The 133,873-nt window shown below is 42.5% G+C and overlaps 1 protein-coding gene and 1 long non-coding RNA gene across 4 annotated transcripts; both read left to right on the plus strand.

The window, feature by feature from the left end:
* The first annotated feature begins 15,003 nt into the window (after positions 1 to 15,003).
* Positions 15,004 to 94,176, plus strand: DNAAF9 (dynein axonemal assembly factor 9). Of its 3 annotated transcripts, none has more exons than XM_055794156.1 (37): positions 15,004 to 15,161; positions 26,302 to 26,381; positions 32,715 to 32,834; positions 33,692 to 33,816; positions 37,400 to 37,496; positions 38,730 to 38,836; positions 41,891 to 41,968; positions 44,197 to 44,295; positions 44,890 to 44,945; positions 46,089 to 46,224; positions 47,843 to 47,924; positions 48,887 to 48,923; positions 51,595 to 51,682; positions 52,097 to 52,173; positions 52,460 to 52,504; positions 52,958 to 53,003; positions 53,365 to 53,476; positions 54,357 to 54,427; positions 55,200 to 55,250; positions 56,078 to 56,165; positions 59,846 to 59,949; positions 63,714 to 63,860; positions 67,656 to 67,744; positions 67,984 to 68,085; positions 68,335 to 68,452; positions 70,268 to 70,356; positions 71,670 to 71,828; positions 75,364 to 75,489; positions 77,498 to 77,535; positions 82,502 to 82,637; positions 82,981 to 83,067; positions 84,122 to 84,228; positions 84,925 to 84,999; positions 85,157 to 85,359; positions 87,130 to 87,195; positions 87,851 to 87,944; positions 89,475 to 94,176. In XM_055794156.1, exons 1-37 carry the CDS (start codon positions 15,076 to 15,078, stop codon positions 89,585 to 89,587), a joined length of 3,534 nt encoding a protein of 1,177 aa, XP_055650131.1. In that variant the 5' UTR covers positions 15,004 to 15,075; the 3' UTR covers positions 89,588 to 94,176. The 3 variants fall into 3 exon arrangements, with proteins under 3 accessions (XP_055650131.1, XP_027632973.2, XP_027632974.2); XM_027777172.2 differs by lacking the exon at positions 15,004 to 15,161 and adding an exon at positions 21,099 to 21,166; XM_027777173.2 differs by lacking the exons at positions 15,004 to 15,161; positions 26,302 to 26,381; positions 32,715 to 32,834 and adding an exon at positions 34,333 to 34,361 and having other exon boundaries at positions 33,719 to 33,816.
* A 10,746-nt stretch (positions 94,177 to 104,922) lies between these two features.
* Positions 104,923 to 111,308, plus strand: LOC129783883 (uncharacterized). Its single transcript, XR_008745935.1, has 3 exons — positions 104,923 to 105,639; positions 109,387 to 109,459; positions 110,524 to 111,308. It is a non-coding gene; the product is annotated as an uncharacterized LOC129783883 (long non-coding RNA).
* The last annotated feature ends 22,565 nt before the right edge of the window (positions 111,309 to 133,873 follow it).

A 133,873-nucleotide genomic window follows, 5' to 3' on the forward strand; every position in this document is an offset into this window, starting at 1 on the left:
ATTGGCGAGGGTCTCAGAAATGGAGCTTACCCACCTACAGAGGTGCACCTACTCAGAAAGGATTTTTTTATAAATTCAGATAGTGGGAGGTAAAACCTTCCCTGTGCAGAGGATTTCCTATATAAGGAAAGTTTTCTCAGGTGTGTAAATATTTCTGAAGTGTTATTTAAGTTAATAACAATGTGATGTGTTTAAGTTAATAGGAGTGTTAATTCCAGAAGCCTTTTCTAGCCCGTCTAGGGAGAAAATACACCCAGCTCAAGCGAGGGGTTTGCACATGCAGTGGGCACTCAAGTCTTGTCCTTCCGACTAGTCATCTGCCCTTTCCTGTGCTTGGGCTGAATCTTCTTCAGAACATAAACGTGGTCGAGAAATGACTGGTCACCAGCTTCAAAACTCCGGATATTTCAAAGGCGCATCCCCCGGCAATGTGGGCTTTGTGCTTGACATTTACGTCTGTGCTGGAGAGGAGCGGTGAGCGGCTCTGCGGGTGGGCTCTGGCTCGTTGGGTTGTGTTGCTGCGGAATTAACAGAGAAACTCAACGCACTGCAGAAAGGCAAATAGAAATTCAGGGATAAAAGAAATCTTGTCTCCTGTTAAATAGAGAGGAGCAGATTCCCCCAGGGATCTGCCACCCCCACGCCCCCCGCCGTGTCTGCTCTTGAATGCCCCATCCTGCCGCCAGCTTGTCCTCACCTCTCACTGCCATTATCCGCTCTCTGCAGCCAGGAGGTGGTTCATGGTTTCCCCTGGAACTCCTTCCTAAGAAAACCCTCACGTGTTACATGTTTTTTCCCTTTTTTTTTTTTTTTTCTAATCCAGGGAGGTTTTTCTAACTGCTTTTGAATACCGGGAGGAACTGAGGGATGCGCTTTGTGACTGATTGCGGGAAGGTTTACAACGCAATTGCAATGCTAGCAGTGTGCCCTTGGATAGTTTCACTCATTTGCATCAAGAGCCTTACAAAGGCTGACCATCTTCTTTGCAATGGGCTAAGAGGTGTGGCAATTTCATGGCTTTTTCCCTGAAATGAGATGTTAGGAGTGAAATGCCACACCTTCAGTCCTGCTCCTCTGCCTAAGCTCTTAGCAGTGAGAGCTTCCTACATGAAACTAAAAAGACTAGATATAAAGAAGAAACATTTTATGCTGAGGGTGGTGAGACACTGGCACAGGCTGCCCCGAGAACTGAGAGATGCCCCATCCCTGGAAACATTCAAGGCCAGGCTGGATGGGGCTCTGAGCAACCTGATCTGGTTGCAGATGTCCCTGCCTATGGCAGGGGTTTGGACTAGATGGCCTTTAAAGGCCCCTTCCAACCCAAACCTTGCCATGAATCTGTGATTCTATGAAACCATGTATTTTATATTTCTGGTTCATCTCTTAAACCCATGATAAAAAAGTTGTCTTGATCAGCTCTGGCAGAGGCTTCTTCCAGGATGGCACAACAAAGGCAAAGCTCCAGGCTTTGGAAATCTCAAAGGGTTTCCTAAGTCAGCAGATGCTTTTACCACCAAGTGACCTCACTTGTTCTAACTAGCTCAGCCAAAAGCCTTTGTGGACACAGGGACGCCGTGTCCTCTCCTGCATGGAGGTCAGTTGCAATGACATAGAATCATAGAACCGTTTAAGTTGGAAAAGACCTTTAAGATGGGCAAGTCCCATCGTTAACCCAGCACTGCCAAAGCCACCACTAAAGCCTGCTTGGCTCTAATTGTCACAAGGAGACTTGGGATGACACATAGCTTGCTTCTACTGCTCATGGAGATGCTGCAGAGGTAAGTGTAAGGTGTGTGTTAAAAATTAAATGAGTTTCATGAATGTCCTCTTTCCCAAGCTGTTATCTGAAGGTACATTTTGTGGGCTTTAGGCTTCATAGCAAGCTTTGAGATGTTGGGGTTTTGTAGCAAGCTAGAATTTCAGCACAGATTCCTAAGACATTGTCACAGTTTTAATGGAAGGGGGAAAAAATGCTGTGATTTGCACTGGAAGTAGACATAAAATCCCTATGGAGACAGGGCAGAGGCAGGTCCCTCTGCACCAAACAGCAGCGTGAGGTGAACATTGCCCTTCCTCACCCATGGGGCTATACACAGCTCTGTGATGACACAAGCTGTCTTCAGCAAGCCATCGGATTGTAAAAACACCCCTTTTGACAAAAAAAAAAAAAAAAAAATAAGGATATTTGTCCTTTGCAAGGTTTGGTAGCCTTTGCCTTCAGCGCGGCTCAAAGCCATGTGCCAGCAGCAGCCATGCCTCACCAGCGATTGCTAATGAGATCAGTGGTTCGTTTTCACTTAATGGGCTGCAAGAGAGCAATTTGCTGAAGGGCTGCCTTGAAATTAGTGTTGCCAGGAGGCCGTCCTGTAAAAGCCCAACTCCTTTGTTTCTGATATGGTAACAGCTATAAATTGCCATTTAACTTGACAGCTCAGTTCCTATTGTTCCCTTTTTAAAGATCAAGCAAGGCAAAGGACTAAATGAAAAGCTCCGGATAACACAAGGGAGAAGGCAGACAAGGTCAAAGTCAAGGTCAAAGATGGGAGATTCCCCACACCCTTCTCTTGACAATAGGGCAATTTTATTTCTGCGCTCTCAGTGTAGGACACTTCTATATCCTAATTTTAGCTTCCTTTTAGCTAGTAAACAGTGGATATTATCGTGCTGGCTAAATAGGAATCCCATTCACACAAAACCCTCTTGCATTTTGCAGATACTCCCTCTTCAGTGTACAATCCTATGTCCTGATGTTATTATTTTACAGTCAGGAAAACGAGCAGTGGTGAAATCTCATTTTGTATCACCAGACCTCAGACCTTCTTTTGCTTCATTATATTGCCAGCACAGCATGGAAGAGCATCACGCTGGTTGCGTGGCCGAAAGCACAGAGCAGCAACACGAAGGGCTTTGCAGACGTTTCTACAGATGCTATCACAGCGATTATCCGGGGCAGCTTCACCCCTCCTCCCTTTTTAGCTCTTGTCTCGCTTTTATGCAGTCCCCTCCTCCGCACAAAGCGCTCCTCGACTGGAAATCTCTCCCAGCTGGTTGAGGAATAGTTTCTGATCATTGTCCCCAGATCTGTCATGCAAAGGCAGTGTCTGTGCCCTGCCAGGCGAGCAGCACGCTCCTCCTTCCCCTTGCCCAAGCGCTCTCTAGAAAACAGAATATTTCAAAGGTATTTTGAAAGCAATAATTTGGCAATTTTCCTGACTCTGGGGCACGAACGGATCATTTCTAATAACCTGTGATTGCATCTGAAGTGTCCTGTTTTGTGCAGGAAGATACCAGTTCTCCTTATTTTTTTTCTATTTAGGAAAAAAGCTTTTCCTTTGTCTCCCATAGAACAAAGAAATGTGAACACGCTCTTTAAACAGTGAGGGCTAAGCCCATCCCCAGGGTAAAGGCGCTGCCTTAATGGGGTTACATGCAGAAGAAATTTGGCTTGGAGTATGTAATCACCGCCTGAATTAATGAAAAAAAGAGTTTCTTTGGAACAGTCTGAATAGCCCAGCTGCAGCAATTATCTCGTCACTCATCAGAATGACAACAAAATTAGTTCCAGATATAAAACTGGACAGCAGAGGCGAGACACCTAGCATGTATTTATTTTCACCGTTAGTGTCACTGGAGGTTGCCTTTCTGCCCCCGTACATTTCATGCAGCCTGTGCCGCCTGCTTGCAGCTCACAAGCAAAGTGCTGGGGGTTCACATAAGGCAGGATGGAGACCTGGACATTGGATGGTGCTAATTCATTCCTTTTTCGGGAATTTGCCGTGGCACTGTCTCAAATCACCTCTCTGGTCCCCAGCCTGGCTGAGATCCCTGCCTGGCTAAGCCCCTTCGTTGTGCTTATTGCTGGGGATACAGGGAGGAGCATCATCACACTGACCACGATGTGCACAGATATTTATCCATCTGCTGCAGACTCACATCTCTCTTGTGGCTTCTAAGTGCCACCGCAGTGCCAGTAACAGCCAAAATGGGCAATTGATTTCTTGGGGAAGGCTTTTCCTCTGTTGCTCTTTGTGGACTGGGGGTGCTGAGCCCACTGCTTTGAGTATCATCCCTTCCTAAAGTGCTGGGGCTCAGCTGGTTTGCGTGGCTGTGATTCATGTCTTGTGGTGAGCACCAAAGCAAAGAAGTCCAGTTCAGAACTGGGACTGGAACATCACTTACTAATAGCTCTGTGCGCTGGCTTACGGCTGCTGCCCAACCTCCCTGTGGGTCTTGGAGCCAACATTCACAAAGGGCTCATGCTCTTTGTGAGTCAAGTAGGAGAAAAAATACTGTACAGTAAGGCTAAGAAATTTCATTACATATTTGACAGAATTACGGACTAAACACCCCTTCTGCGCTGCCTGCTGAGGGCTATGGGCAGGAGGCTTCATGGCTGGGGGAACTGGCAGCAGAACTGCCCCTGGCAAGATGGCAGCTGCAAAAAGCTGATTTTGACTCAAAGGTGCAAACCACAGAGATCAAACAGGGAAACATAGTGTATGTGGTACTATGTCCCACCTAAAATCTGCTACCAGCCCCTCTGAGCATCCAGAGTCTTTTGCACAAGAGCATCAGGAGTCTCACATCCCTGCTGTGCTCTCATGAGCTGGTGATGATGGATTTTTGCTTCCCAACCCACCCTGTATCTGTGATCTGGCACACAGGCACCCTCCTTTCTATCTTCCCAGCCTGACTTTAATGTGTCCACAGAATGCTGCCCAGGTTTTGCACTGCAAGGTGACCTCAGCAGGTGCTTTCACACCACAAATCTCCCTTACATGTTCGGTACTTGCATGGGCAGCTCCAAGCCTCAAATAACCAATAAAGGCTCTGTTCTGTGTTTCGCCACTTTTAGCTGGTGAACACAGGCTGACATGTTGCTCCTCAGGTACAGCTGGATTGGATGGTGGGGGAAAAAAAAATGGTAAATTAATTTTGGGGTTTTATTTAAAATATCTGCAGGAATGAAAAGTTTTGCATGAGGAAAAGTTATAATAGCTGCAGTTGACTCGCTTCACTCTCCCATTGAAGGAGGCTCATAAGACACTGAGAAGAAAAGCATACGATTTTTTTAAAGAGGTTTTTTTTTTTCTTCTCTCCTGGTAGTCAGAGGCACGCAGAGACTTTGCTTAAATGAGAGCTGTGATTTCAGTTTAGCTTGTGTGCCCTGCATCCCTGTGCGAGTAGCTACTGGAGACCATTTTGTGCATTGTATTTGCAGCCAACCAGCAGAGCGTCATAAATAAGCCAGCTGCTGCTACCCAGTGTCACACATGACTTCCAGGAAAGGGCTGACAATGCCCCTTTCCCAAAGGAAAGCTGGCAAGTGTGAATGAAGTGGTGGGAAAACCCCTTGGGAAGAGGCTGCCCAGCTGGCTCGGCTGCGTTTCTTGGGGAACAGGAAAGCCAGCCGCCCATCAAACCCAGTGACCTTAGGTGACAGCGACAGGCGTATGGGCTCTGTGGGATTTAACCATCCCTTTCGGGTCACATGTGGGTGATGAGATGGATGCTGTCTTTGGGGTGAAATACAAAAAGACGTCACTCTGTGGTTAAAGAACTGGTGGCACCACTTTCTAGTAAACTTTTTAGCCATTTGCCAGCTGACTGAGCTCTGGCAAGATTTCTGTGCCTGCACACCCCGTCTTTTAATCTCTTTGCGGCTGCATTAGTATTATTACTCCTAATGACAATAAATAAATTAAGGTCTATGGGATTCCCCACTGAAATGTCACTCTGTTGTGTCTAGCGCTTTACAAACACCCACTGAGAAAGCTGCTCCTGCTCGAATCACTGTTGTGCCGGCTGGGGCAGCCCTCGGGATAGACAGAAAGTTGTAAATCACGGTCTTGTGGAGGCCGGTGCCGGTTTAGTGCAAGGGATAAAGAGCCCACAAAGGCTTTTGTGCTCCAGGTCGGAGCGACACAGTTCCTCCCCATGCCCAGCGATGAGAAACCAGGGCTGCCATCCCTGTCTCATTGTCTTGTGAAAGACACGGGTTTGATCTTTGAACTTGACCCATGGTGTGTGCAACAACAGTGAGGTTGGCAAAGGTGAAATAATCTGAAATAATCCTCCACCCATGCGCTTCACACTTGTCCTGCCTGCAGCCTGGACCAATGGCTCTCCCTGCAGTAATTCGGGAGGAAAACTGATGGGAGCTGCTGAAAAAGGCTGGGGTGATGCAAGACCTAAAGTTTCTCGGGTCATGAAGAAGCTGGCTCCAGGAAAGCTCAACCCCTCTAACACTCAGCGTTCAGGCCTGCAGCAGAGAGCAGCCAAAAAGCAGATTTTGGGCTGCTGCTTCCTAAGACGTGGTTCCAAAGCACAGCTTGCAGGGAGCCTCTACAGCTGGCTGTGTGGAATGTCAGTGCTGTGGCTCCCCTGTGAGCTCTTCATGACTGGGTCTTGCTTCTAGATGCTTTCCCTTAAGTCTCTGAAGATTCTTTAGCTCATGAAGCACACTAAAGGTTGCTCGCTGGCATTGGGATAGAGTTTCTTTGATGTCAGCTCTGATTTTCAGTGGAGGTTTCCCCAGCATGTTAAGGAACAGGCCGTAGCGTCTCACTTTCCAGCTGTAACTGTCCTAGAGGTAGGGAGAGACGAGTTTATTAGTAAACCAAGACTTACGGCTGGTTGCAGCTGTGTGCTTTCCCAAGCTGCTTATTTCACAAGAGTAATCGGGAACAGGGAAGCTGTCAGCAGCTTTCCTTCCCAAGGCTGGGGTTTAGGCTCTGCTTATTGTTTTGTAAATGAGTGGGTTTGTTTTTCTTGCTTGCAGATGGGAAAATACTGCACGCTGAATGGCACCAAATTGACCAAATACAATATTTTTCCCTGCGCGTTCCCTTCCAGATCTCCTTAATCGCGTATTTGAATTACAACAGATCCTTTTGCTAGTAGGTTCAAACCTGACCCAGTTCGAGCCAGCCATAAAATGAACCTTATTCCTCTAATTTGTCTTGGTAAGAGAGGGATGCGGCGGCTGGCGAGCCCTGAATGCTGCCACGCAGAGATGCTTGCTGAGTGCATCCCAGCCTGCCTACGGCGCGTGCCCGGTAAAGCACCAGGATCCATGCCGAGCATCAAATCCATAATTAAACGGCTCGGGGGGGGACAGTGCTTTCATCCCTATCTGTCATTGAACAAAACGTGGGAGCTGAGCCTGGACTGGTGCTTCAGCTGCTGGCTTTGTCCCACCCGTGGGTCCCCGCCAGCTCCCACGGCCCCTCCACCAAACAGGGCTGAGCTTGCGAGCTCAGCCTTCCTCCCTCCTGACTAAAGAAGGATGAAAAAGGAGGATGGAGTGTTGCTGGTTTTAATTGTCATCACTTTTGTTTTCATGGATGAGTGATAATGAGTTTAATTTAAGTTATCAAAGAGGGTGAAGGTAGCCACTGCTAAGTGTTTGCTGATCAGACGCCTGGCTTTCCGCTGGGCAAGCCAAATCAGGAAAAAAATAGCTTTCCAAATGATCTCATTGCTGTTTCCTTCCCCTGGATCCAACAAACAGAGCACACAGCAAAGTGGTCAGCAAGGGACTGCTTCATCAGGTATCTGGGAAACTCTGTGAGGAACCTGGTTGGGAGCTGCATTTTGCCATAAAAGAGGTTCAAAAGGAGATGAGAAAGCAGCAGTGGCTGCAGAAGGGAAATTAGTGGTGCAGTCTGAGGAGATAAATGTTATTTTTTAGAGAAAAAGGAGAGAAAGAGGGTCAGAGGAGTTAGCTCCCACTGCACCATTGGTGGCTCCCTCCTTTTGCAAAGGGATGGGAAGCACTGGACTGAACATGGAGGTGGGTGGGAGGCCATTGGAGATGTTGTCATTGGCAGCACGAATATCTCACCTAAATGAAATGTTGGCAAAAGGAGATGAAAAGCTTAGGTTGATTTTCCCTTCCTGACATCCCTGGCCATGTCAGCTCACAACTTTCTGAGCCAGGAACCATTGCAGGCTGGAAACAGGGAGTCCAAGAGTGTGAAACTCCAGACAAGGAGAAATTCTGGCTGTTTTCTGGGAAAAGTGGTGGGCGAAAGATGGAGGGAAATAGTCTCAAGCGAGAAACAGCTTCTGGGAGGCTGTTTAGGAGAGGAAAACTGAGAGGGGAGGTGCACCAGCGCAGCATGGCTCATTCCTATCTTCATAGAGCCTCTAAAATGTTTCCAGTATGATGCAATGGAGTTGAAGTGAATATATGCATGCTGGCAAATTTACTTTCTTAGTCACCTTCTGTGGGCCCCTTGGGAGGAGCCCAGAGCTCTCCAGGACCACCGGCTGAGGACCTCTGCCAAACATGGAGAGGCTCAGAGATGTGCTTCACCTACACATCCAGTTTTTGAAGACATTGCGTTGCCTGAAGTTGCAGCCTCTCCCCAGCCGGATGGTCGAGGCCAACAGGCAGAGACTTGAGAGTGAGCTGGAGAGTTGTGAAAGCAGAAGCTGTTGGCTTCATTCATGTTTTAAGAAATGTAACCCCAGGCAGTGTGGAGAGGAGGCTCCTGGAAGGGCAAAGCACAGTGAGGAGAGGGATCCAAACCCCTGAGGAAACGGGATGGGAGAGGTGGGAAGCTGTTCCTGGAGATAAAGGAGATGCAGGGAGGCCACACAGCAAGTGCTGTAGGTTGTGGCTTCCACCATTCATCTGAGGCTGAAACAACTATTATGAAAGGGAGGGAAAAAAGGTGGGTGTAGGGCTGGGTGTCTCCCAGAGCTGGTGGCCACCCAACGGGAGGACAGCTGTAGTGCTGATGGTCGGCAGGTGGTGGCAGTGGGCAAGCCCTTGAAGGGAAGCAGGTCCCATGGAAATCTTTGAGGTTTGGGGTATGGGGCCCAGGGAGGTTGCACTGTCTCCATCCTTGGAGGCTGTCAGAAGCAGACTGAACACAGCCCTGAGCAACCTGGGCTGACCTCAAGGCTGGCCCTGCTTTGAGGAGGTTGGAGCAGAGATCTTCTGAAGTTCCTTCCAACTTGAATCTCCCTGTGATCCTAAGACAAATCCAGACTGTTACTCCTTTTCGGAGCCTTTCCAGAGCATCCAGGGTGTTAGGGGAAAGAAGCCAGCACATCACCCTAGAGGACTATTTCCTGCCTTTTTTCAGACAAAATCCCACACTGGTAAATCTGGTGTTGCCAAACAGCTTTAGGAAATGCTGCCTTTAACCTCCAGGGTCATACAGGGAGTGGGCAGGTGAGATCTGAATTTTATTCCATGGAGTCAGACAGAGTAACTCCATGAAAATGATGCTGGGGAGAAATCCAGGAAATAATAATATTTCTTTTTTTCAAGGAGCATCACACTGTAGCACCTGAAGATGTCCGAGACCATGTTGCAATTAAAAAGCCATGACACTAAATTATTCCTAGAGATGGTGGTTCCCCAATCTGGCAGCAAACACTTCTTTGCTCCAACCACCGTCAAGAAGTCAAAGGCAACTTCAGCAATGATCAGAGAGAGCTCCAAACTCCCTACTTGCATGGAGTTAGCTATTGCAAACAGAACATCTCATAAACCCCTTCCAGCTCCTAGCCATCCTCAACTTCATCTCTCTTGTAGCTAAACTCTGCATTTACAAAGAGCAGTGGCTATAGGAAAGCAAGCCCGGGTAACTCTGGGTCAGCACTGCTATTTTTGCAATATGTTTCCTGCGCTCGCAGAATCTTGGCGTGTCATGTCTCCATCATCTCCTGCATCTCCACCCTGCGCTTCATGGGTGTGCGGTGCCAAATTCATGGTGGTATAGACATGCAGACCTCAGCTTGCTGGAGAACGAACTCGCCTTTAGCGATCTGGCTACCTTTTGCAACGATAATAAACCAACAATTTAAGGGTAGAGGAAATCTTAATATCTCACCTCCCAAAATAGCACTTGAGAAGAGCTAAGATCTTTTTTTAGCCTGAAGAACTTGGATAAATGGAGTAGGAGTTCTTTTGTTGCCGTTATAATTTACTATTGAATTTTCCCTCCCAAGATGAAAAGTGGGAAATTTTTGTTACAGTCTTGTTTTATCCGTGCCTGGTGCTATTCATTTTTCATGAAGAGCTCTGTAGGCAGCAGGTTTGTCCGCGGTACGAACATCCGCTGCTCTCAGGACACTGCCTGGAGGGCGGACTCTGCTAAAACATTTATGGGATCCCATAAATGCAACAGGATCTCATAAATCTGAACAGAAGGGTGGAAAAACAATTCTTAGGGAACACAGCAGGAGACTACTATGTTGGTTTACCATGCAAGTACAGCACGCTTCATTTTTTCTCTTTGAGAAGTCTCAATTATTTCCTTAAAAGTGCTGCTGTGGTGGGAAGATGGCTCCTTGTACTCTTGATGCTACACGGGGCTAAGAACAACAAAAAATGGAAAGCCCCAACACATGGATCCTTGGCTCATAGGAAGCTGACAGGGGGATTTGTGTGCCCCATAAAGCTCTTCTGTTTGTTTTTATTTGCAGCGTTGTGCTGGCACTGCTACCAGTTACCAGCTGCATCTCAGCTGTGCCTGGCACCACAGAGAGAGCCAGAGCTGGAGCTGTGGCCTCTGGCTTTAGGTCTGGGGTTGCTTCTTCCCAGTTGAATACAAGGGATGGAGACAGGTCTTCCTGTTGGTAACCTGGGGTTCCACCATCCTGGTGTGTCCTCTGGGATGGCTCATGGATGGCTCCCCGGCATGCACCGGGACATCAAAGCCTTCCTACAGCCAACAAACCCAGCAGCCCATGCCTTCTGCAGGGAGGAGTCATGCACATGCCAGTAATGTGGGATATATACATTATTTTTTTAATAAAATGCAGCCTCCAGCCTCCTGAGCAGCTGCCAGCCAGAGGTGAGAAGTTTAGGCATTCCTCATGGGTGGGGGAATGGAAGACCTCTCTAGGTGCATGTCTCAGGGCCAATTTTTGGCCTCTGTTTATCCAACATTGTTTTCTCCATTGGTGCAGCAGGGATTTACTAAAAATAAACAGGTATTCATGGGAGAGGGTGTGAAGGCAGCTGTTTCCATCGATGCCAATGTTGAGGTACCCATGCTGAAAGCACCGCGAGAGCCAGCCCTATCAGGTCACACAAACAGAGACTTAACCCAGATTTGGTGGTTTACTGTTGGACAAGATCTAGGTCGGGAGGACCCACCAAGGAACACCACCAGCAGCTCTCCTCCTATTCCAAAGCACTCTGCTTTCCTTTTCCTTCCTTTGGCAATTCTTACGGATTTCATTCAGCTTTTGCAGCCTTCAAAATGTGGAACAATAGTGGGACAGTGAAGCTCAGGAAGCCGAGGAACAGGAACAATAGTTGCTGCTGTGTCCTTTCCCAGCCGTGCTGCCAGACACCCCTTCCCCTTCCCCATCCCCCCTTCTCCAGGAAGTCTAACCTCTCTGTTGGGTGTTTTCCAGGCTGTTGATCTGCTTTTCCATCGTTCTGCACCCAAGGGAAATGCAAGGCTGAAGGTAACAGCCTGATGCAATGCACCAGGGGCGTAAAACATCTTCCATCATTGGCTGAAAGAAGAGCCTTGGGGGCAAAATTGCACAAACTCCTGTCATGGGAATATCCTTTTTCCCTCTCCTCTCTCACCATAGCCTTGCTGGGTTTCTGGGTCTTTGGAGCTCTGCACACCCCTGGGAAGGCACAGAACACCGTGATGGCAGTAAATCATGGCCATCAGGGTCTTGGTTGCATGCCAAAAAGAAGATGGAAGGAGCCAGCACCCGGATGTTAAGGACACTGCTTGTTGTGGGGTAAGAACAACAAGGACATACTGTTAGGACATATCCCCTTCCCTACATGAGTGCTAGGTGCAGAGGGAGCCTGGGAAAGGTCCTGCACATGGGTCATGGCAATCCCAAGCACTGGGTGGAGAATGGATGGAGAGCAGCCCTGTTGAGAAGGACCCGGGGGTGCTGGTGGATGAGGAGCTGGGCATGACCCGGCACTGTGCACTCGCAGCCCAGAGAGCCACCCGTGCCCTGGGCTGCATCCCCTGCAGCGCGGCCGGCCGGGCGAGGGAGGGGGCTCTGCCCCTCTGCCCTGCTCTGGTGAGACCCCCCTGCAGCGCTGCCTCCAGCTCGGGGGTCCTCAGCACAGGAGAGACGTGGAGCTGTTGGAGCGGGGCCAGAGGGGACCACGGGGATGGTCAGAGGCTGGAGCAGCTCTGCTGTGGGGACAGGCTGGGAGAGTTGGGGGGGTTCAGCCTGGAGAAGGGAAGGCTGCGGGGAGACCTTAGCGCACCTCCCAGTGCCTAAAGGGGCTGCAAGAAAGCTGGAGGGGGGCTTTTCACGAGGGTGTGTAGGGACAGGGCAAGGGAGAATGGCTTTACACTTGAAAGAGGGGAGATTTAGATTAGACACTATGAAGACATTCTTCCCTGTGAGGGTGGCGAGGCGCTGGCACAGGCTGCCCAGAGCAGCTGTGGATGCCCCATCCCTGGCAGTGTCCCAGGCCAGGCTGGACGGGGCTGGGAGCAGCCTGGGCTGGTGGGAGGTGTCCCTGCCCATGGCAGGGGGTGGGACTGGGTGATCTTGAAGGTCCCTTCCAACCCATACCATTCTGTGAGTCTATGATTCCACGAAAGCCTTTGGGAGGCTGGTGGTGCACGGACTGGGATGGGGGCAACGGGCAGGAGCTCTGCAGGGGACTGTCCCACTCAGCACCCTCATGCATTTTAGGGTCTTTCTGGAGGGAAGCCAAGGGGTTTCTAGCAATGCTGACAAACACCAAAGGCGTCCACTTTTCCTTTTGGTGCTTCAGTTCCCACTGCTGATGCCGCCTTAGCAAGCTCATTTCAATGCATGGCCAAGGGCTTAACAAATACAACTGGGGATGGACATGGTGCCAGCTCCCCGGCAGCAATGGGACAGGGCTGGGTAGTGTAACCCATGGCTTAGGGACACCTGCCCATCAAACCCATCTGAGCTTTGTCGATGAGGCCAGCTAAAATGATTCCCAGTTGCTTCAGGGCAGCTGGGTCATGGCCCAGCATATTTACCTTGTCTCCTCTGCTCCGCAGCAGTGAGCAAAGTCCAATTTGATTGGGATTGGGGGTGGGGGGTGGGGGGGTGGGGGGGGGGTGTGGGGGGGGGGTGTGGGGGAAATAAATAAGACTTGGAATGCATTCTCACCTGCAGCGGGTTAAAAGCAAGATGTGTGTGGGAGCTCTCGATCCCCCTGCGTGTGCCCACACCAGTTTGCTCTGGGGTCCGTTGCAAAGCAAACTGGAGTTTGCTGGCATCCCCCATGCCCCCATCCCACCTAAAGGCTGCGGGTTTATGCCACTCTGGGCAAATACCAGCGTCATTAAAATAAGATGTATACAAGTGGTTCTATCTTGCTCTCTGCCAGGGATGAGGAGCCCGGGTGATTAACGGGGCCAGTGATGGGTTCAGGGAGCTTGGCTGGCACAGATTGACGTCAGGTGCGGGGGAGCATCATGGAGGGGGGGGTGAGAGCAGCAATAGCAAACTGGGTTTTCCTTAATGCTTACTCAAGCGCGTGCCACGCCATGGGGCTTATTGCCTTCTTCCCCGCACTGCCATGATGAGGCAGGAGGATGCAGCGGAAGGATGTGCGGTTAATAGCTTTCAAACCCTGTGGCATTAAACCCTGGCTCCAGATCCTTCCTGCATCACGCCCTTTAATTAGAGATACTTGGAGGTGTTCGTGTGTAGGACCTAAAATCCCTGCTCCAGCATCCTGGTGCTGGAAGCTGGGTGTGCTTCTTTTGTTTTTGTTTTGTTTTGATTTGATTTTTTTTTTAAGGGAGGTTTTGGGGTTTTTTTGTTTTGTCTTTTTTTGGAGACAGTTGATTTTCTTTGGTTTGTTCTTTTTGTTGTTGTTGTTGTTGTTTTTGGTGGTTTGGTTTGGTTTGGTTTTGTGCAGTGATGCAACACACAGCCCCAGGGGCCGGGGAAAGATGTAGTAACAGTAAAATGGGGAAATAAAGGGGCAGGGGTGTCGGGGTGCAGCTCCCAGTGGGGCAAGGCAAGCCAGGACCGAGGAGGCAGAATTCGGTCTGCGGGAGGGGCTGGGGGCTGTGAATTTTGCGTGTACACCGAATAAAATGTGCCCGTAAGGGTGGTGAGGGTGGCCGTGCTGGTACCAGGATGCGGCAATGCGCAGATGGATGCTGGGCGGAGGGGGGGGTTATGTGGGGGGGCGTAACAAGAGGGCGACTGGGGGAGATGGGGGTGCCGGTGGCTCCCCCCAAGGGGTGCCCGACCGGGGTGCCGCGGTCCTGGGGTGCGGCGGGGCAGGGAATGGCTGTTCCGGAGGGGTTGACACGGGGGTGCAATGTGGGGGCGTGGGGGGCCGGGGCATGCCCATGGGTTCAGACATGTCCATGGGGGCAGCACTTCGGGGGGAGGCCAGGGCACATCGCCCCTGGGATCCGTGGGGTCTGTGTCACACCGCCCCGTGGGGTCTGTGAAGTCCGTGTCACACTGCCTCAGGGGGTTCTTGGAGTCTATGCCACACCTCTCTGCAGGATTCCGTGGGGTCGTCGTCACATCGCCCCGTGGGCTCCCGTGGGGTCCATGTCACACCGTCCCGTGCGCTCCGTGCCACACCTCCCTGTGGGGTTCCGTGGGGTCCGTGTCACACCGTCCCACGGGCTCCGTGCCACGTCGCCCCATGGGGCTGCAGTGCTTGGACGAGCCCACGCCAGGGCCTGGGGGGGAAGATGCTGGGGGTTGGACGCGCCCATGAGCGGCCCGGGGAGGGGGGGGCAGTAGAACGGTCGCTGAGCCGGGGGTGTGTGTGCAGGGGCATAAGCTGGGCGATCCTATTCCTCGCCCGAGGGGGGGAACCAGCCGTATCCCCGTCTATGTTTGCGCCCAGCTGTTGCCAGCGGTAGAAACCTTTCCGATCCCACTCCGTGTGAGCCGACGAGAGGCTCGGCCTGAATCCTTAGGCAGCCGGGAAGGCGGAAAGCGCGGGCAGCGGTGCGGCCGCGCCGCTGTGCCCCCCCAACCCGCGGCGGGGAGCGCGGTGGGTACGGGTGGGGCGGGGCGAGGCGGGGCGAGGCGGGGCGGGGCGCAGCTCCCGCAGTGCTGCCGGCTCCCTCCTGCCGGTACCGCATCGCCGTCGTCATGGCGCTGTGCGGCCGCTCCGCGCTCCTCCCGCCGGCCCCGCGCCCCTCGCCGCGTCGCCCCCGGGCCGCCGGCGCCTTCCTCAGGTAACGGCGGGTGGGGGGGAGCCGCCGCGGAAGGGCGCTGAGGGAGCGGGCGGACGCTGAGGAACTGACAGACAGGGGCCGGGCTTCGGGGCTGCGCTGAGGGGTTCGGTGGGGTGGGGCCGGGCGCTGGTGGGCTCTGAGGGGCCGGGGGTGTGGAGGGGGCCACGGATCTTGGGGGGATTGCGTGGGAGCGGGGCTGGGGCGGGAGGGCAGCGGCAAGGGGGTGATGCAGAGGGTTTGAGGGAGTGGTTGGGGGCGTTAAGGGGTTTGGGGGGAGTAGCTGGGGTGCTCGGAGAGCTGGGGGGGGCAGAGTGGCGAGAAACTAGGGTGTGAAGGGCGTTGGGGTGGGCTGGGGGGTTAGAGGGCTTTGGGGGGACAGAGGTAGGTAAAAATAAAGGAGTTTGGGACATGAAGGAGAGGCTTTTGTGGTGTGCAGGGGGCATAAAGGAGTTTTGGGGGGATTGTAGGGGGTTTTGGCAGTGTTGGGGTGGTTATGGGGGGCTGGAGCATTCGGAGCAGGTCTTGGGGGCTGGGGCTGTGGGGAGGAGGGTGGGCCATTGTGGGGGCAGGCTGATATTGCAGGTGGCACTGGGGTAGAAGTGTGGATGGCCTCGGCAGGATGGCAGGCAGGAGCCTGACTTGACCTTGTGGGTGTAGGGACTGGCGAATCCTGAATCCGGCTGGTGGAGGGTGTGTGCGAGGCTGCGATGGACTGGGGGCCAGGGGACAAAAAGAGGATTTGGGGACCTTGGAGGGGAGCTGGTTTGGAGAGAGTGGGCTTGGGGTGGTGTTACGGTGGGGAGGTAAGCCTGGGTCTGGTTTGGGAGGGAGTAGGTGTGGGGTTACCTTGGAAGTAGGGAAAAAGGGCTTGTGAAATGTAGGCAAGCCAAACTGGGGTAGAGCTAGCAGAGATTGCAGGGGTGTTGAGGGATTATGGAGAAAAAGGAGAAAGTGTATTTGTGTTGGCGCCTGCTGGGTGGCTTGTGGAGAGTGGCTTGAGGGCATGAAGGTGATGACAATCTCTGGGCTTCAGAAGTGTGGGGGATAGAGCTTGACAAGAGATGGGGCATGGGGATATGTTAGATGATAGCATTGGCTCTGTGAGAGCTCAGGTGTCAGCTCAGGTATCCTTAGGTTGCTAGAGCTCTGTTTCCTTTTAGAGACTTAAGGTGCACCCCTGTGTGTATTAGACTGCAGTGTATTATCTCAAGTACCTGAACAGAGGAAACGGCCTCATGTTGCACCAGGGGAGGTTTAGGTTGGGTATAAGGAAACATGTCTTCATTGAAAGGGTTGTCAAGCACTGGCACAGGCTGCCTGGGGATGGGGGGGAGTCAGTGTCCCAGGGGACGTTCCAAAAACACGTAGCTGTGGTGCTTGGGGACATGGTTCAGTGGTGGCCTTGGCAGTGCTGGGTTAACGGTTGGTCTCGATGATCATAAAGGACTTTTCCAACTGAAGTGATCCTATGATTCTATTCTATAGTATCATTAAGAACAAATCGGGAACTGAAGTGCTTGGTGCTTTCAATAGTTACAGCACAATACATGGAAGTATTTACCAGGGTGAAGTCAGATAATAGAGTAACTGGGACATTACATGTAAATTGCAGGCAAACAGCTGTCTAAGCTCTCTGGGTGTTTAAGTGGGTCTATGTTTGCTGTAGATTTTCAATTTTTTTTTTAAAAAAAGGTTTTTAGATTTTGTACAAGAAGGGTACAAAAGCTTTTTCACTTTTCAGACAGTATGCCTGTGAAATGAGAAATTCTGTACTGTGAGAGAGAAATGGAGGTTCTGTTTGCTTGAAATAGATGAACATGGCTGTTCTGTTCGGTTGTGTTGCCTCTCTGCCTGCAGATAGAAATTGAATTGATCATAAGAGGGAAGGAAAAGTGACCTTTTCAAATACTGTTTTCACTGCATAAATTGATCTTAATTCTTAGTATTTGTTTGTAGTTGGAAAGCATCTAAAATTTCGTGATCAGTAACAAAATACCAAGGCGGTTAAAAAAAAAAAAAAAGCTGGAAGAGAAAATGGTTTCCACTCAAGCCTCTTTCTTTATGAGTAATTTTTGTAATCTGAGATCCTGTTTTAGAGTTGTCATGAGAACATTCAGACTCTCTGTGAACATCTGCAAGCTTTTGAGCTCCACGGAGAGATCCAGACAGCATCTGTAATTTGGCATGTTTGTAGGAGGCATGTCATCCGTTAATTTTTTTTCCTCTTCAACATTCGTTCTTGTGCAGGGTTTTTTTTTTTTTTTTCAGGCCAGATGGAGGCAGGGAGGCCAGTGTTTGCAATAAATTTCCCAAGCAGTCAGCAGATACCAGGCAGTTAATAAAAATAACTTAAAACAAAACTATCCGTTACCCTCCTCCCCGTGCCCCCAAGTCCCAAACAGGAATGGAAAAATTCTTAAAGACTATATAAAGAATAGAGAAATGGGCAGAGATAATTCTTGGACTTCTTCCACATACTTCAGAGTTTTGGTCTGCCATATGGTGTGTTGAGACCTGGCATTTACCAGGGTGAACCTCAGCATTGTAACAACAAAAGCAAGTAAAGAACGGTTTTGTAAATAAAAAGAAAAAATCCCATAGCTAAGAGATGAGTACTGCCCAAAAAAGGGTATGCCTTTTTAGAAGGTGATGTCATGTTTCATGTCTGGTTTTAGTAGCGAGTATTTTCCTTAAGAATACATGCATATCTGAACAAAATTTCTATTAAATGCTTTTGTTAAATATCACCATCTAGATTTATTCGGTAGGGCTCTGGACCCACACAAGTTTGCATTACCTTTATGTAAATCAGAGTAGGCAAATCCTCATTATTGATTACCCATGTTGGTAACATAATACAGCTTAGTTCTCTCCATGTACCTGTGCGAGGAAGTGCAGAATAAATACTTGGGTTAATTTTTATGTTGTCTCTGCCTATATGCCTAATATTATCCTCTAAACCATTCTGGTTTTAATTACGTAGTGGTTAAGTATGTGGCTTTTTTTCCCCCCCTGTGGCTTCAGAGGAGTATTTGGTGGGGTGTTTGGGAACACGGTGGTGCAGGGACGAAAGAGTTGTTGCGGTTTCCCAACCAGTTTTAGCAGGGGACATGTTTGTGTTGAAAGATTAACAGTTTGTATCCATGTGTTCCTTATGTAATTATGTTGAGGTTCAGGATTTTGTAATAGCACAGTTTCACCAAATTTTTTTTTAGGGGATGCACTGTATTTCAGATTTTCAAGGAGAGAGCTAATTTAACTTTCTGATTTACAGGAGGAAAAAAACCAATAAGATAAGCCCCATGCCTTGAATATGGATAATTTTTTACCATGTTGGGGAAGTTGGATGGCTTAGGGTCTGTTGAGTACTAGGCTGGAGCCCAAGTTAAGAGATATGTGGGACTATGTGTTTGATAGGAATAGAAAGGTAGAAAAAGTGCTAGGGAAGGAAAGGCAGTCAGGAAGAGAATCAGAGCTATTGCATTAACTGCTGCCTGTGGAGCTTCAGCTGAAGTTACCTCTTCGTGGTCGTTCAGCTTGAACTGATGGCAAAGCATCTGGCTTTGTGTTTTGCAGTGGTTGTGGTCTAGTGATGGGCTCTGAAAGTAAATCTAGTCTTAAGGCACTGTAGCTTAACATCTCTGGGGATACGTTACAGTGGCCTTTCAATGCTTAAAGGAGGCTGATAAGAAAGGTGGGGACAGACTTTTTTTAGTAGGGCCTGTAGGGATAGGACAAAGGGTAATTTTAAAATAAAGATGGTAGATTTAGATTAGCTGTTAGGAAGAAATTCTCTTACTGTGTGGGTGATGAAGCACTGGACCAGGTTGCCTAGAGCAGCTGTGGATACCTCATCCCAGGCCAGGCTGGATGGGGCTTGGAGCAACCTGGTCTAGTGGAAGGTGCCCCTGCCCATGGCAGGGTGTTGGGACTAGGTGATCTTTGAAGGTTCCTTCCAATCCAGATAATTCTATGATTCTGATTTTTGCTGAAGTGCCAGACACTTGCCTTGTTTTCCTGATCAGAGATTGAGTGATGGCAGCATAATTACACTCAAGCTGCTAGTCTTTCCTGCTTCTTCAAATACTGTCATTTTCTCAGGTGATGATGTTTTTTGAGGGTGAATGGTTGGCATCAATAACATGCTGCAATTTTAAGAAGTGAAAGTACAGACCTGGTATTTGTAAATGAGCTTGTTAAAACAGAGAATGTGTCAAGGCTGCAGGTCTAACTGGCATGTATGGATGTGTAGGTCGTGGACAACCTATCATTTGATTGCACCCATGGAAGAACTTAATTTCTAGTCCATTAGCTGATACTGAGGTCCAATCTGTGAGTTGCTTAACCTAAGGCTGCACTATCCAGCATGGTTATAGAAGATGCCAGCATGAATCTTGGTGTGGTTACTTAATAAATAATACCACTCTTTAGATATGTTGAAGTGCCAAAGATGCTGAGCAAGCTTGTAATTTGCAAATGGCATCAGGTACTCTCAGACATTTAGTAAGAAGGGATTCATGCTTGTTCCTGTGTGCTTTGAGGTGTCTGAATTACAGAATTGAATATTACTATTAAGGTCAAGAAGCAAGAATCTGGTCCTGTAAAATGCACACAGAGCTGCAATTTTTTCCTTTACCTCCATTTTTAATATTACATAGAGTCATTTAAGTTAGAAAAGACCTTTCAATCATGAGTTGAACTGTTAACCCAGCACTGCCAAGGCCACCACTGAACCATGTCCCCAAGCACCACAGCTACATGGTTTCTGACGACCCCCAGGGACAGTGACTTTCCCCCGTCCCCGGGCAGCCTGTGCCAGCGCCTGCCAGCCCTCTCGGTGCAGAATGTTCCCTCACACCCAATCTCACCCTCCCCTGGCGCAACGTGAGGCCGTTTGCTCTCGTCCTGTCGCTGGTTCCTGGGGAGCAGAGACCGACCCCCCCGGCTACAGCCTCCTGCCAGGCCGTTGCAGAGCCACCGGGTCCCCCCCAGCCCCCTTCTCTCCAGGCTGACCCCCCCGCCCCCCCAGGCTGGTGCCCCAGCCCCTGCCCGGCTCTGGACACGCTCCAGCCCCTCAGTGTCTGTCTGGCTGTGAGGGGCCCAACGCTGAGCCCGGGATTCAAGGTTCAGTGCTACTTTCTGTTGCTAAACATGCGAAGTGTTTTTTTGAGGTTGGTAGATTTCCTATTTGCAATCAAGTTCCCTGTGTTCATTGTAGAGAAGAGTTGAAAACAGCTGGAAAATTGTCATGTATTTTGAGGTGGGTGAATGCCGTTGCCTTGGGTGATTGCCAAGCAGTAAAAGTTGTTTAGGTGAGCTAAGAAAAAAACCCAACAAACAACAACACCTGAGAAAGTATGTTATTGTTGAAAACTAGTCCATTTTGGATAAGCTACTTTTGAAATCAGTGAGATTCTGAGAGTCTTTAACTGTCTGACTTCAGGTTTCTGTTTTCACAGAAATGTTCAAGATGGAGATTATGTGAGACTGTGGGAAATAAGCAGACAATAATAATGTTTCTGGTCAAAATTGTGAGGTCAACAAGAGGCCCATGAAAAATAAACTTCATTTTTTTTTGGGGGGGGGGGGGGAAGTAGAGTGGAAACAGATGGTAGTAGCAGCAAGTTAACAGGAAGTGAGATTTGCGGAAAGAAACTGTTTTATCTTTCCATTTTATTTATTTATTTTAATATCAAGTACTTACTGTCAAAACCAGTGTCTGTCTTAGGTAGACAGCACAAATCTATTCAAGTCACTTCCTGAATATGAACCTTGTTAATATGAGGATTTGCACAGGCTTGCCAGGGATGTCTCAGGTTTTGCCCCTTGTTCACTGTTATCTGTCAAAGCTTTACCGTGTGTGGGTTTTTAAGACTGCCTAGCCTTTGTGGGGGAGGAGCGTAACATCTGCCAAGATGAAGCAAAACGTAGTCAGCGTGGTGAAATCACATCCTTTGTCAGCTGAATTGCATGTTAACCATAGCTGCAGCCATCCCAGATGTATGGTAAGCCATCCTGTGGGAATCAATTGGGGACTGATCAGGGATCAATGGTAATATCGTTGCTGTGTTAGTACCACTGGATTACAATATTACGTAGAGGAAACTTGCACACAGAATAAATTCAGCTAGCAAGAAGGGATGCAGACGAAAGTAACGTGTTGTGGACACATATAAAATCAAAATTCTGTGTGGAGTTACTTAAAAAAATGTGTGTGTTCCTCCTGATTGAGGAAGGCACTGTTAATATTCTCTGTATTTGCTAATATACATGGCTTGCAGCACCATGTCTGTTACTAAGTTGTGACAGGCTAGACTGTTGTAAAGCAAGGTACTTTGCATAATTAGTATGAAGACATGAACAGATGAGCACTAATTCTTAGAAGTTAATGATTGTCAATTATCTTCCTCCTTTTTTGGATCTAGTCCAAGATTAGCAGAATATAAAGTACCTCAACATATAGTTTCTTAATTGGCCCAAGCACACTTTATTGCCAGATGCCACCTCAAAATGTGGCTTTGCCTTCTGCCCTGCCTTCATCAGCAGTCAGATCAGCTTGCTTATATGTTGGTTTTGTTTTTTTTTTAATTCCCGGGCTGGAGTTTGTTTGGATCCATAAGCTGATCTGACTTTACACATGGCTTCAAGATGGTTAGTGCAGATACAAAGGCAGTGAGAAGGGCGAGACTGTCCTTGCAGCACTGTAGACTCTTACTGGCTTAAGAAGATGTAGAAACTGCATCTTCTGTTCATGCTGTTCATGAAAGTGCATGCTGGAAAAAATCTCACTTCACCTACTTCAACTTCTTATCCACAACTAAAGAAGCCTGGTTGTCTCGTTGGATATAGTTGGATAAGTAGTTTGCAGCTTATGTCTTGTCCAGGTCTTACTGAAGTCCAGGAATTTGGGGCTTCCTTAGAAGGGCTTCATGTAAATGTGTTTTCGAACACACCTAATGATGTTTTTTCAGCAGCAAGCTACTGTGAAATTTAGTTGTGGTTATGTGTGGGTGGATCCAGAGCCACATCTTCCAGGAAAACTTCCTAAAGCCCAGAGGGTTATGCTGTTGTGTGGAGTTTGTTCTTCGTTGTTTCTGTTTGAAATTGTGTTGCTGTGGTAAAATGAAAAGGAGTTAAAAGTCAGAACCCTTGTTAGGGCGCTTGCTTTGGAGGCGGGAAAAGTCATGGATTTTTGTTCCCAGGACAGTTTCTTTGTTTTTGTCAGATGACTGTTTAATGCGAAATGCAAGAAAATGCCATTTTTCCCCCTCTGACTTTTATACACAGTTTAGCCTGTATTGTTTAAAAGCATGTAGTAAGAATTCTAATTATCCTTGTCACTATTTCTGAATAATGTCTTTCTTCAGACACAGAAGTCTTCTGTTTTTAATGGAAGCCTTTGAATGTAATGTTTTATACACACTTGAAATGATGTTGAAAATATTTCTGTGAAGAAATATTCTTTAAATGAGGCAAGGAAAAATATTTTGTTGAAGGCTGTTTAATATTAAGGTTGAAATAAACATCTTTATGGTCATACATATCATTACAAAATAATGAACATCTAATTTGCCCTGTGCTTTTTTTCCTTTTTATATCAGGACTGTCTCCTGAAGGAAATGTGCCACTGACATTAAACTTTACTTGGCAGAAGTTTTTTAGCAGCTTATTCTGAGAGGTTTATGTATTTTTAAGGGGTGCAGCAAAGTTATAATTTCTTTACAAGATACTGAAAGTAATTCTAGGAGAGTAAAGTTCTGAATCTTAAATCAAAATTTAAGGAAGGAAAGAAATACCCAACCTAGAATAAATGTGCAACTACTTTCCTCCCCCAGTTCCTCTTTCCTTTTCACCCTGACCATGGTTTGCTTGAACAGATCAGAAAACACTTTGACAGAGCTAAAGAAGACAAAAACTGTCTGTATTTTGCTTTTTTCTTCCGGTCTTGTTGCACAGACTTACAACACTACTTTGTTTTAAGTTATAAACATATTTGATCAGATCTGCCCTTTGTTGAACCTGTTAGTGTGAAATTAAGATTTAAAGATTTTAGGAATAACTTACCTTGTATTGTATAATAATGTTTCTTTTAATAAATGGGAGCATTTTTCCCCATGAGTTTCTTACAAGCAGTTTCCATACTTGTTCTTTGTCAAATTGAGTTCCCATCATTCCTTTCTTTTAAAAGTGGTCAGTAAGGGGAGGGGAGGATAGCAAAATTAAAGTATGTATTCATGGTCTGCTTGTAATGCATAACAGGTTTTAAAAATATTTTGCAATCCAGAAGAACCTGTCTTTGGCTGGAGGGCTGCTTACATTTGCCTTGAGAGTAACAGTTGAACACAGGTAGTAGAAGGATTTTTGCATCTTGGTTCTGAGGAGTTGAATTAGAATCTACCTTTTATGTGTTCAGATCGCAAGTATTCATAGTTGTTTTTTCTGATGACAGTTTCTTTTCTCACTGAGCAGAAGCAGAAAGATGCATCCCCTGATATGGTAAATGATTTAATAAAAAGCAGTATGGAAGCTGCTTGTGTCATTGCAGAAGTCCTTTGGCATGCTTTCTCACAGTCCTTTTACTCTGTCCTTTAGACAGTCTTGGGAGGCATGGGCTTCTCTTAAGCAGTCCTTTGCAGGTGGGTTGAGAAGTGTATTTGTTTTCATGCGGGCTTTCTACATCAAGTTGCTTCCATTTTCTTGTATTTTACAGAGGCTCTAGCAATACTACTTGCCCACAGATGGTCCTTAAATGACTATACGCTTGTTTGCGTACTAAAGATGAAATAAGTCAAATTCGTGTGTAACCACAGTGAAGAGCCTAGTAACTTTCTGCCCTTGATCTCGTGACATGAGGAGCATAAAAATAATAGCACTGTGTAGCTTGCCATCATCTCTCATCTAGGTAGTCTGAGGTCCTGCTTAGTGGTGAGATGAAAATCTTCCAGAATAAGCTACAAAACCTTAAGTTTGGATAGCTGTGAGATTCAGTTTTAGGTGAGGTTTTAAAGAACTTCTAATTAGAAGTTGCTAAAACGTGCAGCAGAAAGTTGTGTTTCTTTCACAAACTTTATGACATCACCTACCTGGGCAAGAGCATCTGATAGTGCCTAATTGTGTCTTTTTGCTGTCATCAGTGGATTTAATGTCTGTTTCTGTGTCTAAGACCGGATCAAAATATCTATTCATACACACAGTGGACTGTGATACAGTATAGCATATAATATGAATTGGGAAGTTTTAGGCAAAAAGAATAATTGAGGGATTGAGAATTCAAATAGGCAACCTAAAAATGGGGAAAAATAGAATTGGAGTGGTTTGCATTGCTTTTGTACTCCCCATGACAAATGTTCAAATGTCTGTCCTTTACTGCAGATGTTCAGATTGCATTTAGATTAGCTATAACGTAAACCTTCTGTGTGCATTCTGTCTTTCAGAGAAAGTAGAGCATGATAATTGTAGTAGCACTGAAAAGATTTATTTGCTTTTTACTTGACAGAAGTTACTATGAAAATAGGAATACTTGACCTTACTTTCTTGTTTGAGATGATCATAAATTTAGTTCTGTTTCAGTGTTTCTCTAAGAGACATTTGTTTCCTAGAGCTGAACAGCTCATACTTATATAAACAAGGCTATAAACAAGAAATACATTCAGTAATACCAGCAGTGAAATTCCTTGCCTTCTATCTGTATTAAAACAAGCTCACAAAATGTTGCCTAGAAGCAGAAATTATATTGCTCTTTGTCTGGCTATTGTAGCTGAATTTTTTGTCTGGCTTAAAGACACATTGGACAATCAAATTCAACTTTATAATATAAACAATTAATTTTGATTATGAAAATCTTGGCAAGACTTGGTATGGTTTCGTTTCTTTTTAATGTAGATATTAAAGATTATATTTTAGGCTTCTAAACTTCCCTAACTGTTCATTTTAGGAAAATGTCATGGTTTGTATACAGAAGTCATGAGAGAGGCAATGTGTATCTTACGAAGATGATCTAGTTATTTCTTTGGGTATAGAAGGGGGGAAAAGTTCCTACTTTTATGATTGCATTAAGTAGTATTTATTTAGAGTTGTTCTGAGCTGTGGTTGACTTTGGCTGGAAGCCCACTAGTATAAGTTCAGTTTGTTAATTGTTCTTGCAGAAAAAAAGTCTTTCTTACAAAGTGACACTCTTCTAGAGTTCAGCTTTTGCTACGTTAAATCAGAGTATTGGCTCTATATTTTTCCTTTATGGACAAAATAAAATTATAGTGGGTAATGCCAGATTCAAGGAAGAACTGTAGCACCTGAAACTTAAATAATAAGAGAAAATCTCCTGGTCAGGAGCTGTCTCTTGGAGTGTTTGCTAATAATTGCTTTCTCTTTCCTGTCTGAAAGTTCCCTTGGTTCTGCATTTCTGTTAATGTATGTGCTTGTAATAACGACAGGGTGACCCATTTGGGTTTTGTGGTACTGGTAGGCAAAAGCATCACTGGGACACCGCGGATAGCATGACACTGGTGCTTTGTTAGCTGAGGACGTGGATGAGACCCTTCAGGTTTGCGAGTGGAAACAGTTCTCTGTGCCTTCCCCCCATTTGTCCTACACCAGTATCCTGCTTTTCACTTGGATCTTGTAAGAAGTCAGGGATGTGTCTGTGTTACATAGTTAAACAAGGTGGAAGCCATCTGATGGTGCTGGAGGTGCTGAAACATCTTCAGCAGATTTCTCTTGGGGTGTAGGAGCTACTGCGGTCCCTTCCCTTGTTAGTTTTCTGCTTGGGCATCACGTGCCCCGTGTTGCTGTGCTCTCCACTTCTCTGGTAGAGAAAGGAATGTTGCTGGCTTGGTGAGAAGGACCCTGAACAGACATTTTTGCTAGAGGTTAGAGATTAACAGGGTGCTTGGTTAGAAGGGGTAGTTACAGGTTCTAATCTTCTCTCAGGGCTATGTTCTTCATCTTTCCGTGGACAAAAATAAATAATCTGGGGATAGTTTGATATGAGGTCTAAATGTATTTCAAACAAAAGATACTCAAGTTGAAGTGTGTCCACTTAGTTTATATAATAAAGGAAAAAAGGCTATGTCAACTCTTTAGCCTACCAAATTTGAGCACTTTGAAACACTGACCTTAAGGATGAATTCTCTTTCTTTTGCAGTTGCAGCCGCCTTCGAAACATTCAGAGTATCCTGACACAGAGCAGCAAATCGCAACCTGATGGAATCCTTTGTGTTTTAGGTTAGTTTTACTCTTCCCTGCCCGCCCCCCTCCCCTTCTTGTTTTCCCTGTACTGATAAAGGTATCATGAGTTTCAGAAAGATGAAGTTCATCTGCTTCCTGCCCCAAGCCCCAGCCCTGTTTCTCAGTGAATGGACAGCTATCTGATTGTTACATTGTTACTTAAGCCTGTTTACTAATTTCAGGCAAACTTGGTACAATAGTAATAATATCAACATTCTTGCGAGGCTGATGAAAATTCAGTAGCTGGACAGAAAAGAGAGTCTTTTTTTTAAATGTCCAAATAGAAGGAAAGATGGAGAGAATTTAATGTATATCTAAGTGGACTAAACATTCAGCTGTCTAGGCAGGGTTTGCTTTCTAGCTGGTGCTTGGCATAAAAGTTCAAGACTGAAAGCACGTGTGTTGCAGCTGATTTTCCTGTGGAGGCTGGGAAGTGGAAGGGATTAGAAGGTGCTGAGGTTAAGGGAGTGGAAAAGAGCAGAGGAGCACCAGGGCCGGGGATTGTGATATGCAGAGCTGTGGAGGGTGGCGGATGTGAACAGGCTTGGCTTATAAGGTGGGGGGATGGGGGGAATAACTAGAAAACTGACAGAATTAATAAAACTTGAATTTAGGGAGAGGGAGGTCTTGCCTCAGGAGAAGTAATTCAAAATACATTTAAAGAGTCACATGAGAAACCCAGAAAGCAGTTACAAGTTAAATGGTGGCAGATAAACAGCATGTGGTTTCAGTGCTGCTTCTGGGGTTGGGAGAGAAGAGCGATACGAAATAAAGCTGCATGTGCAAGTATTCTGTAGGAAAGTAACAGGGGTTTTTGTACTGCTTTAATATCATTTCTGTATGTAACATTGTCTCTTGTTTCTTATTATATAATCACTATCAAGACACTAAAGGAAAAAATCAGGAGTGGTGATTGAAATTCCTTAGAGAAAAGGACTAAGGAGTGATTGTTTAAATAATGTATTGCAGTTAAAGATAGAGAAATCTAACGTAGCCCTAAAGAAGCTATGTGTAGTAACAGGCTTGCATTATGAAATGATACAACAGCCTGTTTTTCAGGGTTTTTTTGGGGGCGTGGCTTGGTTATTTTTTAAACAATGTAGCAAGAAAACTTGAAGAAGCTCATTTATTGAGCCACAAAAATATTGTAAATGTGTATAACCTAGTTCTCTTATGGTTGATGCTAACTGTATAGCATGACTCATCCTAGCCCACATTCTTTAGGGTAAGAGTTTAAGAAGTCTTTGGCTAAGTAGCAAATTTACAGCTAGAAGGCCTATTAAGGTCACTGTGTCACCCTTACAGTGAAACTTAATCATACAGGATAAAGTACTTGGTTTTTTTACCTTTGGTGCTAGAGTCTAATTTCATAAAATATGTAAAGTTATGCCATCTTGCCATTGACACTGTAGTATTTCTTGACCATTTTTAACTCTGAAGTCAGTTCCAAGCAAAGAGTGGTTACTCAAGACATTGTACAGCTTTAGGGAAAGCATTACAGGCAAAAGGAATTGCTTTGTGTAATCCTCAGTGTGGAGTATTTAAGTCCATGCATAAGACCATACCTCTTAATAAATAAACATTTGTGTTACAGGAATACAGCAAGTGTGTTTTGTTATTAGACTTGTGCTTTGCACTAATCTTTCAGCACCCACAATGAGACTGTTGTCTAATCTGACCTGTCTAATGTAGCCTGTAGAATTTCTTGCATAACTTATGATTAAGCAGGCATGTCAGTCTGTTATAAAAACATTAAATCTGTCTTCAAATGCAAGCTTCAGATGACAAAAAATATGTAGTCTTACATTTTGAGTCCTGTTGACTTGTATGGAAAACATACTCATAACTTTTTTTACAGTCAGTGCATGTTATATTTCACTTGGCTGTCTTTAATGACCTAGAATTAATGCTTTTCCCTCACTCCAACTTTAATTTTACATACTGGGCTGTGAGATAAAAACAATATAAACTTTTATAGCTTTGCTTCAAGTAGATTAATGTTTATACTGAAACTAAAACCAGCATTGTGAAATTCCAAAGAGCGATGAGAACTGACCAATTATTGATACAGTTATTTAAATATAGTTATAACTGTTTTTTAAAAAAATAATGCTATTACCTTATTTTAAAGTGGTTGAATGGTAGCGTTCCTGCATTCTTTGCTGGGGAGAAAAGGTATCGAAACTGACAGGAAAAAGGAATTTGAAGGTTGGCATGTCAGACATCTTTAAAAAGCTGTGATATCTCAGCTGGAGTGTGTTGCTGTTAAAGCTGCTAAGAAAACAGCATATCAAACAAATTATACTCTAAACTATTTTTCTTAACAGTGGTGTTTCTTGCATCTTGCCTCCCAACAGATTTTCAGCTCATGGTTAAGTTGATCCAATTTCTGAGGATATGTATTTAGTTTCAGTAGGGTATGTCTAGACATCTGACTGTAGTTGTTATTCCCATTGTAGATCAGACTGTTTCAAAGTTCATCATAGCTAAGGTAAACTTTTACAGACCTTGATGTTTAGTTTTTATCCTCCCTGAAGAGGACTGGAATGCTTTAGAGGCTGTAGTCTTTAAGTTTATTTTATCTTGGTTCTGTTCGTGTATTACTATGTTTTTAGATAACTTTTTTTTTTTCTCTCTGATACACCCATCCCACACAGAGCTCTTGCACTTAGGATGTGGGAGAAACCTCACTAGCATTTAGTATGTTGTGCTGATTGTTCATCCAATTCCCTTTCCAAATAGGGACTATTTTAATGATTATTGTGTCACTTCTGATGGCAATTCCACAACTGCATGTGGCTTTTGGGCAAATATCTGAAGGTGATCTGTCCATTCTCCAGCTTCACCTTTCTGCTACTTGCCTGGTGTCCCTAGAGCTCACGTGGTTGTTTAATGTGTTATGGAACAACTTTTCTTTGTTTTGATTTTTGAGACTGGCTGGGACAAAGCAGGGCTCTCTTTACCTGCAGGCTATGTTTATGTCGGCTTAGCAACTGTGAAATTACAGACATGAGAGGTGTCTGGGGTGAATGCTTTTTGCTGTGCAAAAGGGAGTCTCAGCCTGCCCCTGAACTGCTCCTCTTCCCTTTCCTCTTTGTCCCTCCCCACATGCAGTTTGCGTCAGTGCTGGTGGTTGTTTGATATGTTGCACCCACTTCATCTTACTGAACAGACAGATTTATTTCCCCCCCTACCCTGTATTTGGCCAGAGTAGTTTTCTGCCAATTTAGCAAACTAAATCAGCTCACTGAGAGGTCAGATGAGCACTGACTGAAGGAGAAGGAGCAGGAATAGCTCTGTGGGCAGCAGGGAGCTGTTCAACTGAGTCATTGTCTAACTACACCCTTGTGATGAGTTGGGAATAGGCTGGGAGTTACTAAACTCAGCTGGAGACAGGCGTGGGGTTTCCTAATTAATAGCCATCCCCATTGTTCTGTTTGAGGACTCCTGATGTGCTTTCTGGAGGTATCTTATCTTTGTCATTGTTTCATTTCCTGTTTATTTTCCGCTACCTATATCTGTTAATTTAACTTCATATGTTTCTGTAGTATACTATTAAAGCCTCAGTATGAAAGATCCTGTCTGTACTGGATACTTAAAAAAAAAAAAAAAAGCCCCAACCAAACCACAAAACCCAAGTATTCTGGAGGGCTAATTGTTTTATGGTAAGCTGATGCCTTCCCTGCTAGCCTATCAGTGTTCTGCAAGCAATATTTACCCATGTCCTTTATTGTACGAGTTGTTTATCAGCTGTCGTCCTTGTTAACATCATCTTTTTGATGTTAACATGTTGTCTTGTCTTCCCCTCCTTCTGTCGCTAACTTAAAAAGCAGGGTTTTGGTGTTTAGCTTTAAAGATCTTCTATACTTCAAGCCTGAAGAGCTGGTGCACCCAGATAAAACCTCAAACTCTTCAAGTCATGCTGACATCTTAACTTTTTTTTTTTTAAAGGAGGAGTTTCTCATTTTTTTCTGCTCTTCCAGACTTTGTAATCATCTGTTCCTTTTTCTGCTTGACTGTGTTAGCCTGTCCTTGAGCACACTGCCTTGGCTGCTTAGCCTTAGGCTTTGGAAACCCCACCTGTAAACCTGATAGAAAAAAGTACAAATGCCATGGCTGCTTTCATCCACACTGTTTGGCCTGTAGTTAGAGGTGCCTTGTTAGAGTAACGTTTGATAAGATAGGTGATGTTTGCTTGCAAAACAGAAGTAATGCTGCTTGCAGAACAACTGATCTAACAGCTTGCTGCCACTGAAAGGGACTATCGGAACTCCTGCTTTGTGCCAGGATTATGGCTCATCTGCCTTCAAAACTTGCCTCAGTTAGGCAAGTGACCAGTAAGACAGATTATTTTTCAGGACATTGTGTGTGCTAGCTTTCTAAGGCTGTAGCTGGTTTCAAGGAGACTGATTATGTTCAAATGGAATTCCCTCGAACAAAGGGATGGTTCTTCCTGGAAGAACAGAGTCTCCACGCTTGACTGTAGTAACTAAAACCCCATGGAGACATGGGGGCTTTGGCACCAATACTGGTGTGTCAAGTCCTGTGGAATTCTAGGTTAGATTGGTATGCATGCTTTGATGAGGCTGGAAATGTAAATAAAGAGACAGTGTGCTGTCCCTCTCATCCCTCTCTTGCACCCCCTCTGTCTTAGAGTTCCCAGATTCAGGGCAGTCTGGTTATGCAGAAAATTATTGGCACAGCAAAGACAGAATGTTGCAGCAGAGGGGAAAAATGAGTTTACTGGGTCTGAACATTCTTGAGATGAGTCTTGTTGATGCCATGGACCTGAGTTACAGATTGGCTGCTAAGGCTTTTGATATTCTGTCAATGGATGCTTTCAAACACACCGCATTGACTTGTTTTAAAAAGATCATGCTCCCAGGACATATATACATGAATGGGAGATCAGTGATAGAAGCTGGATAGAGGAATGAGGATTCAAAGATTGTGGCAGGAAAGATTTTTGAGGGCTGAGAAAGCTGTGATGTAGCTTTCCTCTTTTTCCACCACAGTTCAAGGAGTGCAGTGCGCACAACAGTGTGTTATTTGTGCTGTTAATTGTGAAGCCATGAGCGGGGAGCAGTACTACAGAGTTTCATAGCTTCAGCTCAGTTTGAAGTGTTTGTATTTGTCTCTTCTGTAGCCTTAGACCAAATATCTGATACCTTGGAATATACATGATCTATCCAAAGGTCATTTACTAGACAAGCAAGGGAGTTTATTAAGGTATAGGATTCAGTAGCTGGATGCAGACAGGGCATCTGGTTAGCACTTCAAAGCTGAAGCATAACATAAAAAAAGGAACATAATTGGGAGAACCTGGGGTTTGTTCCAGTTTCTGGTAAGCTCAGATGACTGCAGTATTTTGGTTTCCGATCTAAGTCCTGAAACCCAGATGTTCAGGCTGTGCTATTACATTATCAGTGTGCTGATCTCTCCTTTGGACAGTGGTAACAATTTTTTATTTGCTGGCAACCATCCAACTGTACCTTAATGTAACTTGGTAGGAAAACTTGCTGTTAGTCTTTATCAGCAATCTTATAGCAAGGCAAGACTGGTGGGTGACCTTCGTCAAGTGTGGGTGTCAGGCATGCTGCTTCATGCATGGTTTTACTTCTGGAGAAAACTTGGTTTATTACAGCAGAATTAGGAATTATGACTGTGACTGTCTTCCAGGGAGATGAAAATACTTCCTAAATCTGTGGCTTGTTTTTTCTTGTATTTATCTTCTATTTCTTTGTGCTCCAGATCTTCAGTTGTTTTAATTTTATTTTCCCAAGGACCTGTCTAAGAATTTACTTGGAAGCTGTTCGTATACCGTATGTTTTGTCAGAATATCTTTTCATGATTTGTTAGAAGTCTGCACTGGCTTTCTGGTGACTCAGGGATTGCAGTATAATACTGATAAGATAATGTTTAATCATGTAGTCTAAAGCAGGAGATTTAGGTCACAGGATTAGTTTGTTAGGAAGCTTCAATCAAGAACATATTAATTAGAATTCATACTGCATACAGGCAGATGTTTAAGTTTGAATTACTGGATAAAATTGTACTTTTGTTGATGCGGAGTACTGCAGAAAACTAGACTTAATTTTTTTTTAAGCAATGCCTGTGTATTTTAGGTCAAGGGTTGAACGTCAGCATGTGACGGCGAACTTTCCCCTACCCTGTTTTCTCAGTAAGTTCAATAGGCATCTGTGCCCACTGACTATGTGAGGGGGTTAAGTTAATGCTCCTGTTTTATTTTCTTATTAGGGAATAAAACAAACTCTTCAGGTGTACAATATTAGGACACATGACACTTCATGTATGGTTTTGCTTTTGCAGGAATAGATAGTCGATACAATGAAGGTTGCAGGGAACTGGCAAACTACCTGCTTTTTGGCTTGTATAGCCAGAATAACAACGACTTTGAAAGAACTGGGTTTCCTGAAGAAGTTCTTGATGGTAATCTGCTTAACATTTTTACTTATTCTGCAGTCTTTCTGGAGGGAGGGTAAGCAGAAAAAGGGGCAAACCTCAAAAAAAGTAAGTCAGTAAATCTCTGAGTGTGTATATACTTGTAAAAAATGGCTCGTAAAAATGCTGCTGAAGAACTCTTGTTTTTAAACACATGCACACGCCCCACCCCCTGCCAAATTCTAAGCCTAAACAAATACAGCCCATTCCAAGAAGTCCTAATTCAGTCCTGGTATGTATGTACATGTGTTACCAATTGCTGAGTGATCATACTCCTGGAGTTCTAAAATACTTGGGCCCTCTTTAACATATTAACTCACTTTTGTAATATTTGGAAAGTGGCCAGTCACCATGATCATAGATGATTATTCTCTTAATTGCATGAAACGTTGAATATCTACCCCATAGGCTAGTTTTTAGCTGGAGCAACTTTCTGATGTAATATCAGGCAAGAGCAACTATAGTTAGTAGTTTTGTAAGTGCTCTGTAAGGGCTCATCACTGACACTCTTGGCTTTTCAAAGGACAGGCTGACGCAAGTTCTGTACAAGACTTCAGAATAAACCCACAATTGTTTGGAACAATAAGAAGTACTATTCTACTGGGAACTGCCTGTGGCTGCCAACTGTTTCTTTTTTTTGTCCTTTTTTTCCAAGATGTGGGGAGTGATTGTATATTCAAATAGTTAAACAATTTTCTTTTAATGAGGTACATTATAGGAAAAGTGTTTTCTGTTCAATTTCTGTGAGGTTTTTTTTTAGGTTTCTTTTTCTTTGTGTCCTTATAATTCTTCTATGTATGCTGGTGTCTTGATGCTGGAATAATATTTTTTTCTGCTTGTTGCAGATATAATCATATTAATAAAACCTGACAGTGTCCATCTGTACTGCAACCCTGTGAATTATAATCATCTTTTGCCGTATGTGGCATACTGGAGGAACTTGCATTTTCACTGTCTAACTGAAAATGAGGTAAGTGGAAAGTGAATGCAGATAAGAATTGCTAATGAACTTGCTAATGAACTGATAATTCCAAGTGGAACTTTTTTTAACATTCCTCCCAGAAGTCTTTTTTTCTTTTTTCACACTCAGTAGGGGAGTGACCTGCATGTATGTGTGTGTGTGTATATATATATCTATATGGGTATTAAGAATTTTGCTAATGTGTGCAAGAAGAATATGTTTTTAATACTTTGTTGGAGCATGAAGACAAACTGCTCCCCTCTCCCACTAATTACTATTGTTTTGACATGAGTCAATGATCTTTTAATGAGGAAAAACATGTGGGTTGAGTAATGCAGAATCTGAATCAAGCACCACAGTCAGCTTTGAGATTTCCAATGATAGCTTTGTTTGCTACCAGAGCAGTGTTTTAATGTGTTCTATGCCAATAATTTTAGAATATTAGAGAAGGTTGGCTTAGTAGGCTATTTAAAATCAAGAAACTTTATTATGTATTTCTGTTTTAACTTTCAACTTCCTTTCAAGAGCTATTAACCTCACTTTCACTGGACCATGTAAGTGACGTGAGTTTCATCCTGCATTTAAAAGTCAAGTTACTCTTAGAAAAGCTATGTTTATTATAGTGAAGTACTGTTAGAGGAGTAAAAAATAAAAATACTGTTTGTCTAGGTGTAGAATAAGAACCTTTTTATTCCAATTGAGACTGGAAATGCTTCTTCCTAAATGCCATCATGGGAAGCTTCCCTGCTTGTTCGTTTCTGTGTAGTTCCATTTCTAAATTTGAATTATAGTGAAATTTGAAGGGAAAGGGTTAGGAGCCTGCGATATTAATGGGTGAAGCTGGAGAAAGAATGAACCGGGAGGTCGGGGAGAGAAGCCTTTTGTTTCCTTGAGTTTTCAGCTTGAAAGGGATGGGGCTTATGATAGATCAATTGTGTTTTTCTGTGGCTTTTTGATAGCTTAGATCACAGAATTATGAAATAATTCAGGTTAGAAGGGACCTCTGGAGATCATCTTGTCTAAATTCCTGCTTAAGGCACTGTTAGTGATGAGATCAGATCAGGTTACTCAAGTTTTTTTGTGGTTGGATGTTGAAAGCATCCAAGGATGATAACTGCAGAACTCTTGGCTATCTGCTCCATTATTTGACTACCCTAACAGTGAAAAATTGTTTTCCTTTTATCCAGTCTCAGCTTCTCTTGTTTTAAATCATACCCATTGTCATGTGTCCTGCAACTGCAGACCACTGCAAAGAGCTTTACTTCACCACCTCAATAAAGTTTTTGTGGATGTTGGAAGGCAGTTATGCGGTCCAGCCATTGCCTCCTCTAGGCTGAACAAGCCTGGGTCTCTCCTGCCACAACAAGTGCTCCAACCCACTGATCATTGTGGTGGTCCTCCACTGAACTTGCTCCAGTTTGTCAGTGTCTGTCTTGCAGACATCCGGTTTTGGAATCCACATACACGTTCTAGATACAGTCCCATGAGTACTGCATAGAGAGGGCTAATTACTTCTTAAGATGTAAACAGCTGAGCTACAGGTTAAAGCATGCTGTAGCAAAATCTAAAGCCTGGCTTCATAAGGTTTGTGTGTTGCCAGAATTCCTACTGAAAGGGCAAATCTTGAGGCATACCTGATGGTGGTAAAACATGCATTTTGGAATCGGGAATTGGGTGATTCTTAACACAGTATTGCTAGCACAACTGCAGTCGCAGCTATTGAATTTTAAGCTGCATCTGTTCATGGACTTTCTTTGTGATTTATCATGGTAGGTAGTAACCTTAATCACACAGTACTGGCTTGAAATAATGGTGTAAATAGAAAGGTAAACCATATGCCTTGCTGTTTGTGGAAATGAGTGGAAAAGCTTGATTTCTGAAGCTGAAAATACAAGATTTACTTCGCTACTGTTTCACGTGAATGAGCTGAGCATTGCACTGCCAGGCATATTTGTAATGTACAAAAATTGCCAGTTCCCTAGATTGCTTCTGAAAGGAAGAAGAATCGTTGCTGTCATAGGCTTTATGTGCATCCTGTTTACAGGAGGATTGCTTGTAGTGGCTTTTAAGCATTTTTCTTTTCAGTGATAAAAATAACTTTAGCTTGCATTTGTAAAAATGAAATTTAAAAAAAGCTCAAGAGTTGTAGAAATAAAGCAAGCAATGCCATACCTGGCTCTGTGCAGCTCTTGATGAATCTGACAGAACCTATAGCCTCTCCTTCCTTTCCTCCTTCCTGCTTGCTTTTAACTAGACCTTAGTAATTTGAGTATCCTAGCTGTTTGAAGAAAACATGTATTATTAAAGAATACCCATTTTCAAAATGGCTAAATAAGATCAAGTACTGAAATTTAATGAGGCTTTTCTGGGTGTCATGGAACAGGCTGTATTTATACCTGCAATAGCAGATAGTAGGCAAGCCTTTAGCACCCTGCCAAAAACCAAGTTCTTATTCTAATGGCGTTTTAAGTCTTTAGAAACTGGCAGTTGTTTGGGGCTTGGCTTTGAACTGAAACTTTGATCTGGCTTCCTGGGATTGAAGAAAGAACACATCATGGAGGAACTTGGACTGCATCTTAAATTCAGGCTTGTCTTAAAAGAACTTGTTCTTAAAATGTATTTGTTGGGTATATCCTGAAGCTTACAAGAACTATGTACAAAAAGTTAATAATAATTAATTTACCTTGATGTTAAGTTCAGAGCACTGTACCTAGAAAAATAAAATAAATATACAAAATACACCGCTGCCTGATCTTGCTCCAGAAAGCAAGTGACTCAAGTACCCAGTGGGGCTAGGCCTCTTTGCTTCAGACTTGCTGCTAAACTGTACCTTTTCAGATAAAAATCAGAGTATTTTTAGGGGTTTTTTTCCTGCTATAAAAATGATTTTTGTGTGATTTTTCTCTTCAGTCTAGTTTTTTTATTTTTCTGAGCCATAAGTAGGATATTTGTTCTCCAGTCTGCTGAAGTCTTCAGACAACTTCAGTCTGCTACTAGTGTGAAACAGCAAGCTGGTGTTGCATGGTGGTGTCTTCTTTTCTTTCTTCCTCCTTTTCCTGCACATACCTCTCCCTCAGACAGCAACTGGTTCTTGTTGCTTGTTTTGTGACCTGAGGTCACAGCTGACTTTCCCATTATAGTGTTGTTAAGCTGGTAATAATTTCTTTTTTTCCCTCCGTGGCAATTTTTTTGAGGCACATCAATTGGTGTTATCTAAGTTTCTTTCATTGTTTAAAAATTGTCCAGCATCTAGTTGATGATGTAGAAAGACTTCACTGAAAGCTGAAAATAAAGTATATAATTATGCCTTCATATAACCTTATTAAAATCTTTGCTCTGATGTTTGGTGTGTGTTTGTTTGTTTGTTTTTAAGAACAATTTTCATTGGCTTGAATACATCACTGCCATGATGGAGTTTCCAAAATATAGGGACTAAAAAGGTTCTTTAGCTTCTGGAGGCTCTAGGTTGTATTTTAGTGGATTACTTGATATTTGCTGTGGAATTTAGTAGAATGCATATTCCCTCTAGTGCAAAGCTAACAATCAAAGTAGGCACGCCTAATCAAATTTTATTCTAAATGACTTCTTTCAGTATGAAGATGAAGAAGCTGCAGAGGAATTTAAAATTTCCAGCTTTGTAGACATGGTTCGAGATTGCAGTCGCATTGGTATTCCGTACAGCTGCCAAGGTAGGTTAGCTTGTTTTGTGCTTGTAGTCTTAAGTGTTTTGCAGCATGCAAGTCATACAGTTCAAGGAATGAAGATTTCCATGCCTTGGGTAAGAAATAAGGATTAATATGTCAATAGTTTCCTTTTAACCTCTTTTTACTTGAGTTGGATTTCTTTCTGAAAAATGTAAGCCCTTAGACTTCATCTGAAGAGTGAATGTTCACAGCATGAGGCAAAGAAATAATTTGCATTCAGAGAAGCGTGTTTTGCTTCTACAGAAGTTCTCTGTTCAGATGAGAGCTCCAGATAAATACTTCTTTATATAAGGAAAGAATAAACATTTCGTTATGCAAGTTCCCTTTTTTAGCACTGAAAAAATTGGACTGCTTGACTTCCTGTTATGATGTGTAGCCAGCCTTGCAGCCTCAACAGTGTAATCTTACATTGTTCAGTAAAGTGTGTTTTGCAGTATCCCCAATAGTAAATAATGTGAAAGCGATGCGGTGCATGTACTTCACTGTGCAGCGTGAGCACGTGGGGGTTTTGATCCATAGTACAGTGAGAGGCAAACGGGGGGGAAGCAAATTGCCTTCTATTTTTGAACCATGTAAGTTCAAACCAAGCTAATTCAGTTTTGAGGTGTGTTTTCTTTTATTCCTATTTCTTCATTGCTTCTCCTGAGGAAAGGGTGATAGGCTCTGCCTAAAAATTCGTTAATGAGTCAGGGCATAGGGGAAGTATGGTGGTTCTTTGTTAGGAAGTATCTAAAGAAGTATTATCTAGGGATGATGATCACACTTCAGATGGCTTACAGCTTCATCAGTGAGTGCCAGGCTGAATAGTTTTTCTCTCCCCCAACTTAAAATTCTGATTAACACAGGGATGATGTTTGACAGTATTTTACTTAAGGCCAAATATTTGAAGAAATTGGAGTAAGCAAAGCTCCCTGTTTATTATCTTGAATTTTAAGAGGCACAGTTTTACTAATGGTCTTGGAATTAAATTCGCAAGGAGACATAGTATTCTTTGCTAGCCTGGTAGCTGGAAAAAAGGGGAAGAATTCAGGGTGTAGAGAAAAGTTTCTGAAAGCTACCTTCTTCCCAAAAATGTTTTTCAATTACCTATTTTAAGTTGTACAAAGGCAGGATAATTGACATCCTATATTAGAGTCTCAGAACAGCTCTAAGATCTCACAGGAAGTTAAACTGCCAGTATTTGTGAGATAATGTTTCTGTGAAACATTTCTTTTGCAGGTCATCTACAGATATTTGATATGTTCATTGTTGAAAAGTGGCCAATAGTGCAGGCTTTTGCACTGGAAGGAATCGGGGGTGATGGCTTCTTTACAATGAAATATGAAGTGAGTAGTTATGTTTTTAAATTTCTTCCATTTCCGTTCTGAAGCAGAAATTGAATCATGGAATTATTTCAGTTGGAAAGTACCTTTTGAGATCATCTAGTGCTGACTCACTGCTCAAGTGAACTTCAAAGTTAGATGAAGTTTTTCAGGATCTTATGAAGCGGTGTTTTGAATGTGCAAGGAGGGAAACAGTGCAGTCTTGCTGTGAGACTCTGTTAGAAGCTGCACAGCACTCTGTCCTGGATCAACTGTGACTGTTTGGTCATCATCCCCAGCTCCCCAGTTGTGATTTAGAATTGTTTTTCCTTGTCTTTGAAGGCCTCCTCTGCCGATAACAGAAACACTTTTAACTCTGCTAGGTGGGTATAGGTCTTCAAGAGCAGTGCAAAAGAAGCTGCTAATGACAAATGCCTTGAGATAAACAGAGAATAAGTGACTGTATTTCTTGGGTCATCGGTTTTGACACGAGATGCATCTACTTGTCTCATCAACATGATATATTCTTGGGTCTTTGAAGCCTGCTGAATAGGGCAACAGTTAAGATTTTGGATGATGCCCCTAGTTTTGGTAACGACTTGCTGTTCTACTCTGAGCAACTTGTGTAATTTGATTCACTTATTTATTAATTATACTCAAACAGCATCTTCAGAGGACAGCTTTGTATTTATGTACTACTTTGAAACTTCTTTTATTTCATTTTCTTGGATGTCTGCCACAGAAATGCAGATGTCCTATTTTTGTAGTCACTCATCCATTTTTACAGCCAGAATGTTCTTTGTTTGACTTCTGACAACTGGAAGAAACCCAAGGAATTAATAGTTCTATTGTTAAAAGTCTCATCACTTGTAGTACTGTACACACTTGCTCAAAAATCTATTATGTCAGTGCAAGTGTGCCTTTCTGAGCACTGTGTTCTTTCCACTGATACCTTTCCTCATGCTTTTCTTTTCTTCATTCTATCACCAGTACTGTAAATAATCTTGTTGTGTGAACCTGTCAAAACCATTAAGTACAAAGTGCAAATAGGTGAGCACATTTGTGGAGAGGTACCTAAGTATCAGTAGCCCTTCTTAATGTCTGAAATTAGTCAAGGAGGATTTGACTGTGAATTCAGGAGTTGTTTGGATCTTTATTACCTTTGCCAATTCACTTCATGAATCCATAGAGGCTTTGAGAAACTGTGTAGACCCAGTGTGGTGATATTTTCATAAAGACAGAGCCTCTCCTATTTCATTGTGGGAGTTGATGCTGCCTTTGCTATACTCTTGCAGATTTAAAAAGGAACAATGAAAATACTCGGTATGTATTTTTAAGATTAAGTGTGTTAGCTCCGGCGGTTCAAGCAGTTCCAGCTTGAGTTCTTTCTCCTTAAAGTCATAAGGGAATTACAAGTGGGAAGTGGCATTCTTGTTTTTTATGTAGTTGTTTATGCATGATTATCTGTTAGGCAGCTCCTGTGTGTCACAGATGGGGAGGAAAACCCAGTCTATACGAGGAAGTACGTTTGAGATCACTGTAAATGATCTATAAGTGAATACTTGTGCCATTATTAAAAGGGAGTGATCTCAGTTTATTTTTAGCTCCTCAAACTGATTTTCTTCCTCTGCTGTGCATTCTGTGCTGTAAGACTTGAAGATAACCTGATGATGATAACTTACTACTTGTTTTCAGTGTTTTAAGCACGGTTGCTCTCTTAATACAGAAGTCGAAGTCAGGGTTGGTCAAGGTGCTATAATCCAGAGAACTTACTGTACTGGTAGGTGAATGGAAGTGATGTATGGGAAATCATTACTGCCCTATCTAATAATATGAGTAAGTGGAATAACTGTAAAGAAGTAGTTTAAGAAAATTCCAGTCAGTGTTGCATTTTTAATGAAGTGGGTGGTGGGAAACCTTGTAAATGCAGGAATTATTCAGATGCAAGTTTCCCTTAAGAATAAATATGTTTTTGACTAGTGTTCTCATATGCATCATCTTAGTACTTGGAAGAAGGTACTGCGAACTGTTAGGTTAAACTAGCTTAGCCTATATTTACATTACGCTTACAGCGAGAATTGGCTGGTGCATAGGACGAGTAATTTTGGAATCTGCTGCTTTTCTTTCTTGTCTCAGAAAACTGATCTTTCCCTTTTACTTGCACCAGTTGATGCTGTTCTTTGCTATTAGCACAATTCCATAGAATCATAGAATGGTTTGGGTTGGAAGGGGCCTTAAACATCATCTAGTCCAACCCTCTGCCATGGGCAGGGACACCTTCTACCAGACCAGGTTGCTCCAAGCCCTGTCCAACCTGGCCTCGAGCATTTCCAGGGATGGGGCATCTACAGCTTCTCTGGGCAACCTGTGCCAGTGCTTCATGACCCTCATAGGGAAGATTTCTTCCTAAATCTTCTAAATTTCTTCTAACCTAAATCTCTGCTCTTCCAGTGTAAAGCCATTCCCCCTTGTCCTATCACTGCAGGCCCCTGTAAAAAGCCCCCCTCCAGCTTTCTTGTAGCCCCTTTAGGCACTGGGAGGTGCTCTAAGGTCTCCCTGGAGCCCTGTCTTCTCCAGGCTGAACAACCCCGACTCTCTCAGCCTGTCTTCATAGGAGAGGTGCTCCAGCCTTCTGAGCATCTTCGTGGACTCCTCTGGACTGGCTCAACAGGTCGATGTTCTTCTTCTGTTGGGGGCCCCAAAGCTGGAGGTAGCGCTGTGTGTGTGTGTGTGTGGTGTCTCACCAGAGCAGAGTAGAGGTGCAGAATCACTTTCCTCGACCTGCTAGTCAAAAGATTGCTAGTTTGAAAAACTTCATGAAATGATTTATTTGAAAGATGTAGGCAAAAATTTGCACCTATATCAAAGCCTTACTTGAGATGAGTCTCTGAAGCATCCAGAACACTTGCATCTGGTCAATTCTTTTGTAACCAGCATGAAACAATATTTCTGAATTCATACTTAAGGACGACTGGTAGCATGGGCAGTGTGCTGCAAGTCTGTTTGTGTGGCTTAAACCTGAATCTGTGACATTCTTCATGGTGTATTTCACAGAATTGTGTTTAAAATATTTTTCAGTTAATGGATGTCAGTGTTGATTTGTGGAAGACATACAGCAAGATGGATCCTGTTTCCTTGGAGGACTTGCTCTTTGAGGTAATGCAGGTTAAATACTCTGAATCAACTACTAGTCTGTTAGTTTAGCCCCAGAGCAAAATTGTGATTTTGTTTATTTTTAATAGTGCTTATGGACTTAATCTACTGGCTCCGCATACTGTTGTTTACAGGCTCTTTCCTTTCCTCAAATCTACCACAGAAGTCTACAAAACATTAAAACAGCTTGTCTTGGATTCCTTGAATTTCTTAATTTGCCTGAAATTCTCCTAAAGGTTTTTGTAAATGGTGTGACTGTTCTTCAGGCCATATGACTGTGTACAAAGTGCAGAAAGTTGGTCTGTTTGTGTGTGTTAATCCTCCTTTTGCAGCAAGGGGGGAAAAAAATTCCACTTCAATTTACAGCCATTCCAGGAAAAACCGCTTTCAGAACTGCTTTGTAACCACTTTAAGTGGGTAACAGTGACACTCAGTGGCTGCCCTGAAGCTTTGTGGAATATAGACATACAGTGTAAAGTGATTCCTCATTTTAATACGATGGGCTGATCTCAGTGTTAGAGAAGAAAACAATGTTATCAGTATATATTATTTTGTTAATTTTTCATCACGTTCTAGCTTGGCAGCAAAGTGAGCTTTCAGTATGTAGTAAGTTCAGTAGTAAGTATCTTTTATTAATAAAATACTGGTAGTTCACACCAATTTGGTTGTTTAATCAACTGCTGTAATGAAAATCAAAATGTCATAACAGTTTACAAGGTTGTCAGTCTTAGTCACACTCTGATACTTCACTTCCCCCATCCTGTACAAGTGAGGTTAATGTCTGGGACTTTTCTTGTACCTGGTAAGTCTACCCTGAAACAGACTTACTTATCCTAGTTTGGAGTTTTAAACTAGAAAGTTGTTGTTAAATTGAATTCAGGTTTTCTGAATAAAATTTATAAATGCGGTTTTCATACAACTCTGCTTTTATAGAAATTGGTTATTTAAAAAATGATTTTTTTTTTCTCCATGAGGATGAAGTTAAGAGCGTTTGAAGCTGGTATGTATTAGCAAAAAAAGTATACTTTTTTGTTAATACAACTTTGATTTCAAAACCTTCTGATTTGAACTTGACCTGGGATGTAAAAGAATGTTCTGTACAAAATACTGCCATGTGCCAAAAAACTGACAAAAGCAATTCCTAGCCTTTAGCTTCTATGAAAAGCTTATTTGAGACTACAGTATTCTCCAATGATACTTTCTGCATCTAAATGTAAACCTTCATTTTTAACCTCTAATACAGGCTTTATTAGTGTTTTGGAAGGCTTGTAAGGTTTCATCAACATTCATTCTCTAAATTTCATTCATTGCTGCATTAATGAAGTGGCTGAAATAAAATACTGTATAGTGCTTAGACCACTGCTAAAGTCATAGTTCTGGTTTTGCCTGTTACATATATGTGAAAAACTACACTTCCTAAAATCAGGATGTCTCTTGTCTTCCAAGTTAGTATGTGACAGGTAACTGCAAGTAATCTTGAAGTATTTTAAAATTGCCTAGTTATGTAAGGTTCCTGCTTTTGTCAGTGTGACACACTATTTTCTTTTTATTGATTCTCTGGTTTTTTTTAAGATTAATTTGAATGCACCACTTAACCGTAGTCATCTTCCTTTTTTATTCTGCTTCAGTAAGGTGTTACTGGTGTTTCCTTTTCCACTTAACTTTTTGTTTTCACAAATGCAGATAAAAGAAAGGATTGCCTGCTGCTTGTATACCACGAGTTTTCCAAATTCCCCACCTTATTCCTCATTTTCTGTCCGTAAGCTTATTTAACATCAGATACAAATTACTGCAGAACCATATATAGATTTCAAAACTGAAAATTACACCTGTCCAAGTGTTTTATTTTGGAAATTTTATGGGAAACATGAGATTTGAGTTATGAGTGATCTCAAAACAGTGTACTTGGGTTAAAAACAGGGCGGGGCTCTGGTCCTTTTCCCTCTCCTGCCTCTTGGCTCTCAAAGAAACCAAAAACCCAACCCACCAAAAAAAACCACACACCCAAAAAAGACCCCCTAAAATGCAGCAGAAGGTCCTTACCTTCTAAATGATGTTTATTTTCTTGTATTTAAGTGTTTCATTGTGCAGGCCATTTTCTATACTGCGTAGTGAAATGTAGTCTACGTTGTTCTGAAGTAATTTGTGTTCATTTAGTACAATCTGTGACTGACTTTTTTCTGTGATGTAACACCTGCCTTACTAAGTAATGTTGAATATTTTTCTTCTAGGATTTAATGATTTTTGAACACCAGTGGACCAACTTTTTTGCTAATTTTGATACTGAAATTCCCTTCATTCTGGAACTATCGGAATCTCAGGCGGGGGAGGTATGCCTGCTTCTGTAATACTTTGAAATGCTAGCATCATCCATGCAGAAGTAGTTATTATTCAGCATTGTTTGTTTGTTTTTCTTTCTCTCTACCCCATCTCACCTTTGATGTTTGAGGAGTAGAAACGCATTTTTAAGTTCACCACCCACCTTACCTCTACCCATATTATGATGGCTTAGGACTGCCTGGTGTAATTCAGTCAAGTGTTCACTGATAGTTGAACTTAGCTGTTTTATGCCTGCACAAAAGATCTCCATTTGTAGGTAGATTGACTTCCATTTTAGTGGAAGCTTTGGTATGTGCACTTCCTAACAAGCTGAGGTTGCATGTGTCAAATCTCAAACATAACTGATGGTAACATACAACATGGGTGAAAGTAGTGCAGTGTTTTTTCATAGTGGTTGTTGCTTTTTAAACATATATGAGACTTAATGGTGTTTGGGTTTGTTTATGGAGGTTGGAAGTAGTTCTTGAGGGTTCAGGATTTTTTTCTGAGAAGGATAATTCAGGTTTATTTTTAATGATAGTGAGGACATATCATGCTTTCTGTTCATTTGCTTGTTAATTTTTTTTTTTAATTATTCTTCACAGCCTTTCAGAAGTTACTTCAGTCATGGAATGATCTCAAGCCATATAACAGATAACAGGTATTGCTCATTATTCCCTGTAAAATTGTGGTGTCACTAGTAACTTAATACGTTTTTTCCGTACCTCTGATGTCATAATGTTTATAATTCTTTTTGGGACCATCTCAGCATATCACATCTTATCTTTGCATATTTAAAAAAAATACGCAAAGGCACTTCTAGGAAGGATAAGCTGAATTTTCGTGGGATTTAATGGTGTAGTTATTAAATATACAATGTCAACATGTTTGAAACCATCCACCTTCTAACATGTTGAACATAATTCTAACATGATCAATTCCTTCATGGTCAGAGATCTAAACAAACTCATGAACTCATTACACAGGACAGCTATGTTTGAAAATGTTGGTCCTATTTATGTGATGCTCAAAACCAACTAAAAATGAAGGTTGAATAAGTTGATGTCCTTTTGTGCGTCACAACACACACAAGACAAATGCTTAAAGCAGGGCAGTTAAAAACCCAAAATATTAGCCAATATGAGCTGGGAAATACAGGTCAGATTTATTTCATGTCAGCATATAATTTTATCTGAGAGAGGAACTGGTTTGTTGTATGTCACAAAACCAAGCATTCTGCTGTTCTGAGCTAAACAAAGGTTGCTTAGCTACTTGAATGTCTCTGCAGATTCTTTATTTGGAGTTAAACGGTGGAGTTCAATGTCCTTTATTGTTTTCAGCATCCTATGTTGTTTGCATTTAAATAATGAAAAGAAAAACCTTGACCTCTCCAGCTGAGTCTTGGGCCCAAAGCCAGAACTAAAACCAAAATAGTTTTGTTTAATTCCAGTGTAGTCATTTCAGGGTTTTTCAAGATGGTAAACTTTAAGCTAGTCAGCTTTTCAAGGCAATTTACTTTAAAAAAAGAGGAATAAAAACCTTCTAATACCATTTGGGAAACAACCTTGAGATATGATCTTCTATATGAAAGCAACTGTAGTCTTCTTAAGTCAAGTAGTTTTTCTTTGGAACTTGGTCTTTTCAATGAGAAGCTTTCTGCAGCTGTAGTAATATTTTTTTTTTCTTCCTACTCTTTTAGTAAGGAATTCAATAGTTGGTCTGTCAGACTTGAAAGCTTTGATTTCATTTATTGTTTTGTGTTTTCTTCAAGTATTTTGGTAGTGATACCCTCTTCTCTCTTCAGCCCTAGCCGACAGCCCTTTGTTCTGTTTGGTAGCCACTCAACTAAGGAAAACTTGAACTCTGGTAACTTTAATTTTCCATCAGAAGGACATCTTGTTCGAAACACTGGCCTTGGTGGAAGCACTGCTAAGCATATGGTAAGGCTTTTAAGTAGTTATCTGATACTTTGAAGCAGCATATATTTTTTTCATATATTTTTTGTGCCCTTAAAATGCTTACCTTCTATGAGTTAAATGCCCAATTCTTAACATATAAACCCCCATATGTTACCTTAATAATCAGTCAAAGGAATGCGTTTCCTTTTTCTTTCTCTAAGTCATACTGTACTGATTCTTTAATCAGGGACTGCTGAATGTGTTAAATGTTTTTTCCCCTGTAGAAAGGTAACTTTATAAACTAATTGTGGTGCTGCAAATGTGTGGGGTGGGGGAGAGGGAATTTTTGTGGGGATGTTTGTCCTAGCCATAAAGGGAAAATCTTCCTGATGATGCATATGATATACTTAACTCTGACACTCAGATTTTATTTTAATCAGAGTTGTTTAGCCATTTCTTAAAAAGAAATGGGAAGACACTTTTTTTTGATAATGACTTTGCAAGTAGATGCAGGATACTTGTGTATTCAAATTTCAGCGTATGCCTCAGCAACTGAACAGTTCATGAAACTGAAAATTTTTCTGGTGTTCAAAGAATGTTAAGATTAAGTTGTAAGATTAACTTGTTTCCATTTTCAAGTAAAAGCTTAGTTTTAAAACATATGATGAGGTCGATGGCTTGTTGCACCGCCGTGCAGGGGACGTAACTGGGGAAGCGACCCCAGGGAATTCAGATCCTCTGGCTGGCTGGGCTTGGGTGATCAAGAAGGTAACTCGCAGCGAAGGCGGAGAGGTAGTGTGCAGATTGCGTTGTGTAGTTCTCCCTGCAAGCCAATTTCTATGGGCTCTGGGAGTGTCTGTCAGTCATGCGAGTCCAGAGTCTGTGCTGCTGAGGAGATGGATGTGGTTGAGTACAGGTCATCGTGGCGTGAACGTGTGATTGAGGGAATGAGTTTATGATCTTGTCATGACAACATTTCATGCGTAGATGCTTTAGGGATGGATGGACGGACGTGGGTATTCTGGACTCTTTGCATGTGTCAGAAGCCTGAGAAAGGATTGTTTTAGCATCCCAGTGAAATCTCATCCTCCATTTGCTGCTCTGTCTAACCATATTTCTGTAAAAACACTTCCAATGTTGTTCCCCCCCCTCCCTTGTTAACATTCCCATTAAGACCATTTGAAATCTTTCAAAATGCAAGTACAATTTTATTCTGATGTACTTGCTCTATCTGTTGTCCTCAGATTCTGACATTGTTCTTAAACAGGTGGTTTATTTACAGGTACAGGTGATACTGTTTTAATAGGGTGTCATGAAAATAGTAAATAAGACCAAGTGCAAGCGTAGTTATGGGAACCTGACACACTTTCCTCTTCATGAAAAGAGCAGTTGACATAGGAAATTGAAAACACATGCTTAACGCTTATGGAAGTCAGAGCTCATCTCCTTTCCAAAGTCTTTCAACCATTCAGGTCAAGTCAAAAGTGAAATATACCTTTGAAAACGTAAGTTGCTTTTCTAAAATCCAGGTAAGTGTGTTGTACACTTCCTGTAGTATGTCAATGGTTAGAAGACTTAAGGGGAACTTAGCTTATTGTTAATTATTGCACCAATGTTTTTTACTAAGGTCTTTTTGTATCTTATTAATACTGACAACTAGGTAGTGCAGTGTGTATCTCCAAAGGGACCTCTGGCTTGTTCAAGGACCTATTTTTTTGGGACCACTCATACTCCTTTCCTGGGTAAGTATATTAAAAATCCCAAGTAGTAATTTAAGACAGTTATTCCCTTTGAAAATTTTAAATTTCTAGCGATTAAAAGATGGCTTTGATTCTTTCATGAGCGTTAGTCCATGGAGTAGTAGGTGCTGTGTGGTTCCACAGCCAGTACATGAAATCATGACAGAACATTGTTCTGTTACACATCCTACCTTCATATGCAAAAAACTGTCAGTTCTGAGTGTGCAGGCCTTTTAAAATGGATAAACATTGAAGTCCACATTCCATACAGATTGGTAGAGAAACAGTCCCCCAAAATACAGTAAGTTGAAGTGGTACTGGTCAGATAAGCCTGATTTTTTTTTTTTTTTTTTTTTAAATGAAATAATTGACGACTTCTAAAAGGATGGAGAAAATTCTTTGACTTTTATCCTTTATTCTCTGGTTTGGGTCTAATATAGCGTGTTATAATAGCTGTCTTCCCTAACAAAAACCTGCCATGTGAAGTTTTTAAACAACAATTTTCTTACCCATTTTAAATGGCTGTATGAGTCTATGAATAAAGGCAGTCTCCTTAGGGTTACTATATATCTTGAAACCATATCCAGCTCAGAAAGCATTTGAAGAAAGGTGGTTGGAAGCTTGCAAAGTGGAAAGAATTATGGCATGTTTGATCTATTTGTGGTTTTTCCTGGGCATCCAGGAAAGGCCACTTTGAGAGACAGGATACCGTGTGAGTGGCATCTTTGTTCTGACCCAATGCAGCTGTTTTTGGGAGATGCAGGTTTTAGTCTTGGCTGTAGTATGTACGGGCTGTACTGATACAAGTTAATATTTGCTTTGTTCTTTAGTAAATCTGCAAAGAAACGGCAGTTATACAAAATACTGCATAAATGTCATGTGAGATATGTAGCAGAAATGTTATGCCCAAGAAGTTCTGCATAAACACTTCTGAAAAGTGCTTAAAATTTTTGTTTTTAATACAGGAAATGGCAATGAGATGCACAAGCAAGCTGAACAAGTGTAAGCTGTCAACTTTTTATTTTTCCTTAACTCTTCACACTTCCTACCGTGTGGCAGTATGTCAAAACTGCTTTTAGTCAGCAGTGGCTGTTGGCATTTGCAGAGCTACATTTTCATATTGAATAACGTGAATGTGACAAGGTTTCTAAGGCAAATCGCTCATTGAGGTTTTCAGTGAGCCAAACTATGAATTGTTCGTGTGACGTCCCTTCTGCTGTATAGCAAAGCATGAAAGGAAATGTTAGTAAATTTTGCTTAAATTGCAATAAAACTTTTATCTTAACACTTATTGGAATTGCTTTAGAATGCACTTCATATACACTGAGAAGGAAACTATCTATAACTGAGTGGGAGCATGTTTCACAGAAGTGAAAGTAATTTTTACACTAGTTTGATTAAGCTAAACCATGTGTAGGATTTATAATGGTTAGTGAAAACGCCAACAGGGAACACTCAAACTTGCGAAGAAGTTTTGCTCTGTTAGAGGATAGATAAAAGTTAACTTCTGATTAGTTTTTTTTCCAATAAGCTACAAAACTTCCACATATTTTGACCTTCACAAAATAAGACTGTTTATTTATGTTGATGTCCACTTCTATGCATGTTGTAGATACTTGTCAAGCTTTAAGAACATGGTAGATCATCTGCTTTGGTACTGCTCTCAATCTTGATAAACCAGACCTTTCCTCAGAGGTTTTGTCCTCCTTGCTAGTTAGGATGATTTGGGAGCCTGTTCCTGCTTCTGCAGCAGAGCAGTTTGCAAGCCTGCATGACATATTAGCAAGATATTAGAGATGTGTCAAAGGGAGCTGGTAGTGGTGTCCTTTCATGCTTAGTATTGTTGGCTTTTGGTAATTGTGATATGGTTTTCAAAGGCATTAAGAGTGAGGTTACTAGACTAAGCAACATGTTTTTAATTTTTTATACTAATGTTAACTTTGACAGGTAATTTTGCTTAGGTATATGTTCCACCCAAGCATACAGAATATTTCTTGTCCTGCTTCTGAAAGACTTCTTACTAAATACACTTCTAACAGATGGCTAGAGAAGTTCTAAGCGAAGCAGGGGTTAGCTGATAGAGGCAGTATTTTTTATGAGAATTTCTTTTTCTTGGAAACATCCCTGTATTGGATAAAATAACCTAGTTTCAACAGTAGCAGCAAAACTAGCTTTTCTAACAAACCTGACCTCATGATTCGGGAATTAGTTTGCAGTTGAGTCCTGTAACAGGTCCTTATATTTGTCAATATTTTCCAATGAAATAAAAAATGGAAAAATATGTCATGAGCACTATTTAGTCCAAATTTGGTGGTATTTAGGAAGCAGAACTGCAACCTGGAGTACATATACTGTATAACTTTAAGTATCCCTGGGGTTTTGGGGTTTTGGGGTAAGTATCCTTGTTGTGTTTTGGGTTTTTTTTTGTGGGTTTTGTTGTTGTTGTTTTTTTAAGAAAATGCCATTTTCTGTTTTTGCATTGTTAGTCTTAAGATTTTTAAATGGGAAGAAAAGTAAGGTAACAATAGTGTATTAATGTAAAAGCACAGCCCACTGTGAGGTGTTTTCTTGCATATATATATGAATTTGAGTGACAATAGGAATCGTTACAAAGTTAGGAAGAATTACATGTATTTCCTGTAGCAAGTGTGTACTGAAAATGTAAGTTAAATGCATGTGTTAGTACATGAAATTACTTTTTGAGGGTTTTTTCCTATGTAGTAAGTTAAATTTTAAAATTTCTTACTGGTATTGGGGATGAAGTTCAAAGCCAAGCATTGCTGCATTTTGAGATTCCTCCATGTTGAGCCATGTTTGGGAGATTCAGATTTTTTTTTCCATCCTTCAGGAATGCTTTGCATATGGCTTAAATGCTGTATCTTCCTCTTTTCTCCCCCTCTTTCCTCCCTCAACATCTAGTAGTTGCAGAGGAGTAATGAGAGGAGTTAACTTTTGGGGAATTAAGATTGTTTTGTCGATCTGCTTATCTTTTTGTTCCAGTTTAGCTGGAAGACAGAAGCTCATGTTTCTTAGTTGGACACAGGTGGGGTTTGGTGGTTGTGGGGCTTTTTTTCAATAGTTTGGGAGCTATAAATATTTCAGTAGCTGTAAGTTGCTGCTGGCTTCACCTAATCTTTGTGTATTTCTGCACAATTCTTTCAATTCCCTTTTAAGAAGGGAACCAGTCTAAGCTGTGATGTGGATGTGCTCAAAAGATTGTGGTGACTGGTTTGTTTTAATATCTTACTTTGACTTGTTCTGGAGCTTGTTAAGCAATCTCTGTAGTTAGTTCACTCTGGTTTCCAGTTTCGCTCTTGCAGAACACGGGGCCGCCATTCTATTCTTGTTGGAATATTTAGGATGTGATCCTCAACACAACTGCAGCAAAAGTCAACAATAAAACTTTTTTTTTCCCCTTGACTGATGAAAGCAGGGATACCTTTGTGCCAAGAAGTTTTTTCCCCCAAGACGTTCTGTAATTCAAGCAATTTACTTGCTCTAATTAATTTTTTAAAACTGAAGGGTTAAGTATAAAGCTATTTCTATGCTTATTTGAACAAGAACCCCTTCCACATGAGGGAGTTGTGTTATGAGAGGAAAACCTGCTCCTTTAAACAGAGGAGGAAGAAAATTCTATCTGTCTAGTAAATGTTGTGTTTGTATTTCTCTTCAGTATGCTGTTGTCGCAAATATATACTGCTGTTGTAGAGGCTGTGCTTGCTGGCATTGAGTGCTATGCTAAAACTTCCACTGAATCCAAGGTAAATGAAGCACTGATTATGTACACTGTAATTGTTGATTTGGATTGCCTGCAATATAAGACTACATGCAAACCAAAATAATAACAATAAAAAATATTTTAGTCAACTGCATAACATCAATGAAGTTAATACTGTGGCCTCCAACCAGTCTTTCTGAATTCTGTTTAAAAAAAAAGAGAAATTTCAGAGTATATCTAATCTTACCCATCTATGATTGTTTTTCCATCTTTCATGAATTTTCCTAACCTTATAATAAGGAAAAATCAGATATGTGAAAGGAGCAATTTTTAGCCTGGTGCATCAGTGTGTTATTGTTTAGTGTATGGTCTTTTGTCTGTCTTACGGGTGCTCTTGTAGTTGCTGGGATTTGGAAGTATGGGAAAAGACAGTTAATTCTCAATTTTTATTTTTCAGGCGAAGGAGGTAGCAGAGCAGGTGCTGATGTCTGTGTTAGATACACTTCATTTAACACAACTTAAAACTGCATTACGGTATGCATTTTCAAATACTTATTGATTGATGTATTATGTCAACATATTAGCTTCTTTTGGGGAAAAAAATGTGTCAAATGTTAATTTTAAACAACTTGCATGACTGCCGAATTGAATTCGTTGTGAAATTTTGGAGACTTTTAAACTAAAAAAAAAATATCTGTTTTTCTTTTCCTGCTTTTTTTAGTCACTTCAGCAGTTATTTTGCTTTAAATCTATTATTGCTGACTTTTTACATTTAGAAGTATAATAGACATTTTTCACCAGTGCAATTTCTGTTCTACAGGTCCAAAATCTCTTTTCAAATTCAGGCTGTGAATAATCATGGAAGGTTTGTGTCACTTACACTTCTTGTTATTACTTATTGGTTTTAATACAGTAAAAAGTTTATTTTTCGTATCTTGGAACTTCTGGGAAATAATTGTATTTGATTATTTCAGACAGGATGTACTAAATGTTTTTGTGTATGAGACATTTAAGGATTTCCTATCTGTAATTCTGTGGAATCTTAAATATTTAAAAAAACCGAAAACAACTGGGCAGACCAATTTTATTAACTGTTAATGAGTAGAAGCAGCGTGAGTCCATTAAGAGTTTCCTTTTAAAACCATGCTTTTAACTTAGTTGATATCACAACGTTGTGTTTTTTCATCCCCATGCTGTCTAATTGACTGAAATGGCCTACACAAATAAGAATTTATTTTAAAAAACAATAGCTCTTTTGACTACTCTGAAGTTACTCAAAATGATCTAACCTTTACATTTAATTATCATATTGTTCTAGAATTACTCCATTAGATAATGAGGATAGCCTGAGTTTGATTAAAACGGTAAGTAAGCTGTTCAGTATTCTGATTATACATTTTATTAGAAAATAGAGCTCTAGTGTGTGTGTGTGGTGTGTGGGTTTTTTTTATGGGGCATGCTAGGGTTTTTATCTATGTGAATACAAATGTAAGGGGAGAGGTGGGATAGATTTCAAATGCTGAAACTGAGGTAAGGTTAAGATTTAACATGAAGGTAGACAGTGGAATTTGGAATAAAACATTGACATAGAGTTATGATCTCGCACTTTCCACCACAATATAGAAGCAGGGTTCTAGGAGGTTTAAAATATATGCATTTTGCTGCTTCAATTGAAATGTTTCAAGTTTTGTTTTCTCATCCTTTCTGCCCAACTGATTGCTGTAGGCGTCTATGATGGTATTTGATGTTCCAGACTTGCTCACAGGAAGAGGGTGCTTGGGTTCTGTTGTCTTTTCAGAGTCCTTTCTAACATCACAGATACAAGTAAAAGAAAAAGGTAACTTGTAAATTCTAACACCAGTGTTCTCATTCTGTTAGCTTTGGTGTGATGGAAGAGCAAAAGGGCTTCCAATGTAAATTGTTACTGTTACCATTATGGTTTTAAGCCTTTCGGTTAATTAAAAGACCTAAATATTTTAGCTTGCTAGTAATGAATATGTTGTGTTAAGTTTCTCTAATCTCCCTGAAAAGACTTTGGGGGTTATGGCTGCCTTGTGATACAGCAGGGCTGAGGTGTAAAAAAATTCAAGTGTAGTAGTACCCTTCCTAAATTTTCTTCAGTCTTAGTGAATGTTTTCTGTTGTACAAGGAAATCTGAACAGCTATCTTCCATTGTTTTTGTGACACTCACTTTATATTGTATGCTTTCATTTCAGTTGCTTATTTTGGGGAGAGATGAAACAAAACTAAAAAAAGGATATGGTTTTTAGAAGGCTTGATTTTGGAACACTGACATTTAAAGTACAGGTTACAGAGTAATTTAGACAAATGCATATTTTCCAGATTGTTTACATATGACAAACATAGTTATTGAGGCTGCCTGAACAGTATTTATGAACTTGTGTACCCAGGCAGGCTGTGAGTTTTTAACCTTGGGAATTGGAACTTTTGGTGGGGAGGAGAGCAAAGAAAGAAGCCAGGTACTAAGACCAGAATAAAAGCAAGATTCCTTTGGTATTGTATAGCACCTCCATGTAAGTTACAGCACAAGAAGGCTGGGAGCTAGTCTGCTGTGAAAGCTTCAATAAACAGTAACAATTCCTTGAAGTAATGAGGAAATTTTGGTTTTTCCTGAAGAAATGTCAGGTTGTAGAAGTAACTTACTGAACAGTCTGAAGTATATGACTGATACGATACTAATTTGCTTTTCCCTGCAGATGGCAGCATTAATTCAGAAACGAGCCACATAGTACTGACTGCAGCTATCCCAAGATATGCTTCTTGGCTGGTTAGTACACAAAAAATTGAGTTTTATTCTATACATACAGATTCACAAATGAAAGCTTTTTATAAAAGCATGGATGTACGAGGAAAAAATACGCAACTTGGGCATTGAAACAGAGTATTAATATATCTATACTATTATTTTTAATGTGGATATGACATGAAAAATGAGTAAGTGGAACAAGGCTGGTGGTTCTATTCATAACACAAGTTCTAAATTATTTCGTTTTCACCACTGCAGTTTTTTATCTGTGTAAAGGCCTGGGTGTTTTTCAAGTACACAGTGTGACTTTTGAAAATTCTGTTTATTGCGGGGGACTTCAGATCACTTCAGCATCTGCCCCAACAGAAAGAAAGAAAGGTCTCTTTCCAGACTTCTAACATATTACACTGTGTTAGAGGTGTAATTCAAATGAACATCATGAAATTGGACAACATTTATGGATTGCCAACGGGCATAATCTGAAACACTCGAACAGTAATAAAAAATAAGACCAAATGGGATATGCCGCTTTGTGTCTATAAGATACTGGTTTAGTCTGTAGAACAGTTTAATGGGGAGTATCCCCTTTAAATGTGTTTCAAGGAACTGTTTCAGTCCCATGGTAGCACAGCGTTGAAGAGCACAAAGCTGTCTTTGAAACACTGTGGTCTCAAGACTTTATCTGTGATATCTAAGGTTCTTGTTTACCTTCAGTCTTCTTTAATGCTTTTTATATAATGTTAGACTTGCCTTATCTACTAACAATACAAATGGAAACTGTCCCTGGCTACAGGTTGAAGATAGTGATGTGAAACTGTCTGAAAAGGCACAGCATATATTGAAGGTAAAATTAAATGTTTTTGTTAAACTATAGAAGTTACACTTTCAAGAACCAGTATTAAAAAAAAAGCTGCTAGCAAAACTTGCTTTTATGGTGTTTGTTACTACTCTGCTACAAAAGACTTGCCTGTTCTACCCGGTCTCTTTCCATCTTTGACCTACAAAAAAAGAAAATACATTGTATGTAAAAGTTTGAGGTTTTCTTTATTTCAAAGAACTATGAAACCCGAGAGCAAAAAGTGTTCTATTAAAGCTACAATTTCATGGAAGTCTCACTAAGTATTACCCATGGAGCTTATGTGTTTCAAAAAGCCCCCAAAGCTCAATGCTACTCTACATGCAACTTTCTTTATAACTTAATTAGCATGCTAAATGTCTAAAGGAAAACACTTTAAGCACTATGAAAAAGAAAAGAATTTGGGATCTGGGAACATCTTAAACCACATGAGTTTCACATTTGTGGTTTAATTTGTGGTTACCAGAAATCTTCATTATAAATAAATTTATTTTCCTGTAATATACTTTTAGTTCAGTAGATTGGCAATCTAAAAACAAAAAGCTATGCCTTGTGGTTGTGACAATAACTTGTAACTGAATAGCTGCTGGCAAAACCAAAATGGGGGTAAGGGCTTTTAAAAATTATACTCTTGACATATGCTGTCATTCACTAGTTCTTCTGTATCAATGCAGTTTAAAAATTTTTTACAAATTCTGACAGATGCTGTTTCAAAAAATCTTTTCTCTTGAGGTACAATCATGAGAAAATATTCTTGCCTGGATTACAGTCCTTGATCCACTCTGAGGTACTACTGTTTGTTTTTTCCTGTTTAGGAAGACAAATCTGTTCTGGGCACTTTACTCACTGGAGGTGATGGAGCATATATTTATTCTAGTAATCCACAGGCCACTCCTGCAGAAGGTGAGATATGGGGGGTTTTTTTTTGAAAATTGTTTATAGAGTTGTTGCACTTTTTCTTGTTCTGGTGGTTTTGGTGGTTGGTTGTGGTATTTTTAAATGTAAGAGGTGTGTGCATTTTCTGGGATTCACACATTTGGTAAGCCTACCTGTACCATTGTCTTTAACCTTTCTTTCCATTTACCTTTAGAGCTCTCTTGTTAAACTCCACGTCTTTGTTTTTTGTCCCCAATCTCTGCTTGAAACTCCGAGTCCTAGAAGAAGGATTCCTTTCAGAGCCATAGGCTTGGTTTTGAGGGATGTGGGACTCTTACAAGGATTGACAATGAGGCTTTGTAGACCTGGGAGATGGCTTTTTTTCCCATAGTTAACATTCAAAAGCATGCACAAACTCGCTGCTTCTGTCCTTAATAGATGACGTGCCATATGTGTTCTGCCTTTTCTGTGTCTATATGAATATTAGGTTGGAAAGATTGGGCGTTACAGTAGTGACAGGATGCCATGGGCTCCCAGCTCAAGAAGCAAAGGCACATATATACCTTTCGGGCAATGCGATATGCTGCCTGTGGTGTAGAAGGGGATTGGAATGATCTGCCTCTGAATTTATTTACAGCCTTGTGTTCTTCACTCCTGAACATCCTCCTGGAGCTGTTCCAGTTTTTTGCCATTGTCATTTTCACTCAAACTTCAATGCTTGTTAGCATAGATGCTCACCGTATTACAGAAAGAGGCTGGATCTTGGTCCTTTTCAGGTTCAGTCAAGTTACTGCTTTCTGACGCAAGATTACTAGCAACAGTCTTAGATTGTGCCTCCTCTTTTGGTACCTTGGTACCTTGTCCTTCAGGAATCTAAGTCACATGAATATCCCAGTAATGTGACTACAGACAATTTGGGAGGACTGTCGGAAGGGGTTTCCCTTGCTCCACGGCCTTGCATTAACGTGCCTTGTGTAGCCTTGAACCAGCAGATACTTTTTAAGGCATAGCATTTTTATATTCCACGGTAAAGAGAAGGTACTGTTGTCACAGTACTGATGTACAACAGAAGATAACTAATATTGGACATCTGAGTGCTTAGTATAAGCTGACAGTCTTTAGAGGAAAATCTTTAGCTTTATTGTTTTTGTAGTTATGCAATGTAGTGTTGAGGATAAATAAAGATGTACAAGGAAGCTAAACAGCAACTTTCACATAGCCAATTTTGCTTTTGCTCTAGTTGAACAGACTTGAAAGAAAGAAGGTTAGTGCAGAATAACAGATTTAGCTATTTTGCAATACGGTGCTGTGGGCCCGTGTTCGCTCAGTAAATAACTAGAGAATGGTGATTTTAAAAAATTTATTTTATTTCGGCTTTGTGAAAACTGGCTGTGTACACCCCAGTGGAGCAATCTACTTTTCCCATCATTTGGGGAGACTTGTGAAGTTAAACGTTTTGATAACTCTTGGGATGAAGAGTTATAAGTAGGTGATATAAGGACTATTACATAACACTTCAACAAGCAAGACATTTTCTTAGCTTTCAATTGAAAAGGAACTTGATCTCATTCTGTTTCATGTACACTGCAAGACAGTTTGCTGTGCTCTAATTTGGGCTCTACTGAGGTTGCAGCTATGTAGTCTGGCACGATTAGGTGCAAAAGGTGCTGTGAGATAGGCATTCAGCTCTCATCACTTATGTCTTAATGTAGTAAGGTATACATTTGTGATTAAAATGCATCAGAAAAGTTCAGGCTGCTAAAGCTTTTCCTCTGTACGCTAATTAATACACCTGCTGTGTTACAGGTTGATGTAGGATGAACTTAACTGAGTCAGTCAATCTTGACAGCTAAACTCTTGTGATTAATAACTTGTGGAAAATTTAAAAGTAATATATCAGGTTGTTCTTGATATAATTCACTGACTTCCATGTTAAAGGAAGCTGTTGCAGTTTGGATTAGATAATATTCTTTTTGGCTTGCTTTTCTGTTACAAAAAACTTAAAATCTCTGACTTCCTTTCTTCCTCTGTTGATACATTCTCTGAAGTGTGATACTCTGTGAGATTTGACAGAAATGTTCTTCAGGTGTTACATTTTGCATTTTTCTTCCTCAACCATTCAAAAGAAGGCACCCACCTGTGCTGTGGCTTGGATTTTGTGAGCTCTGGAAGCATCAGCAATGAACATCTTGTACATGTAAACCTCTGCATCTGTGTAGTTATGTATGGCTTTGTAGCTGTTCTACTTGCTCTGAATTTGGACCTTGATTTTGTGATTGTAGTGTTTCCCAGTTTAATAGTAGCTGTCTCTCCAGTGCAATTTCTCTGTTAAGTAAAGCTTCAGTCTAAACCAGTTATGTTCACACTTAGCCTATATATAATTTTAGGTAACTGTTGAAATTGCATATCTAGTATGGTGATTTGATTTTGTTTCAAGCTCTTTTAGTAAAATGAAGACTTAATACTGAACAATTTTGAAGATATTGTTCTAAGTTGCTGTTTCAAGAGGAAAATGTCTTAGGTTCTTTATTATTTTGTCCAAGCATTGTTTGGTAGGTTGAGCTAGATGTGCAGTCATGTTTAAATTAATGTTTTAGTTACATTGCTGCTTGGCTTTGCTTTTTTTAAAACACAACTCTGAGTAATGATGGCTTTTTTCTTTTGTGTCTCTTTTTTTTTGGTGGGTTTTTATTTGTTTGTTTGTTTTGTTTTGTTTTTCTTTAAAGAAAATATTTAACCTTCTCCTTTTGCTGACTCACATGCTTCCCTGTATGGGATGTGATCCTGCTTTTAATGCATGATCCAGTGCTGGTAGCAGAGGTCCAGCTGGCAGCCCCTGCTTAGTAATTTTTTCATGGCTTTGTTATGACTGTTGGAAATCAGCTTTTTGCTGAGGTCAGTTTCTAATGCTTTGGTGGAATTTTGTTTTCATCCATCATATCATCTAGCTTTGCTGTTCCTCATTTTCCAGCTGCTTTCCCTGGTCATGCAGGTTTGTTAAGAACCAAAGTGTCTGTAAGATGACAAGAAAAATGGAGTTAGGATGAATGCTAAGTCTCTCTTGGCTGACACTACATTGTTAGCTTCCAGAGAAATTGCTAGCCTAGTAACAGTTGTCTCTAGACACAAAAGAAAATGCAAGTCTGCAGGTGAAGGGCTTTTCTGGTTTAAATTTTGTCTTGGTCAGGAAGTGGAAGCAAGACTGTCATCCTGTATTTTTTATCTGTATTTTTTACTGTCTGCATGGGATGTGTTGGTATACTGATGCTTTGCTGACAATCTGACCAACTTGTTACAATGTTTGAACTTTCAGTTGGTTTGGATCTAAGTATTTCTTAAGTTCTTGTTTTGTCAGTTTTACACTTCTGGAAGTTTGCAGTTCAACAGCATGGAAATTTATTTGGCTTAAAAAAACCCCAAAAAAACAAAAACGCCCACGCCACAGAATATTTATAAGTGGGCTTCAAGGGATAAGATTAAATCAAATGCAATCATAGTCATGATTCCTGCCCTTGATAGTGAGATCCAGTAAAGATCAAATGGTTGTGCTCTGAATGCTGTCGAGATACTATTCCAAATCTTTACTCAAATTACTGCAAGTTAAATATACCAATATTCAGCAAAAATATAGATTTCTTCCTCAGAAAGAAGAGGCATTTGTCACATGATGCTGAAATATTGACACATTTTTTTCTTTCAAATTCTAGGCAAATTGTACTTCTTTTCAGATGGCATTCTCTTTTCTGATCCTCACCATGGCAGCATTTCCATTTCGAAGAACCATATGAGTTCTATTTCCCTATATGATGGGGTGAGTGTTTTGTCTGTTCCTATTGTCATAAAGTTTTTATCAATTTTTAACAGTACTTATGTAGTGTACTAGTACAAAGTTTCAATTTCTGTTGCAACTTTACAAGTGTGTGCATAAAAGTAATAACTCATGCAATTCTCTACACTTCTGGTATAGGTTAGGTTAACCAATTACTGATTAGTTAAACTGTAAGGAGGAGAGAATTTTGTATTAGACTGAGTGGTCACTGTGGTCTTAGTAGTGTGGAAAACTGCTTTTCATTAAAAGAAAAATCTAGAACATAGCATTCATAAAACATCTAGCAGTCTTAAGTGATGGACAGAGAAAAGTTCAAGGTATTGTGAAGCCCTATTGAGGGTGAAATGCTGCTTTCTATTCAAAATATATTTAACCTTCAGTCAAATTTTCATGGTAGTGTACTACTTAACCTCTGGAGAGGTCATGAGCAGTGTCTGTCTACTGTTGTGGAGTGTTGTGTAACTGACAGGGTGAAGTGAATGACTGGTTCATGTTTCCCAAGCTGAGAAGTGAGAAGGACAGGCACGTTGCATGTAATTACGGTAAAAGACACAATGCCATTCTTGTGATCAACTTGCATCACTTCACTTGGCCAACATGCCACACTAAAAGTTTGGTCTTCTGGCTTAGTGGGAATTGAGAGTTAGGTTAATGTTGGTAAATCACCTGTGGTTTTTTTTCTCCCCTCTTCAAGGCAGATATGCTGCATTAACTATCACTTTTTCACAATGGAAAAGAGATTATTTTGGTTGGTTATTGTTTCCTAGGCACTGGGAAAAAAATAAAAATCTGTTTCCTTTAGTTTCTATTTTCTCTAGGTACAGTATTACACATTTGTTTAGTGACCTCCAGAAAGCATTGTGTTGCTATGATTTCATGATATAATGGAGGAAACCAGTGAAATACAATATAAGTGTGTGATTCAATTGAGATGAAAGCACAATGGTGAAGAGAATCTTACCTTAGCTGCCTTTTCTTGTGTATCATATTGATTGCCCCTTGGTAGTGTAAGAAGCTATTTTAACACTGACCTTCCTTCTATTGTTTAATTCAAGACACTCACTTTCATAAAACTAGCTGTTTATGGGACCTGGCTATCATTCTTGAACTGATGCCAGATTTTTGTGTAAAGCTAAACCTTGACAGAGAGCATTTTATTGTTCAACTGACTTGGCATAATAGAAGGGTGGAGAGCTTAAAATGTTGACAAGTGACAGAAGAAGGGTAGTTCAGTATGCTTTGTCTGGAAGTTATTGGAACCATATTGATGGAAAAGAAAGGATAATTTAATGCTAGGATTAAAATAAAAGATACAAAGACTAAGTGATGCAAAGTACGCTTCCTTAGCAGCTCTATCACCATGCCTGCTAGATGTTTCTCTCTCTAACTTGAAAATGTCTGCACTTCTTCCTCCAACACATGCTGCAGGCTTCTCTGTTCTGAGAAGCTGGACACCTGCTGCTACCTGAGCTCCTGAAGTCCTTGAGGCTCACATAAATCAAGTTTGTGGAGGACAGGGTAGATTCCTCACAAAACTGTACCATGAAGGTCTAAAGCGGAAGCCGTCCCGATCTTAGCAGAGTCAAACATAAATCTCCCGTCTCGTAAGGTAGCACTATTCTAGCTTAGTACCAGCCATCCTGGGAGTAAAAGAAAACCCCACAGGCTACACTGCCACCCAGGCTCTGAACTCCCAGGTTTATTTCTTTTTCTTCTGTAGCTGTTCAGTGACTCAATCAACTGTCAAGGTATCTTTACTGTATAGAGCTTAAGGTGCTGTGTGCTTGGATTTAAGACCTTAGTTCAGACCAAGTGTTTCAGCTTGAAGTACCTGAATCCAGCATTCATTTTGACCATTAATCAAGTGAACAAATATTACCAAGTAATATTGAAATTTCACAACATTAACATCTTGTAAAACTTTGACCTGGATTCTTGTAACCTAATGTCTGTGGGGATTGCTGCTGCTTTTCAGCTTTTTTCAATTTGTGGAACCCTAAACATTTTCCAGAAGGAGCAGCACATTCTGTTAGACAGATTGTAGCATGTATGAGTTGACCTTCTAAGGCACTTCTCGTAAAATTTGTGAGCTATCCTGCAGAATCCAGGATTTGTGTACCACATTCCAAAAGCCTATTTTCTTTTAAGAGAAATTGTTTTTACTTAGGAGAACATACTTTTATGTTCTTCAGTAACCTCAATGACTTTGAGTTGATTACTTTTATAATTAATGCCTCAGTCAACAAAGAGTAGAGATTCTTTTTGATCTGAGCTTTTTCTTCTTAAAACTTGGTAAGCAGAGTTCTTTGCCCACTTCTCCCTTTGAAAGGGAGATGGATGCCACTCGGTTTCTGATTTGAACCCAAAGTAATGGAATCCTCATTTTCCATGGGTGTTTCATGCTACTAAATTGTACTGTTTTTCTAATACTTGTGAAAATAGCTGTGAAAAGTTACAAGTCAAAGCTTAAGCATAAAACACTTCAGCATCCTGTGAAGTTGTAAAAGGCACGGAGGGGCTGGAGCGTGTCCAGAGCCCGGCAGGGGCTGGGGCACCAGCCTGGGGGGGGGCGGGGGGGTCAGCCTGGAGAGAAGGGCGCTGGGGGGGACCCGGTGGCTCTGCAACGGCCTGGCAGGAGGCTGTAGCCAGGGGGGTCGGTCTCTGCTCTCATCCTGTCACTGGTTCCTGGGGAGCAAACGGCCTCACGTTGCGCCAGGGGAGGGTGAGATTGGGTGTGAGGGAACATTCTGCACCGAGAGGGCTGGCAGGCGCTGGCACAGGCTGCCCGGGGACGGGGGTGTCATCATCCCTGGGGGTGTTCAAAAACCATGTGGCTGTGGTGCTTGGGGACATGGTTCAGTGGTGGCCTTGGCAGTGCTGGGTTAATGGTTGGACTGGCTGATCTTGAAGGTCTTTTCCAACCTTGAACAATTCTATGATTAATGCCTGTTTTACAATCCAGAAGACAAAGGCTCAGTGTTGTTTTATTAGAATGAAAATTGAACAACCTGAGTTCAGTGCTTCTGAGGGAGATGGATCTTGAGGGCTTCAGCTTCGTGTTAGTGAAGACCTAACTGAGATGAAGAAGCAAGAGATTTAGCAGAACTTGTGCTCATTAAAGAATCTGAGAGAAGCAGGACATTTCCAACATGCACGTGATCTACACTTTAAATTGCATGCCTGATAGTTGTATGTCATTGCAGCAGGGTTCTTTTCAGGTCAGAAGCTGAAGAGCATGGTAAAAAAAAATAAAATAAAATAAAAATTTGCAATAGCATCATGTCATCCTTCTAATATTTTTAGCTGACATTTAATTCATTCTTCCAAGGTATCTGTCACAGGAGATGTGTGGGTATAGATGAAGGTGCCTTTGTTGTGAAGCATTAGCAGAGGAAAGGGCTGAAGGTCTAGTTTTTGGTGGAGGGAAAAGAGTAGATATTAAAATGCAAATTTCTCTTTTCAAGACCAGACAAAGCTTAGGTGCTTAGAACGATCTTGGATGCTTTCTTTGGAGCTTATGATATTTCCAATAGCTGCGTAGTGGAAATGGAGTATTGTAAGTGGCTGCGGTTGATCCTTTTGCTCCATACCTGTGCTGTGCAAGCTAATGAATGTTCAGATCTTCATGCATGCCTAGCTGTGACTGTAGTAGTTCTCCTCTGATCTTTTCTATTTAATGTATTAAGCGTGTTTTTCACTTTCAAGTAACTGTTCATTATGATTTGTCCTGTTTCTTCCTTTTCTAGGATTCAACCAGTATTGTTGCTGCTCTCTTTGTAGACGTCAAATGTTCCTTGCTTGCTCATTTACCAATTGAGTTCCATACCCGAGACAACTTTTTGATGATTGCACTTTTCCCCAAAACAAAGATTTATAAAGCTTTTTATTCACAGGTAAAGTAAAAAAGATTGGTTTGGGTGGGGGAAAAACCACACAGTTATTCTTTGTGTTTCAGATGAGAGGCAAGGGTGAATTTGTTGATGTCTGTCTTAACTAATTAAATTTGGAAAGGAGAAGGGTTTTATTTCTCACCTTAGGTGAGCCACTATAGCTTGTCATCTGATAAGTAAATACAGGAAGGGTTAAAGTTCAAGGTCTGTCTTGTATCTGTCTTCACAAGCTAAACCTTTTCCTGTATCTTGGTGAACAAGCACAGTTTAGAAAGGAGAAGGGGCAGTTAATACTGAGGGAGCATCAATTTAGGAAATATATTGAAAACCTCCTCTATGAAGCTGGATGGGGTTCATGGAGGATATTGAGAGAAATGGCTGATGAGATTTTGAGGCAGCTTATCTTTTATATAAAAAATCAGGATGTTAAAGTAGGAAGGACTGTTTCAGATAACAAGGGGCAGTAACCATAGACTACAGCTTTGAAGATTCAGACTGAATGTTAGTGAGAGGTCGGTGCAGTGACTAGAACAGATCGCCCAGACACTGAACCTCCACCTTTGAGGATTTTGAAAACTTGGCTGGAGAAAGTCATGGATGAGTTGATTTGTACTGCCAGCAGTAGTCCTGCTTTGAGCAGGAGGTGGGTCTGGAGACCTCCAGAAGCTCTTTTCCAACCTGAAACTCTGAATCGTTGTGACCTATAGCATCTGCCTTGTAGACTTGAGACTGTTGTGGACTGCCTTGCCATGTAGACCTTTCCATTCCTTCCCAGGAGCACTATTGCTCCTGATCTTAGGAACTTGCATGTGTGAGAAACTTTAATTTATGTATGGATTTCTACTGCTTGTGTTGCTCGTTAAATTTAATGCTCACCATGTGCTTTCATTTTGTCTTCTCAAGCCAGTGAGTGCTCTAAAAGCTTGTTTTCTAGTAGTTGCATTTTAAATGTAGCACTGGTGTATAATTGGTTACAGCAATTGTATGTAGTGGCAGAGGTTCTATTGTGTTTTTTTGTGGTTAGACACATTTGGATCGTGATCCTTAGGGGAGTTTTTTTAAAGTCTTTAAGTATTCCATATGGCATTTTATTATTCTTCAAGTAGATTGGCTTCATGCATTGTAATTCAGAGGCTTTTAATAAACAAAACTTTATAACAATAGTGCTTTTGAGGAAATGAGCCTGGAGATTTTAGGACTTCACAAGGGTTTTAGTATGTGATCATAACACTGGACTGGAAAAGACCACCTAGCTCAGTGAGTAGTCCCCACTGGTAGTATTTATGTTTAATACCATAAAATTTCTCCTCCTTTTATCTTAACTGTTTAGATTCCTCCCACTGTTCCACTATGTGAGTGGTTGGGAATATTTTGTTTGGTTTTGAACTTTCAGCCTATTTTATTAGGTCTACTTTTATATCTGTGGTTTTTCTTTTGCTCTACCAGCAGACATCCTTGAGGTATTCAGAAATTTTGGACCTATTCTTTTTGGCTTATTTGGCCCAATAAAGTCACAACCCATACATTTTAATCTATGCTTGTAAAAAGTTCTCTTTTCCTCTGATCATTGTAATACTTTTCTTTTGATCTGTTTTTTGGCTGTTGATATCCATAATGTGTGTATCTGTTTCTTGTACAGAGGCAATAGTAGTTCACTCTTCTGAAAACGTTCAGAAGTACCCCTGATTTACCTGTATGTTTCATTGCTGCCTTGAATTAACTGATGGTGTATGTTTTTTGAGAAACACTTTCAGGTCCTTTCTCTTTTGCTACCCACTGATAATTCCAGGTGATTCTAGAAATATTTGTGTGCTCATTCTTGCTTTTGTACTTATCTACCTTCTATATTTCTTTGTTTATTCCATTCTTATGGTTAGATCTATTTTTCTATGAAGCATCTCAGTGCTGTGTAGGCTGTCACCCAACGTAGTTCCCCAAAATGCTGTGAATTCACTTCGGTCTATGCCAGGTTCTTTGTGAAGGCTGTCACGGGACGTTCGCTAAGCAGCTCTGCTGGTGAACGTCCCCAGCCTTCTGTTGGTTTTTTTTGGTGCTATTTATTTTGGTCCTCCTTTGAGTTAGCTTTTTGCCAAACAGTTCTATCCTGAGTTTCCGTTTCTGCAGTTTAACGGTTTCACATCTGTCACCATACCAGTTGCTTTGTGCAAGTTCAAGTAGGAGAAACCTATCTTCTGTCTTGAAGATGTTATCTCATGAATGAATGATTCACATTCATAAGATCAAGTGTACCTGATTGTGTAAGCATGGAAACATATTATTGTATTTTGTTAATATTTACCCTTCAGGTATTTACTGATTTCCTCCAAGTTTTTTTCTAAAAGTCTGCATGTCATTGGAGTCGCACAGACATAGTAGTCCCTCTACACACCTGTAGTTAGAAAGATTTGCTAAAATGCAGGTGCTAATTGCTCTTCTGCAATTATAATGGCATGATACCTCGCTTACTGGACCAATGCTTTAATTATTCCAAGCCTCCTTGAAGTAGGGAATGCCAATTACCTGTTCATCCAGACCTGAGTGTATTAAATTCCTTGTAATTGAGATGGTTGCCAGATTCTGAGCCCACAGAACTGGAATCTGGTTTGCAGATCCTACGAAGACAAGATGGTACCTTTCACATCCCCAGTCTAATTGGTAGGGGAGGAAAATTTGCTTAGGCTTTGGAATGTGTTGATTTCTCTGGTTTTCTTCATGTTCTCTAATACCATAACAGATCTTTTTTTTAAAAAAATGTTTACTAAGTTATACAAAAGAGACCGATTTTTTTCTGTTGAGTTCTGTCGAAGTCTGACCTAAGTGTTTTCACTTTATCTCTAGCCCTTTGACTTCTAAAGAATACAATTTTCTGTTGACTGGTCCTTTCAATTTCTTGTAGGCGTTTTCCTTGGTTTCTTATGCGTGTTTGGAAGTGGTTATTTGTTTGGTTGTGTGGATCCTTGTACACGAGCAATATTGTCCTTGTTAATATCAAAAGTTTATTTTATTTTGATGTTTTTTTATCTCCGTACCCTTGTGTTTAGGATGTCAGTTTGTTAATGGAAAGCAGTCATTCCCCCCTAGTTGTTTTGTCTTGCAGCAAATTATTGTGAAAAATGACAATGACTGTTGCCTTTTCTTATTAAAAGAAGGGAAATACTGAACACTTAAATGACTGGGTGATTCATCTGAATCTGATTTCTAGGTTCAGGGTGCCATTCATATTAATGTGACTTGGCTAAAGCAATAGGATGCGAGCCAAAATACTGTTCCCTAGAGAAATGAAGGGCTCCCTTTTCTTTTGCAAAGAAACAGGAGTTTTTCTTAAATTTCTAGAAACGATTGCTGCAATCTTACTTCGTGAAAATTACAATACAACTTAAAGGAGACTTATATTAGCTCAGTTCCTGCTGTACAGCAGTTAGACTGTAAATACCTAGTGCTTTTATCAGTGAAGCATGCTATGACTAAAAGATACACGTGAATGGTACTGTTAATTTGATGGTTAATTTTTTTCCTATGTTTTTTTCCCCAGCTATGAAGATGGGGGGAAAACTAGACCATTTCAGAAAAGTTACTTCATAAAGCAGCTCCAGTCTAGCCAAAAATAAGCTTACAAAATCCAATCTGTGGATACTTCTTCCATAATTTGAATTCTTGCAGCAAAACCAGTATTGTGAAATATTTAGCGGCAAGTTAAAATGCATGTAATTTTTTAGGTGAACAAAACCAATTCCTAAACAAATTCAAAACAAATTTTGCAGAATAATGATGTTTATGCATAGGTCTGGTTTGTTCCAGGTTTTCTCTTCGTGGCAAAGCCAGACAAACTCAGGATTATATTTAAGGGTTGTCCAGGAAGAATTCCTGTCTGTGGAACAAAAGAGACTGTAAGTTCATGCCACATACTCCAGTGCAATTATACATGAACTGTGCGCTACAATCAGAAAAATGCCATCACTCACTGAAGACTTTGATAATGATTCAAAAAGGATTTGTTGTATTCCTAGTGCAACATTTGCTTTATTTTTTTGTATGTTAATATGTGATTAATGTGTAGCCATCTGGTTTAAAGAAGATAAATTTCTGGATTTCTCCTGTAACTAACCAACTAATTTGCTTGTTTTAGGCATTCCAGTGTTCAGAAGCTATTTAATGCCTTGTCTTTTCCTTCTGGAAAGGACGGAAGCAGGGAGCTGAAAATATCTGCTGCCCTTCCAGAATTGGAGAGGTGAAAAATTATTTTTGTTTTCATGGGATCAGTTTTGTCAGAAATAATACAAATATATTTTGGTATATGTAATGCATAGTAAGTAACTGTCTTTACACTAGATATTTTTATTCTGAGATGAATTGTTTCCTTTTTAGGAAACCTTTGTTTGAACTTTTAACAATTTTATTTTAGTAATTTCCCAGCTGTATACGTGAGTGAAATCTTTTCATGTTGATTGTAACAAAATGAAACTTTTATTTTTGAAAGGTTTTTGCAACATTTTACAGTCAGCAGTGTCAGTCACAAGCCAATAATGAGAGCGCATCTTCCTATTTTATTGCAACAGTCAGAAATCATTCCTGATAGCAAAGCAGAAAATGATAAGGTAAGGAAGCAACCCAACAATACTTCCTATCCCTGGTATAGAATATGTAGCAAATATTCTGTCACCAGTTCTGTTTCAAGTAACGAAGTAAAGTACTGATGTATATCTAGCCATGCTCTCTGCCTCCTTCTCTGGACCCATCAGTTCACACTGAACTTGCTTCAAGTCTGTTTCGTAGAATAAATTGCTCTGCCCTGTTTTCCTGATTACATTACTTAATTTATTTTTTTTTTCATTTGAACAATCTTTTGGAAGTACTAATGGCCCTTCAGCCTGCTAAAATAGAAGCAGAAAATGAGGCATAGATCTTCAAGTGAACAGTTTTCACTAATGTCCAGGGAGAGTTAGCCCTAAAGCAGTAGCTTGTTTTTATGAATTGCTGAATAATTTAGCTGAATTGTTCTCTGGAACATAAAAGTCCTTTAAATAGCATAGAGGCAGCACATGATATTTAACATTTGCTGATATTATCTGTAGAACACCCAGTTCTCTATAGGGGCAGTAACAATTGTCAAACTTAAGGAGTGCTTTAAATAGCATTTTCAGAGAAAATATTTCCTTGTAACTTTCCAGCGTTTGAAATCAGCTGTAAGCAAGAAAGTCAAAGCAGCAGAAAGTCTTTCTCTTTGAATATTGCAATATGGTGGCAGACTTATTTCCTGCAATCTAGTTCAGAGACCATACTAACAATTATTAAATAAACCCTTTTAATGTGTGTAATCTTAATGTGTTTGAAAGAGAAAGTGACAAATCTTTTTATAATGCTTATATCAAATTCTATAAAACATGCAAACTTAGTACCTCTGATTTTTCTGAGTTACTTCTCTATCTATTATCATGAATACTCATTTTCTGTGAACATCCAAAAATGATTTTGAGGATAGGATACGAATAGTCTTCAGGTGGCTGTCTTCAAATGTCATGTACTTAGGAAGTTGGAGAGGTAATTTGGCTATTAGTGGCAGGATGATATGCAGTGAGGTGACCGGTTACCAGGGTGACATAATTTCTTCAGTCAAGTTCAGCACAGAGGGGAGTTTGTTGTGTTTCTTCCAGAGTTCATTTGCTTGCTTCTGTAGCAAACTCCAGTAAATAGTGTAAAAATACATAAATATACACACACACTTTGGAGATATGCTCTGACTGCTTTTCAGTGTTTCTCTGCTATGATCCCTGCCTAAATACCACAAGAAATATGCATAATGAAAAACAGGTGCTTTATGCAGAAAAGCTGTTACGTTGGCGCTGTTGTACATTCTCTTACCAATTGTATTTGAAATGCAGCTTTGCTGGAATAGATTTTGTGTGTAGCATAGCTGGTTCAGTATCAGAAACGTAGCGTTGCTCTTTGTTTGACAAAACTGTTTGACATACACCATTACTTTTTGAAGCATTTTGCTCTAATACTGTTCTATGTATTTGAGTGTACCCTCTTCATCATAGGAAGCATAATCTATTTGCTGTCTCTTGCAGGATTTTGTCTGACATTTGCATTAATACATACACTGCAGAATAGATTTTAATGTGAAGGTTTTGGTAATACTGTTTGCTGTACTTGTTAATTATCCTTTCACAGTATTTAAGGTATGAAAACCAAGAGAAAATGTGTTTTTCTAAGAGGATGTGTATCTGAGTAATTGCATAAACACAGTTACAGTTCTATGCTATCTTGCTATTTCTGTGGTTAGTGTCACTTAAGATTTAGTGTATAGGCTTAAGATTTTATCGAGATAGAAGCCTTATATGTGTGCAGTTGTTGTAGCTCATTCCTAGTCTTGGAGCTATGCCCCTTCTTATCTGTTCCCTGTATTTTAGGTGGTTATCACCATTATAACTGGTCTTCCAGGATGTCGTTCCAGTGATCTGTGTGCTTTTCTTGTGACTTTTAACAAGGAGCATGGAAGGTTTGTACGTTTCTGGTTTCATAGTCTAAAGTGATGGTCATACTAATCACCAAAGAACTTCTCAGCATGATGAAAATGAAACTATCAATGTTTCACTTATTTTTTTTATAGCCAAGATTCTAATTTGTGAACAGATGTGTTCACAAGAATAGGTTTGGTAAATATTATGAGGCACCTTAACTAGTTGTACATAGCACACAGTAGGGTAGGGTATATTACTTCTACTATATACAGGTATCTCATCTCACTGTGTTATGCCAGGTAGATTTGCTCTGAAATTTTAGACATTTAGACAAGAAAATAGTATGGAACATTTCTTTGTTGATATGTTATATTGAAAATACCACATTGTAGATATGTATGTCTGCAAGTATCACTGATGCTGTAAACAGTTAAGAGTAATCTTAGAAAGGCCAAATGAATCCTGTCTTAAGCATGTATAGAAGTCATCACAACCTGAAGGAAATGGGTGAAGAGCTTCCATTTGTTGACTTGAGGTGGTGAGTCTAAAATGCATTTTTCTTGGAAAAAGGACTGCGCTAACACTCCTTGCTATAGCATTGCTTTAAATCAGACCTGGTTTCTGTTCTACAATAGGAGGAGATATATTCAGGACATCTGTTGTATGGCAGTAAGATAAGTCTACTGTAGGAATTTGCCATTTGGTGTATTGATACAGCTTCTGGAAAATAAAAAGTTCTTGTCCTTTTAAATCTTAAAGCCAAACACCTTACTATTTAATTTTAGTAACATTCTGCACTGCTTTTTTGTATTATTTTTAACTCGGTGTCTTGATATTAGCAAGTTGATTCAGAACAGTTTTGTCATTCTGTTTTTAGGACGAACATGTAAGGTGACTTTTGAATATTCTGTAATAATACATTTCATCATGTTTTCCTGCAAACATCTTCATTGCTTTCTATTTTTGCAGTGAAATATTTTTTTGCCCAGAGTCTTTTGATTTGGATTCACATAACTTTTGTTTACTGCATCACTAACAAAGATCAGAACTACTCATATGATGTGCAGCTTTGAAGAAGCTGTTGAACATAATTTTATTTAAAAAAAACAACACCCCCCCCCCCAAAAAAAAAAAAAAACCAAAAAACCAAGACCCTTTTGACAGTAATGTAAAGAATGCACTTATGCTGGAAATGATAGAAAGCAAAGTAAATTTCTCTTTCCTGTGTGCTATGAGACATGTGGAATCCTGGGGCTTGTCAAATTTATTTTTGGTTTGTTGGTTCAAAATAAAAAGAAAACAGAAATATTATGTCATAGAACATTAACTTTCCTTGTTTTCTTTTATTTAGGTGGATAGTTTATCGGCAAACTATGGATAGTCCTGAATGTTTCAGCGCGACCCATTTCCAGCGTTACCTCTCCAGTGTCCTGGAGGCTCCGCAAAACCACAGCGTCCGTCAGTCTGCTTATGTTAAAAAGAACAAGCGTCTCCTAGTGGTCTTGCAAGGGTAAATGTTTGAAACCATTTGAACTGTTGCATAGAATAAGGGATTTTCTGTTCCCTTCCTATTTCCAAGGCATTTTTGAACTTTCCCATCACTCTGAAGCAGCTGATGTTCTGTGCTGAAGTGTGGTATTCTGTGAATTCGTTTTACATATGTACTAAACTCAGCTTTTCTGCAACTTGTTAATTTTATTGCTTATAACTCCATTGGAAAAAAGGTGTCCATAATCATCCTTCAGTCATATGGAAGGATGGACTGCATTTTTCGTTATTTAGGAATTCTTCCGTATTTAGGAGACTGTGACTTTTGGCTTCTCAAAAGAATTTTTCTTGCCCTTTCCATCTGCATCTTAGACTGTTGTTAAATGGCACTTTATTTAGTGGGGCAGCTACGTGGTTTGGTTTTGATTTTTGTTTCTTCCCACCTGCCCAAGAGGTCCTAGATAGAGAGCCATTTGCCCTTTAAAGGCTGGTGAGACTTCATGATGGTTATCTGTCTTTGAAGACTGCTGGAGTACTGATTGTCTGTCTTTAAAGCCATAGATTTAGGACAATAATGCCAAGATGGCTTGAGATTGTGTTGCAAGTTGTACTCCAGAGCTGCAGGTGAATATTACTGAATATTTGCTATAGCATTATCTTAATATTTAGAGGGAATGTTGCATGTTTTCGTCCCTTTTGGTATACAAATTAATTATTGCTAGTTTTAACCACCAGACCTGTGTTTTACTGATGATAAAACAAAAAAACCCTCCATGGAATAAATGCACAACTCTTTACAGAATACAGAAAAGCTAGCTGAGTTCTTGCCCTACATTTAATGTATAATTTTCTTTGAAAGTTTGCTAAAATATTGAAATTGTTTTGATAAAACAATCCCTGTTTCTTTCAGAGGAAGATCTATTGTCTTTAAGGCATTAGATGACTGCGTTTTGGTAAACATTAATTTGAGTTGCTTCAGAATACAAATTAATTTTAGGAAGTTTGATATGGTGTGACATAAAGACTGTAATTATATTCCAAGTGCCTACAGTACCTTTAAACTTTTGAAAGCTCAGTGAGTTCTAGAGAATCTTTAATAAATACTTAGTTTTCAGAATAAAATGTTCCATTCAGTCTGAAATACTTTTTCCTCTAAATAAAAACTTAAAAGCCTAAGCTGTGACTTTTACTGATATTTTTTAATATTTTTTTTAAACAGTGGGCTACAGTAAGCATAAGAATGAATCTTTGCCTTTTTTTGGAAGTATTGTGCATCTTTGTGTGCTTAGATGCTTGCTTTTTCTTTGCATTTCTGTTAGTCCTTGCTTTGATCCTCTGGCAGTATTAGGTACAAAAATCGTGACACAAACTTCCAAAGGTCCAGTTGATAAAAGATAAGGGGAGAGAGAGAGAGAGGCAATATTGCATGCAACTTGCTATCCAAATATTTTATGCAGTTTTGCACATCACTTCTCATAGGGTATGTACTGAGTCCCTGTACTTCAGGGTGAGCGGGTCCATAAAGAGCTTGCAGGCTCTTGTCCTGCTCAGGGGATTTCAACCACCCCAGCATCTGCTGGAAAAGTAGCAAGACAAGCTGTAGGCAATCCAGGCAGCTCCTGGAATGCACTGAGGATAACTTCTTAAGCCAAGGAATAGATAGCCCTACCAGAGGAGATGTGATACTGCACCTGATGGTCACCAATGCAAATGAGCTAATTGGTGATGTCAAGATTGGAGGCAGCCTGGGCTGCAGTGGTCATGCGCTGGTGGACTTTGCAGTCCTGAGGGATATGGGTCAGGCAAAGAGTAAAGTCAGGACCCTGAGTTTTAGGAAAAAAACCTTCCAGCTCTTTGGGGGATTAGTTGATAGGACCTCCTGGGAAACTGCGCTGGGGGACAAGGGAGCGCAACAGAGGTGGCAGATCTTTAAGGACACTTTCCATAAAGTGCAAGGGCTCTTGATCCTCAGGTGTAAGAAATCGGCCAAGGAAGGTAAGAGACAACCATGGCTGAGTTGAGACCTGCTGGTCAAACTAAAGAGCAAGAAGGAAATGCACAGGGAGTGGAAGCAGGGACAGGTGCTCTGGGAAGAGTATAAGGATGCTGCCCAGTTGTGTAGGGATGGGGTCAGGAAGGCCAAGGGACGGATGTATGTCCCTGGCAAGGAATGCTAACAGTAATAAGAAGGGATTCTATAGGTATGTCAGCCAGAAAGGAAGGTCAAAGAAAGTGTACCCCCCCTGATGAGCAAGACTGGCAAACTGGTAACAACAGGTGAGGAGAAGGCTGAGGTACTCAACTGTTTTTTGCCTCAGTCTTTTACTGGCAATCTCTCTTCCCACACCTCTCAAGTGGATGGACCGCAAGACAGGGATTGTGGGAGCAAAGTCCTTCCCACTGTAAAAGAAGATCCAGGTTCATGACCACCTGAGGAACCTGAACCATACATAAGGCTACGGGAGCTGATGAGATGCATCCCAGAGTCCTGAGGGAATTGGCTGATGTAGTTGCCAAGTCACTCTCCGTGATACTTGAGAAGTCATGGCAGTCAGTTCAAGTCCCTGGTGCCTGGAAAAAGGCAAGCATTGCACCCTTTTTTTAAAAGGGTAGAAGAGAGGATCCTGGGAGCTACCAACCTGTCAGCCTCACCTCTGTGCCTGGGAATATCATGGAACAGGTCCTGTTTCACATGAATAGGGGAAGTTTTTGTGTCAAAAGTTGTAGAAGGAAAAGTAGGCTTTGAACTGAGATGTGGTGCACTCTTAAACTTCGCAGACAAATGCAGGATTGTATCGCACGTATAGGAGAAAATTTACTTCTGCATGATTGAGAATTCACTTCTGGTGCAACAATAGCAATATCTAATGAGACATTCACTTTGGGAGATACTTGTCCTAATTTTGTGTGTGCGTGTGTCATGCACCCTGGTATTGTTTGTGTTACTGTAGCATCAGTGGGCCAAGGTGCTATTGTACTGGGTGTTGTAGAAATCTGAAAAGAGAAACTTGCAGTGCGGGTAGAAGGAAAGACACGTATTCAGTAACTGGCTGAGAAATAAACACCTGGAAAAAGCTCAGGTTCACCTAAACTTTGTTATCATACAGAAGTAGAACACAGTAGTGGCTGGAGTAGTGATAAAAAAAGGACACATTAAATATAGAAGCGCACTTCATTTAGAGAGTGCTGATAAGTGAGAGACGTTGCTCTTTAGTTTCTTTTTTTACTTGAATCATACTTAGTCCTTAGCATGCTTGGCAGTAGGCTTATCATGCTTCTATTACACTGAGCTTTTTGTGCTTTCTGAAAGCTGGACTTTACAGTTGTTAAGTGCAAAGTTTATACTGCTTTTCTCTGTAGATGTCAATAATTCATTTGTAATATTACTTGCAGTCACCTTAGTTTGTCTGGATTTGCTGAGTTTTGAGCTGCTTTATAAAAATTTTGGTAGGCTTTATTAGAAACCTAACCTTCCTGCAAGCAATTGATTTCTTACTAGATGTTGAAACGTGTCATTCTGTTTCTCTAAAACCGTATTTCATTTTGTTTTTTTACAGGTATACTGATGTTATTGATGTCGTACAGGCTCTGCAAACTCATCCAGACCCAGATGTGAAGTCTTCTTTCATCATTGGAGCAGTTAATACTTGCGTAGAGCCACTGAGTTGCTATATGGAACACAGGTATAACTTAAAATATTTTTACTAGTTTGAAAACAGATATGTAAGTTTATGAGATCGCTTTTATAATAATTAGAGATATATGATAGTTAAATGCCATTAAACTGCCTTAAATCTCATAAAACTGCCAGGTAAACCATCTCGAATGAACTTTGAAGTGCTGTTTGGTTTATAAGGATGACACTTGGTTTCCACCAGTTATATATACTAATAAAAGTTTAGCTTGTGGAAGAATTAATAAAGATTGTCAATAGCATACTACTTAAATATGTATACTCTGGTGAAGGACTTTGTAAAATCTGGACAGTCAACTGTCCTCTCGTGTGTTTTTTAAATCATTTTTTTTTTTTTACCATCTTTTTGTAAGTATGACTGAAAACAGAGATGTGTATCTCGGTTTGGATTATTGATAGTGTCACTACTTTTGGACATTAAATGAAGACTTAAAGACTTAAAACATGGATCTTATGGGAAGCAGTTCCAAATTTAGTGGAAGAGAATGACAAAGCACGGAAGCAAAAGCGTTGCAAGTATTGAAATCTGATATCCTGGGTTACTGCAGATGCAGGGTGGGGAGGAAATGGTAGCAAAGCCAAGTCATTGACATTTTTAAATAGTGTGGTTTGGTCACTGTTTCATAGTGTGTGTGTGTGCTCTGCATTCCAACAAACGTGAAGCTAATCCCATAGACCTATCTGTAAAATGAAATACTTACATTTTGCAATTATAGCTTGCAGCTGATTAACTGCTTTAACTTTTGTGAACTTTCCTTAGCATTGCTTCTATTTGTGATAAAACCCTGTGCATCACAGCTTAGAGGTGAACTGTCCAATCATTTTATAAAAGTGCACTCCTTAAACTTCCTAGCTGTTTTTAAAACACTAACCAATATGCTTCTTGAGCTTTGCACTAGTCAATAAATAGACATTCTTTTTATGCTTCTTTTTCTCTGTGACATAGATTGTGAATAAATAACAAAGACTACATAAAATATTGGTAAATTGATGCTGGAGTGCTCTTTTAAACTTGTTCTTTCCATAATTATGGGGAAGGCAAGTTCCATTTCTGATTGTTTGGTGTTTTTTAAACTTACTGTGTTACTGGTCATGGTACTGAGCAGTATTTATAGTGGTGGTGGCCTGCAATCCTTTGACTAACCTTGTTTGTCACCTGAAGTGCAGTAGCAATTGAAGGAAGAGGCTTTAGCTTATGCTGTAGCCTGTTTGTGTCTCACTTTGAAGTTTCTTCTGATAAGAACTTACCAAGCAGCCACATATTGCCAATGACAAATCTTTCAGTTGGGAAGCTTTGGCAGATTTCACTGTGAGAACCAAGAAGAGTGATTTTTTTTTTTTTTTTTTTTTTGTCTGACTTGAAACTTTTGCAGTCAAGAGAATCACAACCCTTTCCTGTCTCAAAGTTCATTACTGTAGAAATCTTGCTTTTTCATGAGCCTAGGATGAAGCTCTTGCCCATGTTGAATAGCAAGCAAGGGCAGGGGAGAGGTAGTTGAAGGGGAACAGATGAAGTACTATCTCTGGAGTGCTTCTGTGCATGATAAAGCTCATAAAAATAGTTGCTGCTTATGTGACGCAGTACCAGAAGTTGGTACAATATGTATGGAACGCATTATGTACATACAGCCTTTCCATGAAGAGTTCCCACACTGTTTGAAAGGCACAATTCTTTAGGGCAAGCTTATAATTCCTAGTGTTTAAATAGGGATTAAAATAATGTTGATACCTTTCTGATTTCTTACAATACAGAATAGATTGCATGGTGCTAATTAGCTCTCAAATTCATTAAAGAATTAAAACTGTCTACAAAACTATTTTTGGGGGAATAACTCTTAAAAGACAGAACCTGTGGGGATGTCCCAGTTATATGAATTGAGGAAAGGAAATGTGAAAATGTTTTGGATAGTAAGACTCCAGCTGTAAGTGTCCAAATGAATGTAAATGCTTTGCTTTAATAATACCCATTCTTGATATACAAACTTTTGATTTTTTAGGCTTCTTTTTCCCAAGTTCTTGGACCAGTGTTCGCAAGGTATGTGTCACTTTCCTTGACTTTGAGCTGAGCCATATGGCCAAATAAATACATTGTAAATGTATGTAGTCAAAGGAGCATGAAAAAGTCTTGGAGGTAAGAACCATCTGTACAGAACAGACGATCGCTGCCTACACTATTAACCACCATAGGCACCTGGAGAAGAGGTAAGAATCTGGAGCGTGATGCGTTCTGGTTGTCCTCATCTGGAGGATGGGTTTCCTAAGACCATGAGTTAAAATGCTTGTCTTGAACTGCTGTAACTCGTGCCTTGTCATTGATTTAGAAGCAAAACGGATTGGATTGGAGTTCCATCCTCTTCTGGGGAGGCATGAGGAAATGGACCTCTCCTTTCATTTTTGCTGTTTTAGAGAGGGGAAAAATGAACTGGTTCCCTTGTTCCCCATATCCTCTTCTCAGTGCAGTGTGGAGGATCCTTGCAGGGTTCATTTGACATTGCAGCAGACAAAAAAAACCCTCACTTGCAGTAGAACTGTTTCTTATCTGTGTACTTAGTTTTATATCCTGACTCTGAAATAAATCATTGCATTGTCTTTCTTGTCAGGCTTGGAACTTGGAGCAGGTGCTGGCATAAGTACGGTATCATCTTTTCTGACCTATCATCAAATAAGTTGTTTAGTTTCAAGGGCAGAAGCAAGTTTGACCTTAGCATATCTACAGGTGTTTTTAACAGCTGTGTAGCGGATTCACAGCATTAAGACCAGTACGTGTGTGTGTGTGTGTATATATGAAAACAGATCTCTCCAGTCAGGCAATCTTTTAGGCAGACTATAAGCTCAGCCTGAAACTGGATAGGCCAATGACAGTTGAGGGTTTTTTTGTTGTTTTTTTTTTTAAAGTCACTGTTGGACTGCAGTTACTGCAGCATGACTTTCTGATCTTAGGCTCACGTCTTCCCAAGCGAACTGTAGGACTGTAATGGTTAGCGTTCATATTTAAATGCAGTTGTCAGAATAGGATGCAGCACTCTTCTTCTGGCCATTTAGACTCTGCAGGTGCTTGTTTTGCTGCCAGAATTCTGTCATATCTTACATGTCTTACTTGTGTGTGAAGGGAGCAGAGAATAATGAAATGCAAAAGAACCCAAAATAATTAAGTTGTGAAAAAGCTGGAGATGATGTAGGTGCTATTATCTAGATGAGTATCTTATTCTTATTGGGAGAAAAATGTTGGCGCTACAAATTGGGGAACTGATGAATAGATAAATATGGGTGAAATTGAAGAAAGCAGTAGAATGCTGAGTTTAAGAATGTAACAATATATCAGTAAATACTGAGAAGTTAAGAGGGCGAGCATGCCTTTTTTGTTTTGTGACGTTTTGAGAATAAAAAAAATTACTCAAAGCTATCTTGTTTTTGAAGTGCATTTGTACAGACCTGATTGGGTGAGAATTTGTCATTGTTTGAGGAGGAACTAGAAAATCCTTAAGACAATTATAGCTTATTTTCCTATGGTCCAAACACTGAGGGAAAAATCCTGGAGGTTAGAAGAATGTTCTTTTGGCAGTGAATTATTTCTGCATGTTGCAAGTTTTTTGTCATCTAGTTTTCAGATATAAAATGTGACATGAGATAGCCTAGAGGTCTATTGGTGTAAAACAAATTGTTTCACATGAATAGGGGAAGTTTTTGTGTCAAAAGTTGTAGAAGGAAAAGTAGGCTTTGAACTGAGATGTGGTGCACTCTTAAACTTCGCAGACAAATGCAGGATTGTATCGCACGTATAGGAGAAAATTTACTTCTGCATGATTGAGAATTCACTTCTGGTGCAACAATAGCAATATCTAATGAGACATTCACTTTGGGAGATACTTGTCCTAATTTTGTGTCTGCGTGTGTCATGCACCCTGGTATTGTTTGTGTTACTGTAGCATCAGTGGGCCAAGGTGCTATTGTACTGGGTGTTGTAGAAATCTGAAAAGAGAAACTTGCAGTGCGGGTAGAAGGAAAGACAACTAGGGGTATAGGCAAGTAGGAATTAATTAGACTTCTGGATACTTACCTTGTCCACATAACTGCAAATTTTGGGAGTGAGTAGGGTTAGCCTTTTGCTGCTGCTTTCCAGGTTTCTTCTATTGTGTGGCTTTCCCTGTAATGAAGAGTTATCAGCATGACATCATTTTTCATGAGTTACATGGGTTTGTGGGGGTTTTTTTGGTTTTTTTTTTTTTGAAAGCCCCAAGACTAACAGAAACAGATGAGGATCAGGAAGAACTGATAAAGCCTTGAGCAGAGTCACAAACATTAGCAGTTTTGCTTTGTTTCTTCCTTGCATACTTGTTTAAGCTTCGTGAAAAAATCTTGCCACCATCTGTATGCTGTAATTTCCTTTTGTCTCACTCCTTCCAAATATGCTGCTTTTTTTCCCTTTTTTTTTTTTTTCTTTTTCCCTCCATTCTTGCTCAGAAGCTGTAAGATGCCACCTTTACTAGTCTAAGGACACATTGGCGTCTCTTCTGTTGTATATGAAGTTGTTTTACAGACTGACATTGCCATTGTTAGATAAGTCCATTGTACGTATGGGAGCAAAGAGGACACATTTTTGTGAAGCATATGTATTTTTAATATCTCTCTCCTGTTTTTTTTACTGCTTCTATTGAACATGCTATTGCCTATGCTGCAAAGATTTTTTTTCTTTAATGAGCGTATAAATAAGGAATTAAAACTGGGTGCTCTTCAAAATGCAGTAGAAACAGAGGTGGCAGTGAGAATTTAAATAGAAAAGGTCAAAATTATTTGTTACTAAAGCTATGTAGGCATCTTCCAGTTCTCCGAAAGCTATTTTTCTTCTGAATTACACTAACTGCTGGTCAATTCAATATCATGGACTGTTGCCTGCTAACACAGGGCCAATTTTTGTGCAGTAATGGCACCTAAAGACTTATGCATAGGTGTGTGTGGAGCCAAAGCTTGCAGGTTCCCCAGGCTCTGAGCAGTCTTCTGTTACTTCAAAGGCTGTGTGGGAGTTTACAAGCAGGAATGACAGCTAGTGCCCGAAAGCTATTCTTCTTAAACAAGCGCAAAAGCAGAGATGGATGGAGAAAAGAGTATGGGTGATGAGCATGAGACAAGATGCATAAGTTTCTGATTTGTTGGCTATTTTATTTGTTGAATCTTTTTCTTAACTTTAAGCTTTGCCAGCTTTGTCCTTGACAATTACCTATGCTCTCCAAGGCATAGTGCTTCTAACTGTAATATATGCTTTGTAGCATTTATGTTATACAGCCTTTTTATTGTTCTGTGCCAACTTCACAGGAAGTATAACTATGTTTTTAATCAAACTTGAATTTTAAATCAGTATCAAGTTTGAGGATATTAAGAAAAAAACACCCAACACCGTGCGTAGCACACCCACAGCGTGGTGGTTGTTGATTAGCTTATTCGTGCTTTTCATCTTAATTGCATGATCTACATAATAACTTCAAGCATGCGTGTGACTTAAATGTCTAAGTGTGCTTGCTGTTCCCCCTCCCCTGCCCGAGCAACTGTGTATTGGGGGAAACTTAGATGTTTCTGAAATTGGAGTGGAAATGTCTGTGGGAGATTAAAAAAAGAGAAATACTAATGATGGATATTTGCTTGGGCTGCTATTAAAATTCTAGCTTGAAAGGGTCAGTGATGCAAGTAACGGTGACTGGGAGCATATGGTATAATGTAAGTACCCCAGAAATATTTGATATAGGAATTCCTGTGTAAAGAAGCCTCTGCAAGGATTAGTGTACTTTAATGATTTCTGTAAAGATCAGGAATAACTGTAGGCAGCAGCTCATGGTGTGAGCTTCATTACATATTCTGCGTTAAATAGTGGTGAGTTGGGGAGAGGGGAAATGCATCCCAGTTCAGTTGTTCCTGGATATTTGAAAACGTAATACAGAACAATAAACTCTACTGGTAGTTTCAGGGAAGTATATGAAATGAGCTGCACACCTTGAGTAAAGAAATAGCATTCCTTACACATTCTGGGCAATACTGACATCCTAGGAAATCCCGAAGGGTTTGCCCTTCACTCTCGTTCAGGAACTGGGCTGGAAATCATTCTGATGTAACACTGCCGTGGTGTAATTGGAAAGCAGAGATCCTATGACACTGAAATTAGTCAGATAAGCGTGATATGTCATCTCATGTTTTTTCCTTAATGAGATCCCTTCCAGTGCCCAGCCCTTGATGGCTGTGATCATCTGTGTGTTATTTCTGATGGCCTTCAGAGGCATCTGCAGTAGCAGCAGTTGGTTCTCATTTAACATGAAACTTGTCTTATACCTGGCAAGACAGCAGGTATGATGTGAAGACCGTGTTGCCATCTTTGAATTTTAGAAAGATTTTGCTTAAGAAGAGTAACCATTTATTCAGTGAAATTGGTGGCACTAGGTGCAAGGTGAAGGGGTACTGTTAAGCCTGAAAAAGGAATTGCTTTTCTGGTGACACAGCTGAGTCTCTTTGGGAATTGGGTTCAGGACAAATAGTTACCCCATTGTTTTTCTCTTACATTTTTTGATGCCTTATGGGTTCACACCTGCTGTTTGAATAACATTTTGGGGTCTTTCTTTAAAAACAGACCAACCCACCCCCCCCCCCCCCCCCCAAAACCCAAACCATTCTCTTGTTTGTGGAAGTGGCAACTGTCAGTCTGCAATACTGATATTTTTTTTAGCTGTTTAGCCTGTCTTTCTACACATTGAATTTTCCAAGAGGGTTTAAGCATTAGTGTTTTTTATTAAACTATTCCTTCTCAAATTGTTTCTTGTATGAATTTATTCTTTTAATTAATTAATTGAATCTGAATTGCTTCTATTAAATGAAAAGTCCCTTGCTTTTTTGATTTTTTTTTTCTCTTTTAAAGTGAGATGGAAGGAGAATAAAAGAATGGCTATTCTATCACTTAATCCTTCATTAGTCACTGTTGCATACCTGACTTCTGTAAACTATCCTCTGATTTCCTTACACAGGACTAGTGAGTAACGTGGTTTTCACAAGTCATGCTACAGAGCAGAAGCATCCACTCCTTGTGCAGCTGCAGAGCCTTATCCGAGCAGCAAATCCTGCAGTTTCCTTCATCTTGGCAGAAAATGGAGTTGTAACTAGGTAACGTTAGTCACTGTACAGTATTTGTCTCTTTTGGCAGATAGGACACATGCACTTAGAAACTTATATGCTCTTGTTTTACTCTGGTAACTTATACAAAGGAGATGCAGACTTTTCTTTGTTGGCTGTCATGCAAAAGGCATCTTCCCTTTACATTTATGGTCCTATAGGTATAGGGATTAGGAAATGTATGTTTTTATTTACAGAGTATGACTGACTTTACTGTCATACTAAGGGGAAAATACTCTTCATTTTACTGTAGCATACTGTAGTGTATAGCCACAGATAGTGGCTGTTTTATTGAACTTATAAAAGTAAAGTCTTCATCTTTATCTCTTTATAGGAATGAGGATATCGAATTAATTCTCTCAGAAAGCAGTTTTTCAGATCCTCAGATGATGAGAGCTCGATATTTAATGTATCCTGGCTGGCAAGTATCTAGATTGAGAAATATTAAAACTGTTTTTCTAATTAACTTGAAGATTAAAAAGTCTCACTAACTTAATTATTTTTTTTCTTTTTAAGACTGCTCATTTGGAACAGGCAATAGCTTTGTAAATCTTTTTTAAAAGAGAGCTGATGAGTATTCTTAGTAGATACATGATTGCTGTCCTTTTATGGCGAAACGGATCTTTTCTGGACACCATTTAAATCAATGGCAAGATTACTGTTGCTTTTCAGAAGAATAGAAAGGAACCCTCTGGGAATAAGCTGGGAAGGATTGGGATGGGTGAGGTCAATAATAACTAGAGTAATTTCATTCTGACAGCTATTCAGCCTTACTGGAATGAACTTGCTATGTCAGTCTAGCTATTAGCAGAACAATTATTCATAAAAAACAGCAATCTTATTGACAGTCTTGGCAGAGGCTAAGGGCACAGTAATACATGTTACCAAGCTTTCCATTTAATACTGAGTGATGTTTTTCATGGTTCAGGGTTCTTTACACATCTTGTTGCAGTTATCTGTGCTGCACCTTTTTGGCAGAAAATATAAACCTGTCAGCCATTATAACTCTGGGCTGCTGTTTTCTGGTTACATTTATAGTGCTGGAAGCACGATTTATTTACTTTACCTTGCCAGTCCTGTATATACATATATATTCTTATTCCTTCCTCTAAATTGGATGCAATTAAGGCTCCTGAAGTAAACTGGCATGAAGGTTGGGGTGCCAAGAAGGAACATAAAGTATTTAAAACTTTTGGACAGCTGTTAATCTATTTGATGATAGTATGCAAGAATATATGAATGTAAGGGGAAAAAAATAGCAGCAGGAAGAGCATCAAAAGGAGTCCTGCGAACTTTGAACAACATAATACATTTTCATGGATGTCTTAGAGAAGAAAGCTTAGTATTTTTCTTCCTATGTGCAAGGCTTATCTGTGGTGAAATAATAGATGTTCCTTTAAAGAAGTTTGTTAGATGAAAAGCACAAGTGTGTGTGTGTGTTGTGTATGTTGAAGGTGTGTGTTTTTGTCTTTAAGGTATGAAGGCAAATATGGAGCTGGGTCTGTCTTCCCTCCAATGGTTCAGATATGTGTATGGTTTAATCGTCCTCTAGAAAAAACACGTTTTGTGACCAAATGTAAAGGTACAAATTAACTTTGACTGACTTGATTTAAGCTCAAGTTTGAAATACTTAGTAATGGAGGGGAAAGCAGGCACTGATGTAGCATAGGGATTTACTGCTGAAGTGAACTTCTAATTGAAAATTCAGCTTTCCTTCCTTAATGTACAGTAAATTATCTTCTTTAGTGTCTGCTCTGGAAAACTGACCCATGATTTTCTTCAGATGAAAATCTAATTTAATTTTTGGTTTCTAGAGGCTGAGACCCTTATCTTCATATGTTTGCTTTTTATTTTATGTTTGATTTTATTTAGTAATGTTGAAATACAGTTTATAAGTGACCATCAGCTTCTACTTTTTATGCCAAATCATTCTTTGTAGTTACTAGAAAATAGGCTTAACTCTGTGTTAGGCTACTAGGGTTAGGTATATAGTCGTGCCTTTCCCTCTTTCCTTGGCAAAAGAGTGTTAAGGAGCATCTTTTTACTTCCACACACACTGTAAGAGTTCATTATGCCAAGCATGTTACTTCCCACCTACCCCATAGCAAATAAATGAGAACCTACAGAAATGTTACGTAGTGGGGCTCTGGGGGATGCTGCAGCTTTTTCCCCTGAAGCACTAGGATGTCGTTTATAGACCTGAGGTATAGGTCTGACCAGAAGCTACGCCAGGAAGAAAAATAAGTGAGATAATCTATTTGTCTTCTGTTTCAAACAGCGATTAAGTCATTGCTCAAGCCAAGTCCTTTTTCTGGAAACATTTATCACATCATGGGCAAAGTTAAGTTTTCAGGTAATGGCAAATTACTACTTATGCATTGTCTGGTGATTGCACTGCATGTATATATATTTAAAATGTTTTTAATGTATTCTCTCTACACCAATGTGTTGATGTTAAATTAGATTAGCAATTATCAGGACACTTCTTTCTTCATGTTCTCCTTGTTTAGATTCTGATAAAGTGATTGAAGTCTGTCACAACACATCATCTAATTCACTAAGCCTTGTGCCTGTTCAGGAGGGGCCAACTCCTCCTGATTCAAGAAGCGATAACAGAGATTGCAGCAGTCAACAGGAGTGCTTCCTTGTTTTTATTGGCTGCTCTCTTAAGGAAGAGGATATAAAAGACTGGCTCAGAGAAACTGCAAAACAGGTTCGTGGGCATGTTTACTTTTGTTCAGTGTGATCTGTTTGGCATTAACAACAAAAGGTGGAATCTGTGCGCATCCATTAAACTCCCCACCGCCCCATCTCCTTTCCATCTCCTTTCTTTTTTACCAAGTTATTAGCATTCCAGGGTGTAAATGTATTTCAGAAAGAGGGCTAACAGTTTGCAAATGTGTATTGTAATTTGTGTATTGTTTTAATATCTGCTACAGTTTATGCATGGATTGATCTGCTCTTGAATGCTCAAGCAAATGGATTATGTCCAGAATAAACACAGGATGATTTAGCTGAGACATGATTGCCAAAAGCTAAAGTGTAGTGTGAAATAAATCTTCTTGAAGTACCTGAACACTGCAAAGCTGGGAACTTGTTTTGATTCACTAAATTAAACCTTCTTGGAAGTAATCCACTGAAATGGAGGGTTTAGTTTTTTCATTTTGTCTTGATTAATTTGTCAAGTCATTAATTAATAAAGAGTGCAGCCATGTAAGACTTCATGTATTTCTGCGTGGCTAACATACCTATGCAGTTGAAGTTGGAGGAGGGAACAGGGTATATGCACATCCATAAGAAGCCTAGAAGGCACATTTTGCAGTTGTGGTGTCTCACTAAGATCACGCAGTGACTGGCACAGCCTGAAGAGGAGTGTGGAGCAGGACGGTTTACTGCTACATAACCAAGTAATACCAGCGGGTATTATTCTTGCCAGGCTGCACATCAAGGTCTTAAAAAGTGGGTCTTGAGTCTTGATTGAGAAAGACACTTGGACAGAAACTGTTCAGCTGTACAAATTACATATTTTAGCACTCTGGTTGGAACCTGAGCTGAAAGTTTCAACTGTGCCCTTTCACGATTCCCACCTTGGAATGTTTGTTAGTTAAAAAAACTTCATGGTTACTTCTTTATGGCTTAGGATTTGCATAGTATTGTGTAGGACGGGAAGAAAGTTTCAAAGGATCTTCAGGTTCTCACCTCTGTTCTCCTAGCTGGTTGTGTTACTTCAGGGAAGTATACATTTTCTGTGATGATATTTCACGCTCACGTGACTTCTGTGATGATATCTCATGATATGTGTACATATCACATAGGTAATACATGGAGACAAATGCTTTTGACATGTAAGAAAGCACTCTATGGATACTATTGTAATGTTATGAAAGCTTGGAACTTAAATGCTATCTCAAGTATGAAGTGCTTCCTCTTTGAGCAGTTCAAGACTACAAATAGTCTTTGTACAGTCCCACTGGTCATGACTAATTTAGAGTTTCAGATATTTCTGACAATTACTGCACATTGCCTGAAAGCAACGAATTATAAAACTTTTCAGACTTAAAACTAGGTTGCTTTTCTGTTCCTGTGCCAGTTTTCTTAAATTTTTGCAGTAAAGCTGTATTTGAATTGTATTATTTCAAATACCTTTAGAATTTGTCATTTCTACAGTGCTTTATGTAAGATCACGTGATTTTTACTTCTGTTTTCAGAACATAGTTGTGAATGCCTCAATTGAATAATTCTGTCTAGAAATTAATTTTTAGAAGATACACTTCTAAAAGGAGTACTTCTGTGCTGGGCTTGAGCATGATAGCATGAGATCATAGATTTCATTATCATTGGCCACATTTTCAAGAAAAAACTTTTCTGTTTTGTGGTTTGTGTTGGGTTTTTTGGTTGGTTTGTTGTTTTTTTAATGTAACTAAACTGTAGTATTACACTGTCACTCAGTAGGTATATAACTGAGGTCTAATTCTTCATACAGAAACCTCAGAGGAAAGCCCTGAAAACCAGAGGAATGCTGACCCTTCAGGAAATAAAAAACATTCATGTAAGTAGAAGCAATTAACAGCAAGCCCTTCTTCTGGCTGGTTTTCTTAAATATGCTTTTTTGTATGATAGAGCATCTCCAATACCTGCCATAGCAAGTGCTCTGAGCACCAAATCATCATGGCAGTTACTGCCTTATGATACACTTGAAACACAACTGAGGCTGTCCAGAAGGGATTTGAGATTTAAAGCTTGGTGTTATCTCAGGGCTTCAAGTTAGCCCTGAGAAGTAGGGGGAGGAGGTGTAAGGTGTTGGAGAAGCATACGGTTTTGGTTACTGTAATGGTCTTTCGCTGTCTTTTCTCCCTGTTCTGTGCTGTGCAGGTTATCACTTACAAATTGGGATCCTAAATGCCTAATCCTGCCCTCATTAACTACCTTTAGGTTGTAAGTGCTGTCTCTGGAGTTGGGTTCCTAAGAGTATGGCGTGGCTATGATAGGTGTTGCTGTACCTAACACCCCTAGTCCATATGGATGTCATTTGTCATACTCTCTTTCTGAGTGCTTCTTTATAGCCAGGAGCCATACCTTCCTCCCTGGCTGTTAAACTCAGCAGGAGGAATTTCGCTTTTATCTGTTTTAAGTTTTTTGGGACTGTCTCTAAGCAGTTCTGCATTTTAGAAGTGTAACATACAGTATCTTCTTTCCTAATGTAGGTGAAACGCCACTTGGATCCACTCCCAGCTGGTTATTTTTACAATGGGACTCAATTTGTGAATTTTTTTGGCGACAAAATGGATTACCATCCATGTATCCTTTAAAGCGGCGGGGTGTGTGTGTGAAGGTTTCAGGTAGGCAACAGGCTATGCAAATCTGACATGTAGACTGTGGAAGCAGGCAATATGGTGAAGAGCCAGTTTAATTTGTGGTTATATGAAGTGAAAAGTTTTGTTCCTTAAATCTGTGCGTCACTACTTGCCACTTAAAGCTTACTGTTAAAACACTTTTTCAGAAGTATCATCTTAAGAAGCAGAACAGAACCAACAAAACAATCCCAAAACTGTACATGAGCTCACGCAGAACATCATTTATGGACCACAGCTCGTCAACAAATATTTTTCAAACCAAATAGTGCTGTAAGATTGCTTATCATGACCTGGTCATGACTGATAAAACTTCCAAATGAATATAATTTTGTGTGGGTACATGTGCACACACATGTTCAAGTAAAAACATTCAACGTTGCTTTAGGTTTTACTACACTGTCCTTTTTTTCTGCCATGTATGTTGCAGTGAAGCTGATGATAAATGATTGCTCTCATTTTGTAAGTTGAGGTGAGAAGAACCTTACTGGATGCCGTGCAGTAGTATGGACAGGGTACTCAGAATTAGGTGTGGAGGTGCATTTTTTTGTAACCACTTTTTAAACTCAAAGTAAAACCTTATTTTACAACTACTACAGCTTAGCAAGCAGTGTGATCTGCTTATCAAATTGTAGCATATGCAGATTTGTAAATGTGCTGTCCTTGCTGGTTGTCTTTGTCAATTTACAAACTACAGCTGAAGTAGGGTCCTCTGGAATTCTCTCCAGAAATTATCTTTATTTTTTAATTTAAACCTGATAATATTTTTTGGTTTCAGCAAGAAATGCCAGAGTAATACTAATGTTCCGGTGTATTCCTGTTCTCATTTTCATAACTTTCTATTGCTTTTGTCTTTGGTTTATTACCAATTTCAAATTTGGTTTTGTATTCGCAGTTTACTTTTCACTTTAACAAACTTTAGAAAAATCCAAGTGGGTTCTGTGAATCTCTTTTGGAATAAGAACAAGTGATTATTTTCTTTGTCCTATGGGACAACTACAGAGTTTTAAACCAGCAGACTTATGTCTGCAGGGTAAGCTCCTACTTGAGTTATACTGGCAGAAGATAGCTTACTGGTATATTTGGACTTCAGTATTCACTGGATCTTGTCTTCACCACCGTCTTGGTGTTTGGCATTAAAAAATACAGGCACTGGTTAACCACTTCTGAATGATTTGATTTTTGGGCACAGTGTTTTAGACTTCTACTTAACCAAAATAGCTGTAAACATTACAAACCTGCTCTAGTTTTGCTGTTAAATTCTTCCTCTTGGCTGGGAAATGTCCACTGCACAACTCCTTTGTTTCCCAGTAACACAGGGGAGTTGTGGTTGGGTCAGACTGCGGCACTCCTGGAAGCTAATATTTTAAATTCTGCTTTCGGTATGTGTCCCTGAACTGGCACGCCCTTCAGACCTGTATGTTGTTTTCTAATGAATGCTGTTTGCACACGTTTTTCCTTAGTGTTTTGAAATCAGTAATGGACCAGTTCATGAATGATTACTTGGAAGAAGCCAACAGGGAAATTGAGAAATACAACAGAGAACTAGAAGAACAAGAGTATCATGATCTCTTCGAGCAGAAGACATAAGCACGTGTGTTCTGTGCATTTCTGAACCACCTACTATCAGTAACCAAAAATGCTCTTGTCCTTGCTGGTTAACTAGAAAATTAAGTGAAATGTCAGTTTTCTGCACTCCTTTTAAAACTAAGAGATCATTCCTGTAAGGTTGGCATTTTAATATGGTAACTGCTTAGCTGTTTGTACTGTCAGGTTTGCTTCCACTTCACCTTAATTCCAGACTGTAAAAAAGCATCACCTGGAATCTCTGGCTAGTAGTGGAAACTTATTTAAAATAAGAAAAGAAGCAAAACTGTGTTTCCTAATAGGTCAGAATGTAATCGTCGAATTGGTCCGTCGTGCAGATAATCAAACCGCTTTAATCTCTGGGTGTCCCTTGAAACTTGTTGCACAAAGGCATTGATGAGCAGTGGTATACTTCAGTATGTGGGATTGGGGGATGTTCCTAAAGCGAGAAATGGGGGATCATTTAAAAAACTCGGAAGGTTACCTAATCCCACAGCTGTTAAGGTGTTCCCAAAGCGAGAAATGGGGGAATGCCTCAAAAACTCGGAAGGTTACCTAATCCCACAGCTGTTACGGTGTGCCCAAAGCGAGAAATGGGGGAATGCCTCAAAAACTCGGAAGGTTACCTAATCCCACAGGTGTTACGGTGTTCCCAAAGCGAGAAATGGGGGATCGCCTCAAAAACTCGGAAGGTTACCTAATCCCACAGGTGTTACGGTGTTCCCAAAGCGAGAAATGGGGGATCGCCTCAAAAAGTCGGAAGGTTACCTAATCCCACAGCTGTTACGGTGTTCCCAAAGCGAGAAATGGGGGATCGCCTCAAAAACTCGGAAGGTTACCTAATCCCACAGCTGTTACGGTGTTCCCAAAGCGAGAAATGGGGGATCGCCTCAAAAACTCGGAAGGTTACCTAATCCCACAGCTGTTACGGTGTTCCCAAAGCGAGAAATGGGGGAACATGTAGGCATCTGCATTTTTTTGAGGGGACAGTATGTCTCATAGCCTCTGCACAGTTTGAATCTGCAGCTGAAATTTTGACTTTTCTAACGAAAATATCTTTATACATTTCAGGGTAAAATGAGATAAGCGGCGCTATCTTGCTTTCTTTCCAGTGTTACTGATGCTCTAGAAAATACTGACATGAATGGCGGTAATCTGCAATTTACTGTTGCTTAGAAGATTATCACTGAAGCATTCTTATTTCAGTACTAAAAACTAAGCAAAGCAAGAAAAGAGAGATTCTTTAGCTAAAGAAATCCTTCTCCTGAAAATTACTTATTTCCAAAGGTAAAAAATATCAAAAAATATGCTTGAAATAAAATTGTTTGTAAAGCTTTCAGAAGAATTTGCGTGCTGTAACATTTAACTCCTGGTGTATCAGTTTAGTGAAGTACTTGCAACAAAACTTTTACAGTTACTAAGTGATATCATGATAGGAATTCTGGCAACTTGTCCTTTAACTTAATTTAGTGCAGTTTTAAGAGAGACTTCATAGATCAGTGACTGCAGGATTATAAGGTATCCTAGCAGCTTCTTAAGGGTAATTATTGAAGCTTATTTGAATAAGCAGATTATTGTATCATGCTATGCGCTCAGAATTTAGTCCAGAAGAACTAAACAGTCCAGAAGGAATTTTTTATTTTCATATTCCATTGCCTTAGGAACATCTCAGTCTTTTAATATAACTGCAACTTCTCATTTTGAGTCGGATGTACGTAGTACAGCAAGAAACGGAATGAATAACTTCTTAAAATATACTTAAAATACTTATGTCCACACACTCTTTCTGTGGCAGGAAAATGAGATTTAACTCCTGCCATCAAACTGAAGGCTAGATACAGTTTTATGCCTTACTTAAGGAATATATTTTTTATCTTTGGAATGTTGAAATGGCTGAAATTTCAATAAGCCTGTCAAAAAACTGAAAGTTCTTTTAGGTAGACTTCAGTACACGTTGCTACTAGCTGGCTCGGTGCCTGTGCTGTGGTGGTTTTACAGTGCAAAGGCGGAATTCCAGGTGCTGCAGATTGGGATATAGATGTTGATAAGGTTTCGTTTCTAGCTTTCTTACTAGATTTGAAAAGCTGTCTGAATTGAAGATTATTTTTTTTTTTGCACATCACGAGACTTTATAAACTACATGTATCCGGTTAAAGTACAGTAAAAGCCAGCGATTAGTTTGTGTTTTTAGGCTTTCTGGGGTAACCCGTATTACAGGTATAGAGCATCATGATAAGGCTCGTGAGTTTATCTATGCATGGCTATACTTTAGTCTTAATATACTGTAGTGCCTGGTAGAGTAAATGTAGCTAGCGGTGGATGTGGGGGGCTAGCGGGTGTTTACAAACTAAGTACAGTTGGTTGCATGAAACTATTTATCAGATCAGGATTATTAGAGTACAAAATTCTGGTCTCAACACTGCAATAAAAAGGGGCATTAGCAAATTCTTCACAAATTCTAGTTCTTTGCCAATAAACTTAGTGTAAACCCAGTGTGCTCCTTTTCAGTACAAGTTATATTACCTGCAAAGCCATATTTTTAGAATAGTGGTATGACTATGTTATGTCGGAAGAAGTACCAGTGGTTGGGACAGCAGGCATGTTGTCAATGCTTTGTCTCAGTTCTGAAGTCAACAACAGAGTAGATATAAGTGCAATTGATTGAACAGTAGTTGAAGATACTGTAGCTTTTTTTGCTCTGCTGAACTCTTTTTAAGAACTCCAATTTGTGCAGCTCTCAAAAATAAATGTTGGTGGGGCTAATTCATTTGGGGTTGGCGTAGTGAGTTGTAATTACAAGTGAGATCCGCTGTGAACAAAAAGGAAATAAGTATTTGGAATCGGCGTGCTACTGTGCAAATTGAGCTGTTCCTTAAAAACTGAAGCAGAAGAGCTCAGAACAAAGGCCTAGTATACTTATATACTGTACTGCATGTTATATGGTAATAGCTGTGTATTATGAAGACCTTTCACCATACTGGTACTATTTCAATTAATATATTTTGTTATTGAAATGAATTGATTACCTCAATTTTTTTAGGTTTTTTTATTAGTTTTTAACTGTGACTTTAAAACAGAAAAAATACCGAAATAGTGAAACTGTGACAATGGTATCCTTTAAACATAGTAGTGCCTTGCAGATGACACCATTTATTCACAAAGCATAAAATAAATGGATGTCATGGGTTGTGTTGCACCCTCTTTTTTAAGGAAAAACGGTTTTGGTGAAAGGACTTAAAATTAACCTAGTGAAGAATATTAGCACAAATGGTTAAACTGTTTAAAAGAAAACTCTTTGAGGACTAAAATGTGTAAATGCCTGATGCTGCTGATAGTTTAATAGCAGTTGCTGATTATTTTAGAGTTACTTCTAACAATCAGCAGCGCTTTTTTTTAGATGAGCGTAACTTTTGTACTCCAGTCAGAGATGTTTATACTGTATCAAACCCTGTCTGTAGGGGTAATCTGGTTTCCTCATTCTTTTGAATTTGAGATGAGGATTGAGATACTTCTAAGGATCTAGTTTTGAATTTTTTTTTTTTAGCTACTGTAAAACTAAAAAAAAAAAAAGGAAAGAAAAAAAGCACCATTTCTAAACCACAAATGTTTGGATACAGAAAAAAAGTGCCATTACACTGTTCCTTTATCTCTCACTGCATTTTGAAAATTGGTAACAGTAACTTTGTGTTCAGGCATTTGTGATACTGAAGAAGTGCTGAGAGTCCTCAAGGGGTTTACATGCTTTGCTGACCTTCATGTTAGCAGCTTGTGGTGGTGTTTTTTTGTTTTCCTCACCGAGAATGAGTGTGGTCAGAAGTTACTGAAGTTATAGGGAGAAAAACGTCATAAACATAGGAGAGGAACATTTGCAACTTAAACTGCGCTGCAATCTTGGAGTATTTTATATTAAGCTGTGCAATTTGGTCTTAGTCCAGTTTTATACTTTGCAATTAACAGAACTGATTGTGGGGAGGATTTAAGTTGCATGTAAAAGTTCCCTAATAAGTTGCGGGGTGTGGGATGTGGGGGGGTATTATTATTTTTTAATTGAAACTTTTCTGAATTTGCACAGATTTAAGCTCTGGAATACTTTGGTATTCTTAAAAGGGAAAAATTGTAACTAGTATAGTGAATTGTAAACTGTGAGTTGTTTAAACCGCATTGTTGATCTAATTTTAGATTGTTTTAAAATGTACCTCAGAAAGCTAGTGAGAAATTGCTTCACTTGTACACAACAGCCAGATACTAATGTAACACTTCTCACTTTACAATGTGCCAAAATTCACTTTTATACTAGTTCTCAATGCTTTAATATTTGCAATTTTAAGTTAAAAACTTGTTACAAACACTACTGTAACTTCAGTTAAACTGAATTGTGTGATTGAAGCTTTTTGCCTATTGTATTTATTACACAACTTGATTCAGTAAATATAAAATTACCTTTCCATTTATTTTTGTATTGTTTACATGTTTATACCTGTCATTTGTGTGACTCTTACACCTGTAACTCAGATGTGATGGACAGAACCAATAAACAGTATCCATCTGCTGTCTTTGACTTCTTTAATAAACTCACTATTTCTTAAACTTGACTTGTTTAAGCTTTGAGCAGTTTTCTTTAAAAAATTGTGGGTTTTCTAAACTGACTGAAAGGTGACTGGTTTGTACTTAAACTAAAATGTAAAGATTTAAGGATTTTAGTTGGGGTTTTTTTAAAGCTGCTGTTTTGCATATAAACTTTCTTGCTTGGGCTTCTAGTTGGGTGAAGTTTAAGACTGGTTGTAGAATGAAGGATATTAATTTGCTTCATGCCTGCTCTCTCTCTTGTTCAGCAACTGTATGTAAGCATAAGTTGATAGTTGTCTATACACAAAGGCAGGGACTAAATCCTCCTCCTTGTATTTGTATAAATGAGGATGCAATTTCAAAACCAGCTTCCACTGATCTAAAATAAGGCTGCCACTGAGAGGGCAATCCCACCTTACCCTCCCTTTTCTGCTCCAGTCACTGAGTGAGAGGATGTGCACGAGTCAGATCAGTTTGCTGATTAAACTGAATTTACAAATTATTCCTGTCTGTTTGACAATGCTATTGCATTATTTTTTTTGTGTGTGGGAAGGTGTTGCGTTCAATTAGTTCTTACACACTGTTTATGTAAAAATAGCATGTTAAATTCAGCCTGTTTTGCATTCTCCAGGTGTGCACACAAGGAATTGCAGCTTCTGATCACTCTGCTTTTGACTGAAATCCAGGAATTTCCCCTCACTATGCAGCTAGTTTTGGAAGCATCTTCCACTTGTAAATGCACTTGGGCTGCATCCACTGCTGCTGAACTGCTAAGTACATGCGTTTCCTTTTGATATTAGTGTTGTGTTGACAGCGTGTAACACAACTTCCATATTGTTACATAGTGATTGTCTGGTGGAAGCAGACAGTTACTGCTTCAGTATTACAGTACGGACCCTATAACATCCTTCACGTGTCAGCTTTGCCAAGAGCGTTTGGATCTTGTTACTACTGATGTGGGCATATGTTCTCAACCCAAGCCTTTGGGCTAGGTCTTAGTACTGGCCGAGTTAACTAGGAGGGTTTCCGGCATCCCTCAGGTACTTGAGTAGGGAAATCTAAAGTCTTGGCCCATGGCTTTGTGCATGTCTTACCATATAGTTATTCTTAAGATGCTTTTCAAATGCAGCTAAATTGCTGAAGGTTAATGAAAGTGACTTCTTTATTACCCTTTGGTCTGCCAGGATCATAAACAGTTGGACTTGACCTTAAAGATCTTTTTCCAACATAAACTACTCTATCTTTCCAGTGAGAATTCTGCTGCTTTCTCTGGTGCATAGCTCTGCTCACTGCTGCTGTGCCCTTGTTTCTTCATCTTTCACTCTGGATTTTCCAAGATTTAACCTAAGATCAGTTTGTGATGGACTATTAAAATGTAAAAGTTGTCATCATATTACAATTTTAAGAAATGTGTTTTGCAAACAAACACTTTTACAGAAAGGCTAAGAAATTAGACTGTCAGCTGGGTACATGTAGTTCTTTGGAGCTCTGAGCAGGAAGGGTACATCTGTTCGTAACAGCCTTTTAGCTTGAGTGCAAGGAGAAAAACTGTGACCAGTGATGAACTGTTTGTGATCTGGGAACTTCTAAAAGGTACTCCAGTACAGAGGTACTGAGTTATTTTTCTAGAAGTGAGGTATGTCTCTCACCAGCCTTACTGGAACGCTTGGTGGTGGGGAGACCGCTGGCTTCACTGTTGTCCCCTCCATGAGCATGACATACTGTAGGTGATCATTTTGGCCCAAATTCAGGATGCTTGCCTCCACAAGTGACAGGTTTCTTGTGCATCCATGTGATCCTGGGCATGCATTTGTATTTAGGTTGTATCCTAGAGCTGCAGCCAGCTGTTGAGCTCTGTCAAGCACGGCACAATCTCTTGCTCTCGTGCTTTTACCCAAGCCCGTGTCACAGACATCAGCCCTGGGCTTAGCAAAGGTGTGCTGCGACAGGCACCTGGAGCACCTGCAAGGAGGAAACATCACCTACAAATACAGAGCAAGTTGTTTTGTTTTTTTATTCTTGTTCTTGTCTTTGCAATACCAATTTCTGTCTGTACAATTTCATTAGTTGGACACACTTGTAATGTGCTGTGAGATTTGTTGTTGGGAAAGCTTTGAAAGTAAGCGCTGTATTGCCTCTTTACATGCTTTGCTAGCTACTGATTCCCCTGCTTCTGTGCTTCCTGTGCCTTTTCCACATGACATGGATGTGCCTTTCTGCCTGCAGCTTTTGCCTCCTGCATGGTAATCCTGGGGTGCTCCATCCTATTGGGTTATTTTTCAAAAAGAGAAAATATTTTTTCTCTCTCCCAGGAATACTTGGGTTAAAGCTTCCCGAAAGTGGTGGTGATAAATGATAAGCTTTGAATTGCCTGGTGGGCCAGCAGTGCTTTCTCCATGGAGACCCTAGTTTGATTCTGCTCCTGGTGGCCTCAGTTTTGTGAACATTTACTAACATAGCTCCTGCAAACCAGGGGGGTTTGAGGTGTCTGTGAGAGTACAGTGTTACATCAACTTACAAGCAAACAGTGTTTGGGGGAAATCCCTGTGTTCCAGAATCAGAGGAAATACCCTTACATTTGTGCATTAGCAAAAATGAAGAGCAATAGAAGGTTTGAGTGGGAGAGTACACAAGGTGTGATTGTTTCATCTGCTCCTTTTTTTAAAACCTTTGGCCATCTTCTGGGTAAACCGGTGGTGCTGACTCTGTGCTGTGTCTCACCCACTGCAGTTTCCGCTCTGCCCAGCCCCACTGCCCTCACGTTGCGCCCTAATCTCCAGTTCTCCAGGCTGAACCTGTTTAAATGTCCATTTATTTTTAGCAGCCAAAACTTTAGAGGAAGAGTGTGCAATGTGTTTAAAATACCGTGAGCACACTTGCAAGTTTGTAATTTTTACAGTCTTTTTTAGGAACATAATATAGAGGTTGAAGAATGTCTCTTCTCCAATCCAGCTCCCCTAAGGGGCTGTGCAGGTGCATCCTCTTTCACTTGTTTTAAGCAGCTTATTCTTTTTCCCCTCCATATTCTACTTACTATGGGGCAGAACCAAACTTTCCAGCCAGTCTCTATTTACTCTTCCCATACTGCTGTTTAGCTTCAAAGGTATGGGTCCCATTCCTCCCCAAATCCTTGTTCCTCTCTCTTTAAACTTGAGGACTGCTTTCCTCTCCTTCCCACTGAAGGTTGATCCCCAGGCGTGGCTGTGCATCTCCCTGCTTCAGTCTCTGTCCTCTCATTTCCCCTTTCAGATGGGTCATCCTATCCGCTGGGATTTGCAGGGAGAGCAAAGATGGAGCTTGAGCCGTCTAACCCACAGTGTGGGTGCTAGCAGTGAGCGCCAGGCTCCTGGGCTTCAGCTGCTTGCACATCTGGCCAGCTGAGGCATGTTTATTTACGTCTTGTGTTTTATACCCATGTTTCAGTGCTGACATGGGAAATGTAACAGGTAAAATCTCTGTTGTGGCAGGTCAGGTAAGATCAAGCTGAGACTCTCAAGATCTCTTATGCCTTAAAAATCTTAAAATTTAGTTTGGGTTTGGGTGTGGGATTTATTTTCTGGTCCAAAATAGCTTCTTACTGCCTACAAACAAGGGATGGAAGGGATGCACAGGTGGGTGTCCTAGGAGCTGCAAAACCTTGGTTGGGAAGGACCTCATGAGGTTGGCTGGCTTGTCCCCCTTATCATTCAGACTGTTCTCTATGAACCTGAGCTGCTTCTTCCATAGCTCCTCTTTTAAGCAAAGGAAACATGGAAGATCTCATCTGGACTTGGGTGGTATATTCGGAATGCTTTCAAGATGGGAAGCCATTAATTTGGCAACAAATGGTGGGTAGGTCACAAGGTTGGTCAGGAACTGGCTGAAGGATTGATGGGAGAGGTCAGTGTTGCAAGGAGAAGGTTGTTTGGTGAAGCTCCTGAGGAACGTGCGCAGTGAATTATTTCAGTCACAAGAATTTTTGTATAGGGAATTTACTCAGAGTGTAAAGTAAGGGAGTGTTATATCCAGAGGAGGGTCAAGAAATGGTGGAGAATGAAGTGGGGGGTGTAGGGGTAGCATTGAAAATCAAATAATGAAGATATTAATAGGGGTATTTGAGCTCATATCACTCAAAGCGAAACTGAATGTTAGGCTGGTGCAAAAGCATCTCTGAAAAAATGTAAACAAGTTCTGGGATGTGAATAGTGCCAGTATTTCCAGTGTGGTACGGGGTGGTGTAGGCACTCGTAGATCACTGGGATAACTTGGGTTTTTCTGGTCACTTGCGATCAGACTCCAAAAACATATAAGCAGAAGTGTTCAGGGTGGATGGAGATCCTGTCTCATCTAGGGACACTAAAAACGAGCTTCGCTTTGGCCCTACACTAAAGTGGGCATGCTAGTGGTCAAGGGTAGGTGCAGATTAGATGCTGGGAGGAAGGTCTTAAATGGCCAGTGGGAGCATCCTGCTCCCTTACTAATAGGAGTTGGTGAAGAGGAAACCCCCCTCAAATAATGTAACATTTAAACACTTTGAAAGGCAATCAGTACTGGGGATGCCTACTGTCTGAGTTCTGTGTCCTAAGAGAGATGAGTTAGGTTTTCCTAGACAGATCTGAGCGTATCCCTTGGATCAGGGTTTTTAGGCCTGTTGCTTGCTCTCAATTCTCTTTCTCATTTTGGCAAGTCTGGTAGCATCTGCAGAGGCTTCCAGTTCTGCTTAGCTGTTCACGAGTGCCTCTGTGTTCCAATGTGAATTGATCTGGAATTTCCTTGCTTATGTGTCCTCAGACAAATGGTGCCTTTTCAGCTTCATAAATTTCTGGTCTGATAGAAGCAATGAATTCACAACAGGAATTGCATGAAAATGGAGCACTTGTTAATTGAATAGCCCTGGGTTCAACTCCCATTGTACACTTTCAACAAGGTGCTTGTGTGATCTCTCCTATTGAGAGCCCTCCTATTGAATTTTCTTAAAATAAACCTTCAGGGTAGTTTGATGTCTTGGTAGGAAAGAAAACACCCAATGGGCAAGGCCTGGAGGATTTCAATAGATTAATTGCTCCAGGACAGACAAAAAAAAAAAAAAAAGCATGGAAAGTAAAATCTGAGTGACCCATTCATGGCTAGGAAATCACTAGGCACACAATGTATTGTATAGATCACTGTTAAACTGCCCGGCACGGGTAAAACAGGAAATTTATAATAGTTAAAATTGAGCCTTCAGTTAACCCCACCAAAAATCTTCTATTTTTCTGTGTTATCAAAGTTAGTTCAATATCTGCTTTATATACATCCTGTTCCGGACTTTGATCCCTCTATATAGCGCACCTTCCTGCCTTCCAATATCTGATTTATTACATAACCACTTTTCTTCTGAAGCTTTTTCTTTGCCTGCTTTAACTCTTTATCTTGTCAGCCTAAGAGCTGGTTTTATCCACAGTCTTTCCTAGTGTCTTTTCTTGCTTGGTGAAGCCCCAGAGAAAGAATAACTGAGGAGCTGGCAAAGAGGGGAGGCTATAGGGGATGTAAGGTAAGGATGGGTTGCAGTGTCTTCTGGAGAGAGATGCAGAATATCTAAGCTGGCTTGTGTGCATTAAATCAGAAGTTGGGGGGGTTTGTCCATGATGTTTTTGAAGTCCAAGGATTGCACATGTGCAGGATGTGCTCAGTGTCCCACTGCTGGAGCGTGGACAGTGTGAGCACAGGAAGGACCACAGGTCCTAGCCCCGTGTGCCCATCCCCTACATCAATTCCCTCTTTCCTAAAACCCAGTGTGGGACGTGGAGGCTTCACGTGCCCTCCCGGCTGTGGCACTGGGCTGGGGCTCACTGCCTTCCCGGTACTCCGAAGCTATTTGCAGTCTTTGCCATGTCGTGGGGAAATGGGGAGGAAGTGCTTTGCTTGAGGTCAGAAGGGATGTCACCAGCAGACGGGGAAGGTCCCAAAAGCAGGTTTGATGCTGAAGACTGTTGAAAGATGTGTTTCCTGTGCAACAATAGAGAATTTTGTTGTATTTCCCTGTGGAACCTCTTGAGATAAGGGCTGAAATTAATCCTGTACCAGCAGACACATCCCTTCTCCCTTTGTTGGCACGAAGAGGAACACAAAGACAGAATTAGAATTTACAGTGCTTCTTATGTGCCTTGCACTATCAGGGGTAACCTGCCCCTGTGCAGTGTATTCTATCCTGAACGGACCACCAGGATGACCTGCATCTACCTAATGCACGTCTTCATGTGCATGAGCAGCTACAGATGCTGTTAGAAGTTGCCTTGGAGAGAACAGAAAACTTGTGCTTTGAATTTTAGGAAGAAAATGAAGAAATTTCTTGCTGTTCCTGGTCTGGTCTGGTTCTGAGTACAGCAGAAAGAAGAGGCAGGATCTCTCCTGCTTGCAGAGAAGCATCTTCACATCCTCCCATGCTTCTCAGCTTGCTGGTCCAGCCTGGGGCAAGGATGCAAGTGTGGCTGGCTCCAACTTTCTGCTGTTAAGCAACGCGTCCCCAGTGGTGGGCATGGCTTAGATCTCTTTCCTCTGCAGAAATGGCTTAACTATGTGAGCCCTGAGCCTTTCCTTCAGGTCCAGTTCAGGCTGGCCAGGAGCTAAAAGGTGTTAATGGAGAGCTGCAAAACTGCAAACCACTCCCATTCTTTAAGGAAGAAACGATTTATAATGAGGGTGGTGAAACACTGGCACAGGTTGCCCAGAGATGGTAGATGCCTCAGCCCTGGTAACATTCAAGGCCAGGTTGGCTCTGAGCAACCTGATCTAGTTGAAGATGTCCCTGCTCGTGACAGGGCATTGGACTAGATGACCTTTAGAGGTCCCTTCCAACCCAACCCATGCTATGATTCCCTGCAGCTTTGTTTCTTCAGGAGGTGGGGTTAAAAAGTTCCTGTAATTATAACTTTTTCTTCTCTAAAATAAATCTGCTAAAAGGCCATGTTGTCCCCCTGCCCAAGGACCTGCTTCCTGGCAGTGGGACGTGGTCATGACAGAGTGGGGCTGATAAAGAGATTTCTGTGAGAAAACCAAAGGCCTACAGCTTGCTTCTCTCTCTGGCTGCAAGACTGGAGAAAGAAGTAAAATCCCTAAATTCCCCTCCCTAAAACGGGAAAGGAAAGCAAGGAAGGGATGACTGCACTTGCTTAGCCTGGGCTGCAGATTAAAATTGCTGCTGCAAAGCAAATGAAACAAACATTTTAGGTTTGGCTTGGTTTAGAAAGGGCGTCCCTTCTGCTAGCAGCTTTTGTTTGGTTATGTTAGGTGGGTGCAAGCTCTAATAATAAACTTTCCTGGGAAAATGATGGCTTGCAGAGAGATCAAAGCAAAGGAATAAACCAGCACCAGTCCTGGGATGGGACACTGCGGGGAATGCGGGAGGCACATAAGGAAGTGTGGTGTGCTCCTTCCCACCATCTCTGTGCATTGTCATCTTACCCATCTTGCAAGGTAGTGATGGGCGTTGCTTAGCCTCTTGAGTCTCCTCCCACGCTAAGAGGTCACTGAAGGGCTTAAAGCACTGGAAAGTGAGAGGAGAAGGATGGGAAGATGCATGAAGAGCCATCTTGTTTATCCCCATTGCCCCAAGAGAAGATCACTGCTGCTCCTTGGGGCATCCAGCTACGGAGGTTTCTCCACCTGAAGTGAGTATTGCCTTATTCCTCCCTAAAAAGCTTTTTTTGTGCCTTACTCGCCACCTTTTCATTGGTAGAGCTGAATGGAGACCCCAGGAAGAGGAGGAGGGGGGTCTTTTGGTACAGCCAAGCAGTTTGAGTCCCCGCCACATGCAGAAGCACAGCTCCTGTGAACTAACAGCATGCCCTTGGGGCCACTCCTCAGCAGCCTCAGGATCAGCACTGAGGCAATACCACCTGTAGAGGCTGGGAAAGGGTGGTGTGATCGCTCTGAGCCCCCAGTGATGGGGCTCTATGTCAGGTTTTGCTGTCCTTGCTAGGAACCCTGAGGAGCTCCACGCTCCTGCTTCCTGCCGACTTCAGCATGAATAAGCTAACTATTGTTTGATTCAGTAATGAAGTGGAAATGTGTTCCAGATGTGAGAATATCTTTGGTGCAGATCTGCCGAAAGTGGACAAAAGATGGGAGCAGCATCCCTGGAGTGAAGAGGACCAGACTGGCCGTGGTGGGTCAGGTATGGCTAATTGCTAAGGTTCCTTGGAGTAATGTGAGATAAGAGAGACCAGTGTTTGCATGGTCTTATCTAGTTTGGGTTGGAAGCAACCTTTAAAGGTCAACCCATGGGCATGATTGTCTATATAACTATATCTACCTGGCACTTTGCAACGATGTTAGCATGAGGCCAAGCCCAGATCAATACACCCAAGAAAGCCTCTGCTTTGATTCCCCTTGCAGGGAAACTCAATGGGGCTGTTTTGCTGGGTGTGGGGAGGAAATATGTGTTGGGATTCACTGCTGGAAGCACCGAGGTGTGCAGCATCAGCCTGGTGGAAGCCTGCCTTGGCGGTGCCTTGTTGGGATGGATGTGACATCCCAAAGTAGCAGTGAAGGGCAGAGCTCATCTCCAGTAGGAGGAAGGGAAACAGAAATGCTGGAAGCCCAAGGTGTTGGCATCTAGGAAGGAATTACGGCACTGGGAGGCAGGGTGAACGTCTTCTCATGTGGCTAGAGCCACAGGGGTCTTTTGCTCTGCTTCAACCAGCTCGAACTGCCAGTTTCCTTCCTTACGGTTCTAGATGGCAGCCTGCTACCCAATGCTTGGGACGTGGTGAAAGAGCAGGGACACATCGATGTCATCCAGGATACGTTAAACTCTGTCCTGAACTTGCCGGTCCCTCTGGGATGCATGGAGGAGTTCGCTTCTCAGAGAGCTTCTGATTCAGCTGGCTTGCAGACAGCGCTGAGTTCACCCATCTGCCACTTTCTTGGCAGCCAGCGAGGGTAGGAAAATAATGATCGTTTTCAATCAAAGTTTAATGTGTGCAAAAAGCAGCCTAGAGGATTCCTTTGGCAAAGCCTGCTGTGGGGGAAGACAGCTGCTGGAGTGGGCCAGGAAGGCATTTTCCCCATGCCCAGGGTCAACCTTTTGTTGTAAGCGAACATTTTTGACTGTCTGCAGCCAGTCTGCCGTGGCCAAGTGTCTCGTGCTCGCCGCAGAGGTGTTCTCATCCCTTTTCTGCCTTCGGTAGTCCTGCCCGTCTGACATTTCAAGCACAATTTGTGCACTGTTGCAGACAGCCTTCAAAGGCTGAGCTGTGAAGAAGCTGGTATTGGGGCTTGGGGTCTTCTGCTTGGGTCTTCTCCCAGCAGCTTTCCCATTGCTGTCCAGGCTAGCCTTCTATACTTGCATCCTACTTACAGGCAAGGAACAAATCAGTGTTTTGTGATCTGGACATTTGAGAGGTTTTGTAATAGTTTAATTCCCTGTTTTTTGCTCGGGATGTGTGTTTGTCCATGCAATGCCGTCCCTACCCACGTTCTCATTCCTAACTGCTGTCTTCAAAGTAGGCTGCCATGAAGTATGGGGGTTGCTGGAAGTTGTCGTGCTTGAAGTCAAAAGGGGAGCTCTGTAGATGTAAAGCTAAGAGCATCCTTCACCTGAGGAAGGCATTCCTTAATGTGTTGCAGCAAGCCTTGAGGCTGTGGGTCAGCCCTTGAAGAGTTAACTGGTACCTGTACAAGACTTAAGCTTGCAGAAAGCTGGTCTCAACCTGTCAACCAGGGCACCATGCCACAGATTAATTTTTGTAACTTAATTGTATTTGCTTTTTTCTCTCTCTCTTTTTTTTTCTTCTTCTTTTGTCTCTGTAAGTCAGAGTCTTTCAATTAATTACTTATCATATGCAGCCAGATTTCCTCTTTCATTTCTAATGGAAGAAAAGGTAGCTGGTGAACCCTGCTCCGACAGAAAAGCTGCTGGGCTTTGGTGGAAATGATGGTTGCTGTTCCAAAGCACAACCCTGGTACTGAGTTGTTTGCACCTTTGCTTTGTCACTGGCTTTTTGCTGCTGTATTGTGCCTGGTTTGCACGGCTTGCCTGGTAGCACCAGCGTTGCTGAAGGCTGCCCTTATCTTGCACGGCTTTCCCACCCTCTGGGTTCATCTTTCCTTCTCTGCTTCCCCCCATCTGTGGTGTGCGTGAAGACTTGTCCTTCTTTCCATGGACGTGTTAAGACAGCCGTGCCCCACAGAGGTGGCTTTGATCGCTTCTGCTGTGCTAGAAATATGCTCTTAGACTCAATGCTGTTCTGAAGCTGCCTCCCACAGGAGGAACGCAGGAAAGAAAGCAAAATAATGGGGAAAAGATGTTGAGCAAATCTCTTTTCTGTCTTGGAAGGAAAAGCTCAGCTAAAGAAGACTCTGAGCACCAAACTCCTTTAACCAGATTCTGCTTTCTAGTTGACCCTACAGATAATGTCAGGAGGGGACAGTCTTGATTCAGTGTGACAAATCCAGGTCAAAGCCATTGAAAGACCCCGGCATGTGTCTAAAGTTCATGCGGGGCTGCTGATCCCTGCGTGGAGACCTTCCCCAAATTAGCAGAGTATTGCAAGGCAAGGAGCAGAGGTTATTCTGTCCTCTTCCCAAGTGAAGACAAAAAGAAGGTAGTAGGAGAAAGAAAACACAGTGCACAGCTGTTTCCTTACATCTGTGTTGGCTCTTTGATAGCAGCTATTTTTGGGATCTGAGCTATATTTTGTTCCTGTTTTGAGATAGTCTGAATTGAACATTTCAGGTGTCTTTGGGGAAGGCTTGGGGTGGAGGGGGTGGGTGGGGGGAAGAGCAGATTACGCAAATTTCTAATAAAGAGATACTGCGATAAAACCTGAACTTATATATTGCACAGGAGCTGGAACTGTGACAATAACATGATCTGGAAATGGACCCCAAGCCTGGCTGACCCAACCTGCGATGTCACCTTGAACACAGGGGACAAGTTCTTCAAGGAAAGGAAAAGGTTTGTGGAGAAGAAAACACTTAACAGCTATGATTAAAATAAAATAAATCCTGTCTGCTGTGTTTATAAAGCATAGGGGAACAGAAGGTCTGTGTACGGAAGCTGGATGTTCCCTTGTGTCCTCTCTCAGCTCTTGGAGAGGGGAAACCAGGCATATGCTTGGGTGTCCTTGGAGTCTAAGGTTAGAAAGATTCCATCAAGGTTAAAGAGCCCAATGAGGAGATTGTTTTACCACTGGCTCCCCTGTTGCTGCTTGAGATCTTCCAGCCTCTTCCCATGAGATGCTTGGTCCACACTGCCAGTTTACACTCAGCTGTGGGGAGCTAAGTGCCATTACCAGCCAAGCTCGTTGTCATGCCAACATGTCATGCCAACCCTTCTCCAGCCAGACAGCAATGTCATTAATCCATCATTAGAGCCAGTTCTTACTGTTCTTTGCTGCAGGAGCTGCCTTGAGATATGAAGACCCCACTGCGGCTGACCTCCAGAAGCAGTGCAGTATGCCCCACCACAGCTGGGTTTAGCTACCAGGATCCTCTTTGGAGTCTCTTTTGAGGAATCTGCAGTTCAGGTCAGGAACTCCTCATTATGTTACACAAAAGTAGCAGAAGAAATGTTCTGTCAAGAGCCAGTAAGAATAATCGAGAGGCAAACTTGGTGTCTGCCAGGGTGGGGACTGCAGATTGCTGGGAGCTAGAAAGGTAAGGAAAGGTGACCATGGCTGTATGGTTGTAGTCTTCCCACTAGCACGGGTTCTGGCTCCTGCCTGGCCCTGGTGAACCCTTGGTCTGATCCAAGATGGATATTGCATCAAAACCCCCTCAAGACAAAGAGCTAATTAGTGATATGGCTGGAACAGACCAGGTGTCCTGCAAAGGCAGGTCCTGGGAAGAACTGAGGAGATCTTCCTAGGGCTGTAGCATCATGCCTGGAGATGTTGCAGCAGGGTCTAGGGGACAGCTGGGACAACTTAGCTTGTCCTGGAGGCAACTGCCCAGGAGGCACTGGCCTCCGCAGCTGCCATGTGAAGCCTGTCCATCCCTATAGCATCTCACCCCAGGACATCTGCTTATTTCTTGGCTGCAAGGTCTGTTGGTGGGGCCCATCTCCCTGTGCTCAGGGTTTAGTACAATGGACCCCTGTTTCATCTGAGGAGTTGCTGTCAGTGCACCAAAAAAAGAGGGAGGGGAAATATTGCTTTCTCTGGGAATAAAAATCACAGGAGCAAAACCCAAGTAACCTTGGTTACCATGCTTTTATTTGCGGTAAACAGAACGGCTGATAGCAGAAGTCCTTTTCTTATGTATGTTCTGAGTATGCAGTGTACCCACGAATGGAAAACAGCAAAGCCAGGGCAAGGAAGACTTTGGTAAAACAAGCAAAATGTTGCCAATGTGATGTCATGGTTTTCTCATCACTCCAGTGCTCCTGGCAAGTCTCTCCTAAGGAGGTTGGCTCTTTGATACAATGGGAAGTTGTTCCTTCTCTCCTTTGTTCTTGGCCAACTTACATCCTGTGGCGATTTGTTTTCGTTGCTTCTAGAGTTGAAACGTCTTTGGCTGCAGTCACGAAAATGCTAACGAGGTGTCCATGGTTGGATAGCTTTGTATAAGGGGTTTGTAGTTTAAATCCTTAATAATGTGGGATTTGGAAGTTATGTTTGCCTGATGCTTAGCCTACCCAGGAGCTAACCTCTCAGTTTGGTTGTTATAGAAATGCCCTTTGTGGCTTTCCCACCAGCTTTCGGCTCTGGAAGGTCTCTCTCTTGCCATATTCAGAAATGCCTGCTCATCATTTCCTCTCTTTTTTTCTGTGGAAAGTGGGACTTCCACAGCAGGAGTCACTCATGCTATATCCTCATACTCCTTTTCAGGCATTTTCGGCTCAGTGCTGTGTTATCAATATTGCGCTGCCAGTCTGGAGAGGAGGACGGTACCTCCAGCAGAAGTCTGTTTATCTCCAGTCCCTCTTGTACGACAGCCTGCCGAGATACAAGCTGCAACCAGACTTTCTCTGAAAAATATTTTTAACCCTTCCTCCCTCCCACTTTGTCTTACCAGCCAGATCCCTGGGGACTTGCTGAACAAGATTGTTCTCACTTACGTGCCTCTTGTGACTGTATGAAAGAGCTTAGCCCTGCTTTGAGAAATACACTTCTTACATATATTCTTCCTGTCTATACCCTTTTTTTTCTTGTGTCTTTGCCATGAAATCCCAGTTGTCAGGCCACAGAGGAAAAGTTTGAAATCGACTTGATGTTTTACTTGCAATAGATTTTTTTTTTTTTTGTCTTTCCATATTTTGAAGACATTTGAGCAATGTAAGGACATTTTTTCACGGCACATTCTCTGTCCTGATTGACCAAAGTACAGCAGTATTTGTGCTGCTCTCATGCTTATTGGGGGACTTATTTGATCAAATGTAGGCATTTAATCTAGTGTGGTCTTTCAAAGTCAGTGAATCCTACCCCACTGCAGATATCCCCACTGCTGGACCCTACCCTCCATACCTGAGCTGCAAGGAACGCATGTCGGAGCTGAGCAAGGCTGGTTCGTCATGTGCATTAACATGCAGTGCACATGTAGGCATATGTATACAGCTGTGACCTGCTCCAAGGATGGAAGAAGCATCATTGTATTGCCATGGTGACTTGCGGTACTGCAGCCTTGGCATGACCTGATATAGAAAACCCACGGACATGTGTGGACAGTGCTGTACTCTGAACACACAATTCATCCCGACTGCAGCATGCGAATGGGAAGACTTTAACCCATGTCTTACTGTCCTGCTGTTCATTTGCTGCAGTCTGACAGCTATGTAACCATCTCTGTTTGCTTCTGCAAACTCCACCATCCTCACTGCACACCGAACACAGTGAAGTCCAACCACTGGTTTGGAAAAGATGACCACTTCATGTTTTAATAGCACTGAAGTGAAGAAGCACAAGAAGAAGGCAAAACCCCCACAATTTACAAAAACACATCAACAGTGCAGCCTCATTGGATAAATTCAGCCTAAACAAGCATTAATGTAATTTAAACTAATGACAAGATGAAAACTGACAAGAGTACAGGGAAATAGGTAAAGCCAAGGAGTCTGGGTGCAACGTTTGATGCATATCACATATGGATCCATAGAAGAAGGTAAAAGCTCTGTCCAGTTGCTGACTGCTGTGTTATAGTTTTTGGGAAAGGCACCTGTGGTTAGTGTGCAGGGTCCTGGTTCAGCCCTTCCTGGCCTCACCTCCTTTGACCTTGATTGCAAGGAAGTTTCTCAGCCAGGATGGCTTGTGGAGTTTTGTGCAGCTTCCTTGTATTGGGCCTGCGTGTCCGGGGCCTGTCGTTGTGGGCTGCCGGGCGGCTCCTGTGAGCAGGTGCCAGCAGGTTCCCCCGTGCCCGATGGCGCCAACGCCAGCCGGCTCCCAGCCGGGCCCGCCGCTGGCCACGGCCCAGCCCAGCGGCCACGCTGGCACCGCCTGGGGGGCGCCGCTTACACCGGGGACAAGGGACAGATCCTGCGGCAGCGCCAGGCGCCGGAGCAGAGGTGCCCCCCACCCGCGGGGCAGCCCCCGGCCAGGCAGCCCGTGCCCCCCGGCCCGGCCCGGGGAGCCCCGGGGGAGCTGATCCCCAGCTGCAGCCCGTGGGAAGGACTCATGGCGGAGCAGCCCATGGAGGACTGTCTCCTGTGGGAAGGCCCCCGCGCTGGAGGGGGGAAGGGTGTGAGGGGGCAGCAGTGGCAGCGGCAGCAGCGGCGTGTGAGGGACTGACACAGCCGCATTCCCTGTCCTGGGCACTGTTCAGGGGGAGGAGGCAGAGAATTTGGGATGAAGTTGAGCCTGGGAGGAAGGATCGGGGAAGGGGGTGGCGGCACTGGGGGTTGTTTCTCCTGCCCCGCTCTGGGCTGGCTGGCAATCAGTGCCGCCGGTGTCCCCGAGCGGGGCCGGTGCTGGCCGTGAGGGCACCCGCTGAGCGATCTCCCCCTGCCCTCACCCCCAGCCTGTCGGTGCATTTTCTCTGCCCGGCCCAGCTGAGGAGGGAGGGACCGAGCGGCTGGGGGGGCACCCGGCACCCAGCCACGGTCAGCCCAGCACACTCCTGTTCGGTTTTTCGCCATCCATAGTTCCATGTGCACCTGGAGGCCTCCTAATGACTTTTTGAACTAAGTTTGTTCAGAAGTAGGTGTGTTTTTTAGCTGCAGGTATGTGTGGTAATCTAGATTTACCTGATTTAATCCTGTTGGGCAGAGGGAGCAAGGGGAGGAGAGACTTACAGGTTTATTCTTTTGCTTATGTTGGTTTTTTGTGTGACTCTTGCCCCAGGGCTGTTATTTTTGGAGAGTCAGTGCTCGTGTTTATTGTGAAGGCTCCTAGAGCTCTTGGCACAGGCTTTGAGGTATGTAAATCTAAATAAGAATGACATTTAAAATAGGTTACATGTTATACCCGAGTGTGCTCAGAGAGGAAATATGAGTAGATTGACTTCAGAACCTTGAATTAAAAAAAATCCCTTGTGGGAGTATCATTATAGTTCTCAGCACCTCCAGGTAATTATATTCTGATGTAAGTTGTTTGGATCCCAATTCAAGGTCACTCTAATCTGGACCTTGTTATGATGGATAAAGAGAAATTAATCATTGAGCTGGAAGCTGCATTTTCCCTCGAGGCATGTGATCATGGCCCACCTGCTTAAATTTGGGCGAAGATGGGACGGTTTTGGCTAACAATGTGTACGCACAGATACGTGGAGCAGCTCATGAGGGTCAGAGAGCCACAGCCGGCACAAGTGAGCAGCAAAACTGAGTGGCAAGGAAAAGAACGTGGAGAGGAAGGTGGCAGTGGGAACTGGGAGTCATTTCACTTATCAGTGTTTTTTGTTTGCCAAGCCAAAATGCCTCCAGAAAACACAAGCAAAAATACAGTCTTGGGGAGCCTGCTGGCTCGGCAGATGTGGTTGCACTGACGGTGCTGCCTGTGGATGATGCACAGGTGGGGAGGTACTGAAGAGGTCTGGGGAGCTGCGCAGCAGCATCCCCCTGCTCGGGTAGTGCAGCGTGGCCAGAAGACTGCTGGTCATGGAAGGTGCGTGCAGAGGTACTCAGCTGGTGGGGGGAGTTTGAAAGACAACACAAACTGCCAGCAGCTTCCCAGGCTCTGGCTTTTGGGGCTGGGTTCTGGATTATCTGCTCGGCCTTATGGGGAGCAGGTTTTTGTGTGTGTGTGTCTATGGTTATTCTGAAAGACACACAAGGAAGCTGAGTCCCACTGTGCTTCTCTTTCCCTTAGCCATCCAAGTGGATGGCCCAGTATGGAGTAGCTAGAACCTGGGTCAGAAAAGAAAGATTAAGGGATTTGTACTTCTTAAACTGTTCTTTAGCACCATGGGCAAGAGTTCAGCCTATGTCTACCATTACAAGTGTTTCCCTTAGTCCAAACTAGTCCTTGTACTTTGTTCTTTAGGTGAATCTTATAACACGTAGGAGTGGCTCTAGCAAGTTTGGTGTGAAATGTGGATCTTGATTGCCAGGTCTAGAAGAGGTTCAAATCTACTTGAACTTTTGCTACAGTCAAGTTTAAATTGCCAAACCTGAAGAAAGCAGACCGTATGTTCCCCCACTATCTCTTGCACAGCATCCAAAAATAACCCACACTTCTTGTTCTTCATCATTGCCACCAGAATCCCCCCTTCAAGCACCAATCCAGTGCAGGCATGGAGGAATATTTCCGCTGTGTATGTCCTAGCCCACCTAAGTATGAACATCGAGTTTGCTTTCAGTGAGTCAGTGCTTGTGGTGCCTTGCAGCATGTGTCAGAGTTTAAGAGCAGAGCTGCCCGTGCTTTCTGCTCAGTGATTTAGATGCTTTGGCTACAGAGCTGCTTCCTTGCCTGTCCTCTCTCTTTGTTTCAAGCCCTCAGTGCTCTTAGCTCTTAAGTATATATCTACATGTCATCCTTGGTAATGAAGACCTGGAAGATATTTTAAAGACATAGACAATAAAACTCAGCATCTCTTTACTTCCTTTCCCCTTTCCTATGCCCAAGCATGGAGTTCTTCTGCAAGGAGTTCTTGCTTGCTTTACTATATATTTATGTTTTAAAAATCTTGCTGCCATCTGAAACTGTTGGCTCCAGTTTGGGCTTTTTTGGGTTTGGTTTTGTTGGTGGGTTTTTGTTGTTGTTTTTGTTGTTGTCCTCTCAAGAGGAAGAAAGTATGTGCGTTTCCAAGTTCTTGAATAAATGTCAAATAAAACATTCCAAACAATTATTCAAGCTGGTAATAAGCAGTGAGACATCCTTCCTGTAGAGAAGCCGAACAATGGTTTCCTCTGACAGAAGCAACATATTAGGAGCCTTCCATATGTTGGTGCTGATTTAAACGGCGGCAACATCTCCAAGCAGGGTAGGAGGCCCCAGCAAGTATCTGGATACCCTGTGGGAAGAAAAGCTCTGCGGGTAACACCCAGGCTCCCCCCCAACATGCCAGAAAGTTACGGGAGTTTTGTCTGTGTCTCCTCAACATCCTTCAGTTCTGAGGGCATTTGCTTACTTCCCTGGCTGTTTTCATTCTTCCCAGCACACCCAGCACTCCTCTGTGGCTTACCCCGAGCACCCCAGGGAGGCAGGTGAGCCATCCCCCACCTCAAACGCCAGGATGACCTCCAAGGAGGAGCTGTGCTGGCTGAATTTGGCTGCCAGTTTGACCTGCATCCCTGCAGCCCCGGTGAACACGTTCCCTTCCCAGACCATGTTCAGGGTCTGCTGCAGCACCGTCTTCTGTTGCCCAAGAACAACAACTTGATAGGCTTTCGGTACCTTGACCCTGAACTGGACCCAGCTCTGCTCTTGGAGCACCCCTGTGCGTGGCTCTAGCAACATGCACCCTCTCCTCCACAGGCTGTATACCCTGGGGAAGGGAGGCCAGCTGGGATTGGAGAAGCATCGTATAACGTAGTCACAAATATGGACAAAGTCCTTGTGGTCCTTGTTTCTCCCAAAAAGACCCACCTTGTAGACACCGGATTCAGGGAGTGCAATGCACACGCTGACTTTACTCTTCAGGTGGGTGACCAGGACATACCTCTCCAGGGGGTACTTGGCGCTAATGACTTTGTCCTTACTCAAGCAGGCATCTACCTCGATGTTGGCTGACGCATGGAAGGTGATGTTGCACTTCCCCAGCTTGGTGGTGATGATGGGGTCAGAGTGGCTGGGGTTAGAGAGACCATGGCTGCTGGAGCTGATCCCACTCCCGCAGTTCATGCTCAGCCCCGAGGGGAAGAGTTTGTTCTGGCTGAGGGGCCTCAAACAACGAATGAGGAAATTGGCCACGTTCCTGAACGTGATGCCTCCTAAATCTTTCACAAACACGGAGAGTCGATAGTAACCCTGGAAAGGGCAGAGCACGTGGCAACTCAGTTTCTTCTCCTCAGCTTGAGCAGCCAGGCATTTCTTGCTCAGAGCAGCATCTAAATCTTTATTAACCAGCTCGTACGTGGCAAGCAAGGGTCGGGATGTCTGGAGAGTCAAAAGCAAAGTTCCCTGTGGAGCAACAAGCAGCTCCCCTTTGTGGCTGCTCTCCTTGATGCCAAAATCTTTCACCTTTTGGTGAAGGCCCCAGAAATGAAAAGGGTTTGGGGGCAGTTTCTCTCTGTTACGTGGCTCCAGGCATTGGATCTGATAGGAGCACACCCAGTTGTAAGGGTCCTGAGAGTCAGCGTGGCGTGCGAAGATCATGAGGTCATACAAGCCTTCAGTTGGGGGAGTCACCTTGATGGTCATATTGTTCTCAGACATGGTCATCATCCCATGGACTGCACTTACATCCTCTCCATTTGTGGTGCCCTGGAGTTTGGAGAGCTGGTAGGTGAACTCTGTTGGGTGGGTGCTCCCCAGTATCACTGACACCTCCCCATGGGCTGTACAAGGGTGAACAAAACACTTTTTACAACCTCTTCATCAGCAGTATAATATATTTGTTTTGCAGTGCTGAACCAAATCATCTGCACGGGAGACAGAAACCTCATTCTCCTTCTCTTTTTGCTTCTACCTGCTGAAGGACCTTAGCAGGACCCTACTTCACCTTTTACTGTTTTTCCCCCCTTGCTCAAGGAGGAAATGATGGTACCACTAGGACCATCATTTGTGCATGTTGCTAGGACTAGAGATGAAGGGAACAGGTACAAATAGTTATCTTTTGGGCCCTGAGACACCCAAAACTAAGTGAATGATGTCCCGTGCTGGGTAATTCTTGCATGGCTTCTTGAGCCAGAGTCATTCCTCTAAGCTGCAGGTCTTATACTGTGGTGTCAAATCAACAAAGTAGCTGGGAGGGTCAAAATCTCCCAGCCGGTAGGAGGTTCAACATCAGTGCCACATTTTAGGAATGAATTTATTTTTCCCATTTTTATTATTATTACAATATTTTTTTCTAAATTTTGGCCTCATCGGCTCACAGAAACCCACAAGCTTCTGGCTTGGAGTGTGCACTGACCAAGAAGGGGAGAGCAGGAGGTCTAAAGGAGAGGTGCATTGGTACGGGTGCCTGGTGGTGGTGCCATGGTTGGTGGGTAAGTGCTGGTGCTCCTTCCCAATAGCTTTTGCTCATTGGGTGGACGTAAGCAATCTCCGTCTCCAGATCACCACGCACCACCCAGTGCCTCCCCAGCAGCAAACTAACCTGCCCCCCCAGGCAGAGCATAGCAGGTGGTTTTAAAGCCAATCTGAACCCTTCTTCACACCCAGAAATGAAGCCCCTCCAGGGAGGTCACCATGGAGGAGGAGAGTTGCAGTGGCCTTGGTTTCACCCCAACTATCCGTGTGCAACATCTTGCTGCTTGTAAACCCTTGCTGCAGTAAGAGAGAGCACTTCTCGGGGCAGCAAGCCCTCCCAAAGGATTTCTGTCTGCTCCTGGGCAGAAGGGGCGGTTGGTTGATGTTGCAATGGAGACAGGGCAAGTTTTCGCAAGCCCTGCAGTCTTGGCCCTGAGGAAGATGGGACTGTCTAACTAGCAGATAGCAGGCTGCTTTCAGCACATGGTGAGCTCCATCACCCCATCTGAAGCCACAGGTACTGGGGAAGCCCAGCTAGAAAACCCTGTTTTAACGATATTTTATACCTTTTTTTTCTCCAGATATAGATGAAAGCATGAGAAAAATGGCCACAGAGAACAAGTCCTTTTGCCCTTGAAGGATCCTAGAGTGCTCCACAGAGCCTGGCAATGCACATAGATGTCCTGAGACGCGTGCTTAAACCCACCATCCTCAAGGTCTGCCGAAGTTAAGCCCGCTCTTCACTACCCAGGGTCCCTAAGCGCCCAAGGATGGCGGCTCTCATGCCCAGAGCGCAGCTGCTCTGCATCGTCCCATCCTCACCATGTTTTGTGCTGGAGAGAGGGGAGTACCGAGCAGTGGCACTGTGGGAGCTCACGGCTGGTATCAGCACCCACGCTGTGCACAATGTTCATTTGTTTTGGGTGCTAACGGAAAATGACAAAAGACTCCAGAGTCATGCTGAAAAAATTGTCCCTTGCTAATTATTAGATTATGAAACATGTTTCATAATCTAATGAAAAATGGGGGGAGTGCCTTTTTTTTTTAATTCTGTTTGAATCTGGATTTTTTCATTGTTTGCCCCACAGTTTTTGTTGGTAGGTTGAAGCAGAGATGTGAAAAGAATGGGAAGGCTGGGTTTTATTTGTGCCTTGCCTGTTAAAGCTGTGACTTGGCTCACACAGTAAGTGCAAACAATTCTCTCCTGGCAAGTGTTCAGTGGAGACATTACTGATGACAGACTTTATTAACTGCAGGTTTGCTTGTTATTAAATTCGCTCTATGCTAGTTTTCGAAGCTGCTGGCCTGGCCGGCTGCATCGTATTAGGGTCTTTAGAAAGAAAGAAAAGAACAGAACATTGTATGCAGCAGAGCCAGTGATGATGAGATAGGGAAGCCAGCAATGCATTTTGCTTTGGGAAGGAGACCCAAGGAGATAATTAATGGCTGCATTTAAAACAAACATTTGTTTGTTTTATTGAGTTAATTCAAGCCATGCACTAGAGATTCCTGGTTTCCAGGGAGGCCAGGTAAAGCTGGGGATGTGTTCCCATGTCAGCACGCTGGATGCTGCAGGAGGTCAATGTATGTTACATTAATTGTCTGGGGGGAAAACCACCATTACAGTACAGGCATGTTTCTAATTTGTCAAAGACTTGTTTAAAAGGCTTCCCTTCCCCTCTCCCACCCTAGCTATTGTATCTACAGCATGCCACCAATGACTGTCTTTCTATTAAAAAAAATAATAAATCTTATAAAGTCTTAATTCCATAGGACTGAATGCCCTTCATTGCTGTGGTTTCCAGCCCTAATGGTCTGGGCAATGCTAGCAATTAAAAGGGCTGTGTTTTCAGAGGGTAGGTGCCAGGTATTTCCTGAAAATCAGGTCCCTTTGCAAGGTGTCCCACCAGCTCCCATCAGACAGTGATTTGTGGGAGGAATCTTGGCTGAAAGCTTTTAAGCATTTTAAGCAGATGGGAGCTGCTTGGATATCATAAAGCAGGAATTGATCCACAGTAGCCAGAGAGGGAAAACAGGCTGATGTTGCGCAAAAGATCTCGAGCGTTTTTGCGCTGAGATTGCCTTAGGTGCTTAAACGTACACTGTAAGGTGATGGGTTATTTCTATCAACCTAGATCAATGTAACCATAATTTTGCATCAACAAAAGCAAACATGTGGTTTGGTTCACAGCCTGGCTTTGCAATTTAGTGTTTTAAGCACACTTCTGATATGGGGCTGGCTATTGAATCTAATTGCAGTGGTTAAACTGTTCAGGTTAGGTCCAGGAATAAACTTCTTTCCCTCCACAGGATGGGAAATTCACAAGGGGAAGAAAAAAAAAAAAAGCCATGTTTTTCCTGTTCTAACGGAAATAGCTCCCTTCATCTCAGTTTTGGAGGAAGAAAAGAAAACTATGCCCATAGCCCAGGTCACCCAGTAAGTTTTGTAGCTGAGGGACACAAGTTGCTCCAGCCAAAGGCAAGTGAAGGAGTGATGTAGCTGGGATGTGCCAGGCAGGTTTGCTTCGCTGACATCTCTCCCCAGGTCTGTCTTGACTCACGGCAGCTAGTGGCCAGTGAGGACCCAAAGCTTCGAGCTGCTTCTGGGCTCCATCCCCATGTCTTTTGGCTATAAAAAATGGGGATGGGAGGGGAGACAATAATTAAATACTTATTTTTCCTCATTCTTCCCTTTGGGCTTTTGCGCCACTGCTAATGATATTTGGTGAGAGTCTATGTTTTGCAAGTTATTGCTTTGGCACCTGGGTGAAGGGACTGGTTGGACTACTGATCTCCTATTTTTTCTCTGAGACTGCAGACGTTGTGTTGTTTGGGTTTATGCCTTGGAGCCTCCCTGGTGACCTGGACATGAAAGGGGTTTCTCCAAGTCTCCGTTCCTGCATTTGCCAAGTAGGTGCTGTGTGTGACCTTGGGGAGAGGTACAGAAAGTGCTCCTCAGGGTGCTCTGAGGTTCTGCAGTGGAGAAACACCACGAGAGCTTTGCATAAAAGGCATCATCATCCTTTTGGCTGTTCTCCATTTAATTTGATTTGCACAGGCCACTCACTTCTCAAAAGGTGTGTGATAGCCCATCTCGGCAAAGCCCCAGCATCCTGGAAATACTGGAGGAGTTTTATTTCTGGGTAAGAACCTCTCTCAAAAGACTTACAGTGTCCCTTGTCTGTCGTACATTCATTTTTTGTAAGCCTGACAACTTCCCTCAACCTGAGATTAACTCCTAGTTTGCTGTCTTGATAAAATAAATTGCAGGAAAAATCCATATACCCTTGGGACCATTCAGGGGAATGGATGTAGAAAGGGTGCCCAGGTAAAAAGAAAATCGTGTTGTATCCAATGCAAAAAATTGACATAAAATTATAATCAAGGAAAAACAACTCCACCCCCCTCCCTTCATTTTCCAAAAATGGGACATGAACATTTCAAGCCATGTTTTATCTGGTGGTCTCTCTCCTCAGCTTATGAAGATGATGAGGATTGTGTCCCAGGTACATTGATGCTATTTTGCTGCTGTTGGTGAATTTAGACGGGAAAAGCCAGGCACAAAAGGGCTTAAGTGATTTGGCTCAATTAACTATAGTTTATGAATCTTAATTCCCAGTTTACTAATCACAGTATCATACAATGGCTGTGATTTCAGAAATCGCTTAAATGTGTGTCTCTGCTCTTCTAGATGTTAAACGTATGCATGAAAATAGACAGATGGGCCATTTTTGAAGGAGAAATGTTTTACTCAACCCAAACTTATTTCTTAAAAGGAAGCAAGCTTTTATATTACTAGAATTTGGCCCTCGCTTTGCATTTACCTGTTTTGAGGAGGGAAGTATTTGGGGAAAGGAGGGAGAGCTGAAGTCTGAAAAACTCGGAAGTTTTAAAAACTCTCTGCTCAAAGTCTTCCCACAAGACAGGGGGCTGCAGAAGCTGCCATTGGGGGTCCTCTGGCCAGTGGGTCTCAATGAAGTGCTCAGGGTCAGTCAGGAAGAAAAAATCATCATGCCTGCAAGGTGAGAGGGGAAAGACACAATGGAAGAAAACCCTCAGCATCCCAAGTGGTCCTGATGCAGCCCTGTAAGGGGGAGGAGCTTCCTCCACACCATCAGAGCTGTACCACCTTCAGCAAGGGAGGACCGAGCTCTCATTTAGCATTGCGTTTTCTGCTGCCCTTATTTTCTCTTTATTTTTCCTGTAGAGATGCCCAGAGCTGAAACTGCAGTTCCCAGCCCTGTAACAGACCTCTTCCAGCAACCAGCTAAGATGACCCTATGAGCTGCAGTGGAGATAATTTTACTGAGTCATTCCTCTACCAAGGCCTGTTACTTGCGGATGTATTTCAGTATGACGGGTGATCTTGGTTTAAAGCTCTTCCAAGAATTTACATATGATTTAAGACACAAAATACGTATTTTCAACCTGAATGTCCCTAACCTGACTTTCCAAACATCACCCCTGCTTAGGTGTCTGCTGAGTGGGTCAGTCTGCAGATGTGTGCTCAGCCTTGTATTGGGGGCATCCTGTGAAGCCCTGTCACATCTGTTGACCCGAAGGTTTTGAGGATGCTGTGTTGGACCCACAAGAAGCTGTCATGTCTGCCTGTTGCTCGAGGTGATGTTTCGTTCTTCTTCTCCTCTTTTCCCCATGCTCAGCTAAAAACAACCCACACTTACTGGTATTTTAAACTGCTCTCAGAGAGATAATTACCTATTAGAAATTCCACAATTATTTCATTATGCGTTATTAGAGGAAAAAAATTAAAAATGCAATCCCATAATACAGTTAATGGAAACTATTAAATTGTACAAATAACTTTCATGAGAGTCATTATTTGCTTAGCATGGGCTGAGGAATCTCAAGTAATTACATACGGAACCTCATAAGAACAAAGGGGCTGTGAAAATGAGGATTAGTTGCTTCGTAAGTGACACTCATTGCACATTAAAAACAAGTTGCAGGGAGAAGTTATCATCTGAAAAGTTACTGCCCCAGCTTAGGGAATAAGGCACTTAATGTAGATGTTTACATGTAGATGGTCTATGTTTGCATGAGGTCCACCATAGTTGTGGATGAGCAGAACAGCTCTTGGGACCTTCTGCAAATAGCCTCTGGGGGTGTACCTGGAAATAGGGGCTCAAGGCCCAGTGAACCTAGACTTTAAGGCAGGGGTCCTCAAACTACGGCCCGTGGGCTGGATACGGCCCCCCACGGTCCTCAATCTGGCCCCCGGTATTTACAGACAGAACCCCCCTGCCCTCCCCCGCCGGGGGTTGGGGTGGGGAAACCAAGCAGCCGCAGATGACTGCCTGCCACTTAATCCGCACGCCAGCCCCCTGTTTAAAAAGTTTGAGGACCCCTGCTTTAAGGAGTATATTGGAAGGGTTTCGATGGCATTCTGGGGTGTATCTGAAGTCCGGTTGAGCCCTGTACATTTGTGTCGGGGACCATGTCTCCAGTGATGCAGGGGAAGAGGTATCTCACCTGGGCATGAACAATTTTCTCTCTGCATCTACGGTCCCTGCACCCCAGCAAGCATCCAGAAGGTACCACTGTCCTTCCAGCTCCACCGCGTTCCACATGTGGCTGCTCTTCTGTTGCTGGCACCACTGGCCTCCATGGGACCCCAGGCTCCGGCCAAACCCTGGGACTTCGACACAGCTCAAACCCGCTGCCCTGTCCAGAAAGAGTCAGCAGGGTAGATAACTGTAGGCTGAACCCCACTTTGTGCTTGCTTTCTTGGAGAGCATCCCAACCTGCATGGGAAGTACCACCTTTTTCTAAAAGCCAGGGCCCCACCATGCAAGCTGTTGGCCAAATTCAGCTTTTATCCAACCCCCTGCTTTCTCCACAGCTACTCCCAACCCTCATTCCTCATATCTCTGGTTCTGGTTGATCTGTCAAACCCAGATGTACCCCTCCATCCAAGTAGAGGAGGAGAGGAGCAGCTGCTGTGCTTGGAGACACAGTGGGCAAATAATGCTGGTTGTGTGTCAAGCACCATGGCAGATGTATGTCCCCACTTCAGATCTTCAAGGGGGCAGGAGAGGAAAGCCCAAGATTAGTTTTACCTGCACATTTCCTGGCATAAATTGGCATAACCAGAACACACGGCTCTTCCCATCTGCAGGACTTGCTCTGGTACATGGATCTTCTGAGACAGCCCCAAGAAGCCGTCCACATCATATTCTAGGTAAGGGAGAATACCATGTAATTTCAGGCCAATGTGAGGACTTATTCTTTGCAAAATGAGCCCGTTCCCTCTCCTGTCCAACCCTATTTCTCTGCCTACCCACCCTGGAAGCCATGACAGCTCTTCTATCCATCATTATTCAAGAGTTTGGTGGTTCCTCATGTAAGCAAAGGATTGCCAAAGCCCTGGGAGAGCTGTGTTCCCAGTGCATGGAAACAGCCATTGCGCCATTCAAGTGAGGTACGGTGACAATCATATTGTTTCACACACATGGATGTAGTAGCGTAAAGTAGCACAAAGTGATTGCATTGTGCTGAGATTCCTGTGTCCCCAGATGACTACTGCCAGACGTAGCTCAGCCTCATCACGTAGGCTTTTTCAGGGAAACAGCCTTTGATATGTTGAAGCCAAGAGCACCGGAGGCAGGTGGGCTTTACCGGTGTCTCTGGGGGTCTGGCACCTGAGTGCCAGTGAAGAGCGGTCATTTCCGGGATGGAGGGTCCTGTGGTGGGAACCAATTGCACTTTCCTGAATTCAAGAGGGGGACATTTCAGTTCATGACTGCAATGGGAATCCTGGGGAGTCTATATTGTGCAGGGCATGAAGAGCTTAAATCCAGGGGGTGACATGTGAAAGAAGGGGTTTTCACATCTCTCCAAAACAGGGGGACCAGACTTACCAATGTTGTGGCAGAGCCAGAACCATATGGCCCGCACCACTTCCAGTTTGCTCTGGGATTTGGCAGTGATCAGGGGGACGATGGCCTGGACAGACAAGCCGACATGCCCAGACTTCAGCTGCAATGGAGAGGATGGGTGAGTTAAAGGGAACCTGGGTGTCAGGCTGTCTGGAAAGAAAACATATACCACAAAACCCCCCAAACTGCATTTCTCTCCCCAAGAATTTAAGCTGCAAAAACCCTTTATGTGGTAGAACAAGGTGATTTCCCCATTTTCCTAGGCAAGGTTTTATAAAAGCCCAGGGGCTAGAGTTGCACACCAGAGGAGATGAAGGTGGCATTTCCCATTCCTTTGGAGCAGCTGGCTGGGATGTACAGTGTCATTGCTCTGGTGCCCTCTCTGTCCAGTTCAATGTGTCCTCTGGCCTAGAAGGTCTTGTCCTAGAGGTGGGTCTCTCCAACAGTGCTACCCTGCATCACTTAACTAAGGACAGCAGGTTTCCAGCCCCATACCAGTTAACATCTCGGTGTATTTATGCAGAAGAGACCCAAGACTTGTGGCTCAGATGCTCTTCTTGAGGCTGTGAAACTCACTCAAACCCATGCATTGAAATGAGTGGAAAGAAGATTTGTACCCCTACCACTGAAATGTCACTAACTTTTTAATCCATATGTGATCTGAAAGAAAGCCTTTCCGCCCCTTTCCTCCCATTCACGCATTCACATTTCTGGGTTCTTCCCTCCTTTGTGATAGCACAAGCATTTTTTAGCAGCAGGCTTTTCTTTCGATGGGTTAAATATAGTCCAGCTCGTTTCTCTAGCGTCCTGCCCCTGATATTTCATTCCTCAATGACTTTCCTGCCCCAACCATCTGTAACATAATTTCATGTAGATGGAAATGTCTTTCCTTTTGCTTGTGGGAAATGTTGCTTTTGTAATGGCCAAAGTTTTCCCTTGGGATGTGGGTTTAAAAATGATACTGCAGCCAGGAGAACACCAATCTGAAAATGATGGCGCTCCTGCTAGTCCCCTACATTTCAGCCATGAGGCTGTTATGAGTGTGCAGCTGTTAGGCAAACAAATAATATTATTTTTTCCTTGGGAATAATTCATAATACTCAGCCATTAAATACCTAGCCACCTGCTTCCCTGTTTATACACCTTGGTGCAAATTCAGCCCAAGTCCATGCTATTCTTTGTTTCAGTCAAGAGATGGTAAAAAGGAGGTCCTAGACTGAGAATTGCAATGTTCCCAAGTAATCCTGGTCCTGACCATGCCTGAAAACCCTGAAGAAATGAGTCAGAGCATCTGGTGTTGCAGTAGCTGCTGGCTCCACTGGAGCATTTGAAGGATGGAGCTGATTACTTGAAAACCACCTAGGCAATGATCCTGCTCAGATTTTTTGACATGGTTGAGACAGATGCATGCGAGCAGGCTGCAGGCTGCTCCTAAACAGCCAGGGAACAAGTTCGGCTTTGTGCCTGCGTTGCCTGGGGCTCTCCCATCCACCACCTTCTCCCTGGGGACTGGCAGCAGGATGCATGGGGAGAGGGGACAATCCTGTATCCCCACAGCACAACCGGCCAAGCAGCAGCCACCACCAGAGGTGCAATTCCCTCCTCATAGGTGGACAGTAAAGTGTCCTTGGCACCAATAATTCATGGCTAAGAGGAAGAGGCAAAGTGTACCAGGTTTCAGTGCAGCTAGTACTTTGAATAAACAGGGAAACAAGTTGTTCCCATGACTCCCCACAGCCTTGGAGGTATTTTTGGTTGTTTATTACCCTCTTTTCCTCTGTCTTCCAACTCCCTCCCCCTCTCTTCTCTTTTTAATAGACTAGGTAGACTCTGAAATCCTCAAGCATCCTTCTTCCCAAAGGAGATTAGCCTCAGGCTAGGTACAAATTACAGGTTTCAACAATAATGGAAAGCACAATTATTCCTTGCGCCTTTTCACTCTCGCTGAGTTGACGTGTAAGCTGCAAAGACTGCATTGGTTCAGTGTTCACTGCTTAGGCAAATTGTGCTGACCCTGGGGGAGAGATTACACCCACAGCGTGTGGTTCAGGTAACAGGAAGGAATTACAAAATTCAGCACTCCCCTTCTGGGCTCCCAAGCATCCAGAAAGTGGGAGCATTGTATTCATGGCAGATAGCCTGAAAAAAAGGACACAGCTGATGCCCCCTGCTTGAGAAAAAGCAGGTCTTGGGCTGCCACAGACATGAAGGGGTGGTGGACACAGACAGAGCGCGTGGTTATTGTGGCTCCGTGTGCTTTTTATGCAGGAAGGACACTGGCTCACCAGCTCTCAGGCTAACTCCTAAACATCCTTGGGGTGTCCTGTGGTCCGAGCCTTCCTCTCCCCCTTGCACCCTTCCTGGAAGGTTTTCCAGGATCCCTCTACTCCACTGCAATCCTGTTTCAGACCCTGAAAAAATCCTGTCCCATGATGAAACCAGCCCTTCTTCCCAGTTGTGCATGTGAGCTGCAGCAAGCACTGCATATCACAGCTCCAGCTGGTGCTGGCTGGAAATGGGCAGCAGTGGGCCCTGGGTGGGCAGCAATTTCCAGAGGTAGCACAGCAATCTGGGGCCACAGCTGGGACAAACTCACAGCCCAGGGCCTTGTGAGATTTCCTAGTTTTGTTTTAAGGCATCACGTTGTCACTGCTTCATCAGAGTGTACGGTGAGAGGTTGAATGTCGGGATGCAGGTCTGCTGGTGGCACTGTCTCTGTTCCTACTGAAGGGCACCAGGACTTACCTGCTGGCTCACATGTAGGACGTGGGTGTCTACGTGGCTGAAAACCTTTGAGTCAGAGAAGAGATCTCTCCTGGTCTTCCTCTGGGGTTTTTTACACTGCTTCTCTTCTTCCAAGCTGCTGAGCCCTTCCTTGGGAAGAGGGGCTGGAGAGCAGCTTCCCATGGTCATGGATGACTTTTGCAGTAGCTTTTGGAAGGTGGTCATTTTGCAGCTGTTGTTAACTTTGTTGGCCCAAAACATGAGCACTGTCTTGGAGGGGGAATCCTTGGGCTCATCTCTGACTTTTTGTGTAGCAGAGGCTTTCTTTAGCACCCCCTCCTTGCTGCTGTTCACATTGGTGACTCGGTGAGGGAGTTCCTCTGAGGTCTTGCAGCTGATCTCTTCAGAAATGTGTCCCAGGGGAAAGCTGCCATTACAGACATCTGACATGTGAGCTTCCCTCCTGCCAGGCAAGTTGTCTTCTACCTGGGATGGTATCATGTTTTCTCTATGGTTCCTGGAATGGGCCTGTCTGGATGTGCTTTGTGTGGTTTGTTTTTCATGGTGATTGCCATTCCCAGTGTGATGGGAGGGAATCGTCTCTTTTGCTTTGATAGTCTGAGATTTGGATGAGTTACCTCTGTCATAACTAGTCTTCATCTGTGCAATGGGTAAGGGTGTGAAGAAACCACAGAGATCTGCAGATGGAAAGACAGATGATTTTTTTCAAAAGAAGAATGTGCTCTCTGCGCTGATTACTTCAGAGCCTGCCTGTCTATATGGTTAATTATAGCACATCAGGATTTGGTCAGCAGCGTTTAACCAAAAGTACTGATTTATTTCCTAATTCCAGAAGTAAGATGGGATGGAAATGCCACAGAAAAGCCCTTTTCCTGTTTCCAAGTGCAAATATGTTTTGGTTGGGGTTTTTTTGGACAGTTGGAGATCCCAGTGGCAGGCTATCAGCAGTTACATTTCTGCACTGGAAGGAAATGGAAAAAATTGAGTTATTTTTTTCAGAAAGAAATGGAAAGGAGACATTTACATGCGTTGGAAGGGTCTGCAGGTGGGTGCAGGAAGGGTCTGCAGGAATGGCTGGGTGCCTCAGTTTCCCAAAGTGAAACTAGGACTAATCATGTAGCATTTTATCTTGACCCCAGATCCAGGAATCAAGGTGAAGAAAGAATTAACACAATTAGTATTTTGGTGCTCCAGAGAGCTGTACATCTGCTAGAAAATCTTTCTTTTAGGAGGACCCCCAGCTCTCACCCAGCATGTTTTTGCCTTGCTCAGATTCACTTCTGCCATTCAGGTTCCGCAGAAAAATGGCATTCCTTGTATTATTACTTTGCACTTGCAATGTAGGTGTGTTGATTGAGGAGTTTGCAGGAGAAAATATGTGAAAAAGTAGAGGGAAAGGTACAGCCCAGGACTGACGAGGTTTCTGGGTTAAAGCAGTGGGCAGAGCCAGCTCTTGCATGCCCCCAACATCTGCACAGCGCTCGCTCATTTTATCTTGGTTTAGCTTCTATTTGCTGTTGTTGTTTTTAATCATAAAATGACTATTTGTGCAATGCAAATAGCTGAGCCTGCTGTGAGCCACTTAGTGTAGCCCAGAAATGTCACTCTCTGTATTCATCCAGCCTCTCCCATGCAGAGGCAGATTGGGTTTTCAACAGCTGCACTGGGGCACTGGCCTCACTCTTCCAGGAAAGCGGGGTGTCACTCATCCATCTCTCCGCTACCCTGTTTCCCCCCCTGCTTGCTTGGGATTGAGGCTTGCGGAGGTAGGACAGCATTGTCCGGAAGGGATAAGAGATTGTGACCACTCCAGGCTTGCCAAATTTTTTTTCTTATTAACACTTGGAGACCTGTACAAACATTGAGAGGACGCAAACTGCACCAAAGGGTTAACCCAGTGCTGGATGCTCAGATAGCAGAGGATGGCCCAATGGGATGATGTCCCCTAGATAGGTCCTGAGTACATGGGATGGGTTTTTTTGCAGGACAGCCGTACCGGAGCCCAAACCACCCCACTGCTGTGGGCTGTTTGCCCAGCCCGCTGAGGCCATACATTCTCTATTTACTCCTGGGCCACATCTGCGGCCAAACAGATGAATTGTTCATGACCAGCTGTTGACACGTTGAAGTTGTCCTTGTGCATGTGAGCTGTGGTCGCTGCCAGGCTGCTCTCCCATCCCGACTTGCAGACACCTGCTGTCACAGGCAGAGAGGGATTTTGCCTGCCACTTTCTAAATGAGCAACGAGAGCCCACTTCTGAATCCTTCCCGGTCATTACCTGACATGAACTGAGACGGGGTAACTAAAAAAAATAAAAAATCCCAGCAGCTGCCAGAAGCCCCAGCCTTTGCTTTAGTGGGGCTTGCTTCTGTAAAGCGTTTCCTATGTCAGAGGGACTGGGGGGCTCTACGCCCAGTTTTTCACCAACTGTTCTTTCTAAGCACAAGTCTCTGTGCTGCCTTACCAAGTGGCATTTAGGAGGGGAGTAGATTTGGACTGGGGTGGAAGATGTTCCCTTGGTGCTTAGCCACAGTCTCAGAAATACTGGAAAAGCCAGGTTCTCTCCAGATGACTGAAAGTGTGAAAATCCTCACTCGCCCGCTTCAATTTTTTTAAGCTGCGCACTTTTCATGGGTTCAAACCAAATATTTTATTTCAGTTCAATGTCTCTTCTGCATCTATGGCTTCAAAATAAATTTAAGCAGAAGCACCACTTTGATATTAGCTTAAACAGCGTCCTTTCTCCATGCCTTAAACACAATGTTTCATATGTAACCCCTACCTCAGAAATTCCTAAATCACTGCTTGCCAACAGCTGGACAAGAGGATAACAGGAGGATGCTGCTTTCTTACTTTCCCCACAAATTTAATTCACAGTTGGACAGGACATGTCTTTGAGAGCATTGACCTTAGTGCAACCTCCGCTTGCATCTACATGGTAGCCAGCCCCTTTCCCAGGTCCCGTAGTGCTCTGGAGGTGAAAACATGTTAATCCATGAAACAGCAGCTCTGGAAGGGATGTTTCAGCCTGGAGGTGCCATTGCAAAGGGCTCAGGGAGAGGTGGGAGAAGGGCCAGCTGCAGCTGGTGTTTGAATGGGAGAAGCACCCAGTGCCTTCCCAGGGACGGTTGTGCTATCAGCAGGCTCTTGGCTCATATTCCCAGACAGCTATTTCGGTCTGCCCTGGCCACGCTCTGAGCAGATAAATGCAATTTTAAAGTACCCCGGGCAACATGATCGCTGGCAGCTCTGTGCACTTTCAGTGCTGGCAGTGCAGGAATTGCTTTGCCTTTATGAGCTGTAGTGGCAGCAACTTAAAGTTGTGGAAAACTTAAAGAGTGGAAAACCTCTGCAAAAGGGACAGAGAGAGAGCATCTCCCATCTCTGCAGCATACCTCTCACGGTAACCAGCTTGGGGAAGGGAAATGTCTTGGGGAGCGTTGGGCTGGCCAAGGAGCTGTTTGAGTGCAGAGGGTGTGGGGCGAGGAAGGTGGAGGTGATCAGGAGAGAGGGAGAAGGCCGTGAAGAGGCCACCGAAGCAGAGCCACGCTGGATTCCAGCCACTCAGTGTGGGGCTGTGGCACTCCATCCTGCTATGGTAGAGGAAGGAAATGGATGGAGCCAAGGGAAATACATGCAGAGGGGTGACAAAACCCTGGGAAATGATCTCTGGTGGGTCTGTGTGGTGGCACGTGTCCCTGGAAAGACCTGGAGCAGCATGTGCAGGGGCTAAAGGCAGAGCCAGCAAAGCCTTTGAAAAAGGGGGATTCTCCTACTCACCCTGCTCACGACGCAACTGTGGCTCCCCACCGTTGGCAAAAGGCAGGCAATTCCCAACAGACCCCTATTCCTTTTATACATGTGCCAAATCAGGGCTGTCCTTTTTCTTTTTGCACCTTGCTAGTGTCAGGAGGGCTAAAAATACTGTAAAGAGCCAGCAAGCGTGCTAACATTGCTGCTACCAACCAAAGCCTCTGCAGGTCTGGCACTTGTGCAGAGCATAGGGGCCAGGGTGTAGTTTCAGGAGGGGTAGGGGAGAGATAAGAGGTTTTCCCTTAGCATTAGCCAGGCTTTGGCAGGGCAGCAGTGGCTGGGTCTGTCTAGCTGTCTGTGCCCCTGCCTGGGGAGGACAGCTGCTTGCAGGAGGTAGTGCAGCCTATCCGTTTGGGTATTTCTGCAGGGTTGCTCCTGACTGTTGGTTTTGGTTGTTTTTTTTTTTTTTTCTGGGCACATTTCACTGTGTTTTTGTAGTGCTTTGAATTTCGCCATCCTGGCTTTGCCCTGGTAGGGATCTAGGGAAAGCCAAGAGCAGCATTATCCGGTGAGCTGGCTGCCCTCTCTCCCCGCCTCTGCTCATTAGCACTGCTTGGAAACATCTTACAGGCTTGTGAGATGCTCACGGAGTAATTAGCAGCACCTTTGCAATCACCTGCATCTGATCTGAACTTATTGCATCCCCGATTTCCTCACTCTTCTGTAAAATGTCTGGTCCTATCGGGCTGCATCTGCAGGAATAGAAGGGGAACTTTTCATTCTGGCTTTGCACAGCACAGCCTGCATTGCAGCCCTTGACTTTAGCTTGGTACCCTGGGAAATCCCCAGTGCACATCAGGATTAACAGAGGTAACCAAAAATTTGAAACACAGATATTGGAATATTGTTCTTTGTTATTATCTAACTATGTTCCACTAAGTGGCATCATATCCCTTGTTTCTGTTCACTCATCTAAACTCTGTCTCCAAATATTGAGAATTTTCTTCACCAAACAGGAAATAATAAGGAAGGAAAAATATTTGCCAACTGAACGGAAATGTATTTTTGGAAGAATTTTCCCCAGTTTTGGGCTGAAAGTGGGAAGGGGAAAAAAGGATAAAAACATTACTTTGGAAAAGAGGAGAAACATTTCAATCAAACTCCCCTCAGATCCTGGCCCCCTAAGCTTGCTCCCTTCACCTGGGGCTTGGGAACCACAGCCTCCCGGTGCTGCAGGTTCTCCCTGCTCGGTGTGGGGTTGACTTTTGTTTTGGAGGCAGCAGACACCACACCCTGCTGCTGGAGAGCACAACATGTCACTTGGGTCCCAGCAATGAGACCTTTCTAATTTGCAGAAAATGGTTTCAAAATGAAATTTTCACAGCGAGTAGGGTTTGGCAGCAGGAGGCTGGCAAATGGAGGTCCCGGGTCTTTGGGGAGAGAGCACGAGATGCCATAGCTCAAAGATGTTTCCAGTTACATGTGGCCATTAATGGGTCTGTTTTGCAATTAGTGACCCTGAGTTAGACTCTACCCGATCCAGAGACCTACTGAAACACTGCAAAAGGCTCTGTAAGGCATTACACCCCCCGGCTAATGTAGTTTTGGAGCCAAGGTATGAGTTCAAGCTTCCAGGCAGAGCTAGGGACAGCAGTTTGGCCATGGTGGAGCCCACCGTCAATGGGATTCTGGTTCTTTAGTTTGGGAAACCAGTGACATCTCACCTGGGTTCTGGCCATGTCCTTCTACAGGCTACAGAAATGGATTTTGCTTATCCATGCTCACCGACAAGACAACTAAGGGGAGGATGAGCTTTGGTTTCTGATGTGCAGCAAGTTGTGACTGTCCTTGCTGTGGGACTCTTTTGCTAGGTGATGTCTGAAGAGCGAACTAAAGCTTTTGCAATTGAAATAGGAGGGAAAAGCCCACACCAGATAGACCAAGGGATTCACCAAAAAGGGATGAGCCGATATGAGTTGCCATGGCTGGGCAACTCTACTGACCACAGAATTACAGCATGATTTGGGTTGGAAGGGACCTTAAAGGTCATCTGGTTCCACCCCCCTGCCATGGGCAGGGACACCTTCCACTAGATGAAGTTGCTCCAAGCCTTATCCAGCCTGGCCTTGGACACTGCCAGGGATGGGGCATCCACAGCTGCTCTGGGCAACCTGGTCCAGTGTCTCACCACCCTCACAGTAAACATCTAACAGAGGCTAAGGGGTTTTGCAGCTGTTGCAGGAAAAGGCGAGCTTGCAGCGAGGGCTTCAAGCAGAGAGACAAGGCGTTGCAGTGATTGTATTTGGGGGCTTTTCTCAGCATGCAGACAGGCAGGGAAAATGGCACAGGTTTGCTTGGTTGGAGAGTCAGCAACTAGGAAAGGATAAACCGGGTGAGCCTGGAGATGGGGTTGGGATCAGAGGTGAGACAGGAGGGGGCACAGAGGCCTGAGATAACAAAGGCAAATCACTTATTCTCTCCTTCCATGTGAGGAAACAGTGCAAAGAGAATCAGGACACGGAAAGACTTGGGCTGACCAAGGCAGGGAGCTAAAAATACTCTTGCAGGGAGGTATTTTCCAATGCAATTGCAGTGCAATGAAGGCAAATTTGCATCAGGCGGGTCCAGGTGGGAAGCTGTGGCAATAACCCTGTGCAGAGACAAGGGCCTTGAGAAGCTGGTGGGCTGCGTGAGTGGGCAGGGGAAAGCAATGCTTTGAAATGCCAGGGGGAAAAGGTGCAGGCTCCAGCTGCGTAAGGAAAACTGCCCATACCCAGGCTGCTATGGATTTGATCCTAATTGTCTATGTATGGCAGGAAGGGCCAGATTCTATATTCAGTTGTAGCTGTAGGTGGGTATTTGCAGATCAAACCCAGAGAGATGTAGCTGTGCTGTCCCCACCTTGGTTGCATGACATGGTAGAAAGCGGATAAAACTGCCCCTTTGGGCTGGATGCAGCCTCCAGGAAATTCACATCCCTGAGCCATGGCATTGCTAATATGGCAGAGCAAGGAGAAATTTCAGACAGACCAGAATCTGGCCCTGCACTGGGGCTGGTCTCATGCTGTTTGCTTCATCTCTGCAGAGCCACAAGCAACCTGGGATTTGCAGGGCTGGAGTCCAGTGTGGCATCTTTGAGAGGGACTGGCCGTGGGCTCCCAACTCAGGCATACGGATTGTGGCAGCAGTTCTGCAGCCTTCCCATGCAGAGTGTGGTTGAGAAAGTAATTTTCATTGTAATCTTTTATTTTACTTGTGAAGCCTTCCAGACTCAGGGAGTCTCTTGGCTCAAAAGCCGGGAGCTGGTTTTTGGGTTATTTTGGTTTTTGGTTTTTTTTTATAAAGCACTCAGCAGGCATCCAGAATTTAAGAGACGAGGGAGAATTGCTCACTCCTCAGATATTGGCAGCAAGCCGTTTTTCCAGCTTATTTCCCTGGAAAGAGGGGATGAATACATGGAAATAAAGCAAAGGCAGTATTTTAAAATCCTCTAGGTGAGCACCTTCACTTAACGTAGGTCTGGGCTGGCTTTTCAAGGCAGCTGCCTTCCTAATCTGGCAGATCCTAAGCCCAGAGCAGGCATGGAAATCCACAGCTGGTTTTGAAACCAGCCATGAGCTGTGTTTGAATGACAGTGTGTCTTTCAGAAGGGAGCCGAAACCCAAATCAAAGCATCCAGGAGTGGCTGAGTTCACCTCAGCTCCTCTGAAATTAACACCATGTTGTTCTTGCAGCTAAAACCCCTGATTTACTTGGAGTCTGCAGTTTTCCAGTTGACAAGGGACAGCTGCTGGACATGGGGTACCCAGCCATCTGCTTGATTCAGAAGCTGTTGGCCAAAATGTGCACCCTTTGAGGGTCAGGGCCACCTTGTTCTGTTTGTACAACACCTGTCGGCTTGGGGTTAGTGTCTAAATGATGCTGCTCATGTCTAAGAAGTTTACAGCAATTCCAGCTGGGGAGGCATTTGTGTCCTGGGGTGGTCTTTGAAAGCATGAGATTCAAAAAGCAAGCAAAAAGGAGACAAATAGGTGATGCTTCAGCATGTTTTCTGATTTGGAGGGTGCTCTCAACACTATTTTTACAAGGGCATCTAGTGACAGAATGAGGGGGAATGATTTTAAATTGAAAGAGGGGAGATTTAGATCAGCTATTAGGAAGAAATTCTTCCCTGTGAGGGTGGCGAGGCGCTGGCACAGGCTGCCCAGAGCAGCTGTGGATGCCCCATCCCTGGCAGTGCCCAAGGCCAGGCTGGACGGGGCTTGGAGCAACCTGGGCTGGTGGAGGGTGTCCCTGCCCATGGCAGGGGGTTGGAACTTGATGACCTTTAATGTCCCTTCCAACCTAAGCCATGCTGTGATTCTAAGAAAATAAATTGGGAGACCAGAAAAAGCAAACTGAAAACTGGGAATCCTGTTTTCTCACCTGAGGCTGTAAGATAAACTGCAGAGACTTGGTGTCTCCTAGTCCACCAAGAAGCACAGATAGAAATGCCCATGTTCCTCAGCTTCTCTTGCTGCACGCTTCCAGGGACTTGAGCTCACAACCTCCTGCTCTGCCTGTGCTTGGCACATGGGACCCGATCTCAGGTGGAACCTTTGCCCGCTGCTGCAGCACAAGGAACAGATTTACAGTGCTGTGAGAAGACCTCTTGATGGAAGCGGGCTCCTGTTTGGTAGAGCTCACCAATCTGCCACAGGGACCTGGAGCTGCTGTGGTGCAAAGGTACGTTTTAAGGAACGATATGGGTAATAATGCATCAGGCATGTCTGTCACCAAGTTACCTCTTCTTATGCATCACCGTCTTTCATGACCTTTTTTGAGTGCTTTCTCTTAATTAATAGTTATTTTTTGCAGACTGAGGAAGAACACGGGGCTTTTGACAGTTCCCTTCCATCATAGTTTCCTTCCCTTTATTTTGTTTTGTCATTTCTTTCAGGTGAATACTCAAATCACAAATGAGTCAATTTCTTTTTTTTTTTTTTTTCTTTTTTTTTTTAATCAAAAGCACAAAATACCCCACAGAGACTGGGCACATTCAGCTTTCTCACAGTGCTGGCATCTCACAATGATGATGATGTGTTTGATGAGCTCCTAATAATGTTGCAAAGAACCATCCCCTCTTGAAGCTTGCCTCCTGGCACCAATCTGACACCAAAATCTTTGAACCTTAGACAAGTATTTAATTGACATCACTGAACTGGCCCGGTATCATCGTGCTGAAGCTGTCAGGCTGCTGCAGACAAAGGGAAGGAACAATGTAAGTGACCTTTGTTAAGAGAAGGCTGGATAGTGGGGAAGCACAGCCAAGGATGAGAGCATACGTGCTCCCTGGTGCATTTCCATGCTTTGCTACTCTATAGCATGTTTTACCACACAGAGCACCCAATGGCCCACAGGGTTCCCTGATGGTCTGGTAATATACACCGCAGTAGGGTTGGTTTGGGTTGTGGTTTGTTGCCTGGTGATGTAAAAAGTTCCTCAGTAGGGACATGCAAAGGTTGTGTAGAGGTCTGCCAGAGAGAATGACTGTCTGGTTCATCTCCAGTTACAGGTCCCAGTCAGGAACTGGTACACCAGAAAAGACTTTGTGATTATGTAGTATCCTCAAAGATAGATGTTCTGGGTATCTGGTAAAGCTTTCAGCACTGGGAAAATTTCCAAACATGAGTCTTGTGGAAAAGGTGGGGAAAATTATGGACCAGACTTCTGAGTCCTTGAGGTCTGTTTGCCAGACACAGGCAGAATGTCCTTGGGGTCCGTGTGGACCCTGCAGCAGCTTCCCAGACATTGGTGTTGGGCTGTGACAGTCTGCCAAACAAAACTGCTCACACCACCACTACCAAAGCTGTCAGCAGGAAACCACATGCTGCCACCAGGTGTGTAACGATAAATACACCTCCCAGCTTGCACGAGCAACGCTCTCCGTGTTGTGTCTTCTGGTTTTGCACTGGTTCTCATCTCCTTTTCATCCACCATGGGTCATGTCTGAGTGAAAGCAGGCAGACAGGGCAGGCTGTTACAAGAGATGCGCTCCCAGAAATGTGCTGCTGCTGTTTATTTTTACTCGTTCCTGCTTTGCAAGGATGGAGTGTGTGGGAAGAACAAATGATCTCTTCCTTCAGATTGAAAGGGAGGGAGAAAACAAACACCATTTTAATGCACGATTGTGCTTGACAACCAACAAGCCTGGATTTTACGGCTTAATTAGGCCCTCAGGTGTCTTAGCAAGGAAAACGGACAGCTTCCAGTCCTCGGCACAACCACCAGGCAGGAGAAAGCACTAAGACAAGTAGCCAGCCCTTCTCCAGGAGTTAAAAGGAGGCATTCACCTTTCTCAGGTGAATCAACACAGCAGGCATTGGCTGTGCTTGGACTGTAATGCTGACGTACGGTTTTCTTCGTAGCCTGGTGGTCCCAAAATAGCAGAGAAGGGACGTTCGATGCCATCTATTGGAGAGGCGTAGGAAGGGAGAAGACAAGGTGACTTCACCTGTGTGGGTGATACACCACTGCAGACAGACTGGCTGTTTTGGCTTAAAACTTCACTTCCACCTGGAGTGGGTGGTTAATAAAGTGCCTTGTCTCTATTGTACAGCAATAAGGCAAAGCTACATTCTCTGGTATGGGATGTTCAACGTAAACATCATCTCAGACAAACCCTCTGAGGGAATAGAGCAACAAAAGAGTGATTTCTTAGCAACAAGTAGTTTGCCGATGGTGTATCAGGACAAAGAAGAGCAAAGACCATGGGTGGCTGGTTCTGCTTAGCAGTTGTGGGGCGGCTGTTCACTCTGAAATCAGAGGCTTGCTCCTCTCCTGGTTTGGTGACCAAGGACAGCACACACAATGCTGACATTGTGGG

Source organism: Falco peregrinus, chromosome 2, assembly GCF_023634155.1.
Source record: "Falco peregrinus isolate bFalPer1 chromosome 2, bFalPer1.pri, whole genome shotgun sequence".
Classification (NCBI taxonomy): Eukaryota; Metazoa; Chordata; class Aves; order Falconiformes; family Falconidae; genus Falco; species Falco peregrinus.

Coding starts and splice junctions, on each gene's coding strand:
- DNAAF9 (XM_055794156.1), top strand. CDS start 15,076: ATGGCGCTGTGCGGCCGCTCCGCGCTCCTCCCGCCGGCCCCGCGCCCC. Junction 41,969..44,196: donor TGGAGGACTTGCTCTTTGAG/GTAATGCAGGTT, acceptor TTTTTCTTCTAG/GATTTAATGATTTTTGAACA. Junction 48,924..51,594: donor CACAAGCAAGCTGAACAAGT/GTAAGCTGTCAA, acceptor ATTTCTCTTCAG/TATGCTGTTGTCGCAAATAT.